The sequence below is a fragment of the Anabrus simplex genome, chromosome 6 (genome assembly GCF_040414725.1).
Source record: "Anabrus simplex isolate iqAnaSimp1 chromosome 6, ASM4041472v1, whole genome shotgun sequence".
NCBI lineage: Eukaryota > Metazoa > Arthropoda > Insecta > Orthoptera > Tettigoniidae > Anabrus > Anabrus simplex.
In genome coordinates this window covers 1,338,023-1,459,918 of record NC_090270.1, presented here as the reverse complement: position 1 = coordinate 1,459,918, position 121,896 = coordinate 1,338,023, and the positions used below count along the sequence as shown (strand labels likewise).

General features: G+C 39.9%; 1 protein-coding gene across 4 annotated transcripts; it reads right to left on the bottom strand.

The window, feature by feature from the left end:
- Positions 1–524: 524 nt before the first annotated feature.
- Positions 525–77,673, bottom strand: LOC136875413 (gastrula zinc finger protein XlCGF7.1-like). 4 transcript variants are annotated; one of them, XM_068228026.1, is made up of 5 exons: positions 77,443–77,673; positions 66,913–66,994; positions 56,957–57,040; positions 12,546–12,595; positions 525–4,242 (listed from the first exon to the last, which is right to left on the bottom strand). In XM_068228026.1, the coding sequence occupies exons 2-5, from the start codon at positions 66,979–66,981 to the stop codon at positions 3,600–3,602; spliced, it is 846 nt and encodes a 281-aa protein (XP_068084127.1). In that variant the 5' UTR covers positions 66,982–66,994; positions 77,443–77,673; the 3' UTR covers positions 525–3,599. The 4 variants fall into 4 exon arrangements, 3 of the variants coding, with proteins under 3 accessions (XP_068084127.1, XP_068084128.1, XP_068084129.1); XM_068228027.1 differs by lacking the exon at positions 77,443–77,673 and adding an exon at positions 76,495–76,921; XM_068228028.1 differs by lacking the exon at positions 77,443–77,673 and adding an exon at positions 76,560–76,921.
- Between the last annotated feature and the right edge of the window lie 44,223 nt (positions 77,674–121,896).

Here is a 121,896-nt window from a genome sequence, read left to right as displayed (position 1 = left end):
TTTGCTGACTAAAATAATTATAATCAAGGTGGCTAGGGCCACACGCTGTGAGTTGGCAGCCCTGAATATGGTTTACTATGTTATCCTATTTTTACACCAGGCAAATTGTACCTTAATTAAGACCATGCCCACATTCATTAAATATAAACGGTCTGATATTCAAAACAAATTGTGTGTGAAGTAGTAATCACAGGAAACAAACCATTACAGTGTCTACCTACTTATTCTTTATGTCATCTACTGCTTCAACTGAAATAATTATTTTAAAAATAGAGAAATGAATGACAGTGGATGAACATGAAGACAAGACAATGTAATTGTAAGTTGCACAAAAAAGTGTATACATATTTACTGGATGAAAAAAGAAATTGGACTAAACATCATGTTAGACAAATGTGAGAAATGGACAAAAATGGACAGGATAATATATTCTCTCAGGATGAAAATGGATAGGATAATATAGGCTCTCAAATGAAATACATTTTTAATTCTTATGAACATGATTAAATGGATTTTATTGGTCGAATAAATGCATATTTAAATATACTTCTTATCAAGTCACGTTTGAGCAGAAAATTGATGTAAAAGCATATTTTCGGTCACAGCTTTCTCCAAGTATTATTTTGTGTGAAGCGATTTTGTCTATGTTTGGATTCTGAAAAATTCACAGCTTGTCATCAAAAGAAGTGTTTTCTGTGCGGTTAGAGGTGTACGGCTGTGAGCTTGCATCCAGGAAATAGAGGATTCGAATCATACTGTTGGCAACCCTGAAGATGGCATTCCGTGGTTTCCCATTTTTACACCAGGAAAATGCTGGGGCTGTACCTTAATTAAGGCCACGGCCGCTTCCTTTCAACTCCTAGGCCTTTCCTATGCCATCGTCACCATAAGACATATCTGCGTCGGTGCGACGTAAAACCACTAGCAAAAGAAGTGTTTAATCTCCAAGTTTTAAAATCCTATTTTGGTATGTTTTAAAGCACATTCCTAGAGATTTGAGCCCTCATTATCAATAATGGAGTAGGTCTGTGGAGTGATTAATTATTTGTGTAATTTTTGTTTGTTTCATGCCATATTCTTAATGATAAAAAATTATGGAAGGAGAAAAACTAGACAAATTAATTAAAAACCTGTGGTAAATATTAAATGATGGAGGACACTGCCAAATCTAAAGCTTACAAATGACTGTCGAGCTGCCAGAAGTGAGAACATGTGAAGTATTCGGCGTGGCATGTCTCAGCTGCTACTTATGGTGCCCGTGTTAGTTGGTAATGTTCACAATTATTAGAAATGTTAATGATGTTGGAATGATGTTTCACATGTTTGTTATTTTTATTCAGCCTTAAATTTATCTCACAGTGACTTTTTAATACAAAATCATGAATGCAGAAAAGTCCATAAGCTGCAGCAGTTTATTTTTTAACGAGTTTTGTCCATCAGGAACTCTAGGAATAGAAACAACTCATGGCCTAACCAACCAAAAGCGGGGTTCTGTTCTTGTAATTCTTAAATCTGCAGCTATGAAAGCTTTTTAGAGGAATTATCTACTTACATTCTCTATATTATATGGAGCTAAAGTCCCCTTGAATCGACATGCAAACTGGCAGTTAACAAAGAAGATTTTTTTTTTTGCTAGTTGCTTTACGTCGCACCTACACAGATAGGTCTTACGGCGACGATGGGACAGGAAAGGGCTAGAAGTGGAAAGGAAGCGGCCGTGGTCTTAATTAAGGTACAGCCCCAGCATTTGCCTGGTGTGAAAATGGGAAACCACGGAAAACCATTTTCAGGGCTGCCGACAGTGGGGTTCGAACCTACTATCTCCCGAATACTGGATACTGGCCGTACTTAAGCGACTGCAGCTATCGAGCTCGGTAAACAAAGAAGAAAGGAGACATGCAAGGCTTATAATAAACCAGGCAAGAATGGCATTATAACACAAAAGAGTTTGCTATTACACTTTGCTGTGTTGTTTCAGTCATCAGTCCATAGATTGCTTTGATGTAGCTTTCCATGCCATCCTATCCTGTGCTAACCTTCTCAATTTTATGTAACTGCTGCGTCCTACATCTGCTATAATCTGTTTGTCATATTCATACCTTAGTCCACTCATACCATTCTTAAAGCCTATACTTCCCTCAAAAACCAACTGCACAACTGACAGATTTAGACAAATCCATGTCCTCTCACCAATTCAATTCAGTATCTCTTTATTTGTGATCCAATCTATCCATCTCACCTTCACCATTTTTCTGTAACACATTTCAAAAGCTCCTAATCTCTTTCTTTCTGAACTAGTTATCGTCCATGTTTCACTAACATATAATGCCATAGTCCAAAAGAAAGTTTTCAAAAAACATCTTTCTAATTTCCATATCAACGTTCGAAGTGAGCAAATTTAGTTTCTTAAGAAAAGCCTTCTTTGCTCGCACTAGTCTTATGTCCTCCTTACTTCTGCCATCATTAGTTATTTTACTACAGAAGTAACTTAGTTACTGCAGCAAATATTAACATTTATCTTCACTAAAAGAGAAAAAATAAAATGGTCAGAATGCATCTCTCCACTATATTTACATGAATATAATATGCATTCATTTTAGCAAAATATCACCTTAAAACAGAAGTGCATAATTTCTCTGATGACATACCATATATATTCGTGCAAATTGCAGTATAATTACAAGCTATATATGCCATAAGGTATAATGAGAAATTGCGAACAGAAATACTAGTGACTGATTTGAATTTCAATCCTAATTTCCATTTTTGAACAAAAATACTATTAATATGAATGTTACTGATAATGACTTACATATATGTACGCTGCCGGGGAAAAATTTTAGTCAGAAAATGATCAAAATAAGATAAATTCACAGTGCGAGTTCTAGAAGGGATTTTGATCTTTGGTCTAAGTAGTATAAGTCAGAACTAAACTATATGTACAATATTTCATTTGGTCCTAATGGTACAAGTAAACATGTTAATTTCTCTTTTGGGGGAGAAGGGTACAAGTCATTTTTTGACTTATACTCACGTCATCAATTATTTCTTTTCTGATTTTTTATGTAGGTCTATACAACTGATATTGCAACAACTGGTGATAAGAGTGGGATGGAAGAAAGCAGTTGCACTGTGTGTCTTGTGTTTACTAGTGGCAATATGGATATGAGGTGGAGAAAATCCTACGTCTATCCAGAACAGTTTATTGTGTAAAAATTGCACAATTAGAGTTCCGTTTATGCCGATTATATTTTTGGAACATGTTTATATTTTATTTGCCAGTAGTTTCTTCCTGAATTGTAGGATTTTAAAACGAGGCTGCGAGTTATATTTAAATAAATGTAGAGTGAATTACAGAAGCACACATTTTGAATAGTCCAAGACAAGTCTGGGAATGTTGGGAGTGACTGGTGTCTGGATACACAAATGACAGTTAATTCACCACAGAGTCGCTAGTTTGGTATATGGCTGCTGTGTAGGAATGCAGATCATTCTGAAGAAACAAAGTAAATTGGTCTGATTCACGATTTTGTACTGGTAGTATTGCAATACATCATGACTTAATTTAGTTCCTGTACAAATAATTCTAAACAACAAATTCAATTAGAGAATTGTTCACTATGCATCGAAGCTATATGTCTGCAGAGATTAGCACGGAGAGTAAATGCCTTTCCGCACGTACTGCAGGAATAAGGCTTAACTCCTGTATGAATCCGCAGGTGGGTTTTAAGATTGCATTGTAGGGAAAAAGTCTTACCGCAAGTATTACATGAATGAGGTTTCTCCCCGGTATGAATTCGTACGTGTTTCATGAGCGTACTACGTTCACGAAAAGTATTGCCACAAATATCGCAAGTAAAGGGTTTCACTCCCTTATGCATCAAAATATGTTTGTTTAGATGTGAGCTATGCGTGAAGGCTCGAGGACACATACCACAGGGATAACGTCGCTCACCTGTATGTGAGCGAATATGTCTGGCCAATCCATTCTTCGTATGGAACTTTTTGTTGCAATGCATACATATATGAGAGCTCTCCCGTGTATGAACAAACATGTGCGAATAGATGTTTTGACGGCGAGTAAACACTTTACCACAATCATTGCAAATGAAGTGCCGTTCTCTCGTGAGGAGAGGCATATCTGATAACGCGTGAGTAGATGAAACGGATGATTGTCCATTAATGCGAAAATTCTTTCTCTGTAGTGTAGAATATTTCTCACTGTGATATGATGGTTGTGTCCTGAAACAGGCAAACACAGTACCTGTGAACTTCACATAATAATAACCATTTGAAACCTTTTCCTATTACTTGACACAAAAGAACAATACAAGTAAAAATGGCTAAAACTAATTCTTTGGTCAAGGTATACCAAATAATCACAAATTGTACTGGTGACAATTTTAAATGTAATTTGGGCATTTATATAAAATGGATTGTTTCTACCAGACATGGAGAGGTTCAAGGCCCACGCAATCATTAGTCTGGATTTAAACGTTAGCGACTCATTAACTTAAGAAATTCTTCTAAACCAACCAACCATGGGGGTTGTGTGGGAAAGGGTTATTAGTAGAGGCATCTGTTTGTAGTGAAATATTTAATTTCATCACCTTTTAAAGATTATTTTGGCTATTTTAACTTTATTTTGTCAATAATTTTGCTAAATTTTATTTCCAATTTTCAGCAAAAAAAAGCTAAACCAAAAGATAGTTAATATCATATTTGCAGTAAAACATATTTTCTTTTTACATATGTACAAGAAACATGAGAATTACGGTTCTGAGGAAAACGTATATCAAAACAAGGATGTTTGGGGACAAATTATCTTGACACTTTAACAAGTAGAACCGAAACCTGAATACATAATATAGGCTACACATCAGTCTGAAAAACAGACATATTATGAATGCCATATTACTGCGAGTCATTACTGTTCCCTTGTCATACATTATGTAACAATACATTTGAAATTGACCTCTCACAATCAACTTTACTGACTGGGATCCATTAAGCTCTCACGGTAGCTTCCGCAAGAAGCCCATATTCTGATTTCAGTGAAAGACTGGCGGTCATCTCAATATATTTACCTGCTGTACATGAACAACTAGATCCCTGATATTCTGGTGATGAAAGTTCTCATAGAATGGGAATTTGTTTTATTAGAAGGGAGACTTCTTCATTTTGTAAATCACATTTCATTATGCTTTTTGGGTCAAAAGCAATTCCACATAAATTTGTCAACAGTTTCGCATTTTCAGGCAAATTTGTAAAATTTTGCAAAAATGGTGTGATTTTATAACTGTAACGTGATGGCGGGGTAAATAAGTAAATAAATGAGTACAGAACCTGGTAGCGCCCTATTTCTAAGATTTATTAACTAAGCACTACTATTACAGATTTACACTCACACAGACGATAGCCGAGATTACAACTTCATACCTGCCAACTTTACAAAACCAAAAATCAGGAGATTTGGATATGAAAATCAGGAAAAATCAGGAGATACAATTGGTCAAAACTGCTTATTCTACATGTCTTGCACAATACAGGAGTACTACTGGTACACTAACACCTATTGTCTCAAAACACGACTGTTGCTATACGAGGCTACAAGGTTAAAAATTACACATCTCTATTCCCTCACAGGAAGTATGCGAGTGAGGTGATCGACCCCTGATAATTCCTCGCGCGATTATGCACAGCACTATGTTATTTTAGTACGGTAAGGGTGTATTCTGCCCGAAGGCAGGTCCGAACCACCACAGAGGTATGCCTGAGCCGGAGTTTAAGTATGGTAGGGTGGCTAGTTCCTTTCCGCCCCTCCATTCCCTTATCCCCCACCAACAGCGCGTGGCAACCAATCCAAATCTTGACCACGCCCAATGTTGCTTAACTTCGGAAATCTCATGGGATCCAGTGTTTCAACACGGCTACGGCCGTTGGCTATGTTATTTTTATCAAGTAATACATTAAAATTCGCCAGAATTGTCTCTGACTGGCTCCTAAAATCTCTAGGAAAGTCACTAGTCACTATCCTTGAAATTCTGTCACTAAATTATTTAAAAAGATCCCAAACCTAGCGACTAATCTCTAGAATAGACTAGACTGATGTGAACGAACACGAACATAGTACGCGAGAACAAGAGATTGACAATTGATATACGCGTCGCGATATACAGGTTTCAATAAACATCGCACATTCGGGCGTATTGCTCGTGTTAATAAACGCCGATATTTCATTTGAAAGCGGCAGTGAGCGAAGGAATTCCGGCCACTTGCATACAAAGCTGAAATGGCGAGATTTGAAAACAAATTTTTAAAGTTCACAAAAAGGAAAGAAAAAAAGAAGCTAAAATCAGGAGAAACAATAGAACAATCGGGTGGCGGGAAAAACTGTCGAAAATCGGGAGTCTCCCACCTAAATCAGGAAAGTTGGCAGGTATGCAACTTACACATGTACACGGTCACACACTTACACTGTTCGCGTGCTCTCTCTCTCTCTCTTAGTTTCTCTTATGTTCCATCTACAATGACACACACACACACACACACACACACACACACACACACAGTCATCGATTATGTAAACTACACTCACTCAGCCACTCATTCACACTCGTTAGCACTGTCACGGTCCACAGCCTACACGTCAGTTTCGCAGATCGGGATAGTATCCGCTGATCACTCAATCCGTCGAACCCCGTTCGCAGTCCGCACACGTCGGCACCCAGTGTTCCCTTCACGCTGCTCCAGAACACTCCAGGTTTTCCTCCAGCAGCCGGCCTCAAGGGACACACACAACATCAGGGAAAGAGGAACGAGTCCTTGGCTCCAACAGGCAGATACTCTATCAGGCTGACATCTCAGCCCAGGCTATCACTGACTGCGCTCCAGCAAACTCAATCTCACTCTCACTCACTCACTGACTGACTAACTAATCACTCCTCCCTTATATAGCTGCACCGACCCTTCTGGAACAGTCCAGATGCTAGATGTATCCAGGAACCTCAGGAGATGGAAGACTCCAGATTGATAGTAGAGTAATTTCCGTCGTCCTCTGCTATGGGAGCGCGGACGGAGGCGAGAAGGCTGGCCTAGCACTTTTAAGTGTTGCTCACGATTGGCGCGCTCGAGTGTAAGGGGGGTGGGGCCGATACGGTGACGCCCCCGGCGTGTAGCGAGTTGGCATGGCGGACGCCATAACCATTACAATACTTTGTGAAAAAAGGTGCCTCTAGCTATTAGTAATATACGCCTTTTCAGTGACGCCTAGGCTATTTATGACAGCTGTTGGCGGAGCTGCAGAGGATCAAACCAGCCTTCGGGCTGAATACCCAGCATACAACAACATACATAGAACTTGCAGAAATGACTTTCTAATTAAATGATTTGATGGTAACGAAAATTCTCAGCTGCCCACTCTATTCTTGGCATGTGCTCCTTGAAACACTGCTTTACCTCTGATTTCTGTCCAATTCTCCTGAATGAACCCATGTTCCTTAGTAATTTTAGTTGAAACTGTTGCCACATTAGCTCCCTTTATGCTTCAGTAGTGGATCGCAGTTTCAAACCTGACAGATAGTTAGGGTGGACACATGTCGTACTATGTCAGATCTCATTTGCTGTTCATTAAAACTCAGTCACAAACAGCCAAGAAAGATCCATCTAACAAAAGAGAATGTCTATACTGATGAGAAGGCAGCTAGATGGCATCAAATTAAAATGCCATCATGTTAGCTGAGGCCTTGTAATTATTATTATTATTATTATTATTATTATTGCCACATTCACTTCAGAAAGAGATTATTTGTTGAACCATGTATAGAATGATATGAACTCTTGACTTTTACACAGAGACCACCAAATATGATCCTTTCCACTGTTCTCTTCAGAAAGAAACAGCCTAATTATCGTAAATATAAGGTAGGTCCTTTTAATTTCCCCGTGATGAGCTGATGACAACATACAAATCTCTTCATTTGATTATTTTGAAAGCATTCAATTGCCTCATTAATTAATTTATTCTTCAGTTATTTATCCAAATGGAGTTTTGAATGAATAACTGGAAGAATAATCAAGTAAGCTATATCTCATATTCGACTATCCCATCATTAACTGAACACATTTACTAGGAGCTGCCTATAGTGCCTGGTTCATCGCAAGGATGTGTGCTTGATTCCCCACCATGAAGTACAAAATTTAAGAAATTATATTTTTACTTTTAGGGAACAACATTTCTCTGAGGGCAAGTAATTTCCCAGGACCAGTTTTCCTTTTAACAGACTATCTGCTTAAGTAGTACAAATACAGGACTGCTCAGGAATCGGTCAAGATCATTTGCAAGAACCTGGTTTAAACAAGGTCATTACCGGGTGAGTGGCTGTGAGCTTGCATCTGGGAGATAGTGGGTTGGCAGCCCTGAAGATGGTTTTCTGTGGTTTCCAATTTTCACACCTGACAAATGCTGGGGCTGTACCTTAATTAAGGCCACAGCCGCTTCCAACTCCTAGGTCTTTCCTATCCCATAGTCGCCATATGACCTATCTGTGTTGGTATTAATAATCAAATACTGTACTGCGGAGTCAAATCAGTTTAAGGCTTACAGTTCTTGCAGAATTCAATATAAATAATTTTTGTATGCCTACTGTGAAATAAAAAGCGGCAACCTCAGTGGCTCAGGCAGCAACATGCCGGCCTCTCACTGCTGGGTTCCATGGTTCAAATTCCACTAACTCCATGTGAGATTTATTCTGGACAAATTGGAGGTGCGTCAGGATTTTCTCTGAGTACTCCTGTTTACTCCATCATCTTTCTTCCAACAACACTCTCCAGTATAATTTCATTTCATCTTGTCAGTCATTAATCATAATTGCCCCAGAGATGTGCGACAGGCTTTGGCAGCCAGGACAATTCCTATCGTCGCAGCTTCATTCATTACATTCCTGACCCGGTCAAATGACTGGAACCAGGCTGTGGATTTTCATTTATTGTGAAATAAAAAAGGACCATGGCTTTGAAAAACTAAGATAAACTTAATTTTAATGAAATAAGAATAGTAAAATTACAAGAATTTGCAGCTCCATTTGAATCACTGTCTATACAGTAGGCCGGCATAGGTATCTGATGAGTTAAGGGCTTGGAACATGGACTGGTATCTACAACTGATGGGATAATTTGAATTTTTCTTCTGAATCCTCTGAAACATTGTAGGGATGTTTAATTGTTCCCTGGATTGAGCTTATTTTTGACAAAACATAATTTGTACAATGTGAAGATTCATAATTTCAGCAACGTCGTATTGCAGCTCATGAGATGTTCGGTTAAGAAAACATATTCACTGTAAGTACAAACTTTTCACTGTAATGTCTATATGTCTGTAAGTATATTTGACATTCGTAAACATAGCTAAAATTTGATACAGTACAATGAATTTATTAAATTACTGTAAAAGAAAACCGCACCGCACTGATGCAATAACTGTAGGAATACGTGAACGTGATACTAGCATGAAGCCAAGAGGGCGACTGGTTGATCCCAGCGAGAGCATACTCACACAGTGAGGAAGACAAGTGACAGACAAAACGCTGAGCGGTTCTGATATCTCGTAAACACATCCAACTGTTCTACCAACTTTGCCAAGCGCTAAATCCCTCAAAGTACAGGAAAAATTATTTCTGATGTGTGCTGGACTATCAAGTGCTGGATTATTGCGGTCCTACTGTACTATACACTTCAAACAACTTCGTGTTGTTGCTTTAATCTGTTTGTCAAAACTGAGTGTAATTTGAAGATGAAAAACAAAGAAATATTGTTCTTTTTAATTATTATTTATATACTAATATTCAATGGAACGCAGGGCAGTGTCCTAGGCCCGCTTCTTTTTGTCTTATTTATTGACGATCTCATTAATTCTACATCCTCCGTTTCTTGTGAAATTCTATTTGCAGACGACTGTAAAATATTCAAACAAATCGATTCTTTATCAGACGTAAACTCCTTACAGAGTAGGCTTAATTCACTCTCTGAATGGTGTTCCACATGGCGCCTTAAGCCTAATCCTGCCAAGTGTTCCTCTATTTCGATCACGCTTCGTAAATCCCCTATTCTCAGTAAATACTCCCTCCTCGGTAACCCGTTCCCAACTCAAACAGAACAAAATGACTTAGGAGTGATGTTTGACAGTAAATTGTTATTTGTCCCCCATATACAAAAGATAACCGCACGAGCAATGTCACTTCTCGGTTTGTTATATAGATTTTCTGACATCACCGATATCCACGCCCTCCGAGCCAACTATGTATCTTGCATCCTACCAATTATTGAATTTGCGTCTCCCATTTGGTCTACCTCTTCACCCACTAATCTGAATCACATTGACCGCGTGCAGTCATTCTTCTGTGCCATTGTTACAGCCAGAGTATCTGATTGTCGAAACTTGAGCAGTAATCAGATACTAGACAAGTTAAACCTTCACCCGTTATCTAGTCGCAGGAAAGTAGCCGACATTAGATTCCTATATAACGCTGTTAATGGTTTATTTCGTTCTTCTGAACCTGCATCCTTTTCCTTACATGTTCCAACTCGCAAAACCAGGATTAATCCGCCCCTTCATATTCCGTATTCCCGCCTCTCTCTCATTCAAAGAAGTTTATTTATCCGCATACCAACCCTCCTTAACTCTTTATCTTCTGACAGGTACTTGGACATTTTTTCTTCGTATGCCTTCTTTAATCGATTCCTCCTTAACTTAACCTAGTTCATTTTCTTCATATTCCTTTTTTCTCTTCTTATTGCTGTCCTCACTTTTGTACATAATATAATATTTATTTATTTTTTCTGTACTATACCGTTACTTAAGTGTTATATCTGTATTTATCTTACTGTGCCTAGCTATAAGTTCTCTTCGTTTTACGTTCAGTCTTCAATTTTTCTCGTTTCTTTAGCCTTTATGTTTTGTTTTTATTTGTTGTGTCTCTACAGTTATTTTGTTAGTTTTTAATTTTTTCCTCTATTTTTATCATTAGATGTTTTTCCGTCATTCTTCTTCCACTTATCTTTTATGTTTGCCTTGTGCTACTCTATTGTAAATATGTTTTTCATTGCGGAACTCTGTAATTCGGCTTCTCGCTGTTTTGGTTTCCCAAATAAATAAATAAATAAATAAATAAATAAATAAATAAATAAATAAATAAATAAATAAATAAATAAATAAATAAATAAATAAATAAATAAATAAATAAATAAATAAATAAATAAATAAATAAATAAATAAATAAATAAATAAATAAATAAATAAATAAATAAATAAATAAATAAATAAATAAATAAATAAATAAATAAATAAATAAATAAATAAATAAATAAATAAATAAATAAATAAATAAATAAATAAATAAATAAATAAATAAATAAATAAATAAATAAATAAATAAATAAATAAATAAATAAATAAATAAATAAATAAATAAATAAATAAATAAATAAATAAATAAATAAATAAATAAATAAATAAATAAATAAATAAATAAATAAATAAATAAATAAATAAATAAATAAATAAATAAATAAATAAATAAATAAATAAATAAATAAATAAATAAATAAATAAATAAATAAATAAATAAATAAATAAATAAATAAATAAATAAATAAATAAATAAATAAATAAATAAATAAATAAATAAATAAATAAATAAATAAATAAATAAATAAATAAATAAATAAATAAATAAATAAATAAATAAATAAATAAATAAATAAATAAATAAATAAATAAATAAATAAATAAATAAATAAATAAATAAATAAATAAATAAATAAATAAATAAATAAATAAATAAATAAATAAATAAATAAATAAATAAATAAATAAATAAATAAATAAATAAATAAATAAATAAATAAATAAATAAATAAATAAATAAATAAATAAATAAATAAATAAATAAATAAATAAATAAATAAATAAATAAATAAATAAATAAATAAATAAATAAATAAATAAATAAATAAATAAATAAATAAATAAATAAATAAATAAATAAATAAATAAATAAATAAATAAATAAATAAATAAATAAATAAATAAATAAATAAATAAATAAATAAATAAATAAATAAATAAATAAATAAATAAATAAATAAATAAATAAATAAATAAATAAAGTGATGGCAATCTGTTTTATAAACAGGCATCTTTATTGAGAAATTGTAGGAAGACACAAAATTCTCCCTCGGAACTCTTCCTGAACTTTGGATGCGATGTTGGACTGACAGTAACTCATCATGTCGTAGTTCTTCTCGAGTAGAAATGGACCCAGGGGAGATGTACTGTCCACCATTTCAAAGCAACCTAGCTGGGACAAGATTGCAAGACAGCTGAATCACACATGTCGAAGGTTACCTTCCTGCCGTGCTTACTTGTCCATCTCATGTTTTCTATAATTCTAAATCCATAATTACTCATTTGTTATTGCCCTTAAATGAGTGACAGTTCCTATGTCTGGGGCACCGTTCAGCTTACGTATTTTGTAATGTCAACTTACCAATCTGATGTTTGTTCCTTGAAGTCACCATCTTCATCTTCAGCATATTCCTGGAACATATGAAATACCATTAATTAAATATCAGTTTAGTGAGTTGCACTTGTTTTGTCATCGATGGGAGAACTTACTGAAGTTCCTCTTAGAACATAAGACAGACAGACATTCCATGAGTCAGTCAGAATTACTTCAAGCCGGGCTTCCCAAACTGTCATAGGCATGGCTGTGTGTTTACAAAAACTATATTTCTTCGTCAGCTCCTCAATGATGAGGAAGGAGGCCATTCAGAGCTGGTGAGCACTAAGGGAATGCAGTGCTATCTTTAAAAGTTCATGTTACAACAGTTTACAGTAGTATTTATCTTATAGTGTAGCAATGGGTAAGACACCTTCCAAGTGATGTTCCTTTATGTGCCTGGGTTGTTTCAATGAAAACTAGGGTAATCGCTGCCTCGGGAAGTCTGATCTGAAGGACCGGGACAATTGCTCAAAGATTCTTTTAGCACAACTCCCAGGTTAATGGGACGATTAATTCATGAGAAAGGGCACTTATACTTCAACATGTTTTGTTGTCCACCATGCCCTCCCATTCCTTATATTACTCTTGCTTTGCTCATCTGATTTATTAAAACTTGATTACTTCTTTTTCATTGTTCATGTTTGTGGGTTACTCTAGTCACGTCCTAGTTTGTGAACCATCAATAAATCAATCAATCAATCAATCAATCAATCAATCACTACTGATCTGCATTTAGGGCAGTCGCCCAGGTGGCAGATTCCCTATCTGTTGTTTTCCTAGCCTTTTCTTAAATGATTGCAAAGAAATTGGAAATTTCTTGAACATCTCTCTTGGTAAGTTATTCCAATCCCTAACTCCCCTTCCTATAAACGAATATTTGCCCCAATTTGACCTCTTGAATTCCAACTTTACCTTCATATTGTGATCTTTCCTACTTTTAAAGACACCATCCAAACTTATTCGTCTACTGATGTCCTCCCATGCCATTTCTCCACTGACAGCTCGGAACATACCACTTAGTCAAGCAGCTCGTCTCCTTTCTACCAAGTCTTCCCAGCCCAAACCTTGCAACATTTTTGTAATGCTACTCTTTTGTTGGAAATCGCCCAGAACAAATCAAGCTGCTTTTCTTTGGATTTTTTCCAGTTCCTGAATCAAGTAATCCTGGTAAGGGTTCCATACACTGGAACCATACTCAAGTTGAGGTCTCACCAGAGACAAATATGCTCTCTCCTTTACATCCTTACTACAACCCCTAAATACTCTCATAACCATGTGCAGAGATCTGTACCCTTTATTTACAATCATATTTATGTGATTACCCCAATGAAGATCTTTCCTTATATTTATACCTAGGTATTTACAATGATCCCCAAAGGGAACTTTAACCCCATCAACGCAGTAATTAAAACTGAGAGGACTTTTCCTATTTGTGAAACTCACAACCTCACTTTTATCCCCATTTATCATCACACCATTGCCTACTGTCCATCTCACAACATTATAGAGGTCATTTTGCAGTTGCTCACAATCTTGTAACTTATTTATTACTCTGTACAGAATAACATCATCTGCAAAAAGCCTTATCTCTGATTCCACTTCTTTACACATATCATTGATATATATAAGAAAACATAAAGGTCCAATAATACTACCTTGAGGAATTCCCCTCTTAATTTTTACAGGGACAGAGAAAGCTTCACCTACTCTAATTCTCTGAGTTCTATTTTCTAGAAACAGAGCCACCCATTCAGTCACTCTTTTGTCAAGTCCAACTGCACTCATTTTTGCCAGTAGTTTCCCATGATCCACTCTATCAAATGCCTTAGATAAGTCAATCGCAATACAGTCCAACTGACCTCCTGAATCCAGGATATCTGCTATATCTTGCTGGAATCCTACAAGTTGGGCTTCAGTGGAATAACCTTTCCTAAACCCAAACTGCCTTCTGTCAAACCAATGATTAATTTTGCAAACATGTCTTATATAATCAGAAAGAATGCTTTCCCAAAGCTGACATACAAAGCATGTCAAACTGACTGGCCTGTAATTTTCAGCTTTATGCCTATCACCCTTTCCTTTATATACAGGGGCTACTATAGCAACTCTCCATTCATTTGGTAAAGTTCCTTCATGCAAACAAAAATCAAACAAGTACTTCAGATATGATACTATATCCCAACCCATTGTCTTTAGTATATCCCCCAAAACCTTATCAATTCCAGCTGCTTTTCTAGTTTTCAACTTTTGTATCTTACTGTAAATGTCATTGGTGTCATAGGTAAATTTTAATACTTCTTTAGTATTAGTCACCTCCTCTATCTGGACATTATCCTTGTAACCAACAATCTTTACATACTGCTGACTGAATACTTCTGCCTTTTGAAGATCCTCGCATACACACTCCCCTTGTTCATTAATTATTCCTGGAATGTCGTTCTTGGAACCTGTTTCTGCCTTAAAGTACCTGTACATACTCTTCCATTTTTCACTAAAATTAGTGTGGCCACCAATTATGCTTGCCATCATGTTATCCTTAGCTGACTTCTTTGCTAGATTCAATTTCCTAGTAAGTTCCTTCAATTTCTCCTTACTTCCACAGCCATTTCTAACTATTTCTTTCCAACCTGCACCTCCTTCTTAGTCTCTTTACTTCCCTGTTATAATATAGTGGATCTTTACCATTCCTTATCACCTTTAAAGGTACAAACCTATTTTCACATTCCTCAACAATTGCTTTAAACCCATCCCAGAGTCTGTTTACATTTTTATTTACCGTTTTCCACCGATCATAGTTGCTTATTAAAAACTCCCTCATGCCTGTTTTATCAGCCATATGGTACTGCCTAACAGTCCTAATTTTAATCTCTTCCTTTCTTTCACATTTATTTTTAATTACCACAAAAACAGCTTCGTGATCACTAATACCATCTATTACTTCGGTTTCTCTATAGAGCTCATCTGGTTTTACCAGCACCACATCCAGAATATTCTTCCCTCTAGTTGGTTCCATCACTTTCTGAATCAGGTGCCCTTCCCATATTAACTTATTTGCCATTTGCTGGTCATCCTTCCTGTTGTTCGCATTACCTTCCCAATTGACATTTGGTAAATTAAGATCACCCGCTACGATCACGTTCCTTTCCTTATCATTTCCCACATAGCTGATTATCTTATCAAATAATTCTGACTTAGCATCTGCGCTACCCTTTCCTGGTCTGTACTATCTAAAGACATCTAGTTGGCTATTATCTTTAGAAATGAGCCTTACCCCTAGAATTTCATGCTTGTCATCTTTAACTTTTTCGTAGCTTACAAATTCTTCTTTCATGAGAATGAATACTCCGCCTCCTACCTCTCCTATCCTATCTCTATGATACTCCCTCCAGTGGAAAATTCTAAATTCCCATGGAGGGAATTAGATATTTTTCACCAATAGAGCATGTCAAAATCATATCAGATGTAAGGCTTTTCAGGCGTTTGCTCTATTAACCAGTGTTTCCTGATTAATTTTGACATGCTCTATTGGTGAAAAATATCCAATTCCCTCCATGGGAATTTAGAATTTTCCATTCGGAATTGCTAGGCGGGCAATAATTTCATTGTGAGATTTATCTCCCGTATGCAGTTATCAGACTGTGCCTCATAAATGGGCTTCTGATAAGCTCACCTGCATACACCCAGTGTCAGTGGGTAGGGTCTGACACATCCCACTCTGACGAGTCTAGTGTCAGACCTAAGACGAAACGCTGGTTAATAGAGCAAACGCCTGAAAAGCCTTACATCTGATATGACACCCTCCAGTTCCGTGAGAAAATTTCTCCATCCATTATATCATTTCTCAGCCATGATTCAACTCCTATTACAATATCTGGTAAGTATATATCTCTTAAATTACTTAGTTCTATTCCTTTCTTTACAATACTTCTACAGTTGAGCACTGACAATTTTATGTCATCCCTACTTGATTTCCAGTTCCCTGTTCCCTTAACACCGCTGCCTAGTGCAGCCTGTTTCCCTGAATGTACCTCCCTATTACCCTCCTAAACAAATTTTCTAATATGTACCACTGCGGTTTAAGTGAAGGCCATCTGAGCGCAGATCCCTATCTCCTACCCACCAATTAGGATCTAGAAATTTCACTCCCAGTTTCCCAAATACCCACTCCATAGTCTCATTTAAATCCCCAATCACCTTCCAGTCAGTATCCCTCCTACATAGTATTCCACTGATAACAATCTCCGCTTCCTCAAACTTCATCCGTGCTGCATTTACCAGATCCCACACTTCCCCAACTATGTTGGTACTTATACCTGCTTGTCTTACGTTGTTAATACCAACGTGAAACACTACCACTTTCTCCTTTCCCTCCTCCTTCTCTTCTACTTTCTTCAACATCTGTCTTAACCTAATTCCTGGATAACACTCTACCCTGGTACCCTTTCCTCCACACACTTTCCCGACATGTCTAACGATAGAATCCCCCATGACCAGAGCCTCAACCCTACCCACCTCATTTGATCCCCTCCCCTCCTGGTCAGTCCTATCTTTCCTGACAGCTGCAGAAGCTACTTCCTCCTCCCTTTTCTCCATCCCACGACCCTGTTCCACCTGTCCTTTCCTATCCACTACTCCACATTACCCTTTCCTATCTCTTCCCTTTCTCCTACTTCCAAACTTCTCGGCAACAGTTCCCTGTTCTTCGTCTTCTCTCGGTTGTTCTACCTGCAGTGACTCGTACCGATTTCTCATCGACACCAGTCCATGGGCAACGGCTGAGTGGCCTAGTAAGTGGTTCTGACAGTTGGGATACCAGTTGCTATGGAATGGGAGTGGGCATCTTGGGACATATTCTGAGTCCTGGCCCTTCTTGTGCTCAGGCGGCTAGGACTATACAATCCACCGGTGGTCCATAACCCGTTACAGGACAGATCCTCACTTTGACTATGTGCAAGTAGGGTAGCATCCTGCTTCATGAATTTACCGAGCTCAGAACATTTTAAGCAAGCCTCGGACCTATGGGAGTAACGGAGTCCCACTCCCATTTGACAGGCGAGAGACTCCTTGGAAACAACTTGGCGAACGAAATGGAATTTGATGGGGAGCTGTCAATATTAATGGGGCTTATGGAAGAAAGAAAGAAAGAAAGAAAGAAAGAAAGAAAGAAAGAAAGAAAGAAAGTAGAACTGGCTGAATCAGCAAAGAGGATGCATCGGGATGTGCTAGAAGTAAGTGATATTCGGGTAAGGGGAGATAACAAGGAAGAGATAGGAGATTATAAAGTGTACTTGACGGGTGTTCGAAAGGGAAGGGCAGAGTCTGGGGTAGGGTTCTTTATCAGGAATACCATTGCACGCAACATAGTTTCTGTCAGTCACGTAAATGAGCGAATGATGTGGGTAGATTTGTCAGTGGGAGGAATTAGGACTAGAATTGTGTCCGTGTATTCAACATGTGAGGGAGCAGATGAGGATGAAGTTGACAAGTTTTATGAAGCATTGAGTGACATCGTGGTCAGGGTCAACAGCAAGGCTAGAAGAGTGCGAATGGTCGATTTCAATGCGAGAGTTGGGAATAGAACTGAAGGATACGAAAGGGTGATTGGTAAATGTGGGGAAGATATGGAAGCTAATGGGAATGGGAAGCGTTTGCTGGACTTCTGTGCTAGTATGGGCTTAGCAGTTACGAATACATTCTTCAACCATAAGGCTATTCACCACTACACATGGGAGGCTAGGGGTACCACATCCATAATAGACTATATCTTAACAGAAATAAAATTCAGGAAACTCAAACGTCAAACATTACCAGTGTTTCGCCCAGAGTGCAGCATGGGCTCATCAGTTGGATACCGCACCTTTTCCAAGACACTGGCCGGCTAGCACGCCGGTAGCGACACCACTGCAAGCCATAAATGTGATAAGCACAATGCAGTGCCGATGTACTAGGGGAGAATTTCATCTCCACTTGCTATATTGCCCTCCCGGGCTAGCATGACCAAATTATGGCCAGTGTCTTGGAAAAGGTGCAGTATCCAACTGATGAGCCCATGCCACACTCTGGGCGAAACACTGGTAACTTTTGACGATTGAGTTTCCTGAATTTTATTTCTAGCTATCTCAATCGGAAACCATATTTTGGTCATGCTAGCCCAGGAGGGCAATATAGGAAGAGGAGATGCAATTCTCCCCTAGTACGTCGGCACTGCATTGTGCTTATCACATGTATGGCTTGCAGTGATGTCGCCACCGGCGTGGTAGCCGGCCAGTTTCTTGGAAAAGGTGCGGTATTCAATTGATGAGCCCATGCCGCACTCTGGGCGAAACACTGGTAACTTTTGACGATTGAGTTTCCTGAATTTTATTTCTAGCTATCTCAATCGGAAGCCATATTTTGGTTATATCTTAACAGACTTCAAATTCAGGAAATCTGTTAGGAATGTATGAGTTATCGATGATACAGACCACTATCTGATCTGTAGTGATCTAAGTATCTCTAGGCCTAGGGCAGAGAAAATGAAATCTGTCTGCAAATGAATAAGGGTAGAAAATCTCCAGGACAAGGAAATTAGACAGAAGTACGTGGATATGATTAGTGAGAAGTTTCGAACAGTAGACAGTAAGCAGGTTCAGGATATAGAAAGTGAATGGGTGGCATACAGGGATGCTGTAGTAGAAACAGCAATGGAATGCCTAGGAACAACTATGTGTAAAGATGGGAAAAGGCGACGAGCTTGGTGGAATGATGAACTGAGAGCAGCTTGTAAACGTAAAAAGAAGGCTTATCAGAAGTGGCTCCAAACAAGGGCCGAGGCAGACAGGGATTTGTATGTAGATGAAAGAAACAGAGCAAAACAAATAGTTGTTGAATCCAAAAAGAAGTCATGGGAAGATTTTGGTAACAACCTGGAAAGGCTAGGTCAAGCAGCAGGGAAACCTTTCTGGACAGTAAGAAAGAATCTTAGGAAGCGAGGGCAAAAGGAAATGAACAGTGTTTTGAGTAATTCAGGTGAACTCATAATAGATCCCAGGGAATCACTGGAGAGGTGGAGGGAATATTTTGAACATCTTCTCAATGTAAAAGGAAACCATCCTGGTGGTGTTGTGAACAGCCAAGTTCATGGGGAGGAGGAAAATGATGTTGGTGAAATTATGCTTGAGGAAGTGGAAAGGATGGTAAATAAACTCCATTGTCATAAGGCAGCAGGAATAGATGAAATTAGACCTGAAATGGTGAAGTATAGTGGGAAGGCAGGGATGAAATGGCTTCATAGAGTAGTAAAATTAGCATGGAGTGTTGGTAAGGTACCTTCAGATTGGGCAAAAGCAGTAATTGCACCTATCTATAAGCAAGGGAACAGGAAGGATTGCAACAACTATCGAGGTATCTCATTGAGGCATCTTGGAAGGGAGGGTGCGATCAGTCGTTGAGAGGAAGTTGGATGAAAACCAGTGTGGTTTCAGACCACAGAGAGGCTGTCAGGATCAGATTTTCAGTATGCACCAGGTAATTGAAAAATGCTACAAGAGGAATAGGCAGTTGTGTTTATGTTTCGTAGATCTAGAGAAAGCATATGACAGGGTACCGAGGGAAAAGATGTTCGCCATACTGGGGGACTATGGAATTAAAGGTAGATTATTAAAAGCACTCAAAGGCATTTATGTTGACAATTGGGCTTCAGTGAGAATTAATGGTAGAATGAGTTCTTGGTTCAGGGTACTTACAGGAGTTAGACAAGGCTGTAATCTTTCACCTTTGCTGTTCGTAGTTTACATGGATCATCTGCTGAAAGGTATAAAATGGCAGGGAGGGATTCAGTTAGGTGGAAATGTAGTAAGCAGTCTGGCCTATGCTGACGACTTGGTCTTAATGGCAGATTGTGCTGAAAGCCTGCAGTGTAATATCTTGGAACTTGAAAATAGGTGCAATGAGTATGGTATGAAAAATAGCCTCTCGAAGGCTAAATTGATGTCAGTAGGTAAGAAATTCAACAGAATTGAATGTCAGATTGGTGATACAAAGCTAGAACACGTCGATAATTTCAAGTACTTAGGTTGTGTGTTCTTCCAGGATGGTAATATAGTAAGTGAGATTGAATCAAGGTGTTGTAAAGCTACTGCAGTGAGCTCACAGTTGCGATCAACAGTATTCTCTAAGAAGGAGGTCAGCTCCCAGATGAAACTATCTTTACATCGGTCTGTTTTCAGACCAACTTTGCTTTACAGGAGCGAAAGCTGGGTGGACTCAGGATATCTTATTCATAAGTTAGAAGTGACAGACATGAAAGTAGGAAGAATTACTGCTGGTACAAATAGGTGGGAACAATGGCAGGAGGGTACTCGGAATGAGGAGATAAAGGCTAATTTAAGAATGAACTCGATGGATGAAGCTGTACGCATAAACCGGCTTCGGTGGTGGGGTCATGTGAGGCGAATGGAGGAGGATAGGTTACCTAGGAGAATAATGGACTCTGCTATGGAGGGTAAGAGAAGTAGAGGTAGACCAAGATGACGATGGCTAGACTCTGTTTCTAACGATTTAAAGATAAGAGGTATAGAACTTAATGAGGCTACAACACTAGTTGCAAATCAAGGATTGTGGCTACGTTTAGTAAATTCACAGAGGCTTGCAGACTGAATGCTGAAAGGCATAACAGTCTATAATGATAATGTATGTATGTACTTCTTTTTCATTCAAACTGCACTGAGCCATGCAATGTTATATTTCAAAGTGACAGCAAGTCAAGGAATTACGATTCGTAAGAGATTCCAAGGCGTTGAAAGAATTATAGGAATTATCACCAGATGATGTTATCAGTGAAGTGTTTTATACTATCAACCTGCATAAGGAAACATCCTGTAATGAACCATACATCCGCTAGAATGCAGCAGAAATGCTCTCAAGCGAAAAGATGTCATACTACTTCAAACACTTTAGATAGAAAAAAAGAAACACTGATTTGGGCTGATTCATACATACAAGGAAGGTAGAGATCTTCACATTCACATCGACAATTTTGAAACTCTACAAGGTAGAACAAAATGAACTTACGCCTACAGGGGTCTATACCATGCATGAAGGTCTGCAGCGTGTGAAGAAAAGGAGGTCTAACAGATGTATGGAGGTCAGTGTCAAGAGGTAAATTCAAAATACACAGCCACTTTATTATTATTATTGGCCCCTGTGTTTCTAAGAAGTTCCTCTTTGTGTTTGATGCGGTACTGTAATGCTGGGAAGACATCTACAGGAGTAGAAATGTGTTTCTTGTTATACTGATAAAAGCTGAGCGCAGCACTGTAGTCCCAACTCTAAGACAGGGCATGACGAATCCTTACTTATCTCGATCTGACAAATCAGGTGTATTGAAGGCTTTTGTGATGACAACAGAGAAATCCATATTTGACTGCACTAGTCTGAAATCTTAATTTGCATATAGAGTAGTTTTCTGCTGGACCTACTTCCAGCTATTTATCAAAAAACAATCCAAGGTGCCTCTTTTCATTTGTGATCACACTTTTCATTGGAACAAACTCTGTGTTGCAGTACGGTGGTTTTGCAGCCACGTCTTTATATATTTCTCAGGCGAAAATCTGTCAACTGAATTATAAAAGAAAAAAGCAAAGTAGAAGATACATGCAAGACATCAGCAGGCATACTGTAATGAATGGAGTTAACCAGAGTGCATATGGTGTATACCCTCCACTACAGCCCTGGCTGAGTGCGGCACTATCACAGTTCCTTTTCAGTAGTTTTCACATACCGGTAATTATCTTCAGTTTAAGAGCAAACTTTGTGTTTGCATTCATCATGAAGCTCACAGATTTTCTTTATGATATATTTACTTGCAACTCTGTACTTTTGCCACACAAAGTGTTCCCATATCTTGTATAACTACAGGCTGAGCAGTTAAGATCTCTTTGAACCTTGTTTGTAGGCTATTTCCATTTTTTTTTAAGCGACGCATGTTTGTTGGCAAATAAACTGTTGGGACAAGGTGTCCGTGATGAGTCACGTCATTGCCTTGCCAGACAGCTTTTAAAGTTGAAAGTAGGCACATACGAGGGTGGGCAGGTGATTAACCCTTTCGCTTTCAAGCTCTCAGCTGATGGATATGTGAAAACTGTCAGCCATATTTACCCCACTATGCACATTGTTTTAAAATTACATGGAAGGCAAAGACATCAACATGAAAGTTTGTAAATTTATAGAGTATATATTACTTATTATCACTGCAAGTGAGTCACGTCTCTAAACCAGAAGGTTTCAATTTAAAGAAAATAACAAATGTGGAAACAAAGTTACAAGTTTCAGATTTTAATTCTGAGAAATGTTTACTGCACAAGTCTGTGATTGATGTTAGTAGAAAGATTATATTATCGAAACAGACTTTCAACGTATTAGGTCGTGTTACGTACATGTAGTACGTGTTGAAGAGATGTTAAGTACAGAACAAAAATGGCCAGCCGGACATCAGTGGAATCCGAACCCACAACCTCCCGATTTCGCGTCGGTTGCAATGCGGTCGTGAAAATTCAATATTCAGATTATATTATTGTTTACTGGCATGGTAAATATCAAGATTCTATCTGTAGTAGATCCAAGGATAGATTAAATTGTGTAAAGTGATGTATCACTGAAAAAAAGTCAGCCATTTTTGCAAAAGTACACATTTCTTACTGGTGTTGGATTATCATCATCATTTGCACTTTCTGATTCAGACAAAGAAACATTATCAGTTGAATAACTGTCAAGATATTCCGCGATATCATCAGCTAAATGAACTCTCTTCACCATGTCGCACGCGATAAATAATTAGACCTAATCTAAATTAACTGTATCCGACACTTCACTAACAATATGCACCTAATCACATAAGAAAACTATTTAAATTATGATCGAGCAAGTAACTAAATATAATGCCTATGATACTGCTTAATTTCACTATATAATCAGTATCATTTATCAATCAAGATGTTATTGCCAACCAGGCAAAGCGCAATGCTTATAAACATAGGAACATTAGAATCAAATTAATGAATACAACCAAGAATATTGCATTTTTAAAAGATTGCCTCGCTAATGACTTAACTCCAAAATTCTTAAATAAATACAATAATAAACAGAGATTCACTAATCAAACACGCGATACATTGAGAAAAACCAATAGAATCTGGCTAAAAACCGAAATCAAATTTTTCTATCATAAAAAACAATACCTGAATAATATATTATATCCACTACACCTGAAAGTGTCCCAATAACTACCAGGCAGCTATTGGGATCACGTCCAACGCATCACAAATGAGAAAATAAAAAGCCATAAAAAAACAGAATACCCTAAATAAGAAATTAGAGACCTTAAAACGGACTCAGAAAGCGAAACCCATCACTCACAGCACGAATACAGACCCAACTCAATCTATAGGAGACAAAGTACATAATTTCCATCCACCTGTAAAAAACCTCACGAACACAATATTCAATGAAGCAGAAAATGAAATATTAAGCAAGGGGCCTAAACATAATTGGGGCAACACCTCAATACTACAAAATATCACAACCGCTGTAACAGAAACAGAATTAGCAATACAAGGAATTCCACACGAAATACGAGAAGAAGTCAGGCATGACATTGCAAAAAAACTACCACAGTACATCAACAAAATACAAGATAACATTTCTAATAGTAACAAAGCGAACATAACGCACATAAACAGTCTTAAGAATAAAATCAAACAGGATAATCTTCTTATAACAAAAGCTGACAAAGGAAGTACAACAGTAATCACCAACAAGGATGAATAAATTCAGAAAAACGAAAGAATGTTTCAATAGTGACATGTTTCGCATTATACGTAAAGATCCCACAAACACAGTACAAAGAAATCTAAAAAGCTTACTAAAAAAACACACCTTTTGCTTACTGAAACTGAAGCAACAAATCTCATAACAATGAACCCCCAGCTACCAACCGCAAAAGCTCTTCCAAAAATTCATAAAGAAAACATACCTATGAGAACCATAATAAATTACAGAGCTAATCCTACATATAAGCTTTCAAAGTATATTCAAAAATTTCTTAAAAACCACTATCTTTTTCAAGCTAATAAAAACATACGTAACTCAATAGATTTCTGTAATAAAGCTAAAGAATTACAATTAGAACAATACCACTCCATAGCCTCATATGACATAACTAATATGTATCCAAATATTCCCATTAAGAAAACCATAAATATAATCAGGTCCAATCTCAAAACTCACAGCAAGTTAAGTATTTTAGAAATTGAAAAATTCATGACACTACTCGAATTCACTGCTAATAACTTTTTTAGGTTTCGCGATACAATGTATCAATAAACAGGATTACCGATGGGGTCTCCCGTATCTGGTATACTAGCGGAAATATACATAGACCACCTAGAATATACCTCAATTAGCAAAATAGACGGAATATTTTTTTGGTGCAGTTTTGTCGACGACTTTTTTGTAGTCATCGACAACAGAGCAACTAACGATAATACTGTTTTAGACAAAATAAATGCCATAGATACACATATACAATTTACTAAAGAATCTGAGAATAACTGAGCTAAACTATCTTGATCTGTCTATTACTAGACATGAAAAACACTTGACCTTCAAAATTCACCGTAAACCTACTCATACAATAAATACTATAAAAGCAGACTCCATTCACCCTAGTTCCCATAAAAAAGCAGCATATCATGGCATGATTTACAGAGCCTTTTATATACTGTTATCAAAAACAGATTTCAACGAAGAAATGCAATTAATTCATGAAATAGCCAGAAAAAATGGTTATAAAAAAGAAATGATTAATTCCATTATTTGAAAGATCAAATTCCGACCCAAAACTACACTGTTGAAGCTAGATAAACCTAAAAAGGACTAAGCAACTTTCACTTTTAATAACACATGTATATACTCTCTGACTAATATCTTCAAGAAACATAATCTCGAAATAGCTTTCAGAACTACACATAATAGCAGGAACATCATACATAATACCAAGACAATCAATAACAACAATAAATACCTTCAATCAGGAGTATATCGAATCAGTTGTAACAATTGCTTAACAAGTTACATAGGGCGTACTGGTAGAAATTTTGCGATCAGATACAATGAACATATCAACACCATCAAACAATCATTTCTCTGCAATAGATCAGCACATGCACGATTACAAACATAAATTTACGGATATAGATAATGATTTAAAAATACTAAACACAAACCTCAAAGGCCCATTGCTTAATATAAATGAAGAATTATACATAACATTTGATCAATATACAAACCCCAATCACAATAGTAACAAAATAACTGAAAAACTAAGATTAGTCAACAAACAATGTCAAACGCAAGCCATAACACAGACAGCGGACACGCCCGGCTCCGCCCATACACACGCGGAAGCTTCCACCACTCAGCCCTCCATTCCCCTCACAACAACAGGAACTAACACCACAAGTACGAGGTACAATACGCGCCAGACAGCCAAGCTGCACACGTCTCAACCACTCAACAGCTGTAAGTAAATATCATAGAACGCATACACTAATAGGCAATGAGAACATTAATTCAATAAGAATCTCTAATTGATTCATTTCGACGTTCAGATACTTACCAACATCATAAGAAAGGAAAGAGGCACCAATAGCAACGGTGAACTGCATTTAACAATCTCCAGAACATCAGCAATGTCAAATACGCAAACTTATTTTCAAATCAACAAAACTGAACATTAGAAAGATAAAGTGGTTGAATTATGTACAATGTACATTGGCAAAATGCTTACACAAACTCAAGCTTATAACTCTCACTGTTAACGATATGTAAAAATAACACAAGAACATATTGTCACTTATTGCTTTAGACTGTCAACAGTGCATCCAAGCACATTTTACCATGTCTGTCAATGCTTCATTGTGCTTATGTAATTTATTATTTTAATGGACAATCAACACATAATTTCATATTAGCTAACATAATTACTGTTAATACAAACACAATATTAACCACCTTATAAGTGACAATTAAGCTTATCTCACACATGACCAAGCATTTATATGTTAATGGAACTCCTTTTAACTGACAAGGCAAACGCCTATTGTAACTATCACAAAACTAGTCCAACATACTCATTATGCATAAAGATTAAGATAGAAGACAAACTCATTCAATTATTCTTGTTAATAATTGGACATATGTATACATTATGTCATATTTTATTATGTATTAAGAGCACTTTAATTTGTTTATATAATTTTTAACTAAGCTGTAAAATTAGAAATTCTTAGCAAAGCATAAGCATAACCACCATAATGTTGTCAAATTCAGAATCTGTTATAAAGTTCTTAAATAGTGAGGCATAATACAAAGATGCAAATAATATAAGATTCTATTACTATTAGCTGAAGATGACTTTGCAAGAGGTCGAAACCGGTCCTATTATACATGATATAATAAATAAGTATTGATCAGGTGGAACTTTTCTTTCTTTTATGACATCAGGTATGTTTATATTAAGACAAGTAAGTCATATACCAACGTGTTTACCGCTGACAGTTGTTAATTTCATCATCAATATTTATTTCCATAGCCAGGCTGGGCCCTCCCAACTGAACAGTCTCTGCAAGGCAAATCATCTGGATTCATCTGCCCTGAAACCTAAGTTAGTGGTACTTTGAGTTTCCTTAACTCTATTTGAACTTTGTTTTGGTGAATGTAATAAATACTGACAGGACAGACCCACTAAGAACCCATTGTGTCACAGTCAATGTAGACACGACCAAAAAAGGCCAAATTAGCACATTCTGAGCAATTGCCTCTTCATATGCTTGAACAAGGTCTTGAAGTATACATTGGGCAGACCATAGTTTCTTGGAACTGAGAATATTAAGGTCTTGCATTTTCACAAAAAAGTTAGTACAACTTTTGCAGTATCTGTTTTCTAGTGGGGTAAAAGTACACATCTCGAAGTATTTTATCCGCTGTGACAGAGACAATAAGCAGCAGTGCTCACCTGGAATGACGTGGGTAAGAAACAAGAACAACAGGTTTTTTTTTAATCTCCCATTTTTCATTTTCAGAGCACAGCACAGCCAACAGAGTCTGTAGTGTTATTTATTTATTTATTTATATATTTCCATACTTTACGCCCACATTGGAGCACTTAAATCAAACCTAATTTAGCTTGCATCATCTTCTTCCTTTCCTAAAACCTCTTCATTCTGGCTGACCTGGCTGCCCTTTCTTCATCAGATATGACATATTGTTTGTGTTGTACAGTTTTTAATGACAATCTTATTTGTTTGTAGTGTTAGATGTAACTGAATTTAACACATGCTTGACATCATTCATGCTGACAGAGAGCTGATGATTATTGGGGTTTAGTGACTGTGTGGGGAATAGAACTGGCCCTATTGAGTAAAGTGACTAGTGAGATGGTTGGAAGATGCTGCTCTGAAGGTCTTTTCCAGCTCTGTGTCATGTTACTGTGGCTGGCTAACTGCATTTACTGTTCCTAATTAATTCCTTAATTCCATTTCTAGGTATTCTGTATTGCTCAAAGTCCTCTTTGCCTTGTATGCCTGAACCACCTGGTTTACCAGCTGGTTTATGACTGAGCCTCGCTCTGACTTGCTTCTCGCCACGCTACTGCACGTGTTGTAGTAGTGTTTCCTTTCGCCCGGTGGAAATTGGCTAGTGGCGATAGGGAGGGGGGGAGTGCTATTAGTGGGGGAAGGGGAAATAGCTTAGGTGGACCAAAACCTAACATTGTTTCTTACTTTTAACTGTATCAATATGGATCTGTACAATGAAGTTCGTAAATTGTACCAATACTTTTAAAAGTAGGTACAGTAATTACCAAGTGTGCACTACTCCACTACTTTCAATCAAGATTTACAGAGGACATAGTACTATGACAGTCTTACTACGAGTGACAGACATGCAACCGATGAACGAAACATGATGGATGATACATAATTTATTAGACTTCAGTGGACCGTGCGGTTACGGGCACGCACCTGTGACATTGCATTCGGAAGATAGTGGGTTCGAACCCCACTGTCGGCAGCCCTGAAGATGGTTTTCTGTAGTTTCCCAGTTTCACACCAGGTAAATGCTGGGGATGGTCCTTAATTAAGGCCATGGATGTCTCCTTCCCACTCTTAGCCCTTTCCTATCCCATCGTCGCCATCAAGACCTACGTGTGTCAGTGCGATGTAGAGCAACTTTTAAAAAAACTTCAGCAGAGCATTTTATATTTTCAACCCCAAATAATTCTGCACAAGCTTTGAAATCTCAATTTTAATACAACAATGCTAGTTTTTCAGATGTTATCTCACTGGCCGGCAGCAATGAGTGACAGTGGAAGATACGAGTTCTGAATGGCTGAATATGGGATATGTTGCCCACAAGGTTTGCTTTTGGGTGCACTACTATTTTTGATCAGTATTAATGACAATGGTGAAAGATTGAAATATAGTAATACCACCTTTATGCAGACGGTCTACAGATAAACCAGATTAATTTAGACCTCAAGCAACTCTGTGACTATGCTAATTAAAACAGTTTATTAATAAATTCTAGTAAATCTCAATCTATAATAATTATTAGCACCAAAAGTAATTTCAATTTGCTAAAACGTAGCTAGGTGCCTTCAGTATGCTAAATAACAATGTCATTTCCCACTAACTTAGGTGTTGTATAGCCTGTTCACTCGATCGTGCTTTAAATAGCTGCTTTATGGCCAAGTGCACGAACGTTGTTTACCATAATCAGCGTTTAAGATTCTTCCTAAACTTTGTTTAAATGAAACTGTGGAGCATCATTCCTTATTATTTAAATCCCCGATTATTGTTGGTTAAAGTTAGTCAAGTTCGAGCGGTTACCGAACATAAACAGTGATAGCAGTGAAGGTAAATTGGCTGTTAGATTTTGAGATGGTTTTGAAGATGAATTGTTACATCTGCAATACAATGGAAATGCATGCAAAAGTATAACAGTGGAGAGAGGTGATCCGTTTGAAGAACTTAGTGATATGAAATTTGCGGAAAGGTTTCGCTTATCTAAACAGTTTCATTTTTTCTGGAAACAATGCAAAATAACCTATTTCCAACACAGAGAAATCATTCTGTTTCTGCTATCAACAGACTGCTCACTGCATTGAGGTATTACGCCACTGGTTCTTTTAACATAACGTTAGGTGATACCACTAATATGCACAGAACAGCAGCAGCTCGGATTATACATGACGCGAGTAATATTATAGCATTCGTACTTATTGCAGAATATTGGTTTCAAAATCCGAAAGACTGGACGACCTTTTTCCTCGCTTGTTCTTCCATGTTTCTAATAAGTACTGTCAGCAAAGAAGAAAGGTGAATATTCCTCCTTCTAACAAAGGAAACGTGCAATCACCGAAGCATATTCACTATTCTTTGCTAGCAAGTTAAACATCACGCTAGTGTTTAATTCCACTGATTAAGAATGATGCTCCACGCTTCCTTCTAACCAGGCCTTAAATTTAAACCATGTTTATGTATACACTGGTCAGCAGAGTCATAAACATGGTAGGTGGCTTCTAATTGTCTCCAAGATGGCTGTGTTTCCTTTGACACTCCATCCAGCCATTATGGCTAGAGGAAATGATTACCATCCACCCTAGTTATGGGACTGAAGTGGCTGTGGAGCCTGTTACTTACATCGTGCCTGCTGTATGATGGGTTAATTTGTTTGGTTCTATTTACTCTTTAAGTGGGCGATTCTTCTTCTCAAGCCGTCGTCTCCAAACGGAGGTAGACAATCCACACGGCCAGCTCCGATCTTGACGTTGCAGCCATGCCATGTGAATTTATTGGAATATCTCTCAGGATCTTTAATGCAGTGGTTTCCCGTTGCCTTCTGCATCCTAATGCCGTTGACCAAACTGGTTCCTCCGCCTTTGGGAACAATTTCTTGTCCCCAGGACAATAGAGTGCCCTTACCCATACCAGCTCATCCACTCTCAAAGAGACTATTGGCACATAGTATTTAATTTTGTTTAAATACCAACCGTGTGTTATATGCTACTGTTTAATAAAAGGGGATCTGTAAGGATTATTAATGGACCTCTTCGTTGGTAAGTTTTGAAAACATATTTTCTGTGAGACCACTTGTCTACTATAACTGTGTTAATATCAGGAGTTTCCAGAATGTAAACATGTCAGACTGAAATATATTGCTATGCAGCGCAAGGGCGTTGCATGGATATTTCCTGTGATATTGAGTGAAAATGTCTCAAATCTGGTCTTCATCGCCTGAAATAATATTTGAAGCAGTTTAAAAGTGTTCCCATCAAAATTTCAAGGTGATATCCAGTATGTACTTTGACGACCTTAAAACCGAAACATGTGGTTCCTGTAATTAAGTGTTCTTTCAGTGTTATATTCAAAAACTATTCTAGGCTCTGCCAAGACCTAGCAGCATAGTATTATCATTGTTAATACTTAAATTTGTCGTTCTCAGATGTGCTCTACTTACCTTAATTTTCTTGGGTTATTATTATTATTATTATTATTATTATTATTATTATTATTATTATTATTATTATTATTATTATTATTATTATTAATTGGCTTTCTTGGAACTCATTTAGTTTCTATGTAATATTGAAGGTGCATTATACTTTTGGATGTTGATTTGCTTTAACATAACAGATTTAATTCTTGCTATTGTTTTGTTGTTCCATCTTACAATGGTTATGTCCTTGTTGTCAAGATAGTGGGTATTGATTAGATATAACATAAGTTCATAAGGATAACATGACCGTTACTAGTGGATTGTATTTCGAATAGTGCTGTGGAACAGACGCTCGTGTGGGGTAGTGGTCAAGTAAGACCTGACTGATGATGACTGGGGTTTATTGCACCTCATTAAATAACATTGGCAATGTGCTTTATGAAATGTGATCACTACGATGTTTCTACCATTGAATGTGTGATGGAATTTGATGAAATTAACTATTTTTGGTGTGAATATGTCGTAGTCTGACAGGTCCCTGACTTGTGAATTTTTTCTAGTTCTTACTTCACTTACTACACTTGTGGTATTATGAAAATGTTGATTAGGATGTGTTTCTTCCCTTCTGGTTTAACAACTTAACTTTATTTCTTGTGTGAATTTTAAAAGGTGTTGGTATTTTCAAAGCTTTTCAATATTGTTGTAGAGAAAAATTGGTCTACCAAAAGGGGTACCCCATTCTTTAAAACGGTTCATAGAGAGCTCTCAACCAAATGATCATATGACCATTAATTTAAAGGTTCATGTGCAAGATATAATTTTTTTTTTCTCCCTAAAGGTATTACACCTTTGGGGATTTAATGTGGTTCCAGTGAGTGAATTAATTCTTATTTAATTTATTTAGTTAAATCTTGTTGTTTCTTTACAAGTTACATGGATTATTTATTGGTGTTACTCTCGTTTCAAACAAAAATTCTTATTTATTAAATGTTCATGTGGTTTTATCGATTTACTGTTTTAGGGAATTTTGCATGAATTGCTCTATCCTATTCCCCTGTTGAAGTTCCTTTCGACCTTTGGTTCTGCCCAGATTCGATCGCTTCCCAGTCTTGTGTCTGTGTTTTTATCGAGGCCTATCGTAATTAGTTGGCGTGATTTTGTGCTGGGATGGCCTCTTGTCTCTTTTGTGGTAGTGCTAGCAATCAAAGACTTGGGCTGCGGTTTTGTGTCGCGGTTTTCTTCGGTTGATGGTATGCCACACCCTGCATTTAAAACATCAGCCCACCTGTCTTTCACAAAATTATTTCATTACATTGACGATTCTAGGAACCATTCTTATTGTATAATTATTTGTGTCAGGTATCCTATCAAGAAATATGTAAATTATCAGGATAGCAGCTATTAAGAGATTATCCTGCTAGCAAAATGATTCAGGACATCCTGCATGCACTTCTTACGACTGGGTTTGCTAGTTTTAATAATAATTCTGATCATTTTTTTGATTTTATTTTCTTACACTTTTGTCATGCTGAGTTCCATTCGTTGTAAGTGTTACATGGATGTATTTTATTATTACTAAGGGTCTGTTAGCTTTGCCTTTCTACATTATTTGGAAATGCATGGACTACAGAATCATTTTGAGCACCCTTTACTTGGTAGTTACTAGTGTGTTTAACTGGTCGTGTTCATACAGATTCATGAGGTTATTTGTCTCTGTTCATTCTTTCTTCCCTTTCCCATTCTAAAGTTTTTTCTGCCTGTCGTGTGTGATCTGTTTTGACTTGTGAGGAAGATTTGCCTGCACTACGACATAAAGGATCTTGTATCATTTTGATGGTGTTGTGTCATTCACCTCTATGGCCTTGGTTCATTCTCTGGTTGTTCTCATGTAATCACCAATACCTCCTTCATTCTCATCTCTGTTCTGATTAATTTAATTTCTCTTTCATTTAATTAATATTATGCTAAATTTACTTACTAAGATATAAATTTTGCTTATCCCATGTACAATATTTATCGATAAATTCAGGTAACGGTAACTGTCGAAATGGAAGGTGTAATTTGATGGTATTTCCTCGGTCGGCCCCCTATGAGATACCTTAGACCTGGCCATTGTGTGGGGGTCTCTCTTGTTTCAACTTGGATCGACATGAACTTGGTGGTCCCACATTTTGGCAGTACTCAAGTTTAATCTGTGCACTGTGATATCCTGTTAATGTAATATTTGAAGTGATTGAAATTCTTTTGCTTCTTCTGAGCAGTGTTCTGGGCTTGCATGCCTGCTTAGTGATCTGCTGCTCTGGTGTGATTTGAACTGAATTTATTCTTAGTTCTTGGTGCTGCAAGTTATGCTGACCTTTAATTTTTTCTTACTGCATTCATTCGGAAATGATCTAAATTTTTTGCCCTTTGGTATTTGTTGAATGTTGCCATACGCAGCGTGTGATTCCAAAGGTGTTCAATCATCATACATTTCTCTACCCAACTAATTTTTTCTCTTAAATGACATGTAATTTATTTTCCCTGATATCATCGACCAACTCGTTTCCCACGAGTGGTATACAAGCCCCTTACATTTTGTTCGGTCCATGAACCATTCTTCGTTCACAATCCGCTCCCAATCCTGACCTCTCTCCTCTACGTCCTTTTTCACTAAGTCTGTCCATCTTTCTCTAGGTCTGCTAACTGGTCTCTTTCCCCTTATTTCTCTTTCATACTCGTTTCTTGCAGACCTGTTGGCACTCATTCTTTTCACATGACCAAACCACTTCAGTCTAGCCTTTTGGATCTTCTGGAGTAAGGAGTCTTCTAGTCCTACGTCTTCGCTGACTTTTTCATTCCTGATTTTATCCCTCCTGGTCTTCTGGATCATTGTGCGTAGGAATTGCATTTCTGCTGCTTGGAGTTTCCAGTTGTCCTTTCTTGTTGATGTAGCGGTTTCCAGGCTGTATGTGAGGATACGGGTGTAGTATCATTTATACAGTGTCATCTTGGTTTTGAGTGGTACTTGTTTATCCCATAGTAGCTGCCTTACTTGGAGGTAAATTGTATTACTTTGCTGATTTGACTGTTATCCTTGGACATTATACTACCCAAGTACTTAAATTCTGTGACACTGTCCAGCTTAGTGCTATTTAGCATGATATCTGACTGATTGTCACCCTTCTGTACCTTCAACACCACCGTTTTAGCCTTGTTGATGCTTAATGCATATTCAAACTCCTGACTCTACCCCTGAAGTCTCTCTTCCACATCTTTCTCTGAGTTACTCCATATTACTAGATCTGCAAATGTAAGTGCTTTTAAGTCTTGTTGCCCCTTTTCTTTTAGCACCTTTAATGTGGTATCCATTAAAATGATATATAATAGGGGTGAAAAAGTACTACCTTGTTGTACTCCCCTTTTTTGTCTCAAACCAGCCTGACAGTCCAGAACCGACTTGTTTCTCGTAAAACACCTTAACTCTTGAAATTAAGACTGTCTTGAACTTTGAGCTTTCTCAGGCACTCGCAAATAAGCTCCCTTGGTGTGATGTCATAGGCCTTTTCGATGTCAAGGAACACTAGATATAAAGGCTTCTCATTTTCCCAATGTTCTTTCATTAGCATCCTGACAGCAAATATAAGATCTGTTGTTGATCTTCCAGGCCTAAAGCCATATTGTTCCTCTTCTAAAAGTGGTTCTACAATTTCTCATAATCTATCTGCTCTAACTTTTTCCAGAATTTTTAGTCCATGAGAGAGTAGAGTAATGCCACGGTAGTTGGAACATTTCCATCTGCTGCCTTTCTTGAATATTGGTACAATTATACCTTTATAACGGATGCGGAGAGGGCAGCCAGGTCAACCAGACTCAAGACTTTTTGGGAGAAGAAAAGGAAGACAAATTTGTTGTAGTCCGATTTAAGTGCTCCAATGTGGGCGTAAACTCTGTAAATAAATAATAAATACCTTTTTTCCAGTCTTCTGGGATGGTATGTTGCTGCCATACTACATTTAGGAGTCTATATAGCCACTGGATTGTGGGGGTTCCTCCTGCTCTCAACATGTCCACACTTAACTTATTTATTCCTGCAGCTTTCCCTTTCTTCATATTTTTAGCACAATGTGGACGGGAGACGAGTTTACTCGTGTTTGGCTGGCCGAGCGTTGTGGACGGGAGACAAGTTAACTCGTCTTCACGCAACTTGTACATTCGGTGACATCTGTCGAAACCTCTGAAACTATCTGGCGGTCAAGATGACTAGAATCTCAGTGTTGAAGCTTTTGTTTATTCCATGCTAGCTTTGCTTTACGTTCTTCTGTTTTATGATTTATTTGTTAAGTTTTCCGACCTCGTGTTTACATCGTTCAAGGACCCATAAGGTGGGTAAATGACACTTCACAGACTGAACACAAGCGTAGATGCAGACGAGATTTTTAATGAGTTATATGTGGATAAGTATTGAGATTGCCCCAGTGATGTTGACGATGGTGAGGTCGAAGTTGATAGCTATTCTGAAAAAGTGTCTCGATTGATAATAATGATGTGCACCCTCCAAAACAACGAGAAGTAGTGGTGGTTGAGTACGAGGCTGAAATTGATGTTGTGAGTGTAACTGGAAGTGATATGTCTATTCTTTCTGATGAATGGGTAGAAAATAATAGTTCACCATCTTTAAAGGATTTCCCAGCAGTTCTTGGCATAACGGTAAGAACTGATAAACCGCAAAACATTGAAGAAGTAGTACGGCTTACTTTCTGGGATGATTTCTTTGAACTTATTGCCGAGCAGACGAACTTGTATCACCAGCAAACTAATTCATCGTGCAAAATATCCTCAGGGCTTGAAGTGGCCTAATGTAACTAGTTGTGAATTGTGAAAATTTTTTCCTTTGTTTATATTAACGAGACAGGTAAAAAAGTCAAGTTAGAAAGACTACTGGTCAACTGGTCCCCTTAAAATTTGCTGTGTGCCCCTTCGTGGAGGTCATTGCTGAGCCAGTCCAACAATCTCCCCAAATTGCCCAGACCTGTCAGCAAACAAATACAACAAATGTGGAAGCACATATCACCATCACAGCACAAGGAAAAAACAATAAATAAAAACTTACCATTAACAGTGCAGGTAAAAACTAAGCCGTGGAACATGCTTAACTACCCCAAGAACAAACAACACCATTTAACTAGTAAAATGAATTTATTTAACATATTCAGTTAATTTGAAAAGCACTGAACATCCCCAGAAGAAAAATAAATTTTAAAGAAACTAATACCTAACAAACGACGGAATCAGCCGATACCCAAAAGGTATTTAAAGTAAAACTTACAACTACATTAGCAAACTGTACACAACTTCACATACCTCGGTCTTGTACATAATTTCGAGATGTCTTCATTAAATGGAGTTTACAAATTCAATAATTTTGAACATCATACTAATTTTTCAATTTCAAAATTAAATAAATTTAATCAGTCTGAAAACCCACTGCTCGAGGAGTTCTCACAAGAAAGGTCTTTTCATCATACCGGAAGGGCAAATGTAAAAATCAGGCGACTCACAATAACATAGTAAAATAGGCAAGAATTAACACGAAGAAGCAAACAGAATTAACCGAAAGAAATTCATATCAGGAGACACCGCCAAACAATAATCATCACCAACAAGAAGGGGTGACGCCATAATACACACTTCACCCAATCGCAGGACAAGAGCACAACCATACAACTTAATGAGAACCAAAGAAGGAAATGATATAGTAACACAAGGTTTAACTCCAAGTTGGCAAAATAAATAAATTAATCTACCAAAAGAAACCCAAAAATGATGCATTTACTTAGGTCCTTGTGGGAACTTCCTCACTAAATTACCTTGCCTCGGACAAGGCAAAATCCAAATAACACAATAGTAACATAATTCAAATTACTGACGCTGAACAGCAAAATTATTAACTTGATCCCAAAACCTAAACTTGTACAGATACCACTTTTCATAGTTTCAAGAATTTCAGTAACTATTAAAACTCAAGCGAAATTCAGTTCTTAAAGAAATCAAAAACACGGTTTTGAAAGAGTTCGTATGCCGAACGCAAATTTTTTCCACTTTAAACCACAACAGTCACAGTTGAAGAGGCGAGATGCCCAATGTGAAGATAATCCAGTACAAATAATATCATGCAGAACTTACGATCTTGTCCTTTGGTCGAGGTCTCCAATACTTACGACCACGAGGTTTGCGAGTCGCATAACTGAATCCATAATAAATAAAATTTGGAGGATGTAACAGCTGCTAAAATAAATCCAAACAAAACATTTTGGGCCATTAGCCCGGACGGCTGCAACTAGCCGTTGTCCATATCACCACTGCATTTCAAGGCGTTCAGCCAGCATCAAGCGAAGCGATCCTCGATCTTTCACAGATGGCGAGCAACAACTCAATCTCTCCAAGCCACACTTAAATCGCCTGGCTACGCCAGGGAAGTTGCACACACATACCGCGCCTAGAGCCAGAGATCTGACAGTAATTTCATGACTGCTCCAAGATTGTGCAGCGGCGAAAAGACCCACAAACAGAATCCAATAATTGCCGAGCATATAATCAAGCCCAAATTAGTAGTTCTTTCTACAAATATAAGTACTACATTTCTGGCAACGCTGATAAAATGAATTTAGTCCATACCTTGGCAAAAGTTTCAATTTCACTAATTTCAAAGGTAGAGGTACCAAGTCGAAAAGGATAATAAAGGAGGGGTTTTTCACATTAATTCCGTGTCATTGCTATACCACCTACCACACCAGGAAACATTATTAGGACTCTTACCAAAGGTCTCCAGTAAATTTCACCATAATCAGTAGAAGGTTAGTGAAGTTAGACTAATTTATTATGTACAGGCGCTGTAGCAGTAAGTTACACAGAAAATGGCCGAGCACAGTGTTTGAACAGTGTGATGAGCATACGGTCTGCAATGTGTTAAGGCTCTTCTCTGTCTCCAGCCATGTGATTGGTGGCTCCATATTTTTGCTGGGCTATTCACTTTTTTCCAGATTCCTCTCTGTTTTGAATTACATTTCATGACTCTCCATTCAGGATCTTGTCAAAGGAGATCTTGAATTCTCTCCTGATTCCATCTTCCTATCATACTACTGATCCACTGTCCTGCTCTATTACCTTGATGTCTTCTAGGTTATTTTACTTGTTTTTAATTACTCTGTAAAGAAGTTTCTTGTTTCCTCTGCTGTCCTCATCCAACTTTTCCACAACACATTCCATTTTTTCTCTTTCTCTTATCTTACTATCATCTTAGCTGTAAGCTTTTTTGCCCTGTAGAGTTCCTATAGTTTAGTCATTTCTTGGCCACCTGGATCTTTTGCATCTCTTTTCTTTGTCTAGCAACTTTTTTGCCCAATTTCTCTCTTTTATAGCCAATCTGACTAACATTCCACCTAGGTGTGTCTTTTTCTTTTATGGTCAATTCTGTTACTTACATAGGCCTTTAGCTTCACCCACCTGATCCATTATCCTGCTCTATTACCTTGATGTCTTCTAGGTTATTTTGCTTGTTCTTAATTACTCTGTAAAGAAGTTTTTTGTTTCCTCTGCTGTCCTCATCCAAATTTTCCACAAACACATTCCATTTCTTCTCTTTCTCTTATCTTACTATCCTCTTAGCTGTAATCTTAAAAACTATTCCACTACTACATTCATTTCCCCTTTTGGTAAGTGTCTCTGTATCCTTATTTTATATTCTTCCTTCAGCTTGACTTCTTCTAATTTCCAAGTCTTCACTTTACATTTTCTTTTCTTCGGGGTTGTGTTAGCCACATGATTTTGGTCTGCAATCAATCTATGATCACTGTCCATACTCTCATTGGGGATAACTTTGACATCAGTTACATACTTCCCTCCTCCTTTGTTAGTGATGATATAGTCGATGAGAGACTTATGTTTTCCATCCCAGCTATATCTTTTTATCTCGTGGCTGTCTTGTTTCTGGAAGAAGGTATTTTTGATGATCAATCCATTTCTTCTGCACAGATCAAGCAGTTGTTTGCCTTCTGCATTTCTGTTCCTAAACCCACGTGGTCCAATGATTTCCTCACCACTAATTCTGTCTGTCCCAACTTGTGTATTTAAGTCCCCAATGATGACATTTTCTTCATCAATTTTGTCTTCTAGATCTTGACAGAATTGATCCTTCTCTTGAGCACTACATCCAACCTATGGTGCATATAAAATCAAATCAAATCAAAATCTCTTTATTTGCAAATGAGGTGTCTACCTCGGTGGCAAATGGGACACAAAAATACATTATTGTCAAGCACTAAATATTAAATTAACAAGAGAAGAAAATTTTCCCAAAATACAATATTATACAATTTACGCTAACAATTTTTTCTATTAAGCACACAGCTCATCCTTAATAAATTTATATAGTTTACAAAATTCTACTTATAATATCTCCTGTAGTACTTACAAATATAGTCAACTGATCATCATCATCATCATCATCATAGGCATGTATTCGTCAATGAATATGTAGTATATAAATACAGTACAATGTCATTTGGACATATTAATTGTGTCGTCTCAGATGGCTGAACAGTCCGATTCTGGATGCACAGATTTTATTGCACTGACAGCACACACTAGTAGTTGTAGCACATGGTTGTGCAAGAATGCCATCCCTCGCATTCGCTCGTTCTTTCCTGCGGCTCCTCCTCTCAGCTTCTAATCTTCTATCTTTTTCTAGATGTTCAACTCCATTATATACAATGCTACGCCATTTGGGCATATCCTCGGCTGTAGTTTCCCAGTTGATCGTATCAATATGACATCTTTTAAGATTATACTTTAGAACATCCTTATATTGTTTAAGCTGCCCTCCATGGTTATGCTGGCCATTCTTTAGTTGGGAGTACAAGATTTTCTTTGGGAGGCGTGTATCTGGCATGCGGACGATATGACCAGCCCAGCGTAGCTCATGCCTGACTATCTTTGTCTCTATGCTTGTAGTGTTGGCTTCCTCGAGGATGCTAATGTTCGTTCGACGATCTTGCCATTTAACTTTCAGTATTCTCCGCAAGCATCGTTGATGGTATTCTTCCAGGCATTTTAGGTTTCTCCTGTAGGTTGTCCAGGTCTCGCAACCACAGATAAGAGTATGAATTACAACAGCATTGTAAACGTACAGTTTGGTTCTCACGCTGATATCATGATTGTCGAACACTCTTCTTAGGAGATGACCGGAAGCCACACTGGCGCTTCTTAAACGATATTGGATTTCTGCATCCATGTTTGCACATGTCGAGAGATGGCTTCCAAGGTAAGGAAAATGATTTATGTTTTGCAGAGACTGGCCATTGATTGTAATAGTCGGAGTTCTCTTATTGAAATTAGGCGCCGGCTGGTAAAGGATCTTAGTCTTATCAATATTAATTTCCAGTCCGATACTTTCATATGCTCAATTAAAAGCATTGAGGATTGAATGCAGATCTTCCTCGGTGTTGGCTACGATAACATTGTCATCTGCGTACTGAAGCTCTATAACTGACACTGAGGACACCTTGGTCTTAGCTCGCAGTCTGTTAATATTAAACAAATTTCCGTCAGTTCTATACAGAATTTCTACTCCTGATGGCAGTTTATCATCCACAAGGTGTAGTATAGTTCCAACAAATAGTGAGAACAATGTTGGAGCAATTACACGACCTTGCTTGACTCCAGTAGAAATACGGAAAGGGTCTCCTGGTTTTGTATTACAAAGAACAGTAGCAAACATGCCGTCGTGTAGCAGTCTGAGTATCTGTATGTATTTGTTTGGACATCCGATCAGAGCTAGAATTCTCCATAGAGCTTCTCGATTAACAGAATCAAACGCCTTGATAAGATCGATAAAAGCCATGTACAAGGGTTGGTTTTGTTCTCTAGACTTTTCCCGCACTTGCCTTGCACTGAAAATCATATCAATTGTACTTCTGTTTGGCCTGAAGCCACACAGTTTCTGGTAGGCACATTTCAGTCAATGGCGGTAGACGATTAGACAATACTCTAGCAAGAATTTTTCCTGCAACAGAGAGTAATGATATTCCTCTATAATTGTTACACAGAGTCTTGTCCCCTTTCTTGAAGATAGTGATGATGGAAGCATCCCGCAGATCAGCAGGGATTGTTCCCATGTTCCATATTTTCACAATCAACATGTGTGTATGCTGAATTAGCAAAAGACCACCCTCCTTGAAGAGCTCGGCTGGAATTCCATCTTGTCCGGGTGCCTTTTTATTCTTCAGCTTATGAATGGCCTTCTCAATTTCTTAAACAGAACAGAAGGGACTTCACCTAAGTGATCTTGAATTGGTTGTTGTGGAATATCAGCAAACACCCTCGATATGTGAGTTAGTTCAGGAGGTCTTGAAAATGTTCTTTCCAACGGGAAGCTATCGAGTCAGGGTCTTTAAGAACTTCAATACCGTCTTTGGATTTTAGACATTTAAGACCTTTGGTAGAGGGACCATAAATTGCTTTGGTAGCACTGAAGAAGGCACTAGTGTTGTTGGCGGCGATTAAATTCTCCATTTTCTTTGATTTACCTATCCACCATTCATTCTTGATCATCCTGCATCTCTTCTGCACTTCTGTTTTGAGTTGTTGATATCTATGTATTTTGGGAAATGAATTTGAATCATTTTGCCACGCGTTGTAGGCTTTCCGCTTTTCATCAATTAGGTCACATATTTCTTCGTCGTTCTCGTCAAACCAATCCTGATATTTCCTCTTATTAACACCAACTGCTTCTTTGCCAGCTGCTATAATAGCTGATTTTAATAACGACCAGTGCTGCTCAATATCTTCTGGGTTTGGAAGTTTATCGCCAATAGTTCTTGATAGGCAGATTTGATACTGTTGTTCCTAAGTTGTTCAGTATTTAGTTTGTGTTTTATCGCCTTCCCTTGAATCTGCCGTTTTGGAGGAACCTGTATAACCATCACAGATCGAACTAAGCGGTGGTCGGTCCAGCAATGATCAGCACCGGTCATAACTTTGGTTATATGAACATCGCGCTTACCTCTGGCGCGGACAATAATGTAGTCGATTAAGTGCCAGTGCTTTGATCTGGGATGTTGCCATGTTGTTTTAAATCTATCCTTCTGGCGGAAGAGTGTATTTGTAATGACAAGATCATATTCAGTCCACTTAGTGAGTAGAAGGGTTCCGTTGGCGTTGATTTTGCCTACACCCTCTTTACCAATAGTTCCAGGCCAAAGTGATGATTCTTTGCCAACCCGAGCATTAAAGTCTCCCAGCAGAATAAGCTTATCTGACTTGGGTACATTCGACAGGAGTTCATCAAGTTGATTATAGAATGCTTCTTTTTGATCATCTTCTGACTTCAGTGTTGGGGCATATGCACTAATTATCGTAGCTCTTTGGTTGTTCTTGAATTTCAGACGGAGTGTCATGAGTCTTTCATTAATTCCAGATGGGAACTCGTCAAGATTGTGAATGAGCTCATTCTTTATTGCAAAACCTACTCCACGAATTCTTAATTCGCTTTCATCTTTTCCTTTCCAGAAAAATGTATAGCCACCGCCATGTTCCTTGAGTTGTCCTTCTCCAGTGCGCCTAGTTTCATAAGAGCAGCGATATCAATGTCGAAATCAGTACTAGTAATAATAAATATGTTATGAACACCTTGTACAACACACTTTGTATTGAATAGGTTGAACCTTTTTAATTCTAACTGTGAATCTCAGTTCAATACGGGAAAATGAAGTTCTTAACATATAATACCCTATCTTGTCGCTCTGTGGAGTGCTACGCTCTGGCAACTAAGCTTTAAACTTTCGTGTCTGCCCGATAGTTCTGCGCTTGTGCGCGCGGCAACAAGGCAAGCCCCGCTGCGAGGCATGAGGATGCTGGTAGTTAGAATTGAATTGCCATGGAAGGAAGTCGTGTGTGTTGGACCGGCGGTATGGTTCGAGGCAGTAGCTTCGATAATGGATAAAACCAGGACCCTGTGGGCATTTGGTGCCCTATAAACCTTGAAGCTGGCCTCGATTAGTTTCAGATTGATACACGAGCAGTTAAACTGCATTTTATATTCGACTTGAAGCCTGGTTGAGTAAGGTAACTGAAAGTAACTCGCGGCGTATCTTCCCTGTTCATGGATCGAAAACTGTATGTTACTTTTTTAAATATCTAAGAACTGAAAAATTTCAAGGAAAATCTCGGTCAGAAGTGGCAAAAGTGATCTCTACCCGGGATGATGATAATAATAATAATAATAATAATAATAACAACAACAATCATCTCCGATCCGAGTAATGACTGCATGTTCGCTACACTACCATGTGTTCACAAAGAAGCTTCGTCTTAGTGTTTTAGTAGGAAAGTACAGTGTGGACTAAAATAAAAATTTATTTCAAGTATAACTATGATTTCATCTGAAAATTTTTCTGGAAATTTATGTAAATGGAGAGCCACTGCAAGTTTCTGTTTGAAATGGGGTTAACCTTCCTGAATTTTCTTCTTCTTCTTTGGGGTTTGGTTTTTGGGTTAATTATTGATTCCTATTTGCCTTTTCTGGCTCTTATTAATTTTTTTCTTTGGGGGTTTTCTGTGTCCGTTTTTGTCCTTGCGGACACGCTTTGTTGTTGCTGTTGCCTTGGCAACGGGTTGTTGGGTTAACTTGGATTTTAATCGGGGCATAGTGTCTTTGTGGTACATTCCTTAATGTGGATGTGATTGATTTTCGTGTGTTCTAAGTGTAAAGTCAACTTATATTTATTTTGCCAGTTATTTTTCCCGGTTCAGTAAATTTTGAAATGTGGTTTTGCGTGTTTTGGTGGTATTATATACTATCCCTTGCGAAGGCTTGCCATCCAGTAAGAGTTATCTTGTGAATTTTACTACAACCTAGGCCTAACTTTTCTAGATTTTTAAGTTTAACAATTTTAGAGTAGCCGACTGGTAGAATAGGTAAGCTTTAATTCTTGTGTTTCATATCGAGGTCAGTGTTCTATTTTCTTTGAAAACTTTATTGAATTTATGTTTTGTTGTCCTTTTAAATTAATGTCATTTCAAAAACTATTAACTTTATAAACTAAGTTAATTGGTTTTTCATTTGTTGATTTTGAGCATTCCACTACTGGAAGACTTTCAATAGTCCATTAGAATTATCCAGAGAGTTTAAATAATATTTCAAGACCTTTAATTTCAATTTAAATTCCTTTTCCTCCTTTAATTTTGCAATATATTTATTTTCTTGAAATAAGGTGAATTGAAGTCATTTATTTTCTTACTGATGGTGGATTTTCATTTCACTAAGTCAATGAAGCACTGTCACTGTTTCTTATTTAATTTCTGACCGCAGCCTCTATCTGCTTCCCTCGTACTTCCAAGGTAAGTGTTCTTTTCCTCTTGTTTGGTGATTCTTGTGTGTTGTTGTATTGCTTGACCTTTCTGCCCACTCTATGGTGTTCGCTTTATCTCTCCTTTTGGGGACAGACACTCTCAGGGATGTGACGTTATAAACCCATCATCCGTTGGTTGGTTCTGGACCATGTGGATGGTGCGGGTTTGAGTTGTAGCAGAGCGTGGTTGTTTTGTTTCACTGCTGTTCTGCTCCTGATTTTAGTTGTTTCTGCTGTGTGCAGCGTAATTTTTGCCCCCATTTTCCCTGTTTGGTACAGTGCAGTGCTGATTTGGTGCTGAATGAAAATCAGAAACTAAGAGAGTCAAACTTATTGTGAACAATCATTGTGAAAGGAAGTGCAAGAATCTCGTGTAATTCAGTCATTGATTTTGTTGCATGTCTACTACTACGGCGCACACTGTTATGCACCCCTCCTTCCTGTGGCGGACTAAGTTGGAGTATGAGTTATCAATTAGAAACCTTGAACCTGCCCATACTGTTGCTGAATGTGCTGCCGTGCTATCAGCTAACTCCCAGGTCCCCATTAACCTATCGGTAATTAACAGGAACAGAGTTGGTGAGTACATGAATTTTATCTGTTATGCCTTGAGTGAGATAAATGTAATAAGGGAGGAATTTATTGAGCTGCCTCCATCGAAAGCCCAAGTAAACTGGCTGAGGGCCAGAGCGAGCCACTACTAGGGTCATATCCAGGACTTCTTGTCCATCAAGCCCGATGCTGAATTTATATCTCAACGTGCAAGGTTGTTAACGGTCGTTTCAGGTATTACTGCTGATCTGGATTTGTTGTTAGTCAGCAGGGATATGGTGCTCTATCTCAGCTGGTCATAATCCCGTTGTACCTACCTCAAATATTCCTTCTAACCAATTTGTGTCCTCTTCCCAGAGTCAAGGTTCATGCTGTGTGACAGCTCCTTTCCTGGAAAGTTTAGTGTCCAGGTTAAATTCTGTTTCTTCTCCAAACTGCTTAAAGGAGGTTTTCCGTGGAGTGAGGAGCTTTTCGGTGAATTCATTTGACGAGAGTATTAGATTTCTGCGATTCCTTGTAGAGTTAACAGAAACTGGAAACGTCTATTTCGTCGATGACTTAGGGATTTTCTGCGCCCTTTTCCCTCATTGTGAAGGGATGCTGGAAAGGGAAATTTCAGAAGCTATTTCAAGAAATTTAACTATTAATGCATTTCATAAGCTTGTCTTGTCTAAATTCATTCCCTTCCTCGCTCTTCAGAGTCTAGTGCCACAGTATTGTTTCAGGACACAGTTTCTTAATGAAAACTTGCTTGCTTACGTTCTCAACTTAAGGTTTTATTGTAAAGTTTTTAAAATTTCGGTTCCTGAAAGGGAAATGGTGGCTAGGATCCTAAAAGGTATCTCTCCTTCATACCGCTCCTACCTCTCATTATCCAAGTGTCCTACCAATTTCCAAGAGTTGGAAGAAGCATGCTCGTTTGCAGAGGACGTGAAACACGGGGATGCTTCGAAACATACTAATGTTCCCCCTCCTACCGTGCCCTCCAATCCAGTTGTTCCTCAGACTTCTAATGAGGCAAATAATAAAAAATGTTTCAATTGTGGTTCCAAAATTCACTTGAAAAACTATTGCCCGACTTCCGAGACATAATTCCAGTGGTTGTTATACCTGTGGCTCAAAACAACATCTCAAAAGGAACTGCCCCACGTAATTTAGTGGCGTTGGTCAATGACTACAGGGCAGGAGGGCAGTGCCTGCCCATCCTAAAATTGTAGATTCTGAATCTTTTAAAAAGCCCGCGTATCCCCCCCACGTGCAATAGAATCTCTGCTCATGTTCCGTCCTCTGGGACCTGGTTAATAATGAACCAGTTGATGCTCTCCTCGATACGGGTAGTGTAGTATGTTTAATGAATTACGCGTGGTACCGTCAAATGAAAACCTCATGTAAGTTACCTGAATTGGAACCTACTAACCTAAAATGTGTTTCTGCCAAATGTCAGTTTTTTAATATCTTGGGTTCAGTGAAGGTCAAGTTAAGAATTGGTAATTTTACTTGGAAAATCAAGTGCTTGGTAACTCCTAAACTCTCTTGTAACGTAATTCTTGGGGCCAATTTCCTGTCTAGGGCTGGACTTGTTTTGGATCTACAGTGTCAAAATTTATTTTTCAAATTTTCACCTGATTTAAAGTTTGACTTCATTAACACGTTCGCGGCCGATGATGACACATATGCGTCATGACTCCACTTTCACTCAGTGCCGATGACGACATACGTGCGTCACATTCCGCGCCAAATATTAAAGCTCGTATTTCTGTCAATATGTATTTAAACAAACAGACCTCTTATCTGTGCATTCTTAAGGTGTTAAGGGCATCAGATCAATTGTTAGTTACAATCTCTGTAGCCATTACAAGTCGGCATACATTTCCGCTATGTCAAGAGGGAACAGTGAAGTTTCAGTACCTTTTCACCGGAAGAAACCTCGTCTTAGTGGGATAAACAGGCAATTTGCAATTAATGATGATAGTCTGGAAGCTCTCCTGAACGTTAGTGACAGTGACAGCAATGATAGTGACGACAGCGATGACGGTGTGAAAAGTGACTGTAGCCACCTGAGTGAGAATTTTAATCACGGATGTGTGTGTCAAGTGTCTACTCCCAATTCTCACATTACAGAAGATGAGGAAGACCTAATTAATATCTCATCTCCAAATCCCCCGCCAAATAACATGGGCAATATTTCAGGGGCCATTTCTTGGAGTTCAGATTCGTCCTCGATGAAACAAATAAACTTTATTCGTCGGCCGGGAATGAAGGTTCCACTGCCAAGTGACGCGAAACCTATTGATTGTTTTCGCTTGATTGCAGATGACAACTTGCTGAATAACACTGTAACTGAATGTAACACATTTGCAGAAGAGTTATTTTTGCACACTGTATGGACTACTGTAGTTACATTGTACAGCTTATGGAGTAAAGTAAGTATACATTGTTCACACACCAATAATAAGATTCTACTGCACAGTATTTTTGTGTGAAATGTTCAAAAACTTATTTTTCTGTTGTAAAGAAGTTCTACAATAGAACAAAACATTATTTTCCTCGTTCCACTTCATTACCAGTCATGACGCGCATGCTGCGTCAAATGGCACCGAAGGCGAAAAACTCATTGGTAGTGCTGCTGACGCAGCATGTGCGTCATGGCTCGTATGCACATAAATAATATTGAAATAATTAAAATAATAATCTAAAATGCATAAGGACACATAAACGAACTCCTCTAAACAAAAAAAGTATTACGGTACCACGGTAATGGTTGCCGATATCCGAGCGGCCGCGAACGTGTTAATGTTCCGTTGAAAATACCTATTGTTTCTTGCGTGGGTTACCCTCAGTCCGATGAGCCTAGCAACATTGATCGCCTTGACCTGAACCATTTAAGGGATGCCGAAGCCTGTCAAGTCCACGCTCTATGTAAGGAATTTCCTGAAGTGTTCACTAGTAAGTTAGGCTTGACCGACGTTCTCGAGTATGATATTGAGTTGTCTGACCATCAGCCTCTTCGATTTCCTTCTTACCATCTTTCCCCACCCCATATATTGGAATTGGAGAAAATTGTTGAGCAAATGGAGAGAAATGGAGTAATTAGTCCTTCCACTTCTCCGTATGCATCCTTAGTGTTCTTGGTACCCAAGCCTTCTGGTGGCTTTCGTGCAGTTATAGATTATAGGGCTTTGAACAGCAAGATTGTGCTTCAATCTATCCCGTTGCCTGATCTTCATACTTGTTTTGGATGGTTCTCTGGAGCAAAATTTTTCACGGCTCTAGACTTGAACCAAAGCATACTACCAAGTGTCTTTATCCAAGAGATCCATTCCCCTTACTGCTTTTATAACCGACTGGAACCTGTACGAGCTTCTGGGACTCCCGTTCGGCTTAAGTTGTGGAGCCGCTGTGTTAACGAGACTGCTAAATTCCATTCTCTCGGACATAAAATTCAAATTAGTCTTTAATTATTTAGATGACTTGTGATTTTTTCAAATACCTTTGAGGAACATACGGTACACGTCAGGGAAGTCTTGCAATAGCTAAAGAAAGCCGGACTGACAGTGAAGTTATCAAAGGTCGCATTCGCCAGACCCAGTATGTCTTTCCTATCACATGTAGTTTCTTCTGAAGGTGTTTCAATTGATCATTCTAGAACTCAGGCCATCAGGGATTTCCCACCTCCCAAAGATGTCGCCCGATTCATCGGTATGGTGAACTTTTTCAGAAAATTTATCCCCAACTTCGCAGAGATAGCAGCTCCGTTGAACTACCTTAAGAGGAAAAATGTTAAATTGACTTGGGAGAGTGCCCAACAGGAAGCATTCAATTCATTGAAAGTTGCATTGACTAACGCCCCTGTGTTAGCCATTCCAGATTTTGAGAAGCGTTTCATTGTTCAAACTGATGCCTCCGGGCGTGCTATTGCTGGTGTCCTATTACAAGAACATGAAGACGGACGTAGGCCGGTAGCTTATGTATCCAGGGTCCTCAACGATCTGGAGGCCAAATACTCCATCTACGAACTGGAGTGTCTAGCTGCACTGTTTGCACTAGAAAAGTTTAGATCCTTTATTGAACATGTAAACTTTGATCTAGAGACCGATAACCAGGCTCTTTCTTGCGTGTTAAATCGACTTAAAAGGACTGGTAGGATAACTAGATGGGCACTACGAATCTCATCTTTTAATTTCAATGTTCAGCATATACTGTACGTGGTTCCAAGAATGTCATTGCTGATGGTTTGAGCAGGATGTTTGATGGTAATTATTGTACTGCAGTGAACCCAAATGTCAATGAGCTTCCAGTCAATGCTGTCTGTGTTAGTGCCATCCTTACCGATCTTCCTTTGTTGTACCATGAATTTGGGGATCATCAAAAAACTGATCCGGATTTGAAAAGCATCATTGACAATAGTGGGACCGAAGTAAAACCTTACTCCTTACCTAAGGGCATTCTCTGTTGTAAGGGTCGCAAGGACCATAACTTCAAAATTGTCGTTCCAAAGGTTCTGGTACCTGTCATCTTTAAATATTACCACTGCTCTCCCATTGCCGGTCATTTAGGTAACTTCAAAACCCGTCAGAAAATTAGGGAGTTCTTCGTTTGGAAGAAAATGGATAGTGACATCCGATACATGATCAAATCCTGTAAATCTTGTGCCATCAGCAAACCTAATTTGAATAACTGTGTGGGTTGTTGTCATCATCACAAGCTTCACGCCCAATGCAGCGGCTGTTCATCGATTTCGTAGGTTCCCTCCCTCGGTCTTCTCTACGAAACACCCACATCTTTGTCTGTATAGATGCCTTCTCCCGGTTTTGTTGGATCTTCCCCACCAGATCCCGAACTTCCATCTCCTGTCTAAATTCTATCTTTGCATCCGTTGGCCCACCCAAGTTCTTAGTATCTGACAATGCTAGTTCTTTCACCAGTAACTCCTTCAAAAGGTATCTATTTGAGCTATACATCTCCCATGTCACCACTACCCCATACTACCCAAATCCTTCTTATGCCGAGAGGTTGAATCGGAACCTAAAGTCCGCATTGATAGCGTATCATCATGACAATCAGTCCAGATGGGACTCCTGTCTGCATTGGTTAGCCCATGCTTTTAATTCCACTATTCATGAGTCACAGGTAAGACGCCTATGTCTCTAATGTTCAGCTATACCCCGTACACCCCCATCTCTAACGTCCTATCTACTGAAGATCTTCTGCCGGAACTGTCAAAGCCCACTGTCAATGCTGATCCGGATTTCAAAAGATCTGGAACGAAGCCAAAAGGAATTTATCTGTGTCACATGAGAGGGTCAAAAGGAAGTACAATAAAGGTAGAAAGCCGTCGAAATTAAATGTTGGTGATCTGGTATATATTAAATGTTACCCCATTAGTAAGTCCGTGAATAAGTTTTCGGCAAAGCTTGCCCCCAGATACCAAGGCCCGTGTACTGTGTTGGAGTTCTTGTCTCCGGTTTCAATTTTGGTAAGTGATCCTGTAGCGAGATGGATTAGGCACGTTCATATTTCCCAAATTAAACCTGGTTAAACGGGCAATATTGTATTGTATCCTCTGCTAGTTGGATGGGCCTTTGGTAACTGATCCGAACTTTAGTTGAACCTGGCACGCATACTGCAGGTTGGTGAACGAGTCAATTTTGTCCTTACTGTATCTAGGGTTGGTGACTAATTTAGTGCCCCTTGTGTATTACTGTTACACTGTTTGGTTTCTTCTAGCCCGAAATCTGTTTAGCCTTGCCTATCTTGTGGTGATGGTATCATTTCTTAAAAATATCGTATTTGTGTAATTGAACCTTGTGCTCGTGTGGTGTGCAACTAAATTGCCACGGTGGAAATCTAATTTCATCTAACTCTAATTTTGTGCTCCTGAAACTGATTTCTTGTTTACTCAAGGTTTAAAAAAAGGGTAAATTAATGGACTTATTTCTTTCGCGGCTCTGCATGGAATTTCTTGTGCTGGATCCGTTTTATCATCGAGCGACTTAATCATTGCTGGGCTATGGCGAGTTTGGGATGGGATGAGAGGGAGTGTGTTTGGTACCCGAAAGTTTACCATTTTGTCATCCTTTCATTGTATGTGTGTGAAGGTGTGAGGAGCTTAGTGCAACCTGTGCCATTTCAGTATTGTGGGATTATTGGTTATGGTGTATTACGATTGGTTGGTGTCGGAAAGGTTGCCCGCTTGCCTTGTGCGTGGACTGTATGTCTTAAAAGTGTTTCATTTTCCGGCTACTGATGTTTTGTGTTCACCTATGACTAAGTGATCTAACACTCTCCTTTTCGGGTACATTTGGCAGCTGTTTCTGGTGCTGTATTCTATGTGTGAACCATTCATAATCTTATTTGCCTGTAACTGTTTTGGTGTGGTATTTATCATCCTAACCTTTTGATTTTGAATTGATTTGAAATTATGTAGAAAATCTGTCTCCCCGTTCCTTATCTGCTGGTATTTGATTTGTGCACTTCTGCGAGCATTGTGGTTGTATCCCCTGTCTTGTAACTTAGTAATGTATTTGTGGTTTTGTTTTCATCCTTTGAGTTGTGGATTGTTGGTGATTAAGTGTAATTTACCTTATCTACTAGTTGCTGTATGGGTTGTTCAGTGGTACTATACTGGACTTCTTTCCTGAGGGGGTATCTCCTTTGTGCCTATATGGTATGGTCCTAGTCCTTAGCTTGTACCTGGTTCGATAATGTAATTTCTGCTCCGTATTGGGCTCAATTTGTGTAATGGTTGGTAAGCACGCGTTGAGGATGGATATCCTTTGATTCTTAATGAGTTATCCTTTGATTCTTAATGAGTTGACCCGCGTTTCTAGCTTGTCATTATTGTAATTGTAGTTTGTTTGGTTGTTGTCAAGACACTTTGGTTGGGATGTGATTTGTCCTTTAATTTACCTCTGTGTTGCAGTAGATTTGGCCATTTGTTAGTGAATCCACATCTCTGATGAAGTAAACTTTCTTGTTGGAAGTATCTTGAATTTTTTTTTTTTTTGCTATTTTGCTTAACGTCGCACCGACACAGATAGGTCTTATGGCGACAATGGGACAGGAAAGGTCTGGGAGTGGGAAGGAAGCGGCCGTGGCCTTAATTAAGGTACAGCCCCAGCATTTGCCTGGTGTGAAAATGGGAAACCACGGAAAACCATTTTCAGGGCTGCCGACAGTGGGGTTCGAACCTACTATCTCCCGAATACTGGATACTGCCCGCACTTAAGCGACTGCAGCTATCGAGCTCGGTATATCTTGATTTGATTTTAGTAGGCTCTGGGTTCTTTGACTTGTTCTTCCCCTCTTAAACTCGGTCCGTCGTCACCATTCTATATTTTGTAACTCTAGGCTCTTCTTAAGTACCCTGCTTGCTTATGACCTTTTTCCTAGTGAAAGGATTATGGAATCTCTTACTTTGTGTTCTTTCCTTCATCTTTGTTTAACCGAGCATTTTCTCTGAAACGGGTTCATTATCTACCCTCTATACCTTTGTGGACCTTTCTTCCACTCATTCTCCTAACCATGCGTGCCCTGTGTCTCTCATGGTGTTTAAGATGAAAAGTTCATGAGTTAGTGTACTTGTATCTGGGCATCGTTTCTTGTGGTGGTACCTTTGATGTGGCTGTTACGGATGACCCACTGATTGCGAACCCTCCATCTTGTAAACTATAGGAGTCTCCTACGTGCCCATTGACTCCACCGTCGCCCCGTTTAAGCCTCCCTTATAACTTCAGTTATTTTCAACGTCTCTCGTCATTTCTGTTGGTATTCCTTTGGTCTGTCGAGAGTATCAGTTATCTCCCCTCAATTCTTCCCCCGAGATTTAGTAGGTAACTATGGATAAGTTGATGATCCTAGTCTAATGAGTATATTTTTCTGCTGCTGATTTCTGATCCTGGGCAAGTTGATGAGTTCACCACTCTGTAGTTGTGTGTGTGTTACCCATGTATCTATATATGTAATTTGATGTTTTAGCCCTCCTGATTTTGCTCCAATTATACCATACCATATGTTCCCAGTCCTATGCTATTGTGTGTTCCTGTATCTTTAATTGCATGATTATCATTTGGAGATCTGTGCTCATGTAACATTTCTACTACTCCTTCTGTTATTTTAATGAACCATTTGTGGCATCAGTCCCAGTCCTCTAGTATAGAACTAAGTGTTGGTGTGTACCTTATGCCCTAGTATGTACTTATTTTATTGTTTCTGTGTATACATTTAGTGTGTACTGTTCGTGGTGGAGTGATCCCCTGTTCTTGTTTCTTGATTGTTGTTGTAGTGACTCTTCCTTTTCCTTCCGTGCCTAATCGGCCATGTGGAGCGCTCTGGGCCTCGGTTGGGTTGTTGGTAATTAATGACACGTAAAGTTATTTGATGGATCTATTGATCCTTGTAACTATATAATTTTTTTAATTTCCTGTTTCCCTTATCTTGCCCTCCTCTGGGCCTTGTCGTAAGCTTGATTTGCCAGTTATTGCTATTTGCAACACTAGATTTTGCACATCCTTAAAACCTAAGGAGATTTGTAAACATATTACACCAATAGAATTTTGGTTACCACCGTGTAGGATTTAGTATTGGTTATCCGCTACTATATTTGAAACTCATGTGACGTTTTCAAAACCACTAGCGAACTTGATTTTATACTTGAAAACTATATTATCGTGAGACTTTCTGTGCAATTGGCAATTTTGGAATCCCGGCGGTATATACTCTCTATTTTGTGTGAAATTTTACTACTGCTATCTCCTGAGTGAACAATTCATGTGTTAGGTAACTAATGTTGATCACGCCCCGGCTATCAATTTAAAGGGCAACTTGCGGTAGAACAGTTATTGATATTATAAGTTTGGTCATGTGAACCTTTAATACGAAATGAACTTTATATCGGTGGTCATTTTCATTGGACTGCTTCAGCTAAATCTAGTTTATCTGACCACCGCATCATTATTGAAGCAAGATTTAGGATATGTTGTGCTTCGGAGAGGGGGGACTGACGATATTTAAGGTACCTAACCTCCCAAGTAAACCCTTTGGACTGGGTCCTGTACTCCTAGAAATTTGTGTCAATGAACCTTGTGAAAGAACATTATCGTTTCACATTTAATGTGAAACTTCTTGCCGTTCTTGTTTGATTTCGATTAACCTATCTTGTCGCGCTATGAAACGCTACGCTCTGGCAATGAAGCTTTAAACTTTCGTGTCTGCCCGATGAGTTCTGCGCTGGTGCACGCGGCAACAAGGCAAGCCCCGCTGCGAGGCGTGAGGACGCTGGTAGTTAGAATTGAATCGCCATGGAAGGAAGTCGTGTGTGTTGGACCGGCGGTATGGTTTGAGGCAGTACCTTCGATAATGGATAAAACCAGGGCCTGTGGGCATTTGGTGCCCTATAAACCTTGAAGCTGGCCTCGATTAGTTTCAGATTGATACACGAGCAGATACACGAGCAGTGAAACTGCATTTTATATTCGACTTGAAGCCTGGTTGAGTAACGTAACTGAATGTAGCTCGCGGCGTCTCTTCCCTGTTCATGGATTGAAAACTGTAAGTTCCCTTTTTTTAAATCTAAGAACTGAAAAATTTCAAGGAAAATCTCGGTCAGAAGTGGGAAAAGTGATCTCTACCCAGGATAATGATAATAATAATTATCTCCGATCCGAGTAATGACTGCATGTTCGCTACGTTACCATGTGTTCACAAAGAAGCTTCGTCTTAGTGTTTTAGTAGGAAAGTACAGTGTGGACTAAAATCAAAATTTATTTTAAGTATAACTATGATTTCATCTCAAAAAATTTTCTGGAAATTTATGTAAATGGAGAGCCACTGCAAGTTTGTTTGAAATGGGGTTAACCTTCCTGAATTTTCTTCTTCTTCTTTGGGGTTTGGTTTTTGGGTTAATTATTGATTCCTATTTGCCTTTTCTGGCTCTTATTAATTTTTTTCTTTGGGGTTTTTCTGTGTCCGTTTTTGTCCTTACGGACACGCTTTGTTGTTGCTGTTGCCTTGGCAACGGGTTGTTGGGTTAACTTGGATTTTAATCGGGGCATAGTGTCTTTGTGCTACATTCCTTAATGTGGATGTGATTGATTTTCGTGTGTTCTAAGTGTAAAGTCAACTTATATTTATTTCGCCAGTCATTTTTCCCGGTTCAGTAAATTTTGAAATGTGGTTTTGCGTATTTTGGTGGTATTATATACTATCCCTTGCGAAGGCTTGCCGTCCAGTAAGAGTTATCTTGTGAATTTTACTACAACCTAGGCCTAACTTTTCTAGATTTTTAAGTTTAACAATTTTAGAGTAGCCGACCGGTAGAATAGGTAAGCTTTAATTCTTGTGTTTCATATCGAGGTCCGCGTTCTATTTTCTTTGAAAACTTTATTGAATTTATGTTTTGTAGTTCTTTTAAATTAATGTCATTTCAAAAACTATTAACTTTATAAACTAAGTTAATTGGTTTTTCATTTGTTGATTTTGAGCATTCCACTACTGGAAGACTTTCAATAGTCCATTAGAATTATCCAGAGAGTTTAAATAATATTTCAAGACCTTTAATTTCAATTTAAATTCCTTTTCCTCCTTTAATTTTGCAATATATTTATTTTCTTGAAATAAGGTGAATTAAAGTCATTTATTTTCTTACTAATGGTGGATTTTCATTTCACTAAGTCAATAAAGCACTGTCACTGTTTCTTATTTAATTTCTGACCGCGGCCTCTATCTGCTTCCCTGGTACTTCCAAGGTAAGTGTTCTTTTCCTCTTGTTTGGTGATTCTTGTGTGTTGTTTTGCTTGACCTTTCTGCCCGCTCTATGGTGTTCGCTTTATCCCCCCTTTTGGGGGCGGACACGCTACTAACCTTCTCACCTGAGGGACACACTCTCAGGGATGTGACGTTATAAACCCATCATCCGTTGCTTGGTTCTGGACCTTGTGGATGGTGCAGGTTTGATCACATCTAAAACTACTCAAGTGTTTTAACCAATGGAGATTCATAACAAAACAGAGGTCAGCTGCTCTGACTAGAACTGAAGAGCGTGACTTTCGAAATAACTCTGCAGCACCAGCAGATAGACTTAGAACTTCTATGATCAGCTTAGGGTGGATGAATAGCTCTCAGCTCAATAGAGCAATGAGAACCATCTCTGGATGCATAAGAGCCACTCTGCATCCCAGACTTGACAATAAACCGGCTGCTTTCCAGAAATCCACCTCTACGACTAGCCAACTGCTTGCTGGTAGTAATTTGCTAAACTGAGAGCACTCCCTTCACCCCGAGACATAAGTAGAGAACAGGACAGAGTATGTGCATGCAACCTACACAAGTCAAGTGATTTTGGACCACTGCACCAAACCATCCGGCAATCATCGAGCAGTGCAAGTTGAGAGTCTACACAAGGCATCGTTGCTACACCATCAAGGTTTGAGTGGAGTCAGGCTCGACCATTCTTTTGTTTAGTGTCATTCCATTAATATGCATTTTATTATTTGTATGTTTTATTTATTTTATGTATCTATAATTATTATTATTATTTGTATTTATAGTTGTTTTTCTTCCTTATGTAATTCCATACAATAAATAAATGCACTCAAAAATCTAGCTCTCTCTCCCAGGTTAGAACCAGGAGATCTACCAAGTGTCTAGTGACATACCACCATGAATGCTTTCAGATCCAGTGAACTCACATAGGGATTTGGCAACAGTTAGGCAGGAAAGGGTACGAACCAGGAGGGAAGTTGTGTAGAGTTGATTATGGTACAGCCCAATGGGAAAAGATGTTCAAAGCTGCGCATGGTGGGATTGGAACCAGCCTGTCCGGAATCCAACCTCATGGTCTTGCAACCAAATCCCTTGGCTCTACATAGCAACACAGCTCTCTCATAAGATCTATGTAGTTAAGTAAAGAAAATTTATGACCACCTGTGTTTCTCTGACAAACTGCATAGATCCCTCTTCAACTTTCACAAACACTGGGTCATCAGTGGCCAGCTGCTCCAATGACTCCTGAAAAAGCAGAGGGAAGGTTATGTAATGACAGCATTAATCCCTCACCACCATATAATATCCCTAAGAATTTTTTTACTTCAATATACCACAGCAGGTTATCTGAATTCCATATGGTCTTACAATCTAGTACAGAGTGTGTCAAGCAAACAGCAGACTTCTTCAACTCTACAAGAAAGACTTGCAAAAATTATACTACCTCTAAATATTTGAGGGATACACCAGGCCCAGTGACAGGATTCTCAGGCCCCTAAATCATATGCAAGTTATTTTATAACCAAGACTTACCCCTAGCAGCAGAGTTTGCCCCAAACATTGTGCAAGATTTTTATTGGTGTAAAACGTGATGTATTTGTGGTGCTAATTTGGTGGAAAAGTGACAATTTAACACCAGTGAAAAATGCACCTAAACTCCACCATAATTAGAACATATATTTTTTAAAATTAATTTACACCAGTTTTTCCCAACAAAATTGGTGCAAGAGAAGTGGCATTTTACACCATGAAGTACATTAATCAAACGATTTCTGCACCAACTTTGTGCCTACCTTCTTTACTGTCAACATCACTGTTGATCCAAATTTCATTCAAAAATGCTCCAAAGTTACACCAAGGATTTGGGTGCATTTGTGGAAACACCTTGGTGTCATTTTGTAATTACCCCACAAATATAATGGTTCAAAATTGGTGTATCTTTTGAAGCTAGTATTGTAGTACATTTGGGCCACTTAGTGCATATCCTTTGACATTTATCCCCAAAAAATACAACAACATACTTCCCTGCTGCACACTGACATACATATTTCTTATTGGCATTGAAATGTATTTCAGCATTAAATGTTTAATTCATTTTTTTGTCCCGGGCACCCTACGGGCCCAAGTCTCTGGGCGTCTCTCCCCCCCCCCACCCCCGCCCTCTGTTGCTGGTCCTTGAAGTAGAAGTAACAATTTTAAGTTTTAAATATCACTTATTATTATTAATAATAATAATAATAGAAAATGTTTGAACTCAAGAGTCTACAGATCAAATGCACACTGCATTGGTCAGACAAGAAGAAGTTTCACCACCCATTGCCCAGAACACACAACCACAATAAATACCCAGCTATGAGTATCATATGTCAGACTGTAACCACTCTTTTTCATCAATAATGTTTATTTTATGCACGATTAGTAAAGCACTCTCTTGAATATATACAAAAACATCCATGCTGACCAGAGAAATAATCCAACTGGCAATGAAATAACAGATGAACCTAACATTCTTTTTGGCATAACTGCAACAATATTTGTCCCATAATACAATCACAACATACACACAGTTCCTGCCAGCCTGCCGGTCACCAACGGACTGAGTACACAACTACATAGTTTAACATTACTTTATTTTTCTTTCAGCAATTGAACTAATCCTCCCCCTTTTGTTTCCTTTTTAGACTCTTTCTATATGCATCAATAATCTGCATAAACAACTTTTACTGGTTCTTTCACCATTTTAATTCTTCAAGGCATTGTTTTGAGAGGAGTTCCCTCCCCCTCCTCCACTCTCAGCAATTATACGGCATATCATTTTTGGGACCATTCTGCTGTATCTTTTGAAAATGTTCAGTCATACATATTGTAAGGAATGTCCTCCAGCATCAAAATTAGATATTTTATTATGAGACAGTTTTATGAAAATCAGCCACAACTATTGTGATTTACAATTCATTTTAGAACATTCTGCCATATTGTCAACTCCTACATTTTGAAGGACACAGTTTTTGTCAACTGTTGTAAATTGTGTTAACACTATTGCCATACATGGGCTCATTTGACTGTTTATCATTCATCAAGATCTTGTCTTCAAATACTCTTAATGGAAGATACTCTACTATTACTGCAAAATAGTTGTAATCAGAGACAGCATCACATTACGTCACATCACTTTTGTGCTCTTGAAATGGTGCTTATTTAATAAGCGGATGAAGATGTCCCAGAGGAACGAACGAAACATGTTCAACTGTATTTTAATTATAGTTCAACAAGCAAACACATAAAAAGGTGGAATTTCTCTCAAATATTTGAAAACACTTCATGTTTGTGGGTTACTGTAGTCACGTCCTAGTTCGTAAACCATGGGCAACGGCTGAGTGGCCTAGTGAGTGGTCCTGAGAGTCGGGATACCAGTTGCTATGGAATGGGAGTAGGCATCTCGGACATATTCTGAGTCGTGGCCCTCCTCGTGCTCAGGCGGCTAGGACTATACAATTCACCGGTGGTCCATAACCCGTTAGAGGAGAGATACTCACTTGGACTATGTGCAAGTATTTTTGTATTGAAAAGGTGGACCCTTTTAAGTTTCCTATCTTCTATGTGCAAGTAGGGCAACATCCTGCTTCATGAATTTACAGAGCTCAGAACACTTTAAGCAAGCCTCGGACCTATGGGAGTAATGGAGTCCCACTCCCATTTGACAGGCGAGGGACTCCTTGGAAACAACTTGGCGAACGAAATGGATTTCGATGGGGAGCTATCAATATTAATGGGGCTTATGGAAGAAAGAAAGTAGAACTGGCTGAGTCAGCAAAGAGGATGCATCTGGATGTGCTACGAGTAAGTGATATTCGGGTAAGGGGAGATAATGAGGAAGAGATAGGAGATTATAAGGTGTACTTGACGGGTGTTAGAAAGGGAAGGGCAGAGTCTGGGGTAGGGCTCTTTATCAGGAATACCATTGCACGCAACACAGTTTCTGTTAGGCACGTAAATGAGCGAATGATGTGGGTAGATTTGCCAGTGGGAGGAATTAAGACAAGAATTGTGTCTGTGTATTCACCATGTGAGGGTGCAGATGAGGATGAAGTTGACAAGTTTTATGAAGCATTGAGTGACATCGTGGTCAGGGTCAACAGCAAGGATAGAATAGTGCTAATGGGCGATTTCAATGCGAGAGTTGGGAATAGAACTGAAGGATACGAAAGGGTGATTGGTAAATGTGGGGAAGATATGGAAGCAAATGGGAATGGGAAGCGTTTGCTGGACTTCTGTGCTAGTATGGGTTTAGCTGTTACGAATACATTCTTCAAGCATAGGGCTATTCACCGCTACACATGGGAGGCTAGGGGTACCAGATCCATAATAGACTATATCTTAACAGACTTTGAATTCAGGAAATCCGTTAGGAATGTAGGAGTTTTTCGGGGATTTTTTGATGATACAGACCACTATCTGATCTGTAGTGAACTAAGTATCTCTAGGCCTAGGGTAGAGAAAGTGAAATCTGTCTGCAAACGAATAAGGGTAGAAAGTCTCCAGGACGAGGAAATTAGACAGAAGTACATGGATATGATTAGTGAGAAGTTTCGAACAGTAGACAGTAAGCAGGTTCAGGATATAGAAAGTGAAAGGGTGGCATACAGGGATGCTGTAGTAGAAACAGCAAGGGAATGCCTAGGAACAACTGTGTGTAAAGATTGGAAAAGGCGAACATCTTGGTGGAATGATGAAGTGAGAGCAGCCTGTAAACGTAAAAAGAAGGCTTATCAGAAATGGCTCCAAATAAGGGCTGAGGCAGACAGGGATTGGTACGTAGATGAAAGAAACAGAGCGAAACAAATAGTTGTTGAATCCAAAAAGAAGTCATGGGAAGATTTTGGTAATAACCTGGAAAGGCTAGGTCAAGCAGCAGGGAAACCTTTCTGGAAAGTAATAAAAAATCTTAGGAAGGGAGGGAAAAAGGAAATGAACAGTGTTTTGAGTAATTCAGGTGAACTCATAATAGACCCCAGGGAATCACTGGAGAGGTGGAGGGAATATTTTGAACATCTTCTCAATGTAAAAGGAAATCATCATAGTGGTGTTGCAAACAGCCAAGCTCATGGGGAGGAAAATGATGTTGGTGAAATTATGCTTGAGGAAGTGGAAAGGATAGTAAATAAACTCCATTGTCATAAGGCAGCAGGAATAGATGAAATTAGACCTGAAATGGTGAAGTACAGTGGGAAGGCAGGGATGAAATGGTTTCATAGAGTAGTAAAATTGGCGTGGAGTGTTGGTAAGGTACCTTCAGATTGGACAAAAGCAGTAATTGCACCTATCTACAAGCAAGGAAACAGGAAGGATTGCAACAACTATCGAGGTATCTCATTGATTAGTATACCAAGCAAAGTATTCACTGGCATCTTGGAAGGGAGGGTGCGATCAGTCGTTGAGAGGAAGTTGGATGAAAACCAGTGTGGTTTCAGACCACAGGCAGGCTGTCAGGATCAGATTTTCAGTATGCGCCAGGTAATTGAAAAATGCTACGAGAGGAATAGGCAGTTGTGTTTATGTTTCGTACATCTAGAGAAAGCATATGACAGGGTACCGAGGGAAAAGATGTTCGCCATACTGGGGGACTATGGAATTAAAGGTAGATTATTAAAATCAATCAAAGGCATTTATGTTGACAATTGGGCTTCAGTGAGAATTGATGGTAGAATGAGTTCTTGGTTCAGGGTACTTACAGGATTTAGACAAGGCTGTAATCTTTCACCTTTGCTGTTCATAGTTTACATGGATCATCTGCTGAAAAGTATAAAATGGCAGGGAAGGATTCAGTTAGGTGGAAATGTAGTAAGCAGTTTGGCCTATGCTGACGACTTGGTCTTAATGGCAGACTGTGCCGAAAGCCTGAAGTCTAATATCTTGGAACTTGAAAATAGGTGCAATGAGTATGGTATGAAAATTAGCCTCTCGAAGACTAAATTGATCAAGAAGTAAGTATAAATAACCACCTAATCGATACTTTATTAATGCCTCAGGCAAAACTGAATAAAATTAAAACTTACAGGACATGTTTCGACCACTTAGTGGTCCTCTTCAGCTGTAAGTTTTAATTTTATTCAATTTTGCCTGAGGCATTAATAAAGTATCGTTTAGGTGGTTATTTATACTTACTTCTTGATTAAACATCGATACAGTCATGAAATGGACAACTTGTAAGACTAAATTGATGTCAGTAGGTAAGAAATTCAACAGAATTGAATGTCAGATTGGTGATACAAAGCTAGAACAGATCGATAATTTCAAGTATTTAGGTTGTGTGTTCTCCCAGGATGGTAATATAGTAAGTGAGATTGAATCAAGGTGTAGTAAAGCTAATGCAGTGAGCTCGCAGTTGCGATCAGCAGTATTCTGTAACAAGGAAGTCAGCTCCCAGACGAAACTATCTTTACATCGGTCTGTTTTCAGACCAACTTTGCTTTACGGGAGCGAAAGCTGGGTGGACTCAGGATATCTTATTCATAAGTTAGAGGTGACAGACATGAAAGTAGTGAGAATGATTGCTGGTACAAGCAGGTGGGAACAATGGCAGGAGGGTACTCGGAATGAGGAGATAAAGGCTAATTTAGGAATGAACTCGATGGATGAAGCTGTACGCATAAACCGGCTTTGGTGGTGGGGTCATGTGAGACGAATGGAGGAGGTTAGGTTACCTAGGAGAATAATGGACTCTGTTATGGAGGGTAAGAGAATTCGAGGGAGACCAAGACGACGATGGTTAGACTCGGTTTCTAACGATTTAAAGATAAGAGGTATAGAACTAAATGAGGCCACAACACTAGTTGCAAATCGAGGATTGTGGCGACGTTTAGTAAATTCTCAGAGGCTTGCACACTGAACGCTGAAAGGCATAACAGTCTATAATGATAATGTATGTATGTATGTTCAATAAAACTGTACCGTCAGCACCGAACTTGGGAATGTAAACATGGAGTTTACTATTCAATGGTCTACATGAAGAGTACTACGTATTCCTTTACTCGACAGTTAGAAGTTATAAGTGAGAGGAGGAATGGGACTTGACTAGAATAGAATGAATAGAATAGATTTATTTATCATCAACAGGTTATTTCCCCAATTAAAGATGATTCAATAAAACATAATATACAACAAATACACCTTAAGTAAATAACACTAATTTCCTAAAATAATAACCAAATTCAAACTAAATCTACAGACCATTTTTATATGCATATTTACAAAACCTTAAATAAATTAAATAAATAAATAAAACTCAATCTCCTTAAAAAATTGACATTAAACTACAGCTAGTAACATTTACACATTTACATATCTTACATATAGGGCCTTACATTCGTGAGGTCATTAGGGCATGTCTGATTTTAGACGGGGGTGAGTGAAAAAGGTCCACTGATTCACCCACCTCATTCAGTGATGTTAGTGCCCTCACAAGCCATGAGTTAGCCCGCGCCACAGTTCTCACTTTAGGCAGATGAAAAATATACCTTTGCCTAGTATTGCGACGAGGAACATGTAATGGAATCAGCTCCAGTAGTGTTGAGCAATCCACTCTGTTCGTCAGACACTAATAAAGAAAGAGGGCATTGGCACATCTGCGGCGTGCAATGTCCTCATGCTGATAGTCTCACAAAAAGACTCGTAATTGGACGAAGAGAGAGAAATATCCAAACCCTTGTAGCCGATCCATTTCATGAACCTTATTTGGACTCTTTCCAAGTTTTGTATTAAATACTGCTGAGAAGGCAGCCACACCTCGCAACAGTATTCTAACGATGGCCTGATTAGAGTGCAAAACAAAGTTATTAGAGTTCTAGGAGAAACAAATTTGGCACAATTTGGTACAATTTCTTTTCAGAATGCCAAGTAATTTAAACCCTTTCCTAGAAATCTTGTCTAAATGTTTCTCGAAGGAAAGACTGTAGCAGTTTGAAAGTGTCACACCAAGATCATTTATTTCATTCACACAAGCTATTTGGTTATTGCATAAATGGTAAGGGTAATGGTTCCAACTTGCGTGAAAATGTAATTGCGTTGCATTTTGAAGTATTCAAACCAAGCAGCCACTTTGTACACCAGTTACTTAGTAGGTTTAAGTCAGACTGTAGCAACTTACAGTCCAACTCACTATTGATTACCTTAAAGATCTTTAGATCGTCAGCATAGAGAAGGCAATTACTGTGTTGTATAACTGATGTTATATCATATATGAATATGACAAAGAAAAGAGGGCCCAGTAAAGAGCCTTGGGGGACACCTGAAATAGGGTGGTACGGCTTTGACATAATACCATCAGCCTTTACTACGCAAATTCTATTAGTGAGATAGCTTCTAATCCACTCCAAAGCACTTCCTCCTATTTCATATGCTGACAATTTGGTGAGTAGAGCATCATGTTGAACTGAATCAAAGGATTGGCAGAAGTCCGTATAAACAACATCCACTTGTTGCCTCCTATCGAGAGATTCAGAAATGAAATTGATATACACCGCCATGTTGGACACAGTAGAGCGTTTCTGTACAAAACAGTGCTGCGCTATATTAATATACAGTGAAACTGAACTGTACAATCTCTTATACATGATCTTCTCTGCCACCTTTGAAATTAGGGACAATAACACAACAGGCCTATAGTTATCAAACACCGTTTTGTCTCCTTTCTTGAACAATGGTATGCCGTAACCTTTCTTCCACTCACACGGAAAATACCCTGACGAGAATGACATATTTATTATGATGCTAAGTGGCCTACCTAGCTCAGATGCACATTCTTTCAATACTACTGCGGGTACGTCATCTGGACCACATGATTTGGAGGTATCCAAAGAAGCAAGAATTGAAGATACCTCTGCTGGAGAGGTCAGTATTGAAGTTAGGCCTATATCACACACGGACGAAGCGGATAGATAACAATGTGCGGCAGGTGAGTGATACTTTTCAAAGGTATCTGCAAAACTGTCCAAGATGCTCCTCTTGTCCTGTAATTCTTCCCCGTCCTGAAGCATAGTAGATGGCAGGCGAGATGACCTCCGTTTGTTGTTTACAAAATTCCAGAAACTCTTCGGGTTGGCAGCTAATTTAGATTCCATCAAAGTTATATAGTTTCTGTATTTTTTGAGCTGAAGACGCTTAAATTCACCGCGTATGGTCGAAAATTGCACCTAATCACTATTATGGCCCTTTTTTTTAAAACTTCCTTCCTGCCCTCTCCTTTTCTTTTAATTTATCTATTACCTCAGAGTTGTACCAGCATGGGTACTTCCGCGTGCTAACTATCCGGGACGGTACAGTATCTTTCATTACAGCGCGAAGGAAGTCGTAGAAAAGGGTTAACGCCTCGTCTACGGAGGGGGAGTCCTCGATTAAATTCCAGGGACACAACGAAAGGAGATCTCTCATTTGAGGAAAAACGGTCTTAGTCCATGCGAACATTAACTTCCTTTGCGGTACGGGGTGCATAACTCGCGGTAAAGACAGAGTGAATTCTACAGCTCAATGGTCAGAAGTAATTACCTTTTCCGTCTCAAAGCAGTCCAAGTGTCCACAGTATTGATCCGATATTAGAACAAGGTCCAAGAAGTTCTCGTTTCTTGTTGGGAAGTGACACATTTGCTTGAGTCTGAATTCACTGACGATTTCAAGAAGTAAGAAGACATCCGCACATCTTTGTTTTATAACGGGACCAGGATTCCAAGCCAAATGCCTGATGTTAAAGTCTCCGCAAACTACAAGAATGTCCTGAGGGTTTAAAACAGCTGTGACGTTGGCCAGGGTTGCTCAAAGATTACTCATCCTAGCAGTCACTTCGTCCGGTGGCAGGTAGCAGCATACTATAAACACAGACCTCCCTATGTTGGGGTGGCCTTGACCACGAGACACTCCCAGTCTCCCGCCAGACCTGGCCGGGAAGCTGGCCTTAGAGCAGATTTCACAGCAACCATAATCCCTCCACCTTTCACTTTGCTACTATGTACCTGATGTTTGTCTTGACGAAACACACAGTAATCAGTAGACAACAGTTCATTATCACCAACAGAATCATTTAACCAACTTTCAACTATACACATACAATCTTTGCTGGCGTCACTGAAAGCGAGGTTAAAGTCCGTCAAAGAATTACACAGGCTACCTACATTTTGGTAGAAGAAATGCATACCGTTGTCATGCTGGGGTCCTGGGTTCAGATGTATGTCGCCGGACAAAGCCAACAGAAGCACACAAATCACTGAACCAGATGTCTTTAGGCTAGAGTTCGTCTGTTGTTTTCTCTGGTTGTGACGTCACCAAATACATAGTTCCATTTAAAGCCAGTACGTGGGCCGAAATACGAAGCTCCGAACCATTCCCAAAAGCGTTTTCCCAACGGTTTTCATATTCCATGTCGAAGTCTAGCACATTCTCATCCCGGAGGCAAACTCAAGTGGACGTGATACTACATTTGAACACTACTAATAGACAAAAGACATGGAGCGATACAGTCAAACGACTACTCCCGGACGCCATCTTCTCACGCACAAACAACAATATCAAACCAATTAAGAGTCCACTTTATGGTGGGTGCCTGAATGTTGAATCCTAGTTCTCATATGCACCATGGAAGTTATGGTGCTAGGCACACAATTTACAGGCGAATGTACCACGTTCAATGTTTGACAGCCTCTATGCCATAGTTGCCACTTCACAATCACATCCCTGTTATGTAAGTGGTGTAAAAATGTGGCAAACTGTGCCCAGCCTAGCACTCAGAAAACACTGAGGCTGTATATTTTATGACAGAGGGGAATTCTATCAGTCATTTGAGAAACCCATATATTCATTTTTTTGTTGAAGACAGAATTATCATTGGATTCTTCTACAATGAAACAAAAAAAGTAGAACAGAGACGTTTGCTTATTATAGCTACAGATTTTGGTTCAATTCTCTTTCTTATTTAATGGAGTATGGAGAGTTTTATTCGTTTTTGTCTTCAGAAGTGTCAAATTGTTCAAGTGACCAATTCAATTAAGTTTAAATACAAAAATATTAGACTTTTATTGAGCATTTCTTATAATACACTCCGTCATATGGAGCCAAGTAATGGAACTTACAAGAGGAGAATGTTCTTCAGAATCCAGCAACCACTCAGGTTCGGCTTTGATGAAATCTGGATCCTCCATTATTTTGATGAATCTATAAAAAAGATACAGAAGAATATGAGCACAAGGCAGTTAATTCACAATTCTCGTACCTATACTTAATACTTTCTGACTTTATAGCCTGTCTGAGTGGCTCAGATGGTTGAGGCGCTGGCCTTCTGACCCAACTTGGCAGGTTCGATCCTCGTTTTTAAAGGTGCTCAAATACGTCAGCCGTGTCAGTAAATTTACTGGCAAGTAAAAGAACTCGCATGCGGCGTCCCTGAAAGATGCTAGGAAATAATTTTCATCAGTTGCTATGACATTAAGGTAAGAAAAGGAAGATCACTGCCTGCTTTTCATTTCTTTCCTGTATTTTATTCTTGTGGCTGAGAACAATGGCTTGGTTCTGTGGTGGTCACTGTACACCAGCATCACCATCATCAGTGTGCTCCGATTACTGGTCAACAAGTATGTGGTTACAGTTTGTCATGTTTACCAAAGACATCGTCAGACATCTTCACATCTGCTGACAGAAGATTGTTCACCCTACAACAACTCTATGGGTGATAAATTAGGTGACTGAGAACTCCATGTTCACTACATACTTCTTGTTCCAATGAGTTCAGCACCAGACGATACTGCACTGCTCCTATCTCATTGTTACAAAGGCAGCCTTCTTTTTCCTGGATGATGGTTTAACCCAAACTTCTCAGTCCACTGCACAAGTTTTCACTAGTCTTTGTGTTATTTGACCCACTGAACGTTAAATAAGGTGTAACTGATAAGCTTTTCAGTCTGTTGAACAATAAATATAACGTACATGTAAAATAACACTATTACAGTATGGCATCTTTTCTTCTTGAAAGAACATCAGAGTTTATCAAATCACAATTTAAAAAACATATATAAATTGTTTAGAAATGCTCATAAAGTCAAAATCAGGGACTGAAAGAAAGAGCATCTATTAAGAAGAATCCTTCTACTTAACTTCCATATTGACATCAACAAGATCCACAGAACAACTTTAAAGAAAATCTCTTAAATTGTAATCTGACACCTTTTTCATAAATTCATCCAAGAACATTTTCACGTAATTTAACGTTTTTTACAAAGTTTTCAACGAACAGGGTGTGTACGTGTCTTGATATCCATCAATGATTTTTTAATGTGTACAATTTGTTTTTAACATACCACAACTACCAGGTGAATAACTTGTTTAGAATTTTAGCTGCAGATAACCCTAATAATGCCTGCAATATATACAAGGCTATTTAATGTGGAGAGCCTTGACCAAGTATTGAATACGTGAACCCTTACAATAATTTTGTATAAATACTATTAGAAAATGATAAATGAAATTTTACGGACATATTCAAAGAATGGACAATTGAATACTTAATACAGTGATCATTAAAAGTCAAAACTGGACAACTGAAATTGAAAATGACCTTCAACAAATCAATGTAAGAGGTGAAATGATATGGGACAGTCCTAGCTTTAGGACATTGGTGAACAATCCAAGATGAGATGGACAGAAGAATGGAAGAGGATGAAGGATTCTGGAAAGAGAAGAAAGTAAATGGTGCTCCTTAGTAGGCACAACATAGCATTCATGGGAGAGTGGGTTCTAAAGTTTATAATTTCACCTCTTGAAGGTCTTTTCAATTTTGATTATCTCGTTATTCTTGACTTTTAATGAGGAGACATCATTTTATTAACTATTTCATTGTCCACTCTTCGAATATGTCCATAAAATGTAATGGTGCGGCTGAATCTTAATTCAGGCCACAGCTGGTTTCTTCCCTACCACTGCCATGTGTTGGTGCAATGTAAAGCAAATTGTAATCAACAAAAAAAAGAAATTGATAGGAATAATGATGATGTGATGTCATCCGTTCAGTCTGATCCGACCCTCGGCGATTCTATGAATAAGCACTCTCCGAGTTGTCCTGTTCCACACAGCCTCCTTTAGTTGTTCCAGGCTGAGGGTTGTGTCTATGCTAATTGTGTCTAACCAACGAGTCCTCTGGCGACCTAGCACGATTGGTTTTTTCAATAATAATGACAAGTAACTAAATAATTCCAGTTTATGCAGTCACTAATTATGACAAGAACAATTACATAAGGACTAATAATATAAAAAGTAATAGTAATCCAAATTATTGTTATTATCATCCTAAATTACACAAATGTTTCTTATATTCACTCTTGAATGACATAATGAATATACTTCAGGCAATGCCTTGCCACAGCATAGCACGATGTTGAACACTGAATGATTGGTACATCTGTTAGGCTTATTAGCGTAGGTGCACTTGTCAGGTGTGGTTGGAATTCTACAAATAATGTCAGTGAAGTGTTTTATATGTTTCATGTGTATTTTGGAGTATGAAGAAATGTTGTAGCGAGTCCAGTATTATAAAGTTGAGAAGTAGAGAGGTTTTTAAAGTTGCTGGTACTAAGAATCAGGAGAAGAGAAGGCAAAAGAATTCCACCACATCGAGTTTATCTAATTTAAGTGAGAATAGCGAAATGGCTGATAGTAGGAAAGATCAATTAGCAGCGATAGGTGAGGAACCGAGTAACCCGTCTCAAATTCAGAATGTAGGGGATCAAGAGGAGGCTTCCATTCGTAGTATGCTTCAGTTGCTTCTTAGTAAGAACGAAGAGTTGAAGGGTGAATTGTACAGTAAGATGGATAGTCAGAGTAATGAATTAAATTCATTGAGTGTTGAATTAAATGCCGTTAACAGTAAAATCGATAATAATAATGTTGAACTGTCCAGTAAGATTGATAATCAGAGTGTTGAATTAAATTCAGTGAGTGTTGAACTGTCCAGTAAGATTGATAGAGTAAAGAACTGAAGAGTGAATTGAGTTTTTTAAGTAATGAAATATACAGTATTAATAGTGAATTAAATTCAGTTAGTACGGAATTGTCCAGTAAGATTGAGAATCAAAGTAAGGAGTTAAATTTAGTGAGTGTTGAATTGTCTAGTAAAATTGATAGTTTAAGTAGTGCTGTGAATGGTAGAATAGATGAACTGAACCAGAAGTTTGACCATCAAAGCAGGGAAATTCAGGAAGTCAATAATAAGGTAGAAGCTCAATGCTTGGAATTGACTGAGAAAATTGAATGCCGATTTAATGTAGTTAGGAAAGACTTTGTTGAAAACAGCAAGGAATGTGATAAGAGAATAAAAATAGTGGAAGATAAAGTCGAAGAAATAGATAGAATTAAATCCAATCAGAACGTTTTAGCGAAGCGTATAGATGAGAAGGATGAGAAAGTGGAAAAAGACCTTAAGTCGGTAAAAGATGACCTCAAGTCAGTAGAAGGAAATGCCAGAATGGTAGTTGAAGAAGGAATTAAAGCATGTCATGTAAAGTTAAGGAAGGAGATCAGTCAAATCCAAGTAGGTAGCAGCATATGTAATAGGTACGTATCTTGTACGAAGGACTCTGAATTACCCAAGTTTAATGGTCGGCAGTTTAATCCGATGGAATTCTTGAAAACGGTGGAGAAACGGTTTTCCAAGAATCTTGACGATGGTTTGATTGAGTATGGTTGATGAGCTGTTGGATGTTGCATTTGTTGGAGAAGCGAGATCTTGGTTTCAAGTTTATAGACAAGGTATTTCGAGTTTGGAGGAATTTAGGGAGAAATTTAGTTCTAAATTTTGGAGTGATGCTATTCAGGGAAGGGAAAGAGATCGCGTGCTATTTGGCAAGTATAAACCTCAGGAAGGTGTATCTATGACGGAGTATTTCTTGGCGCATGTTCTGATCAGCCAGAATATTGAAGGTCTAGCATCGGAGAGAGATACAGTCCGCCAGATGTTGAGGCATTTTCCTGAGAAGGTCGGATTAGCTGCATGTATGCAGAATATTGTTACGATTAAAGAATTAGAGCAGCCGTTAGAGAGGTTTGATGCTTCGGAAGGGCAGGGGAGGACTAGGCAAAGTGAAGATAGAAATTACGGGGATAATGGGAGACAAGGTAATCAGCTAGGGGGAGATAGGAATAATCAGAATTTCAGTCATTCTAGGCAAGGGAATCAGGGTGGTAATTCCGGAAGGGGAAACAGACACTCTAATCAAGGAGGTAATCACCAGGAATATTATGGCAGAAGACCTAATCAAGGGGAATCAGAAAGTAGGGGGCGTACGGATGAAAGACCTAAAGATCAAGTGCAGAGACATGATAATAGTGAACAGTCCACGTCAAGTAATTTAAACTGGAATCGGACTTCTTAGTTGGGTCAGATAGGCAGTCCGATACCGAAATTCCTATTCACGTGATGAAACAGGTAAGTTACGAGGTAGACGTGAAAGAGGAATTATTGTATGACCATGTATTTTGTGATCAGGGAGATTTTCAGAATAGGGGGCGTGATGAAGGTAAGGAAGCTGTGTCGGATGTCTTACTTTGTGCTAATGGTGATGGTAATAGCGGTGTTGCGATCGATAATCTTGTGGAAGTTTCTGAAATTGGAAGTGAAGTTTTTTGTGAAGTTGATGAAGGTTGTTTAGTAAGTGAAGAGTGTTCACGGAGTATACATCATGAGGATGTTTTTGTCGATTTAAGTGTACGTGAGGAGAGTAAAGTTAGGTCCATTATGTGTGAAAATGGTGACTTTGAGATTAATGAAACTTCTGATAAGAGAGTCGAAAGTAGCAGTGTTGTTGGCATGAAAGTGGTGCAAGTAGGAGCTGATATTGAAGGTGGTGAAGATGGATTAATTGTTGGGTCATTAAGTAGTAATGACAGCAATTTCGAAGTGTATTATGGTAAGAATTTCTGTAATCGAGTGAGCGTGAGTGAAAATGAAGTGAGTATGTTTGACAAGCGAGTGCGTAATGTTTTATTTAAGTCTGAGAGTTGTGTGAATGATTTGAATGATGTGCTGTGTGATATCGATGTGGAATGTGTGAAAAAGTATATGATCTGTTTGCTTGCATTAATTATGGTTTTGTGGAAGAGTAAACGTAGTGAGATTCCCACGCATTTCAGAAATAGGGATTTCCTTTTTATGAATGTTCCGCATGAAATTTTGTATGATTCTTGTGTGACTGGATGGTACGAATCTTTGCGTGTGAGATAGAGTGTATTCTAGAAGTAGTTAGTTTTATTACGGTACGCATTCCTCGCTTATCGATGCCAATGTTAAGTTTATGTATAGTTTTTTTCATTTATATCAGGGTCCGTATACTGTGGACAGTAGAATAGGCAAGTGTGCTTATCAGCTTCTAACTTCTGACGACTAGGTCCTTGGGACATTTAATATCTATAGCCTTCGCAGATATAAGAGATAGGATCTGCACCTTGGATGTATATATTATCAATTATGAGTTATGTGTACAGTAGCAAGAAGGGATTGTGTTCAATGGTATATGAAACAATCGGAGTTGTGTGTATATAGCCATATTATTATTATTATTATTGTTTGGACAAATTGTATTTCGTGTGTGCGAATACAATGCAGTAGACGCAATGTATATATCATTATTACAGTAAATTATGTGTTCAGTTATGCCATTATAAGGTTATGTATGAAGTTCTGTTTTATGGTGAATCATAATATGTGATATCATCGATTCACCAAGGGGGCGTTATGTGATAGTACATATATCACACCCCCAAATTATATGTAGAAGTTAGAGATATTATTGTCAGTATTCGATTTATTATTATTATTATTATTATTATTATTATTATTATTATTATTATTATTATTATTATTATTATTTCATTTGTATACTTTGTCATTTATATTTATAAGCTGGAAGATATCCACATATATAGGTATGAGTAATTTGTTTTGCACGAGTGGGAAAACATTGCTTTAATAACTCTGGTAATTTGAATGAGTCATATGGCTACCCCAGTGTCTGTTGTGATGTACTTGTGTCGGGAAATTCATGAGTCATGTATATATCCCAGCCTGATGAGATGAGCTTGTTGTTGTACCAGGGAAATTTGATGATTCATGTAAAACTCCCAAGAGTTTGTTATTGTCTTGGGAGGAAGAAGTAGTTCAGGGCTTGGTCTTGAGAAGAGGATCACTCATGATTGGTGGGCAAGCACCAATCCAGACGTCTCATCTGAGAGGAGGGGGATGTTGATGTCTATAAAGGTTGATGATACGGCGGCAACCTGGAGATTAGGATATTGTAAGAAATATTGTGAGAGTGATTGTAAAGGAACGAGAAGGAACTACTACAACTACAAGCAGTAACACTGTATGAAGGAACGACAACTGACGCACTGTACGGGAAGGAAGTGGTGCTGATACACGGTACTGGAGTGACACGGCTGCAATGGACTGGACTTCAAACGAACGTGGAGCGTAGTCTTGTTATGTTTGTGGAAAGTGACTGATTGTGGAGAGTGCTAGCGCATTAAGTATTGTAGCACTTGTGGCGGCCTAGCATTATATGTTGGTGAAAGCTATCTCAGACTTTCCATAAATTTATATGTTGAGGATCGACAGACGTGTGTATATATCTTTACAACAAGTGTTAAAATATGTGAACACAGTAGTACAAGGTACAGTATCTGTGTGATGTGATAACTGCCGATTATGAGAATCGGTAAGTCGAATTGATACAGAGACAGTGAAGGGTATTTATCTTCATACATGTACATTGTTCATCGGACTATTTACAAATGGTAACATAGTTCTCGCTTTCGTTTTCCCACGGTTTTCATTATTGTTGTTGTAAATATGGAGTCTTCCAGCAATATTTTATGTGTGTATTATATGTATAATGTTGTATGTTGATGAGGTGCTCATGCACGGAATTTGTTCAGAATATAGTTAGCTATTTTAGAATCAGTGTTATTGATGAACCTAGGTGCAGTTCCTACCTAATTAGTCGTTTTCAGGAGGTTAGGTAAGGCCTGCAGCAGATGTACCAGTACGCAGCATTATGTACACGCCCTGGGATATAAAGTTTATCATGCTCTTATCTAAATTCGAGGGATCCATTCTGGTGAACTCTGGCGCCCATACTACGGACATTTCGGTTAATTATGCTTATTAATTTTATTAAGTTTTTGAGTAATTTTATTTATATATATTTTTATTCATGATTTTATTTATTATATTCATCAAAAAAAAAGTTACACATGGTTAGCATCACCAGCATCACGTTGGAAGACCTTTGTAGCAAATAGGGTAGCTTACATTCAACAGTCAACGAACACTAGTGACTGGCATCTCATCACAAGATAATCCGGCGAACTTGATTTCTCAAGGCGTCAGACCAGCAGATCTGCAAAACTCAACCATTTGGTGGTCAGGACCCGCCTGGTTGTCCACTTCTGAATTAAATTGGCCGCAGAACAACAATGTTGAGGATTCGCTCGCCATAGCAGAGCAGCGACAATCATCCACACTATTAGTAGTGACACAAACTGGAACTATTGAAAAATTCTCATGATTAATAAGACTGCAATGAGTAATAGCTTATTGTTACAGATGTTTGCATAACACTAAGCATGCCAGGGACAAGACAATTGGACCTTTAAATGTTGAAGAATTGGAACATTCATTAGAAGTCTGCATTCGTATTGCACAAAATGCAACCTTCTCAGAAGAGATCGGAGACCTGAAAAACAGAGGCGTAGTCTCTAAGAAGAGCCAGATAAGGAACCTATGTCCCTTCTTACACAACAATACTCTAAGTGTCAGAGGCAGGTTGAAGAATGCATCGATTCCATTTTTATCCAAACATCCAATACTGTTGCCATCAAAACATTATCTTACAGAGCTGATCATAAGACATGAACATCTTCAACAGTCCCACACAGGACCTGGATTGTTATTGACTTGTCTTCGGGAAAAATATTGGATCCTGAATGGTAGAAATGTGATAAGACATCAGATACACAAATGCATAAGATGTCACAGATTAAGAGCAGTAACAGCGCAGCAAATCATGGCCGACCTACCCAAGCATCGTGTGCAACCAACTCGACCATTCAGCACTTGTGGTATTGATTATGGTGGCCCTATTCTTTTACGCCCCATCAACAAAAGGAGCAAAGTGCGAATAAGGGCATATATAGCATTATTCGTTTGTTTTTCTACTAAGGCAATTCACCTTGAGGTAGTAAGTAGCCTTATCAGCGAAGCATTTCTAGCTGCCCTGTGGCGATTCATAGCTAGAAGGGGGAAACCTGTTGACATATACAGCGATAATGCAACATTTACCGGAGCTGACAAGGAACTGCAAGATCTTCATCAGCTCATGTCATCAAACCAATTCCAGGAGGAAGTTACAGACAGCATGAGTAATAAAGGTTTTAACTGGCATTTCATACCTCCACGAACCCCGCATTTCGGTGGAATCTGGGAAGTAGGTATTAAATCAGTAAAATATAATTTGTGCAGAGTTGTAGGTAATGCAGCTCTTACATATGAAGAAATGCTTACACAAATTGAAAGTTGCTTAAATTAAAGACCGCTCACATCTCTGTCCTCTGATCCCACAGATCCTAAGGCTTTAACACCAGGACATTTTTTGATCGGAACCAATCTATCCTCAATCCCTGAACCCAGTCTGACACTTATTCCCAGCAATCAATGAACATATTGGAAACGTCTTCAGAAGATAGTGCAGCATTTCTGGTCCAGATGGTACAAGGAGCACCTTACTCAGTTGCAGCAGAGGCCGAAGTGGGTCAGTCAGAAACCCAACCTTAGGGTTGGAACCATGGTCGCAGTCAAGGACGATAACCTGCTATCACTGCAGTGGAAGCTTGCAGTAGTCCAAGAACTTCATCCTGGGAAAGATGGACTTGTCAGAGTAGCGACTGTAAGAATGACAAATGGTCAATTCAAGCGACCCATTGTGAAACTCAGTCCTTTACCTACTGAATGAACTATCTGCGTAACTGTCAGTGACAGTCTGAGTGTGGTTGTTTTTTTTTTTTTGTTGTGTGTGTGTGTGTGTGTGTGTGTGTGTGTGTGTGTGTGTATGTTTTCTTGTGACATTATTTCAGTGTGTAAAAACTTGTAGTATTTCTCTTTGTTTTGATTGTGAACAATCAACAGGGGGGAGAATGTTGTGTATCAATAGTTGCTCATCAGGCAGCACTCGCATCCAGCAATGTGTTCCTGAGGCGCTGGGGGGTGACTTCCGGTAGAGAGAGTCTCAGAGACTTTTAGATAACATGGTTGGTGTTCTGTGACAATTATTCTCTTTGGATACACGCATGATCCGAGTAATGCCTCACGAACATCATGTAATTCAATTGTTAACTTTTTCAGAGTACATAATCAATGTTAATAAACCAATATGAATTATATTTTATGCATTATTAAGATCCGAGTGATTATTTGTGCCAGCTCAACTTCATGGAAACCATTATACAGTCCACTCAATAACTTGTAGAAGACCAATGTACTTGAATGTTGTTCTGTTTCTGATTATTATTATTATTATTATTATTATTATTATTATATGGATTATTTGACAAAACATAGACGTGATATTCTGTAACTTCTGTTTATAATAAACAAATGCTTATAATGAATGTCTTACCTTTATGAGCTCTTGCAGAACGAACACAATACTTCACGTTTCCACAACTGCTGTATATGTCTTACCTTTATGAGCTCTTGCAGAACGAACACAATACTTCACGTTTCCACAACTGCTGTAGGCTACTGATGGAAACTGGTGACATTATAGCGGAAAACTTTAAATCTTCAAAATTTCTACCAGTTGCAAAATACCTCAATGTCACCGCTAATCCCCCTGCGACCTATAAACAGCAAGTTTGTATTTTGCCTTATTAGAAAAGGCTTTACCATTCCTAGTAATTTCGCGAAAGTACCCTCACTCATTCGGAGATAGTTCTGATAATCTTCTGCTTCGGTATATTGTATTTCCCACAACAACTTCATATGAGAATACTCTTCTCTTTTTCTAAGCCAATCTTTCACCCATCGTGAATGGTAAGCAAGTGCACTAGTACTGACGAAAATATTGACAGTAATAATGATCATATAAGATCACTACAGTACTGATGCGTACTGTCATTATTATTGACTCAGTATTACTAATCAGTATTACTGACCGTGCAGGGTCTGCTTAAGATTTTACAAGTAGTAATGCCGTGGTGCTCAGTTTACAACCCAACAGTGTACAGTTCGAAAGCAAGACCTGTAACTCCAAAATGCCGTTATGATTATTACTAACCATAATTCGCTTTACGGAACACTGTATGTTTCATATAATTCTTACAAATACATCGAAATGATCTATCCATGGATTGAAATTTAAGAATGCCAAATTATCTTAAAACTACACAAGCTGAATAATTCTACTTGCCCTGTACGATGGTTCAGATATTCGGTGAACATCTGGAAGAACTGGAAGGATTTCAATCACTTTTTATCATGTATACTAGGTTACCTGACACTTTGCTGGTATACTGTGCTTCAGTTCAGATGTGATACCGGTAACGATCAAAGAAGTTCAACTTACTTTCTGGTTGACAATACCCGTGTTCAAACGGGATCGAGCCGCGCAAAAGTTCAGAACAGGTTATATTTTCCAGCGCACGCATCCATCGCCCTCTACTATGACTGCGCTAATACGCCTTCGCAATACAGCAATATGAGCGATATGGGCCTAGTTCCCACCACCGCTGCTTCGCTGGCATTGAAACACGATTGTTCATTAGAGCACACGTTAAGTGTTTTGTATATTTCTGTTCAAATATATAGCCAATCACTCAATAAACATATTTGAATCACATCTTACACCTTAATAAAGAAAGTCAGTGAAGAACGTACCCCTCTGCAGCGGTACAACCGTGCAAAATAATGTTAACGGTAGGTAGTCAATATTGTAGAAAATAAATTTCATACACTTTTCTGTTTAAGTGTTTCGCGTTCTCGCGTTCAAATCTTTCAAAGATCTATGTTATTTATGTAGCTATGTTATTTAAGAATACAGGAATAGCATAGTCACAAATAACTTCACTCAATAACTATGAATGTCCGCTTTCAGGACAACTGAAATCACGCAACACAGGCACTAAATAGTCACTCATAGACACAACAGGATTTTTATGCAGAAATGGTTGTTCTTTCAATACAAAATCATGAATAACTTTCAAAATCCACAGTGGCAAATCAGATGGGTACTGCACCCTGCTGTTTTAATCTCTTTTACAAATCAAGTTCATTAGCACTGTTGAACACCTTGGTCTTGTCAAAAGAATCAGGCATCTTGTCCGGCTGCAATGTTCCTACATTTGTGCTACTGACACGTATGTCGAATCAACTTTTCATCGATGACAGTGGTACCTGCATTAAAAAACCGTGCATATCTTTATACGAATCGTCTTTTGAATATTCTAGGACTGTTATTACTTCAGTCGCGAAAATATCTTTCGCGCGCCGCACATTCATTTTCTTAAACTTAGACGGCTCGATGTTTTTGCATGTAAGAAAAATGAACCGGTTTCACAGTTCCATTTCATTGCATCTGATACAGTTTCTTGATACCATTTATATCCTGGGAACCATCAAACATAGATTTTTGTAAAGAATTTCTTACTTTTCAGAATGTGCCATTTATCGAAAGCAAGAAGAGGCATTTCACTATCAACAGGATGACAGATCTTCGGTTTTCTTCTTATCCTGCTAACATTAGTCTTATGATTTTATTTATTTATTTATTTATTTATTATGCCTTTGTAGGTGGCGAAGTTAGGGCTCTTGGCCCTCTCTTACACTTAACCACTGTAGTGAATACAGTCTGAGTACATCATATTATACAGTAAATAATAACAAATACAGTAGAGACAATACACGACACTCACGGATTTCGCCTTGCTAAAATGGGAGACAATTCGACTGTGGCGCTCCTAGTGACTTGACCTGAACAAATCGCGCTAAATTCAAATATCAATGGAAATGTATATACGGAAATGGATAAATAAATTACGTCTAGAAAGAAAGTGGTATTGAGATATTGACTTCGAAGTTGCTAAAGCAATTCTGGATAAATGATTGAAGAATTATTTAAAAGTTTATTATTCAAAGACTGAAATTAGACATATAAACAAGGTGTGAAATGGACTGCTGTGAAATGGCTTGACATTTCATTTATGCATTACTTCTTTAGCTTTAGCATACCTGCCTGAAATCTTACGGTTGGATTTGCCTTTTTTCCTCATTTAAAAACAATGTATCATCACATTAAGACATTTGTCAATAAAAATATCTACACATTCCTTACACATATGATGCAATGAATGAACATTTAATAGCTGGACAATTTTCCTCTTAACATAAAGCCTACTAACAGAAAGAAAATCTATAAAATCCCGGCTTTAATCTGAGAAGAGGGATAAAAGAAAGAAAAGTTTGAAAATGTTGTCGATAGTGATGCTTTGAGGAATATTTACGTACAATTAGAGTAAAAATGTAACATACCCTTGGCTGTATAGTCGAGGATTTTTAAAGTCGCTGGCCTGGAAATGATTGAACAGATCTTATAATTCTTATACAAGCGTAACGTCCCTTCTTTCTTGTACACTTTATCCAAATCGCTACTGTGACATTTCACAACCCACAGATCACACCTACAACAACACATCAGTATTGAAGGTTAATTGCTGCACTATACAATTATATTATATTTTATATTTGTATTATATTTTAAGCCCGTTAAAACATGGGTCGAGCAGGTCAGAAGATTATGAAGTACTATAAAAATCTCTCTGTCACTGGAAGAATTTATATGCAAACACAATATTACTTACATGTTCTTGTCACGAGGGAACCTGAAGAACGAGCACGCATTTTTTCTCTACTACGTAATTACTGCAGCCAAACACAGCACATACCTTTCCCCTCATGTTGAGAGGAGATATCAAGGAATGACACACGCTACTATTTAATTATGTCAACTCACTGAAAACGCATAAATAACACCAAAAACTTCACACAAAAATACACGTGCTCTTATGACAGAATCAGTACCGTTCAGGTCTATCCGCTAGAGTGAGCTCCAATAGCTGTCCCTCGATATCTCGCTCAGTGTCGTGTATTGTCTCTACTGTATTTGATAATAACCTACACAAAAATACATTACACTTTTCTAACTCACATTCATTCGATCTTCCAGTCATACAAGTTAGTCAGCTGCATTTAGCAGGTAGTCTCGGCAAGCAGACTTGAATTTAGGTAATGAGGTGGAATTTCTGACACTGACTGGCAGGGAATTCTAAAGTCTAGAACCCGCCACAACAAAGGAATTGTTGTACATAGAGGATCGGTGGACAGGAATATAAAGGGAGGAACCAGAGCGGGTATTACTGCTGTGAAAGGAGGACAAATACTTAAGCTGGGAAGAAATGTATAGTGGTTTGTCTTCAGAGAGCAGTCTGTATATCTGTATCAGTATGTGATACGTTCGTCGTTTGTCAGGTTTCAGCCATGAAATAGTGTGATAGTATGGGGTGACGTGCGTATCATAACTCAGACTGTATATAAATCTAAGGCAAGAATTAAGCGCTCGCTGAAGTTTCAAAGTCTACTCTTTTGTTGCGTCTACCAGAATGACGTCACAGTAGTCGAGGACGGGAAGCACTAGCGTTTGCATGAGTTTGACTCTCACATTACAAGGTAGAATATCGCTGTTTCTTTTAACCGAATGGAGCATCGAAAATATTTTTTTACACACATTCTTAATATATTCAGTCCAATTTAATGTTTCGTTCATTGTCACTCACAGCGCACAACATGAAAAAAACGCAAGCTTCGACTGCCTTTATTGGTTCGAGTGTTAAATTATGTAGCTCTGTACCTTAAAGAAGAAAAATGCTGCTGTAACCTTTACTTTATAGTCGCAGCAGAAATTATAAAACAGAAAAGGGTAATTCGATTTCTACTTTCGCTTGCATAACAGTCATCTTGAGTAGTTTTTATTCGCTCAACATGGAATGAAGCGTCTCTCTGTTGAAAGAAGGTGTCGAGTTTCTTGACATATAACATCTGCTGTTCGATGGACTACCAACAATCACAATCTCTCTACTTCATTTAGGCACTGACTTTCTGCTAAGAGGCGCTCCTTTACTAAGTGTGTTATTCCAGTCTCGCAGTTCATATCTCCTACGTAGCGTTAAAGTGTGGACTTATTCGGTGTGGCAAACATATCGTTTCGATGATCTCGAACTGAAATTCGGCGAGAAATCCTTTCTTGAAGTAACATTTAGCCATTTATGACGTTGCTCGTTGAGAGCAAATTCATGAAACGAAATCCCACTTCCCGATCTGCTTTTCATCTTACATTAAGGCACACAGCAGTAAACAATATTATGTAGGCCTACATACACATTAAGACTGTTCACGACCAAATAAAACAATCCAAATAAGGCGACACAGCCTCAAATTACACCAGCACTCTTAGCAATGATCACCGAGCGTGTGTCGTCAAGCAGACTAATGCCAGCTTCTCAGCGCTCCAAGCGCCTGAACTGGTAACTACACCGTGTTCGCTCGTTTACATGTGTGACTGGGCGAATGAGAAGGCGTATTAGCGCAATCATAGTAGAGGGCGATGACACATCTAAGCGCGATTGCACTGCCATTTGTTTCTCGCTCGCGTCTCGCGAAGGGCTTGATCGTGCGGTGGACAGAGCTGCCAACTGTTCGTATAAAGAACTAGTCCTAGTGCAGCGGCGCTACTTTTGAACTTACGAATCTCGTGACAAAGCCATTGGTCTGGATTGGTTAGGCCATTGGTCTGGATCATGAAAGGGGGTCTGAGGGCGTGAGCACCCAGGTTAGAAGCCGCGAAGCAGCCCTAGGCCTCTAGTATCCCGCGTGACAAACCCATTGGTCTGGATTGGTTAGACCATTGGTCAGTGTCAAAGTCATTGGTCTGGATTGGTTAGACCATTGGTCTGGATCAAGCAAAGGGGACCTGGGGGCGTAAACCCCCAGGTTAGAAGCCGCGAAGCGGCCCTATGCCTCTAGTATCCCGCGTGACAAAGCCATTGGTCTGGATTGGTTAGACCATTGGTCAGTGACAAAGCCATTGGTGTGGATCAAGCAAAGGGGGGTCTGGGTGCGTAAGCCCCCAGGTTAGAAGCGGCCCTAGGCCTCTAGTATGCCGCGTGACACCTCCATTGGTCTGGGCAGTTGTGTATTTCTTGTGCGCGGGTCGATAACGGAATTAATTTACTTCATTGCTACGAGTGACGTCATATCTCATTGTGTCTCACCCAATCGAAATGCTGGAACGTAGTTAGGCGATGGACTATAGCGCGTGATAATTGGTATTAGGTTATAAAAGCAAAATTACTTCTGGGGTACGGCGGGTAGGTTCTTAACTATCGCAGTGAACACATCTCTCCTCTACAAGATATTCTACTTACGATTTCCGACATATTACATCCTTATCATGCTATAAATGTAATGTAACCCTTACTGAATTTCTACCGACTAGACGGTAGGGGTCACGCACAGGCTCGCTTTGGCTGGTGAAGTCATCTGATCCCCACTGCCGGGCTTGCAGTAAACACGACCCATTGTAATTGTGCGTTTCTATTAATGATTTGCTTGTTTTTATTTAACCACTTGCTAAATATTTTTCAGTTTTGTCAAATATAATTGCCAGTTGTTATGTGTAGGAAGACATATATATATTGTTCCTTTGGTGCAAGTTTTATTGTATAGTCTATTATTGAATCAGAATCTCAAATTATTGCCACACTTAAGTTGATATAGATGTTGATTCCCATAGGGAACATGAAATATTTGTCCTGAATGAGTAAATTTATAATACCAATATAATGCTCCGTTATTGGACATTATAAATTTTCCAGCTAACTCATTCTTGGTTGCCTGCGTTTCACCCTCGTGTGCCAAGTTGGGCTCATCAGTTGGTTCTTAGCACACCTACCAAGACGCAAGGCTAGTGCATACATGGAGGCCACTGCATAGGCTACTTGAAGCCACCAGCAGTGCCAATGCACTATGAGTGTCGATCTCTAGGACAAATATTTCATGTTCTCTGTGGGAATCAACATCTATATCATCTGATGGCCAGGCAGTGTGCCGAACCAAGCCTGCCTTGTTGGTGCACTTCTTTTATTCCTACTTCTCCCTGACTGTCGTTGTCGCCGTTAGCGATAACATTACCCGAATGTGACGTGAAACTTATAGTTTCTCATTGAAGATGGCGCTCTAGCCATCTGTGTTTATACACAGTCTCTTTGACACAGTCTGTCTCTCGCTCTCCGAGTGTTAAGTTGGTCTGCTTGCGATGCCAACAATGGTCGGATCAAACGTCATAAGCAGACTGGAATTTAATATGTGCTTCTTGATCTGCGAATTGCTATTGTCGTGGGTTTACTTGTTTCAAGGCTCGGTTCTCTGCTTGAAGTTATTATTTTTAATTGAGGTATATATTTCGAGACTCCTGATTGCTGCTCCCAGGTATTCATTCATTTTATTTCATTTTCATGCCAGTTACAAAAACTGTTCTGTGTGATTGTATTTCGGTAGTCTTTTATCACCTGTCTTTGCAGGCTCTTAATTACTTCATTTTATGCGTGTCTTTTAATTTTTTCTTTCTTTGTATGCACACGCGTGGGAACGGAGAGTGGTATTTACCTATCTGTTTGTTTGGGCCTGTGTGTGTTTGTGGGTTTTGAGACCATGCATTTTTGTTTACTCATCATTTGAAGTCATGGCTGAGCATTGGTGTATTTTGTGATTTGACGCTACGGGGTTTAATCCATGTTTGTCAACGTGAGGCAATTTGGATGTCCCGTGTAGCGGGTCGACGAGTGTTGTGATTGCTACGATTATATTTGGATCAGCCTTGCCTATATTTTGCGGCGGTCCAGCATTGTATCTGCGGTGTTCGAACTATGCTCGTGAGCCCATGATATCCTTCGCTATCCTGTGCGATAGTATACGTCGCGTGCCTTACACTCCGGCCTGATCTGGGTCGATTTTATATTGGGTCTCTCTTCTTGTTCATACGTGTGTGTGTGTGTGTGTGTGTGTGTGTGTGTGTGTGTGTGTGTGTGTGTGTGTGTGTGTGTGTGCGAGCCTGTGCTGTCTGCTTGTGTACGGTCTATAGTACTCTCCGTATCTCGCAATTTCAATTTTAATTTTTCTTTATTTAATTTTACTTTTCGTTTTAGTTGGCCGATTTGGGCCATGTGTAGTGTGCTAGTTTATAATTCTAGGCCGTTATTTGGTCCATTGTCGGCGATTAGTTTTTGTTTTTGTAACTGTGGCAACATCTTCTCCTTCGCTTCTGCTCCTTTTGGGAGGCTGTGCTTTGCCTTTGTTGGAACGCGCTAGCATCGAGTGGACGCTCGCTTGGAGCGCAGATGCAAACTGTTGATGTGTGCGCGGCCCGTATTACCGCGACTGTATTATTCCTTTAGTGGTTCCATTTTCTGATTCCTTCGATGATGTGTTTCACGTCACATTATTTTTCTCAAACGAATTTGTAAATTCTATGTAGTCATACGTAGGTGTGTAGTGCGATCGTGTGTACTGTTGGCGTGTTACACGAAACTTACTATGTCATTGAACGGGATACTACTTGATGTTTCAATTTTCTACAGTTATGTAAGTAACGTTTAATGCAGCCTCACATTTCTGTTTTCATTCTAATATTATGTGTGTTTATAATAAACCCCAGTTTCCTTGATCCATTCTTTTATTCATGGGGATTACGGGTTCATGTCTTTCTGTCCTTTCGCTTCCCTTTGTCTACGCACGGATCCAGCTCCGAGCTGTTTTAGCTCGTTCCAGTCCATCCACGGCGATTTACGAAGAGAGGTAAGCGAGGTAAGTATCTGCGCGTATATGTCGTGTTCCGTGTTGATGTGTAAATGGTAGCAGGGTATGGGGGTGGTAGAAATGGTAGGTAGAGCGCGGTTCGTGACTGGAAGGTTTCATCGAGAGGTTGAATTTCGGTGAAACAGAGCTGGATTCGTTTGTAACTCGACCTCTTTTCTTTATGTTTGAACGACACTACTGTGAATGGATCTTAAATTATGTTATTCTGTGACATACTTTCCCTTGCATATTGTGTATAATTTCAGTTTTTAAGTTTACCATTGTTGTATATTATCCTTCCCATTATCTATTCTGTCTGACGATATGGAGAATATACGAGACCCTGTGTGTATAAACCCTACTTGTGTTGATCAACAAAAGTTTCGAGCGCATCAAACGATGGCTCTTCCATTCATTCAAATAACGAGAACAACAATGCCAATGCTATGGTAGACAATCGATCTAATGCATTTATCTCTGATACTAACAGTGAGCCTGTTTGTCGTTCTTCACACCCGGTTGCTAACTGTACGCCCCTACCTAACATTGCTCTTGATATTATCCGGAAGTGGAATTTGAGGTTCTCCGGTGAGGAGAAAGGTTCTTCAGTTATTGAATTTTTGGAGAGGGTCGAAGATGTTGCTGCATGTGCTTCGATGCCCCTAGATTCCTTTATCCCTGTTATTCCTGGTATGTTAGAGGGATGTGCGAGCAAATGGTTCCGTCTGGTGAAATATAAAATTCATAGTTGGTCCGACTTTACTAAGGAGCTTAAAACTAGGTTTTGTTTGTCAGACATGAATTTCATTTTAAAACAGGAGATTCTTCGTAGGACACAAGGTCCTGAGGTACCCATTGACGAGTATGCGACCGGCATCCTCACTTTGTTTAATCGCTTGGATATCGAAGTTCATGAGACAGAAATTTTTGATATATTCTATCGAAATCTTGCCCCAAATTACAAATTGTTTATCAAAAGGTCGGAAGTAGACTGCGTCGACGACATTGTGAATCTAGGCCGTGAATACGAGAGTACTCTTCAGTCGAATCACCTGTGCCAACCACCGCCCCCGCCCTCCAGTTGCTCTTTCCTGACGTCGCCTCTCGTTCTGCATCAAAATCTGTTTCCTTTGCCAAGTCACCTGCCCGTGCATCATCTACTGAACGCCTTAGCGACCGTTTCGAGTCCCCTCGCTCACCCGGACGCGTAGCCAGAGCGCTCCCTGATCAGAATATTCCCCGTCGTAAACACGGCAACTTCTATCAGATGTTGGAATTGTGGAAAAGGTGGGCACGTCTTCAAACAATGTAATTCAAAACCTTCTGTGAAGTGCTATCAATGTGGTCCAGCCGACGTATTCCGCAACATTTGCCCCCGATGTAACGGAAACCAGGGAAACTAAACCTGCACCAACGTGAAGGCCCGCCGTTGGTGCCTAAAACCTTTGCTCATCGCCAAATTTGTGGACGCCCCTTTTCGTCACCCTGGGCCCAAATTCATTCTGGTTCGCGTACTGTATACGCTTTGCTTGATACTGGATCTTCTAGTTCATTCGTAAATCAATCTAGCTCCTGATTGCGAGATTGGGTGCAGTCCCGATAATTATCTTTCTGCCTGTCTACTTCAGAATTACCCTCTCAGTTTCACTGATCTGTCCGAGTTTCAAAAGAAAGGCGAGGAATGTGTTCGTCTGATTGACAAGCTTTCTAGGAAGGAACCGGGTTGTGAGTCCTTTGAATTGAAACAGGGACTTCTGTACCACAATAATCCTCGCGGTCACTCCTCTAAAATTTTCGTCCCTCTGAATTTAAGGCCCATGCTTTTAAATTACTACCATGATTCCTATTTAGGCGCTCATCTTGGCCAATTAAAGACCTTTCACAAAATTGCCCGTATCTACTACTGGCCAAACTTGAAAAAAGATGTTTTGAATACGTCAGATCATGTGACGTCTGTCAAAAATGCAAACCAGCCCAGAATAGTCAGGTCGGTCTGCACTCTGCCGACGTTGCCAATTTTCCAGGCGAGAAATTATTCATTGATTTCTTTGGACCCTTAACGAAATCTCGAAATGGCAACATTGGGATTCTCTCTGTTATTGATGCTTTCTCTAAATTCATCTTTCTGTTCCCAGTTCGCAAGATCAATTCCAACGTTACTGTAAACTTGCTGTCTAAACATATTTTCGGAATTGTTGGCCCACCTAGAGTACTGGTTTCTGACAACTCCTCTGTTTTCACCAGCGCGAATTTTCGCAATCTTTGCCTTTCATGGGGGATCCGCCATGTTCGCCTCAGTCCCCATCACCCTCAGCCGAACCTCGTTGAGAGGTTCCATCGTAGCTTAAAATGATGCTTGTCTGCTTTTCACTATAACACACAATCCCTCTGGGATTGTTACCTTTCTTTTTTAAGCCTGGGATTCAACACTGCAGTCCACGAATCCAGCCGGTTTACTCTTGCCGAGCTATTCCTAGGTAGAGTACTCAACGATCCGCTCTCGTTGAGGTGGAATATCAGGTATCTTTCAGAGCCCTCCCGCCACCTGAGCGTACTGGAAAAATGGAAGATAGCCTCCGAGCACCTTGTCAAAGCCAGAGACAGGGTGGCTAAGAGGTACAACAAGGGGAGGATATCTGTACCTTTCCATGTCGGAGACTTGGTGTTAGTAAAAAGATTTCCCGTCAGTTCAGCCGTGGATCACATTACTGGGAAACTGTGTCAGAAATGGTCCGAACCCAGGAGGATCATTCAATTTTTGGGACATGTCACAGTCAAACTTGAGGATCTTTCCAGTCGTGTGCAGTCCAAAGCACACGTCTCCATGCTGAAACGATTTTACGCCAGGAATTCGTAATCCTTTCTATTTAACCTATTTGATAATTGCATGGTACTTTGATTTGAGTAAAATACCTACCCAGTTTTGAAGGGCGTGTACTTAAACTTTTGTTTTTGTTCCAGGAAACAATGACCTGTTGTAAGAAATGATGTACGAATGTGCAATTTATTACGATGTCTATGTTTACGAGTCTGTATGGGGCTCGCATAAAATGGGCTGACTCAAACTCTATTTCATAAAACGTAAACACGGAAATGAAGATCATAACCAATAATACAAGAAATATATATATATATGAACTATATACGTTTACTTAACGTCTGCTGTTCTCCACGAGTCTGTGTTGGTGTGTGATAGGACTCATAGAGCCACATCTCTCTCCGCGAGTTATTAATAACTAATGATGACGGAAGGAAAGAAAGGAAAAAACATTTATATCTGCATACATTTTCATCCTTGTACATAATGTTTTGTTATTTTAAATTGTTTATATCATTGCACCTAGATTAAGTTTAGTTATAAGTTTTTGGGGGAATAAGTGCGCGCACTTAAATTTAAGTGGCATCCATTGGTAAAATGAGCCCTCCTGGCTGATCACCAGAAAGGTCTCATTTTCCGGGGTGTGTAGGGAAGGTGTGCCGAACCAAGCCTGTCTTGGTGGTGCACTTCCTTTATTCCTACTTCTACCTGACTGTCGTTGTCGCCGTTAGCGATAACATTACCCAACGAGTTAGAAAGAGGACTATAGAGTGGCTAACTCGTCTGCTACAGCGCTCTAGGCGGTGCCAAGGCAAAATAGCGACGCCATATTATATCCGCCCGTATTTTACGGTTTATTCTGGTTATTGTGTGTTCTTATCGTGGTTTATTTGCACTGAATCTGATAAATTAACTGCATAAATTATGCCGCCTATATGTGCAGCAATCAACTGCACGTTCCGTAGAGGCAGCTCAAAGGATATATCATATTTCAGGTAAGTTTTTTTTTAGTAAAGAATGCAATGTTTGGTCATTATAGTAGGGCCCACGAGAGTTGAAGTCTGACAGGTGAGCGGCGAAAGCTGTAACTACGAAGTACGCTGCGTTGTCATAGTTACCTCCATTTGCAGCCTACCACCCTTTCAGACAGGCTGAGTGTTTAATAAAACATGTAGGCCTAGGCCTAATACAATTCATTTACCCTTGACCGGTTCCTAAGCTAGTGTTAATAATTCCAGCATTTAAGACAGAACACGACATTATCGATATATATAAAAGATTTCATAATCACTAACAAAATCATCAGTTTCTGACAATAACCTCAACAAATGCACATGTTAATCACAGAATAGAACAACACTACCCACATTGATAGTTTTTTATTATTTAACTCGGATTGTTAACGGTACCTGTACAATTCAGGAATAAACTACGGTATAATAAACACAATAGGAAGACGATACTTCATCGAGAAAAGAAATCAGTCAGAATATGAACGACAAAAGTGACTGAGAGCAAGCAAATCCACGTGATTATAGCGTCCTAAAATGTTGCAACTCTGTTATCGTTGCCATAGCAACAGGCCATTTTCGAGCAGCGTTAGTCAACTTTTTCTCGCCGGTGGCGCTAAACGTCAGACTTCAACTCTCGTGGGCCCTACTGTAGCAGAGTATGTTTCCCCGTTGTCAGTATTTGTAAATCAGTCTATGCTTTTCTCTCTAGGTTCCCTCTGAAAGATAAGGAACTCACGAAACAATGGGTAATAAATATGAAACGTGATAAATGGTTTCCGACAAAGCACAGTTTCCTGTGTTCACGACATTTTGAAGAAAAATACATGGTGATCAACAATGATAGAAGACGCTTGCTGTCCAGAGCCATCCCTACAGTTTTTGATTTTCCGAGTCACCTTATGAAAATACAGCGTACTAGACCTCCACCTACGATACGAAACAATATGAGAGCCTCCAGTCCTACGCCGCCACTATTCGAATCTTCGTCCACAAATATGGAATTGAACAATTCAGGTAACTATGCGATTTAACATAATTGACATTAACACAATAATTATTTCAAATGGTTTAAAGTACGAAGTGTTCGGTCTAGGCCTATCATCATTATCGCTATGGGATGGTTTGTTACAGTATTCGGTGTAAAACTTCCATAACCGGTGTGTGAAAGTGAGGTTAGAGATGGCACATGTAACACTCGGCAGGCTTGCCAACTTGGCGAAGCTATAGAGAAGAGCACTCACGGTTTAGTAACATGAGCGACCGCTAGGTGGCGCACGCCAGTTCACTGTCGCACTACAGTGATTTTCCGAGTCACCTTATGAAAATACAGCGTACTAGACCTCCACCTACGATACGAAACAATATGAGAGCCTCCAGTCCTACGCCGCCACTATTCGAATCTTCGTCCACAAATATGGAATTGAACAATTCAGGTAACTATGCGATTTAACATAATTGACATTAACACAATAATTATTTCAAATGGTTTAAAGTACGAAGTGTTCGGTCTAGGCCTATCATCATTATCGCTATGGGATGGTTTGTTACAGTATTCGGTGTAAAACTTCCATAACCGGTGTGTGAAAGTGAGGTTAGAGATGGCACATGTAACACTCGGCAGGCTTGCCAACTTGGCGAAGCTATAGAGAAGAGCACTCACGGTTTAGTAACATGAGCGACCGCTAGGTGGCGCACGCCAGTTCACTGTCGCACTACAGTAGGGCCCACGAGAGTTGAAGTCTGACGTTTAGCGCCACCGGCGAGAAAAAGTTGACTAACGCTGCTCGAAAATGGCCTGTTGCTATGGCAACGATAACAGAGTTGCAACATTTTAGGACGCTATAATCACGTGGATTTGCTTGCTCTCAGTCACTTTTGTCGTTCATATTCTGACTGATTTCTTTTCTCGATGAAGTATCGTCTTCCTATTGTGTTTATTATACCGTAGTTTATTCCTGAATTGTACAGGTACCGTTAACAATCCGAGTTAAATAATAAAAAACTATCAATGTGGGTAGTGTTGTTCTATTCTGTGATTAACATGTGCATTTGTTGAGGTTATTGTCAGAAACTGATGATTTTGTTAGTGATTATGAAATCTTTTATATATATCGATAATGTCGTGTTCTGTCTTAAATGCTGGAATTATTAACACTAGCTTAGGAACCGGTCAAGGGTAAATGAATTGTATTAGGCCTAGGCCTACATGTTTTATTAAACACTCAGCCTGTCTGAAAGGGTGGTAGGCTGCAAATGGAGGTAACTATGACAACGCAGCGTACTTCGTAGTTACAGCTTTCGCCGCTCACCTGTCAGACTTCAACTCTCGTGGGCCCTACTATAGCAGCGCTGAGAGGGAGCGCCGAGAGGAACGACAATGCTGCCAACTGTTGGTTGGGGCTCCTTTCATTCCTTACAGCTGTCTTCTTGTTGATTAGCAATGGCTGTTTGTACTGGGTGTGACATTAAGGTGAACACGTTTAACGGGGGTCTGGGGGCCTAAGCCCCCAGGTAGGAGGAGTTGTGGAAAAGTGAGGTTATTGTGAAGTATTTCTTGCATTTTAGAACCTCTGAATGACTTTTTTTCTTGCCGTGCGGACAGTATGCGCCGCGGCCATAGTTAAGAGCCTCTCGAAGGGAGTGTGGCTCCCGAAGGGAGCCACTGTTCTCATGACAGAGATTGGCCTCGAGGTGCAAAAATACCTTAAAGCTAATAAAATAATGATCTTTATATTTCGCACCGAGGCCATTTCAAACTTCCATGGCCGCTTCGTAGTTTTTTTTTCTGCAATGGTTGGTAACAAATTCTCGGCCTCATCCTAGGTGTCACTGACGTCATCCTCTTACTTACGTGAACCAATCACCATTATAAGCAATGGAGTATGGCGTCTGAAACAGTATTTCTTATTATAAAAGTAAATATACTTCTAGGGGCGGGTGGGTTGGTCTCTGGCAAGCGTATTGAACACATCTCTCTTCCTCTATCATTATAAGGTAAAATTGGAATCATTTCAAGTAACATTCTATGTAATAATCGTTGAGTGCCCCTCTCTATATTTTTACCGCCAACTTACACAGTCTTAGTGACAAGACCATTGGGCTGGATGGGTTATGTCCGAGGAGCGACAAAACCATTGGTCTGGATTGGATAGGTCCGGCTAGTTACTAGACCATTGGCCGGGGGGCATACAGGTTAGAGTCACTTACCAGCCCTTAGGCCTTTAGTATCCTGCGTGACACCACCATTGATCTGGATAGGTTACGGTAAGATAGTGACAAAACCATTGGTCTGGATATGTTAGACAAAAATTTCAAGAAGCGAGAGTGAAATTGATGGTTCTCTCACTTTTAGCGAATATGGCAGCCCTGTACTTGCACAAGATGTGAGCTAATCATTACTCCAGCCCGGTTGACAAGACTTTCACACCCGCATAACGACTGTCGTTTGTTTACATGCTCGCGGCCTTCTCAGGAAGGATGTTGCCAAGCGGTGCTCTGTAGCGTACTGTCAACCTCTGTACTTAGGAACTGATGAGTGAGTGGTGCTTCGATAGCTGGTGGTAGTGATTATTGTTGCACGATTGGTGAGGAGTTGTTCTTGCCGTGCGGACATTAGGATAGGACCTGGACAAAACCAGTGATATAGGGACAGGCAAAGGGGATCTGGGGGGGGTTCTTGTATGCAAGTTTTATTTTTTCATTTTCTTCGTCTCGAAAAGCCAAGGGGGATGTAATACGCGAAGGGGTCTAATACATGAGTAAATACGGTAGGCTAACTATTTTAGTAATTACCAATATGTGGTCCTTTCGTATCATCATGGTTTTAACGTATTGTCTGTTAATACTATCAAATGCTTTTGTAAAGTCTGAATACTGTATAGCTTTCCTTTAGCATGTCTCAAGTCATCAGAGATGTAGTCTCTCGGAATGCTGCTATATCCAGTAAATTGACAATTTTTTCCTTGTAGAAAGATCTAGTCCTTATTTGTCAATAGTAATGCTACCGGTAACAGTGGATTGTGTTTATTCGTTTGTTTCACTTTTACTTTTTTTTCCTCTTTTCAGGAAGTGCTGAACTGAAGATCATAGGAAATGATCATGCGTACTGTGTCCCTAGTCCACGCAAAATGAAAAGAATGTATGACAATGCAATGGAAGTAAATGCCAATTTAAAGAAAAAAATTAAATGTCTTCAACAGAACATTAATAGAAAGAGGAGTAAAATAATTAATTACCAGCAGCTAATTTCAGGACTTAATAAAAGACTGTGTGAATCTGGCTCTGAAATTTTAGACAAATGTTTTACAGGTATACTGAAGGAACTTCTAGAACTTCAGATCAAGGGTTGTGGACAGAATTATACTGAGGAGATAAGAAGATTTGCTTTGACGCTACATTTTTATTCCTCATGAGCCTATCAGTACCTCAGGAAACACGTTAAACTTCCTCATCCAAGGACTCTCCGTCGTTGGGCATCAGTTGTGGATGGTAATCCAGGCTTCACAGAGGAAAGTTTCAGGAAAATTACACAGGAGGTAGAGGGAAGTGCCGAGCCTATCCTTGCATCTTTAATGTTTGATGAAATGGCAATAAAGAAAGATCTTGTGTGGGACGGTAATCAAATTTGTGGTTATGTAAATTTAGGACAGGGTTTTATTGGAAGTGATGACTGTCCCTTGGCCAGGGAAGCTCTTGTTTTTATGGTTACGGCTTTAAATCGTAACTGGAAGATACCTGTTGGTTATTGCCTTGTAGATGGCACATCAGCTTCTATGAAAGCTAATCTAATAGAGCAGTATCTTAGGAAACTGCATGAAACAGGAGTCAGTATAGTAAGTGTAGTCTGTGATGGAACACCTACAAATAAATCTGTTATGCAGAAATTAGGTGTGTAACTTTTTCTGGTGATAACGTACAGTGCTGGTTCCCTCACCCATCTTTTCAGCAGAGAAAAGTGTATTGTATTTTTGACGCTGCACATATGTTAAAGTTAATGCGGAACTTGCTGGCAGAAAGGGAAGTTCTTGTTGATGGCACTATTCAAGGTGGTGACGAAAATAAGATTAAATGGGAGTATTTTTGTAGTCTAGTTACTCTCCAGGAAAACGAGGGTTTACATGCTGCAAATAAACTGAGACGGCGACATATCTACTATGAAACCCAAAAAATGAAAGTTGCCCTTGCTGCTCAGACATTTAGCAGGTCAGTGGGTTGTGCTATGTCTTTCTGCAATGCATTAGGGTTTCAGGAATTTGCAGGATGTGAACCCACTGTTAAATTTGTTAAGATTATTGATTTAATATTTGATATTTTGAATTCCTGTCATCCATTAGGTAAAGGCACAAAATCTCCACTTTCCAGAAAGAACAGAGTAACTGTCTGCAATCAAATTAAGGACTGTATCAATTATCTACAACACCTGAAACTTTCAGATGGAACACTTGTTTGCAACTCAAAGAGGAAAATGCCGATTCATGGGCTCATTGTTGATCTTGTGGCTGTTAAGGAGTTGGCTGAGGCATATGTTTGGAATGATGACCCTATTATGAAATATTTTCTGACGCGTAGGTTGAGCCAAGATCATTTGGAATTATTTTTTTCTTCTTTACGCTCTAGAGGTGGGAATAGGAATAATCCGAATGCTTTGCAGTTTAGGTCGGCGTACAGGAAATGTTTGATTGCACGTGTGCAGCCATCTGAAAGTGCAAATTGTGAACTTTCTGACTGTGATGTCCTTGTCCCTGCCAGTGGTATCAGTTCTCTTCAGAATACAATCGACAACAGATTTATGTTAAATGCACTGGAACTGGATCACGACTATTTTAGTCGTAACTATGATTCTATTAGTATATATGTTGATAATGTAGTTGAGTACATTGCAGGGAGTGTAGTTCGTCAGGCATCTAAGAAGTTGAAATGTTTACAATGTTTGGAGGTTCTATTGGCTAATAGCAGTACATACGGAAGCAGATTAGCAGTAGAAAAGAATGTGAATGGTTCTCTTGTGAATCCATCTCAAGATGTAGTAAAACTACGTAAAATTGCTGAAAAAGTTTTTAGAAATAATTATGAACTACTGGGAAAGCATGAAAGAAAAGTAATGTTAAAACTTCAGACTGAGGTGTTAAGTTTGTTGCCGAATTGTTTATTTTTTGAATTTGATCATTTGTTCACTGCCGTGGAACCAGGTGAGGAATCTCATTATGCCTCGCTCATTAAATTAATTTTACATCAGTATTTTACCTGTAGACTGCATCATGTTTGTAGAAGCAGATCTGAGAAGGAAGGAGGAAAGCAAGTGAGACAGATGTTTACAAAATTAATATTATTTAAAGGGCAGTAGCTTGGCCTGTACCATGTGAAATGAGAGAGGTTTTCTTTTTCTGTAATATCTTGTAGGCTTTTCCAATCCTTGTCAAAATACAGGCAAAGTTTATTAATTCTTTATGAAATAAACTGTTATCAGTCACAAGTTCTACAGAGGGATCCAAAAAAATGTAGACACTTTGATAGTTAATATCTTTGGAACAAATGACATATCATTGCGATTCTTGCACAGTAGCGTAGTCCATTGTATTCTCAACAGAATGGCGCAACAATCTTGGCTTGCGTTTTCCAGCAGATGACAGTGCAGCAATGAATGAAGTAAGATTGTCGTTTGAACAATGCAAAGCCATATTGAAGTGGTACTGGAAGTATGAAAACATGGAGGTACAGCGGCAATGGCGTACTCGGCCACCAACATGTACAGCAATTTATCTTATTCGGGATAAATTTGAAGCCGACGGTACTGTTCAGGATGTGCATAAGAAAAGGTCTGGCTGACCGAAAACATCAACAAATCCAGCTTCCAGCGCTGCTGTGTTGCAACATTTTACCAGATCACGTAAAAAATCTGTGAAGCAGGGTGCACGTGAAGGCAGGGTAAGCCGATTAACCATGCGATGAATTCTGAAGGCTGTAAAGTGGAAAGTGTACGTTTCAAGATCGTTGCACGCTATGAACGAGGACGACCCGGATCGAACGATGGAGTACTGCGAGTGGTTTGAAGGCATGTTTCATGAAGATAAACGGTTTGCAGGGATGATTGTCTTGTCAGATGAGGCGCAATTCAAACTGAACGGTACTGTAAACCGCCACAACTGCGTGTACTGCGCTTCTGAAAATCCTCACGTTCACGTCGACAACATGTTAATCTACCTGGTGTTAATGTGTGGTATGGTCTGTCATTGCGCGCTTTGATTGGCCTGTTCTTCCTTCAACGTACCGTAACTGGTGAGGTGTATTTTCATGTGCTACGAACATCAATTTTGCCTGCCTTCCAAGAGGTGTTTGGAAATGAAAGATATTACCTACAACAAGATGGCGCTCCACCTTACTACCACAGAGATGTCAGAGCCTACTTGGAGTATTCAGTACTCACCACGGCCTTCAGACCTTACACCTCTTCTGCATATGGGGGATGTTGAAAAATGAAGTTTATCGACAGAAGCCAACTATACTGAACGAACTACGAGAAGCCATCGAGGCTTCCTCATCCTGTGTGGCTATCAGACTGGCAACCCTGACGGCCGTAGTTCGGTCAGCAGTTCAGTGGCATCGACGTTGTTTGGCTGCTAATGGGGGTCAATTTGAACCTGGAAAATGAACTTACCTCCATGCAAGGATTGTAAGGTGTGTCATTTTGTTCATTAATATTGACTATCAAAGAGTGTCTACATTTTTCTGGACCCCTCACTCTGAAAAGATTTGCTCAGTCTTTGAAATACATAGGGGAGTAAATCATTTAAGAAAACTTGTGGCTGGAAATAGATTTTATTATTTTATAAGAATAAATTCATGTACAAGGCCTTTCCTAAAAACATGGTTATGTTTATAACATTATCTTTTGAAATACTTTGAATCAATAATGGCTTCATCAATTTAGTAGAGCAAATGTGTTTACTTCTCATGCCCTTTTTAACAGAGACTCATGTTTTTGCTCACTTTCATCTTTGAATCTGTAGTTTCTTAAACCATACACATTAACACAGTACCTGTTCATTTCCTTGACCGTAATGTGTGTGAAATTAGAAACTGCTCTAGATTTCTAATAGTCAAACTTTGAGATTCAGCTGATTGAGAAACCGATTGTGTGTTTTCTTTGCAACTCTCTTAGCACTTTCATGCACTTTTATTGGCAATGTTCTGCGACTACTTTGGCATGTTTTTATTATTATTCCAACAAGTTGATTTTCACACTTAAATTATTGTTGCCTTTGAGAGTTATACGGAGTATTATGCTGAGGATAAGTGGCCTCCCCCGACGTTCTTTGTAGGATTTAATTGGCTTTTGAATATATAGGGTGGTTGTTAACAAAGTGAACCAGGTGCATGAGCATTATAGTATTGGCCATACTGATAAATAATTCCATATTCCTCACTGTTGTCAGTTTAGCAGCTGCCGAAATTAGCAAATCAATCACGTCATGGGCAAATTCAAATGGGCTTTAGGAGAAGGTGTTACTAAATCTGCACATGGTTAAGACCAGTTTGACAGCACCAGTTGATGAATCGATGCTGACAGGACGGCGGTCGACACTGACTAGGTTTGCGTTACAGTGCGAGTCCATGTCCACTACTGCTTAATGAACATTTTCTGTTGCCCCTCAGGTACCGATGATGAGAAATCATCATCAAAGACACACACACCATGGATTCAGCTGGTGTCACTTTAGCATAGTTGCTATGGTGCGAAACTGTCCGCTCAGAGTTTCAGGGTCTAATTCCTCCCCTGGCAAATTTTTTTCTTCGATTGGTGCTTTCAAGCAGTATCAAGTCGTGTGGAGATTTAGCGACTCTGCCTCGCATAGCCCATTTGAATTTGCTTGCGAAGTGACCTTCAACAGCTGATAAAAGGACTACGTGAGATACTGAATTACTTTTTTCAAAATATTTATCAGGTTGACCAACATTCAAATGCTCATGTTCCCGGTTCATGTTGTTTTCGACCACCCTATGGTGTATCTCATGTATTTACATCCCATAGGCATTACCTGGCAGAAGTATAAAGTCTTACCAGAATGCTTGCAGGGAATGAAAAACATTGCACCCATGAGGAGCTGAATAACTGGCTATTGTATGTCTGTCACCACCTGACGTTTTCCTCTTTTTTCGATTGCCTTTGTCACACCGACACAGATAGGCCTTTTGGCGACGATGGGATAGGAAAGGGTAGAGGCACGCGGCTGTGAGCTTGCATCCGGGAGATAGTAGGTTCGAATCCCACTATCGGCAGTCCTGAAGATGGTTTTCCATGGTTTCCCATTTTCACACCAGGCAAATGCTGGGGCTGTACCTTAATTAAGGCCACGGCCGCTTCCTTCCAACTCCTAGGCCCTTCCCATCCCATCGTCGCCATAAGACCTATCTGTGTCGGTGCGACGTAAAGCCCATAGCAAAAAAAAAAATGGAAAACCAGAGAAAAACCATCTTATGGGCTGCCAGCAATAAAGTTTGAACCCACTACCTCCCAAATGCAAGCTCACAGCTGCGCGCTCCTAACCGCACGGCCAACTTGCTCAGTCCCTTTTTCCTTTTCGTGCTTCCTGTATTAGCTTCACTTATTAAAACAAGAGCAGAAATTTCAAGTAGCCTGGACACCAGGCACCTCATTGCCACAATGTGGTCATCTAACTGCAGTCCAAAAGACTGTTACCTCAAAGCCAAGTGTAACCGAAAACATGCCTGTTTGATTGAAATATTGCCTTTACTTGATTTTCTAGTGAAGAATCATGTTTAAAATCAAAGTAACCTCACAAGTTGAAAGTCCTTAATAAGCTGAAAATAATGCTTGCTGTGCATTACTTTTTTTTTTTCAAATAATATTTTTGGGTAAAAATATTATTTGAATGTTCGCTCCACGTGTGCATTTAACAGTTGGTTATTGGCAGGTGTAATATAATTTTTTGTTTGTAAATTTAGTGTATGTATATTTAAACTTTCATGTTTGCTGTAATATTTTCATTCTGTGTAAATATTGTATTGCTGAATGTACTTAATGCTAGAGTATTCTGATTGCTTTTGTAATTAATTATTATGTATGTATATATATAGTTAACGTCTGTGTAAAAATACACACCATCAAAAAATATTCAGTATATACTAGATTCTGTTGCTTTCAAGTAGAACCGATATCATATTGCTTCATGTGAAACATAGAATAATAAGTACAATGAAAATATACTCAATAACTTAGGATCCAGTGAAAATTAAAACACTTGGTCTGTAACTAAACCCCACAAATTAAAGATAGTTTTTAATGCATCCACAAGTCAATAGAGTGTTTGTCCTCTACAAACCCTGTGGCACTCTTGAATGCAGCGGGACATGTTCAGTACCAAATTATTGAACATTTCTTGAGGCAAACAATCCCACCTCTTGATGGCAGCATGTTTTATGACCTGAATCGTTAGTGGTGGATGTTGATGGTTTGAAATTCCTACTCTAAGAAGGGATCACGCATGCTTTATGCAGTTCCTGTCCAGGGAAGACGCTGGCCAGTCCATTCTGCCGATCACATATCCTTCCAGCTATGTTCACAACTGCTGCACGATGTGGACAAGCATTATCGTCTTATAGAGTAAATACATCTCCTACAGTCTCTGCAAAATGACTTGCTATGGGTTGGAGAGTGTTGCATTGTACACATCAACCGTCACGTTGAACGTGAACCAGCGGTGAAACAATGCCTGTCCAGGATAGCGCCGAACCTCCAAGATGTTGGTGACATTCTACCGAGAATCATTCATTGTAACATTCCTCTCTTGCCCTCCACACACGCGGGGAGGTATCATCAGGGTGTAAACCAATTCTCACTTCATCAGTGAACCACATTCTGGATCATTGATCTCGTGCCCAAGTATGATGTGCTTTAGCCCATCGAATGCAATCCACCATGTGGAGGAGTCCTGAGGGGGTTATCTTGATTAGTCTTGGGCACAGTTTGGGTACTTACAATAACTCTTCTGTTGTCTCAAAGCTCATGCCACAGAGTAGCAGCTGTGTGTATATGGTGTTTCCATGCTTAAATTCATATATATTGCTCTTGAGGTGGTGGTATTTGCATGAATGGCCTGCGCAGTGCCCATCTGTTACTGAATGGGGGTCTTGGAACTTTTCTCGCAACTTGGAACCAACACTTTGATTCATGTCAACAATGTTATCATCAGCTTATCTAGTGTGATACGATCTGCCGTAGACAGTGTAGGATGAGGTATTTCAGTTCATAGAAGCGAGTCACACTGACAAGTTTGCTTGTACGCCACTTCAGTTCTAGTGTACTGGGTTTGTTTACCAATTCTGAGTCAAATGCCCCTAGCTGTGAAGAAGACAGGGCTGCCATGATATTGATTTAAATAATGTACGTTATAATAATTATGTTGTGTGACCTCCGAAGAGGCCTGATGCAGGTCTTTTAACTTGATGCCTGTTAGGCGATTCGCGTGTCTGCAAGAATGGGGCCTTACCTATGATTAATTCTAATGCTGGAGATGGCACACACATGCCCATCCCCCGAATCATGGGAATTAACTGTTGAAGGTGAACACCCCGGACCCTTTGGACCATGCTAACTATTTAGTCATGGAGCTGGACAATCCATTGCCAGTCACAACTTTTACTGAATCTTCTTCACAATGTATTTCAGTCTAACCATAAATACAGCATAAATTGGTAGGTAATCTGCAAATATCCTTAACATTTTTGATGAGTATATTATGATTTTTTTCCTTTATGTAATAAGCAATTTTGTATTGTTACTGCTTTCTAAAAATATATTAGAGACTTTACTGTTTTCCTAATGAAGAAAATTTTGTACTGTTCATTTTTCCTGCACCTTGTGTCCTTGATTCATCACCACACCCATTTGTTTTAGGTCCTTAAAATACTGATGAGCCTGTGCGTGTGGGTAGGTTGTCAACTGTTTCACAGTGTCAGAATCAGGATTAAAGTTGATAACCTTCGTTCAGTAGATTCCAGTCATTTTACTACTGTTGTAATTCACATTTTACTTTGAAATAAGTTCACGGTCCAACTAACACCTGTCTTGGAATTTGCAATATGAAGCAAGCAAATATCTTCCTCTTTCTGAAAAGTACTTTTTGCTTGGACATTGACTGTCTCTGTGACATTCTCTATGTAAAACTAGCAGTATCTTGTTGAAGTACTAGATAGGTGTACCAAATAAAACTGCATCTCTTTATTAATATTTATACATACATGCAGACAGATGTGTCAGTTATAAGAACACAAGCTGACTGACTTACTTTCTCCTTAATACATTACATTAAAGCATATTGATCAACACAGAAAATGTAAAAATTTCACAAGACTCTAAATCTCATGATTTCAAGATCATCAAGCTACAGTTTCATTCAAAATCTTGCATGTTACTGGCTCAAGATTTGAAGGGCAGCTGCAAAGGTGAGTGAAAAACTTATGTCAAAACTGAGCCAACAGGCAAGGCTAAAAATGAGCAGCATGTCCCTATGATAAACAGTACAGGTACAAAGCTATAAAATATGAAATTATAAATATGTTACAATTATGGCCATCAGTCTGATGACTTCTGCTTAAGTGGTTTGGTATTTGCAGTTAACTAGGGTAAGTAGTAGGAAGGAAACAGTCATAATATATTAGCAGATTATTATAAAGGCACCATGCTTTCACTGGGGATGAAATTGGAAATCATTCTAATCCATTACATGATGTTATGTGGTCTCTGGAGAGGCCAGAAGCAGGCAGGACTTTCTAGCTTATGCTCATGGGCGACTTGTGCATCTGCGTATGACGAAGGTAGGGATAGGATGAAACCCGGTGTTGGCACTTATCTTACTCCTATCAAGGGGTCTGAGCAAGCCTGACATCCCCATCCAACAGATGAGTCACCATCAGCAGAATCATATGCCCTCACTCAACATATAAACTGCTCTAAATGCAAATTAATGATGATTGAAATTAAGGTCTCCACAGCTAGCACACCAGTAGTTGGATTGGTTCATCATGATCTGTATTACATTGAAATAAATGTAGCCTACCAAAAAGAACTATAGATGAAGGAATTTTTGTTCATGGCTCAAAATGGTTTTACATTGATTTAACATGGTAAAAATGTCATGGTACCTGGGACGTATTTACAGTATGTACTATAGGCCAATATCTGAGATACACTGAGAATCTAACCCCAGATCAGGTTTGATATTTGTCTGATAGGCATTTGTCTTGTCCATCAGTTCAACATCATCGCTTGTAAGGTTGGTGGTATATAGACAGCATGTGTAGGACTTGGGTAAGCACGGCAAGAGTACCCATTTCTGCTACTGATCATATTCAAATTGTGACACGGATGTGAAAGTGTGTGTCGCTAGTGTTCGAGTGAGTGAGAGTGATTTCTTCAAAATTTTAAAAATTTTCAGGGAGAAATAAACTGTTGCTGGTCGACAAAGTGAAACAACTCGCTGGAAGAATCGGTATTTGTTGCTTTCAGCATGTCATATGCCCATGCTACTGCCACCTTATTCCATCAGGATCTTCAGAGATGCACGTGAGTGAAGGTGTTAGATCGCCCAGGTGGCAGCTTCCCTATCAATAGTATACCTAGCCATTTGTCCAATGTTTTCAAAAAACTTGGAAATTTATTGAACATTTCCCTTTTGCCCGATCCCAACGTGCCGCAAATTTCACAACTTTGAATGTATGAGCGACAAAAGGTTGCCTTTGTAATAAACAACCTAAATCATGACCAGGCAATTTATAATGTTTTAAAAGATAGGCCTATGTCTGTTTAATAGAGTTAAATATAAAACCATTTTTCTGGAGAACTTGAAAATGAACATGAAACGCCAGTTTTACTTGCGAAGAAAGTATATTCCATATTTTGTAAAATAAAAATACATTTACGAGTCGGTTATTGACAGGCACGAGGTATCAAGAGGTGTCTTCTTTCTAAATCGGTGGGCTGGCCTAATGTACATTTAATACCGGTAATAGGTTTATTGCGGGGCGCGCGGCTGTGAGCTTGTATCCGGGAGATAGGGGGTTCGAATACCACTGTCAGCAGTCCTGAAGATGGTTTTTCCATGTTCACACTAGGTAAATGCTGGGGCTGTACCTCAATTAAGACCACGGCCGCTTCCTTCCAACTCCTAGGCCTTTCCTATCCCATCGTCGCCATAAGACCTATCTGTGTCGGTGCGACGTAAAGCCACTAGCAAAAAAGGTTTTATTGCAGCTAATGTACATTTAGAGTGTATCTATTTCGTACCTTCAGTGATTTCTGTTCTATTATTTTCATTCTCCGTGTGTTGTAATGCTTAATGACAGTGTAGGCCTAATCTGATTCCTATTGTAATTATGGAACCGTACTGGAAATTCATTGATTTCTCTTCTTTGTTTAATGCGTAATTATGTATGCACTTGCAGAATACATTATGCTCCTTTGAGTACTTTCGCAATGAAGAAATTGTGACGATTACTTTTCGTGCACTTTGTGTTCTCAATCACCAACGAGTTGTAGCTCGATCGCCACGCCCACTTGTTTTGATCGCTAATAATATGGCGGACGCGGCGTTCAAGAAGATTCAAATATGGCGGTCGAATAGTCACTCTATAGTCCTCTTTCTAGCTCGTTGACATTACCCGAATGTGACGTGAAACTTATAGTTTCTCATTGAAGATGGCGCTCTAGCCATCTGTGTTTATACACAGTCTCTTTGACACAGTCTGTCTCTCGCTCTCCGAGTGTTAAGTTGGTCTGCTTGCGATGCCAACAATGGTCGGATCAAACGTCATAAGCAGACTGGAATTTAATATGTGCTTCTTGATCTGCGAATTGCTATTGTCGTGGGTTTACTTGTTTCAAGGCTCGGTTCTCTGCTTGAAGTTATTATTTTTAATTGAGGTATATATTTCGAGACTCCTGATTGCTGCTCCCAGGTATTCATTCATTTTATTTCATTTTCATGCCAGTTACAAAAACTGTTCTGTGTGATTGTATTTCGGTAGTCTTTTATCACCTGTCTTTGCAGGCTCTTAATTACTTCATTTTATGCGTGTCTTTTAATTTTTTCTTTCTTTGTATGCACACGCGTGGGAACGGAGAGTGGTATTTACCTATCTGTTTGTTTGGGCCTGTGTGTGTTTGTGGGTTTTGAGACCATGCATTTTTGTTTACTCATCATTTGAAGTCATGGCTGAGCATTGGTGTATTTTGTGATTTGACGCTACGGGGTTTAATCCATGTTTGTCAACGTGAGGCAATTTGGATGTCCCGTGTAGCGGGTCGACGAGTGTTGTGATTGCTACGATTATATTTGGATCAGCCTTGCCTATATTTTGCGGCGGTCCAGCATTGTATCTGCGGTGTTCGAACTATGCTCGTGAGCCCATGATATCCTTCGCTATCCTGTGCGATAGTATACGTCGCGTGCCTTACACTCCGGCCTGATCTGGGTCGATTTTATATTGGGTCTCTCTTCTTGTTCATACGTGTGTGTGTGTGTGTGTGTGTGTGTGTGTGTGTGTGTGTGTGTGTGTGTGTGTGTGTGTGCGAGCCTGTGCTGTCTGCTTGTGTACGGTCTATAGTACTCTCCGTATCTCGCAATTTCAATTTTAATTTTTCTTTATTTAATTTTACTTTTCGTTTTAGTTGGCCGATTTGGGCCATGTGTAGTGTGCTAGTTTATAATTCTAGGCCGTTATTTGGTCCATTGTCGGCGATTAGTTTTTGTTTTTGTAACTGTGGCAACATCTTCTCCTTCGCTTCTGCTCCTTTTGGGAGGCTGTGCTTTGCCTTTGTTGGAACGCGCTAGCATCGAGTGGACGCTCGCTTGGAGCGCAGATGCAAACTGTTGATGTGTGCGCGGCCCGTATTACCGCGACTGTATTATTCCTTTAGTGGTTCCATTTTCTGATTCCTTCGATGATGTGTTTCACGTCACATTATTTTTCTCAAACAAATTTGTAAATTCTATGTAGTCATACGTAGGTGTGTAGTGCGATCGTGTGTACTGTCGGTGTGTTACACGAAACTTACTATGTCATTGAACGGGATACTACTTGATGTTTCAATTTTCTACAGTTATGTAAGTAACGTTTAATGCAGCCTCACATTTCTGTTTTCATTCTAATATTATGTGTGTTTATAATAAACCCCAGTTTCCTTGATCCATTCTTTTATTCATGGGGGTTACGGGTTCATGTCTTTCTGTCCTTTCGCTTCCCTTTGTCTACGCACGGATCCAGCTCCGAGCTGTTTTAGCTCGTTCCAGTCCATCCACGGCAATTTACGAAGAGAGGTAAGCGAGGTAAGTATCTGCGCGTATATGTCGTGTTCCGTGTTGATGTGTAAATTGTAGCAGGGTATGGGGGTGGTAGAGCAGGCATCAATTTTTCGAAGTGAGTCATAGTCTCTCATAGTGCATTGGCACTGCTGGTGGCTTCAAGTGGCCTCCACGGTATGCACTAGCCTTGCGTCTTGGTAGGTGTGCTAAGTACCAACTGATGAGCCCAACTTGGCACACGAGGGCGAAACGCAGACAACCAAGAATGAGTTAGCTGGAAAATTTATAATGTCCAATAACGGACCATTATATTTGTATTACACTTAAGTTGGTAAAACATTTACCTCTCTGTGAAAATTAACTCAGAAAACAGGGCCTGTACAAAGTGCTTTTATAAAAATATTTACTCCTATATTCCTAGTTTCAGACGGCTAAAATGAAATAATTTTTCTCCACAGAGTGGGGGGCAACCACAGAGTGGGGGGGCAACTGCTCCCCTCGCCCCCCTTTGTCACCGCTACTGGTGGTGGGTACGAAAGTGCCCATTGGTCACGAGTTCTACAAGCATACCATGGAAGGAAAAATATTGTTGATAATGATAGGTTACACTTCTTTGCAGTTAAATAGCTATTTAATTTCAATACAAGCACTATTTTACAAATATTTCGTTAATTCTTTGCTCGACGGCAGTGGCGGCTGGTCGTATCTGAGGCTGGGTGTTGCACCAAAATTTTCAATGTTGCAATTTTAAATGAGAATCTAATAGAAATAACAAGAATCCCTAGTATCCGTATGTTATGAACTGCATTCATATTAAAATTGAAATATATCCAGCAATTAAAACACAGGAAATAAGAGTATAACTACGGTTATTCTTACCTCACTTGAATAGAAAATTCGCCCTCCTGTTTTCATTGATGCAAACTTGTTAGTCACCCGTTGATTGAAGTCTGCGATTTCCATCAGCAGATCTATTTCTATAGAAAGCATCACCAAGGCCGATAATCTTTCCTTCGACATAGAGTTCCTTAAGGAAGTTTTTATTTTATTCAAAGTAGAAAAACATCTTTCTGCTACGACAGACGTCATAGGGATTGTAAGAATTAAACTTCAGCAGTTTCAAGCACTCAGTTCAGTGAACGTCCTCTCTAGGTTGTTGGTTATTATAAACTCTGCTAAACTAACAGGACCCGACAATGATCTGAATTCTTGTGCTAAATAGGGGCTGCCTGGTCGAGGTGGTAAAGGCGTGCTCGGTTCGCCCGGAAGGACGTGGGTTCGAATCCCCGTCAGGAAGTCGTAAAATTTAAGAAACGAGATTTCCACTTCCGGAGGTGCATATGACCCTGAGGTTCACTCAGCCTACACCAAAAATGAGTACCAGGTTAATTCCTAGGGGCAAAGGTGGCCAGGCGCAAAGCTAACCACTCTACCCAATCATGTGCCGAGGTTAACAATGGTGGAAGCCTTTACCTTCCACTCCTACAAGGACCTTCATGGCCTGTACGTAGGTGACTTTGCTTTACTTTCTTGTGCTAAATAGATGGACGATAGTTCATGGCGTAGTTTCAGTTTGTCCAAAACCGTATACACTATTTGTTGAAACTAAACTACACAAACACCGGCAGCTTTGTGACGAACTCTTACTCACAATTTAGAATCCATCAGTTTTAATAATAACGCACAGAAAAATTATCTAGAACCAAAACACTCAATCACCTGAAAACACACCAAGAACTGCACGTGATAAATGTAAACATAACGTCTACATTAACACCAACAACTCCATGTCGCAATAGTCCAGCCGTTTACCAACATGTGACAATGTTGGCACAAAGCTCGTTTTACGGTTGGCAAATGTATAACATGAAGTTATGCTGATGAGAAAACGTTTCCTCCGAAAGTATATCCTCAAAACAAATTTTGGGATTTAACAAAAGGTTAAGATTGCCCATGAAGTACCAATGTTGGCACCATCGTGAATGGTGCGGTGCAGCTTACCCTTACCCTTGTGGCGTGGAAAAGAAATTACCGTTGCGAGTGGAGAGAAAGCAGGGATGAAGTCATCCTACAGAGTGGTGCAATCTAACGGGGACATTTGGAGTTGTTTTTCGATAGGGGACTTGCTGGTCTCATGCAACTCCCTAGGACCGATACTGGCGGGCTTGCTACCTGATGCTATACATCGTATACAGGCTTAGGCTTGACCCTGCTGAAACTAAATAGCGGCGCGCTGTGCGCTAGGGAGTTTGGCGTAGGAAAGTCAACCCCCTGAGTTTGATTTGAAGACGGCGGAGTTTAATGGTTCGTTACGAAGTATTAGTACATCGAACGACAAAAGGTGCTTGGTTTTAACACATTTTAGAGTACATGATAGGTTTATTAAACTGCAAAATAGGAAGAAAGACGACAAATGAAGCGTAAAATTATTGGGAGTTGTGCTAACCTGCAACAATACCACGCACCGCCCCTGCTCGACGGTGTGTTTCAAAGTGCACCTAGTACACAAAGACACTTCACCTATTGCAACTAATGTCTGAATATAGTCTCATCTAGTCTTCTCTTTGCTTGCCCCGTTATGATGAGATGACCTCCATGAGTCTCTCGACCTGGTTTGTTTACCCTATCAGAATACCGCATTGGTCCTGGTGCCTTCGGAGGGGCGCCATATTTCTGGAGAAGTGTTTGAACACATATTCTCCTAAAAGAAAGACTGTCTAGGGATATTCTATGAGATCTCGCAAGCAACCATGCATTGTTCATGCACACATCAAATAACCAAAATATTATTGGTATGTACCACTTCTTCCCGCGGATGGAAACCCTATACTACGTTATTTCCCATTAGATCTACCCCACCCGTATATGAATTATATTTGTATATCACTGTTCCGAGGTATCTGTGGGACAGCAGAGGTGAAAGAAGGTGCGGGCTGGAATGGGTCTAACTACAAATCCGAAAGATGAATTAAAAATTTAAATAAAGGTTATATTTTCAATAGACAACAAGATTTAACAAATTTTCACTAGGTGAAATAACAATGAAGAAAATCAGGTGCAATAATAAATTTACAAACGAAAGGGGTCCTTAGAAATCGTGGGCTTGAGCCCCAATCTCACAATCCTTGAGCTCTCAGCTCATAACCACAAAATACCAGAGGGCAGAAAACCCGTAATTCCCTGGAGCACTTGCTCTCACCTAGAAATGTCAAGCCTCCTAGAGGCACCTTTCAAAATACCAGAAAGAGCTGACCCGCTCTCAATCTTTCAAGCCTATAATAGGCAATACCAGACTTTACAATTAACTGCCATCAAGGCACAACTTATAATGGAACAGGGGTATCTAGTACCCAGTCTACTGGGCCTTCGCAGGAAGGAAAACAAAAACGGGTTAAGTTCATGGCCCAAAATACAAAGCTGAATGGAGGCGAGTACTTGCATGCAGCATGAAAGCTTGTTAAAACCTAAGTGGCACTAGGCCGATTCAACAGGGGCTATTCCCACACTAGGGAGGTGATTCGTATAAGAAAATTCTAATACATTAGGAAAGAGAAGAAAATCGGTTATGAAAACGTAGTCACTTCAGATCAAAATGCAGGGGAGCTCTAGAGGGTAAAGCACTCTCTATCCCCGATTTACAGATAAAGTAACATGAAAATTTTACATCGAAATGGTATAGGTTACATCAAAAACGGTTTCGGACCTTCCCCGAGGATTAAACTGCTGAGCTACCAAGAAAATAAAGATGTTACACGGCCATTACTTTTTGAAGGGCTGCTGATTGATGAAAGAGGCGCTTCCCACCTCCTGCTGTTCTTCCATACACTAAGCTAGATGTTGTACGAGTGGCGGAGAGCCAGGAAAATCAGCAATTTTTATACTCTCGTGGAAGATTCGAGACCTTTCATGAATGATTAAGACACACCCACAGTCGTTTATTGGGTAGCTTACAGTTACACATCGACATTGGTAAAGAAAGACGCCATTGGCTGAAAATTAATGACAGAAATTTACGATTGGCTAATTTCAAAACTGGCGGAAAGAAAGATTAATATTGCCAACCCACAAATGAAAGAACAACATTTAGTAAAGAACAAACTTATGAATACAAAATATCTTCAAGAAAAGTTCCTTCACTTCGCGCCAGGGTGCATGATCATAGTTTTTCAAATGTGCGGTGATTTTAGATTTTTGTACCAACCGGTACAATCACCTTGGGTTGAGGTACAGTTATTCTACTTTTCTCTGCTACTGAGTATCTTGTGACTTGTTGAAGAGGGCAAATGCCCAATTAATTCATTGGATAGAATGAAAACTGCATTGTTGTCCATGCATGCTACAGCGACAATGTTCTGTTTGGAGGCAACATAGGACTCATAATCTCCTCTCATCCACTTCTTCACAATGTTTTCATTGCATTTAGAGCAGTCCCCCAGGTGGCAGATTCCCTATCTGTTGTTTTCCTAGTCTTTTCTTAAATGATCGCAAAGAAATTGGAAATTTATTGAACATTTCCCTTGGTAAGTTATTCCAATCCCTAACGCCCCTTCCTATAAACAAATATTTGCGCCAATTTTTCCTCCGAGCGGTCAATGGAGAGATGGCGTGGGAGGACATCAGTAGACGAATATGTTTGAGTGATGTCTTTAAAAGTAAAAGATCACAATATGAAGATAAAGTTGGAATTCAAGTGATTGATTTTTGAAAACATTGTGAAGAAGTGGATGAGAGGAGATTATGTGTCCTACGTTGCCTCCAAACAGAACATCTTCGCTGTTTTTGTCGGTTTGACCGTACAGTACCCGTTCCTTTCATTCCTTTTTCCCCCAAGTTCAGATATCAATTTGGCATTGGTGAAAAAGTTATCAAGGTTAAAAGGAAACACAATATTTGGATTAGAAGCTATCAAAGAATCACAAAAGGTAAGCACAACAGATTCTCCAAGTCCCAATTTTGGATTACTGACCACACTCGGCCCTTTACCCTGATAGAGATCAACTTTCAAGCAATATCCATTCTTTTGTGCCATTACCCAAGCTTTGAACCCAAACCTAACTGATTTCAAGCGTAAGAACTGCTTGCAGCCATGTCACCCGAAATAGGAAATCATGGATTCATCTATGGAAATGTTCTTTTCATTTGTTGCATTCAACATGAAATGTTCATTGAGTTTTCCAACAAAGGACGAACTTTAGCGAATTTGTCGTTTGGAATACCGTAATATTTTCATTGTCGCATGCGTCAAATACCTCATTATATCTTCAAACTTAGATCTTCTCATTGACTTATGAACAAAAACATTTTGAACATCTTCTGCGTTCTCCCAAAACATTCGCCTGCGTGGGAGAGCGACATATCCGCTAAGGTGGAGAATGCCTATAAACTTCCATTGATAGTTGAAGAGCTGGATTATTTCGTTTTGTTGCATACTGCACTGTGTCTTTCAATAATGACAGGATTATTTCAGGCGTCAAAAATGTTTCCGAGAACGTTAACGGATGAGAAGATTCAGTCAAGTGGGACGTAGTAGAAAGTTTGATCTGCGGATCTTGTGGTATTGATGGTGAAAACGGAAGTTCACCCTTCTTCCACTGGAAGGAAGTAGACTCGATGCCATTTTTGCTGTTGTTGCCGATAGCAGTTGATCTTTCATCAGTGGTGGTGTTCAGTGAACAATTTTCTGAATTTTCTTCATCGCTGACCTCTCCCACATATATAATCTCTATTTCAGAAGGGGCCCTAAGTTGATTGCTTTATGGTCTGTCTGGGTCATTACAAATTTCATCACCAGAGTCTTCATCTGAGCCACCACCTTCAGGAGGTCCAATAAAAACATCGGCAACAAGAACATTCGGCGAATCCAGATTCCCAAGTTTCTCGATTATCTCTGTTAGAGTCAAATTCCGTGTGCTGGAAAAAAAAGAGATATAATGGCAATTTTCTGTGCACAAACCTTAGACCTATGGTGCTTCATAAACAGACTAATTATACTTCAAAATGCAACAGAAGAAATAAACAGCACATTGATATCAAAATAAATATTCTTCACAATTTATATTTTGTATTAGGCACTAAATAATTGACGAAATCCATATTTTCAAGCATACTGTGTCGGAAATGTTGAAATTACATTGGTAAACAATGTCCAATAAAGTTCAAATACAGTTGTAGGACTCATGTCCAATGGGCACTTTCATGCCCACCTTAAGTTATTTGTATCATAGAATCACGCTAAGTGAATATGAAAACAATCTAGTGACACTGGCATCATTGCACATCCTAGTATTAGCTATTAGTTCAATTACACAGATGATAAAGTGTATGAAACTTACCTCCGCTTTGGAGCTTGTGATGGCATTCCAAACATCCTTCTTTTCTTGTAACTGTCAAGAAGTGATCAAACACAATTGTTGCTCGGCGCGCACATTTACCGGTAACTCCTCAATGTCATGTCCATTTCTTGCTGACAATGCCCAGTTATATTTAAAACATTGTAGACTTGTCTAATAATTAAATATCGAAGAGGGCACAAAAGTGCCCATTGGGTATAAATGGGTTAAGTATAAACAAGACGACCTTTCCTTTAATGTAGAGTATGCATTCTCGAAGATCCCGAGCGAAAAGACGCTTTCTCCCTCAGTCTTTAATCTGTAGCTTTCAATAGTCAGGTGACGTGTGTTAAAACGTGGACTTGACTATTTTCTTTGAGAATTTTGGAGTGAAATTATTAAATAAGCTGGTGTGTTATTTAATTGTAAAGTAGTCATGAATAACTTGGTGTGCTCAGTTCTACATCGTTTATGTATAGAAAAATCTTGAATCGTAATTTTAAGACGAAACATTCAGGTGAAACAGATTTACATGTGATTTCCGCATCTACAATATTATATGCGCCTTCATCATAACGATATGATAATATGAGTATTTCATATAATGGGAGGTACATCTCTAAGCCGCACATTTAAATCTTGCGCCTAAAAGAACTCCTCTACAGGAGAAACAGTGAACTTGAAACTAGACCTACTTCAACCATTACTCAGGAGATGTCACTGCAGTAATTGGACGTAATTTTGTTATTGTGAAGTTTCCAGTACTGTGTAAATTTTAACTTGTTTTTGTTTTTCGTTCATCAAGAAGTTTGGACATTCTCTCATAGATGTCACTGCTAGAAAACTATGATCATGCACCCTGGTGCATTATGTTCATTCATTTTTGGGTTGGCAATATTGATCTTTTCTTTCCGCCAGTTTTGAATTTAACCAATCATAAATTTCTGTAATTAATTGTCAGCCTATCATAGGCTTCTTCCTCGATTCTGAGTGTCACTTTTAAATTTGACTTTGTGGGTGCGTCTTGATTATTCATGAAAGTTCTCGAACTTTCCCCGAGGTTTTATAAACTGCGGATTTTCACGTCTCTTGGCCAATTGATCGTCATCTAACTTAGTGTGTGTGTCAAGCAGGAGGCGGAAGGCGCCTTTTTCATCAGGCAGCAGTTCTTCAGCAAGCCATCTAACACGTTTTTTTTTGCTAGCTCCGCAGTTTAACCTGACTGAAAGGTCCGAAACCTTAACTATGTAACCAACTTCTCTAAAATGTAAGTTCCGCCGGCTAATGTAAAAACTTAATAATATCTTTAACTGTAAATCGGGGATAGAGAGTGATGCACCCTCTCGAGCTCCCCTTCATATTGGTTTGAGGTGAATACGTTTTTAACTAGTTTTCTTCCTTTCCGTAATGTCTTAAATTATTCTTATACGAGTCACCTCCATAGTTTGGGAGTAGCCCCTGTTTCATCAGCCTAGTGCCCCTTAGGTTTTCAGACTTCACATCTTGGAGTGCAGATACACGCCTTCATTCTATGTGTGTTTAGGACCATTTACTTAACCTGTTCTTTTCTACTACGGCCCAATAGGTTGGGTACTAGATACCCCTGTTTCAAATTGTGTTGTGCCTTGATGGCAAGTAATTGTAATTTTCTGATATCGCCTTGCATAGGCTTGGAAAAACTGAGAGCACGTCTGCTCTTTTCTAGTGTTATAAAAGTGCCTCTGGGAGGCTTGATATTGTGTGTTGGGAGCAAGCGCTCCAGGTATTTTGGGGATTTCTGCCCTTTTGTAAATTTATGCCCTTCTGTAAAGTTTGAGCTGGAAGGTCAAAAATGGTAAAACTAGGGGCTTGTAGCCAAAGTGTGTTAATGTTTTTGACATCTTGGATTTTTCTAAATTGCTATGTCATTGTTATCTCACTAAGCGAGAACTTGTTAACTTGTTGTTTTTTCGACCTTCCATTCCAGTTTAAATTCTTTCTTGACCCATTCACCCCGGCACCTTCCTTCACCTCTGCTGGTCCACGGGTAACCCCGTAACAAGTGGTAGCAGAGCGTGGTTGAATGGGTCTCAATTAAGCCCCTTTTGACGGCTAAACATTGGATTCGATTTGTACTCTAACAATTTTCTCAGTCGCTGGAATTTTCTTTTCCTGTTTTCTAAATTTGTCAATTTCTGTCATCATGTCCTGTCCTCGCAAAGTCCTCCATCCCGGCTATTTGCGCAAGGAGGAATTGATTTATGAATTAGCTATTAGAAATGTTCAATCTGGTGGCACGGTTGCAGCAGATACCACCAAACTGAAAGACTCATTAGAATTACCTATTAGCATCCCAACTTTGGGAGAGAAGGACATTGATGAGGCTCTTTCCACTATCACTGGCAACACTACTGAGTTAGCATCTGTAGTTAGCTTTTTTGAAGTAAGTGATCCATCTCCAAATCAACTTAAAAGAGTGCAGGCTAGATTGTTCCATTTTTACCATAGAGTTAGAGATCTATTGTCTTTTAAATTAAACGAAGTTCAGGGTAAGGAGGCAAGTAATCTTGTTGAACACCTTTCCAATATGTCCGGTAAAGTTAGTCAATTCTTAACTGGGACTGCTACTCCCAAAACCGAGCAAGCCACTGTTGTAAACATCGTAAGGGAAGAAGACCCCTCCAAGAATGTAGAAAGCGGAAAATCCGTAGCTACTCAACAAATTTCTGCCCCATTACGAAATGAAACTGAGCGTCGTACATCCATTCCACATTTCTTTTTAAATAATGCTGTGTCTGAGTCTTCTTCGCCCCCTAGGCCGTTACCTGTTATGTCACCTGGCCTTAGTAGTTTGCCTCACCCTTTGGCTATGTTGCTTAGGGGAATTTCTAAATTTTCGATCAATTCTACAAATGATGTCATTTCATTTTTAAGATTTTTAGTTGAGTTTCAAGATCACGCTCTAGTGCTTTCTCTTTCTCCTTCTCAAAACTTTCAAATCATTTACCCTTACTCCATAGGTGTCCTCTGATATCGAGATGTCATTATTTTACTTCTCCTACTTCCAACATTTTCGATGTGGCATAAATGGCATGGAAATTGAAACATATTAACTCTACCTCCGTGGTATTATCTTCTATTCCGTTTCTTACTATTTTAAGTTTTATTTAATAAACCATGTGCTTTAAGCATTGCGCTTATTAATCTTCATAGGAACTAAGGAAAGTATGGATCTTGTATGTGCTGAAACCTACTCCTAAAAGTTTGAACTACGATTCTCCGCCCCTTGACCAATTAGAGCTCGCTCTTACGAACGAAGTTCATCGCCGATTCTTGTGGTGGGTAAGAGCGGCTATTATTGAATGGAGCGTGGTCTCTCTGTTGTGAGCGGGTGCTCTGGTGTATCAGCCTCCCTCTCAGGTCTGTTGTACAGACTGCCCAGTGTGCTATAGAGCATCTGTCTCATCGGTGTTCGTTTGTGTAAGCGTCCCTACTGTCCTTTAGTGTTACAGCCTCCCCAGTGTGCTATGGTGCATCGTTCTAAATCGATGCGCTGTGGAGCATCAGCCTGACCTGTGCTACGATGTTTCAGGCTACCCAGATGTGCTCGATAAGCCTCACCAGTGTTGTCCTGTGCATTAGCGTTACCACTGTGCTCTTCTGAACACCCTCCGAAGTATGGTCTGGTGATCGGCAACCCAGGTTTTGCGCTGGGGAACATTATTGTGTTCCATCCGTGTCCTCAGTGCGATCTGGTGTATCAGCCTACCCAGTGCTGTCTGGTATATCATCCTACCCAGTACGGTAGTGTTCTTATGTGTTGGCCTCTCCAGTGTGCTTTGGTGTATAAACCTCACCTGTGTGTTACTGTGTTTTCAGGCTTTCCAGCGTGGTCTTGCAAATCAAACTCAACAGTGTGCTGCGCTCGATCAGCCTCGACATTGTGATCTGGTGTACCGGCCTCCCAGACATGTGTTGACGGATCGTCCACAGCACTGCGCTCTGTCACATCAGTGTCCACAGTGCGATCTGGTGTATCAACCTATCCAGTGCTGTCTGGTGTGTGGTCAAGTGCATCGGCATCCACAATGTCGCTCTAGTGCGTTAGGGTCACCAATGTGTTCTGGTTGATCAGCTCCTACAGGGTAGTTACGTGCATTGGCCTCCTAGTGAGGTCTAGTGCGCTAGCCACAGCAGTGTCTTCTGTCAATCAGCCCCGACAGTGTGTTCTTCTGCGTTGGCCTTCCCTTGTGGTCTTGTGAAATAGCCTCTGCAATGTGCTCTGGTCCATCAGCCTACCAGAGTATCCAGGTGCTCAGTCTCCCCAGTGTGGGCCTGTGGATTAGCGTCACCAATGTGTTCTGCTTGTTAACCTCCCCCAGTGTGGACTGCTCTACGGGCCTCACACTTGGCTCTGGCGCTTCGAACTCACCAGTGTGCTCTGTTCCACCAATGTCGCGAGTGGGCCCTGGTAGTAAAGCGCCCAGTGCGGTATGGTCAAGCAGCATCTGTGGTGTGCTGCGGTGTGTCAGCATCCTCAGTGCGTTCTGGGATATCACCCTCCCCAGTGTGGATTGTCATTAGCCTCAAACGTGTGCTTTGGTAGATCATTTTGCCCAGTGTAGCCTGGTGCATCAGCCTCCCCAGTATGGTCTTTTGCATTAGTGTTACCAGTATGCTCTTGTGGCAAACAATCACTGCAAGCACTGTGCTTTGTTCCATCATTGTCCTCCATGCGATCTGCTTTATCAGCGTCTTGGGTGTGGTCTGGTACATGCGTTTCACCACTGCGGTCTAGTGTATCAGCCTCCAGATTGTGGTCTCTTGAGTTTGCCTCACCAGTCTGTTGTGGTAGATTAGCCACGCAAGGTGGTCTGTGCATCAGGCTCCCCAGTGTGGTCTTGTGCAACACTGTTACCAGTGTGCTCTTGTTACACACTCCACAGTGTGGTCTGGTGTATTACCCTCACTGGTCCGCGCTGGCGAAACGTCGTAGCACTGTGCTCTGTTCCATCAATGCCTACGTGAGATCCCGTGTATCAGCCTCCCCAGTGTTCTCTGGTGCATGAGCACTCCTCCATACTGGTCTAGTGCGTCGGCCCCCTCAGTGTGGTCATTTTTATTATGGTCACCAGTGTGCTCTGGTTGTTCAGCCAAAAACACTTTCTTCTGGTGTTTTGGCCTCCCAGGTTCGCGCTCGCGCATCGTCCTCAGCACTGTGTTGTATTCCGTTAGTGTTCTCAGTGCGATCTGGTGTATTTAACTATCCAGTGTTGTCTGGTGTATTTGCCCCCAAGAGTGGTCTAATGCCTCGGCCACCCGGTGTGGTCTAGTGCATTATCCTCACCAGTAGGTCTGGTAACAGCTTTGCGTGTGTGGTCTCTTGCACTGGCCTTCTCAAGTGTGCTCGCCTCACAAATGTGCTCTGGTCGATCCATTGTCATTAGTGTTACCAGTGTTCTCTGGTTGCTTTCCCTCCACAGTGTAGTGTGGTGTATCGGATTCAGTCGTACGCGCTGGCGTATCGTCCTCAGCATGTACTTTGTTCCTTCAGTGTCCTCAATGAGATCTGCTGTGTCAACCTCCCTAGTATGGTCTGGTGCATCAGACTCCCCGTGACGTCTTGTGCAATGGCCTCTCCAATCCGTCCAGGTTCACCAGCGTACCAGAGCGGCATTGTGCTAAGTCTCCCCATTGTGGTTCTGTGCATTAATCAAACTCACCACTGTGCTGCGGTCGATCAGCATCAACATTGTGGTCCGGTGTACCGGCCTCCCAGGCATGTGTTGACGTATCGTCCTCAGCACTGCGCTCTGTCAAATCAGTGTCCACAGTGCGATGTAGTGTATCAACCTATCCTGTGTTGTCTGGGATGTGGTCAAGTGCATTGGCATCCACAGTGTGGTCATAGTGCGTGAGGGTCACCAATGTGTTCTGGTTGATCAGCTCCTACAGGGTAGTTATGTGCATTGGCCTCCTAGTGTGGTCTAGTGCGTTAGCCACAGCAGTGTCTTCTGGTCGGTCAGCCGCGACAGTGTATTCTTCTGCGCTGGCCTTCCCGTGTGGTCTTGTCAAATAGCCTCTGCAGTGAGTGACCAGGTGCTCAGTCTCCCCAGTGTTGGATTGTGCATTAGCATCACCAATGTGTTCCGCTTGTTCACCTCCCCCCCCCAGTGTGGACTGCTCTACGGCCCGCAAAATTTGGCGCTGGTGCTTTGACGTCACCAGTGTGCTCTGTTGCACCAATGTCGAGAGTGGGCCACGGTAGTAAAGCACCCAGTGTGCTACGGTCAAGCAGCATCTGTGGTGTGCTGCGGTGTGTCAGCATCCTCAGTGCGTTCTGGGATATCACCCTCCCCAGTGTGAATTGTCATTAGCCTGAAACGTGTGCCTTGGTAGATCATTTTCCCCGGTGTGGCCTGGTGCACCAGCCTCCCCAGTGTGGTCTTGTGCATTAGTGTTACCAGTGTGCTCTTTTGGCAAACAATCACTGCAAGCACTGTGCTTTGTTCCATCATTGTCCTTCTTGCAATCTGCTTTATCAGCGTCTTGAGTGTGGTCTGGTACATGAGTTTCACCACTGCGGTCTAGTGTATCAGCCTCCAGATTGTGGTCTTGTGAGTTTGCCTCACCAGTCTGTTCTGGGAGATTAGCCACGCAAAGAGGCCTGTGCATCAGCCTCCCCAGTGTGGTCTTGTGCTTTACTGTTACCAGTGTGCTCTTGTTGCACACACTCCACAGTGTCGTCTGGTGCATCTGCCTGACTGGTCCGCGCTGGCAAAACGTTGTAGCACTGTGCTCTGTTCCATCAGTGCCTTCATGCTATCTGGTGTGTCTGCCTCCCCAGTGTTCTCTGGTTCATAGGCACCCCTGCATATTGGTCTAGTGCATCGGCCTCCTCAGTGTGGTCTTTTGTATTATGGTCACCAGTGTGCACTGGTTGTCAACCAAAATCAGTTTCTTCTGGTGTTTTGGCCTCCCAGGTTCGCGCTGGCGGATCGTCCTCGGGACTGTGTTGTATTCCATTAGTGTCCTCAGTGCGATTTGGTGTATCAAACTATCCAGTGTTGTCTGGTGCCTTTGCCCCCAAGAGTGGTCTAGTACATCGGCCACCCGGTGTGGTCTAGTGCGTTATCCTCAACAGTAGGTCTGGTCCAACAGCTTTGCCTCTGTGGTCCGTTGCACTGGCCTCCACAAGTGTGCTCGCTTCACAAATGTGCTCTGGTCCAACCATTGTGCATTAGTGTTACCAGTGTGCTCTGGTTGCTCACCCTCCACAATGTAGTGTGGTGTATCGGATTCACTCGTACGCGCTGGCGTATCGTCCTCAGCATGTACTTTGTTCCTTCAGTGTCCTCAACGCAATCTGCTGTGTCAACTTCCCAAGTATGGTCTGGTGCATCAGACACCCCGTGACGTCTTGTGCAATGGCCTCTCCAATGCGTCGAGGTTCACCAGCGTACCAGAGTGGCATTGTGCTCAGTCTCCCCACTGTGGTCCTGTGCATTAACGTCACTAGTGTGTTCTGGATAATCAACTGGACAGTGTACTAAAGTGCATTGGCCTACTAGAGTTGTCTAGAGCACACTGGTAACACGAATGCACAAAACCACACTGGAATGATGCACAAGGCCACACTGGCCAATCTGATCGACCAGAGCACACGTTTGAGGCTAATGACAATCCACACTGGGGAGCCTGATATCCCAGAAAGCACTGTTTTATAAATTACAGGCTTTAATGGAATTAATCGTGCGACATGTTCAATTTGAGCATGTCTTTCTAGTAATCTCACAGATGAATCCCCAGTGTGGTTTTGTGCGCTAGACTCACCAGTATGTACTGGTGGTTCGCCTTCGACAAGGTAGTAATGTGCAACGGCCTCCTACTGTTTTATAGTGCATTAGCCTCATCAGCGTGTTGTGGTCGGTCAGCCTCGAAAGTGCGGTGTGGTGTATCGGCCTGACTGGTCCGCGCTGGTTTTTCGGCCATCCGCGGATCGCGCTGTCGCATCGTTCATGCTCTGTTCTATAAGAGTCCTCAGTGCGATCAGTTGTATCAGCCAACATTAAAGTTATTTCGTTGGGAGATTCAGGAGCTCAAGCCTCCCCCATTTCAGCTAGACTATTAGAAGCCATAAAGGAAACACATTATGTAATGTGATGCCTGTTTAACAACTTAGGATCATAGAAGTCGTCGTGGGATATGTTCAAGTTGAGCACGTCTTTCTAGCAATCTCACAGATGAAACCCCAGTGTGATTTTGTCCGGTAGCGTCATCAGTATGTTCTGGTTGATCGACTTCAACAGTGTAGTTATGTTCATCGGTCTCCAAGTGTAGTATAGTGCGTTAGTTTCACCAAGGTATTCTGGTCGATAAGCCTCATCAGTGGGCCTTGTGCCTTCGCCCCTCCGTGTGGTCTTGTGCAATAGCCTCCCCAGAGTGGCATGGTCCATTAGCTTCCTCAGTGTGGTCCTTTACTTTAGCGTCACCAACGTGCTCTGGTTGGTCACCCTCCCCAGCCCGATCTGTTGCATAGTCCTCATAGGCTCGTGTATCGGCTTGACCAGTGTGCTCTGGTGTATCAACCTCTCTCTCTGGTCTGTTGTACAGACTGCCCAGAGTGCTATAGAGCATATGTCTCAACGGTGTTCGTTTGTGTAAGCGTCCCTACTGTTCTTTAGTGTTGCAGCCTCCCCAGTGTGCTTTGGTGCATCGTTCTAACCGATGCGCTGTGGAGCATCAGCCTGACCTCGGCTACGGTGTTTCAGGCTACCCGGGTGTGCTCGATAAGCCTCACCAGTGTTGTATGTGAATTAGCGTTACCATTGTGCTCTTCCTGAACACCCTCACCAATATGGTCTGATGATCGGCAACCCAGGTTTTGCGCTGGGGAACATTATTCAGCAACTCGGTCTGTTCCATCCGTGTCCTCATTGCGATCTGGTGTATCAGCCTCCCCAGTGCTGTGTGGTATATCATACTCCCCAGTGCGGTAGTGCTCTTATGTGTAGGCCTCTCCAGTGTGCTTTGGTTATAAACCTCACCTGTGTGTTACTGTGTTGTCAGGCTTCCCACGTGGTCTTGCGTATCAAAATCACCAGTGTGCTGTGGTCGATCAGTCGACATTGTGGACTGGAGTACCGGCCGCCCAGGCATGTGTTGACGGATTGTCCTCAGTACTGCGCTCTGTCACATCAGTGTCCACAGTCCGAAATAGTTTATCAACCTATCCAGTGTTGTCTGGTGTGTGGTCAAGTGGATCGGCATCCACAGTGTGGTCCTAGTGCGTAAGGGTCACCAATGTGTTTTGGTTGAGCAGCTCCTACAGGGTAGTTATGTGCATTGGCTTCCTAGTGGGGTCTAGTGCGTTAGCCACAGCAGTGTCTTTTGGTCAATCAGCCCCGACAGTGTGTTCTTCTGCGTTGGCCTTCCCGTGTGGTCTTGTGAAATAGCCTCTGCAATCAGCCTACCAGAGTGACCAGGTGCTCAGTCTACCCAGTGTGGGCCTGTGCATTAGCGTCACAAATGTGTTCTGCTTGTTCGCCTACAATAGCGTGGACTGCTCTACGGGCCTCATACTTTGGCTCTGGCGCTTTGACCTCACCAGTGTGCTCTGTTGCACCAATATCGCGAGTGGGCCCTGGTAGTAAAGCACCCAGTGTGCTATGGTCAAGCAGCATCTGTGGTGTGCTGCGGTGTGTCAGCATCCAGAGTGCGTTCTGGGATATCACCCTCCCTGTTTTATGAATTACGGACTTTAATGGAATTAGTCGTGAGACATGTTCAATTTGAGCATGTCCTAGTAATCTCACAGATGAAACCCCAATGTGGTTTTGAGCGCTGGCCTCACCAATATGTTCTCGTGGATCTCCTTCGACAGGGTAGTAATGAGCAACGGCCTCCTAGTGTGGTATAGTGCGTAACCCTCACAAGTGTGTTCTGGTCCGGCAGCCTCGACAGTGCGGTTTGGTGTATCGGCCTCACTGGTCCGCGCTTGTTTTTCGGCCGTCCGCGAATCGCGTTGTCTCATCGTTCTTGCTCTGTTCTATGAGAGTCCTCAGTGCGATCTGTTGTATCAGCCAACATTAAAGTTATTTCGTTGGGAGATTCAGGAGCTCAAGCCTCCCCCATTTCAGCTAGAATATTAGAAGCCATAAAGGAAACACATTATGTAATGTGATGCCTGTTTCCCAACTTAGGATCATAGAAGTCGTCGTGGGATATGTTCAAGTTGAGCACGTCTTTCTAGCAATCTCACAGATGAAACCCCAGTGTGATTTTGTCCGGTAGCGTCATCAGTATGTTCTGGTTGATCGACTTCAACAGAGTAGTTATGTGCATCTGTCTCCTAGTGTAGTATAGTTCGTTAGCCACAGCAGTGCCTTCTGGTCGGTCAGCCCCGACAGTGTGCTTTCTGCGTTGGCCTTCCCGTGTGGTCTTGTCAAATAGCCTCTGCAATGTGCACTGGTCCATCAGCCTACCAGAGTGACAAGGTGCTGAGTCTCCCCACTGTGGGCCTGTGCATTAGCGTCCCCAATGCGTTCTGCTTGTTCACCTCCCCCATTGTGGACTGCTCTACGTGTGCTTTGGTAGATCATTTTGCCCAGTGTGGCCTGGTGCATAAGAATCCCCAGTGTGGTCTTGAGCATTAATGTT

Bases quoted from the DNA above. Each gene is read 5' to 3' on its own strand.
- LOC136875413 (XM_068228026.1), bottom strand. From the start codon at position 66,981: ATGGAGGATCCAGATTTCATCAAAGCCGAACCTGAGTGGTTGCTGGAT. The intron at 12,596-56,956 runs GTGGTCATAAAT...CATATGTTCCAG, and splicing joins AGTTTGTCAGAGAAACACAG to GAATATGCTGAAGATGAAGA. The intron at 4,243-12,545 runs GTAAGTTGACAT...TGCCTGTTTCAG, and splicing joins AAGGAACAAACATCAGATTG to GACACAACCATCATATCACA.